Source organism: Podarcis bocagei (assembly GCF_964188305.1).
Source record: "Podarcis bocagei genome assembly, chromosome: 16".
Classification (NCBI taxonomy): Eukaryota; Metazoa; Chordata; class Lepidosauria; order Squamata; family Lacertidae; genus Podarcis; species Podarcis bocagei.
Genome location: NC_138142.1, coordinates 28,161,084 through 28,301,453, shown reverse-complemented (window position 1 = coordinate 28,301,453; position 140,370 = coordinate 28,161,084). Strand labels below are relative to the sequence as shown.

Below are 140,370 nucleotides of genomic sequence, written 5' to 3'. Positions count from 1 at the left end.
TTTTCGGCCTTGGTGGAGGCTGGGCTCTTCAGCCAGACAAGGCATTTCCTCCTCCTTCTCCTCTTGGGAGTTTCCACTCACCTGCCCTGGGCGAGAGAAGACTTGCTCTATCCAGCTGAAGAACAGGAGACTGAAGGGCCTTTGTGTGCCAGAGAGGCTTGCCCCGCTTTTTCCACAGTGCCTCCAGAGCAAAAGATAAGCCACCCATTGTTTGGTTCCTTGAGCGCTTCTGATGGAATTGCTCAGTCAGAAAAGCTGAAGGGTGTCAAATCCACAAATCCGCTGGTTCCAAAACTGCCTGAAGGGAAGAAAGGGCAGAGTGCAGCAAGAACATCTCAAATACATACATGCATCCCTCCCCCTCCCCCCTCTTTTTCTTCCAAAGGCCAGGCAGGTGCTCAACCACAGCACTTTAAAAGTGGGTGCTACTATCCCATGGGGGGTTACCTGGGGGCGCAAGGGGGTGGCAGGAGGGGTCTGGAAGTATAAATAACTATCAGACTTTGAAAAACTGTCCTGATTCTTCTGACATCCCACTTCATTGGATCCAGTAGCATACCCTCCAACATTTCTCAGATGAAAATGGCGATGTCCTATTCCATTATTATTATTATTATTATTATTATTATTATTATTATTATTATTACCCTATCAATCTGACTGGGTTGCCCCAGCCACTCTGGGTAGCTTTCAACACACACACACTAAAACATTAAAAGAACTATACAGTAGTACCTCAGTTTACAAACTTAATCCGTTCCGGAAGTCCATTCTTAAATCGAAACCGTTCTTAAACCGAGGTGCACTTTCCCTATTGAGGCCTCCCGCCGACAGTGCCTTTCTACGGTTTGGATTCCGTTCTTAGACTGAGGTAAAGTTCTCAAACCAAGACACTATTTCCAGTTTTGAGGAACAGGTAGATAGTATGGTTGGTCTGCCATACTTAAAACTGCCATAGTCAGTTTTGAGGAGTTTGTAAACCAAATTGTTCTTAAACCGGACTGTTCTTAAACCGAGGTACCACTGTACAGGGTTGCCTTCAGACGTCTTCTAAAGGTTGTATAGTTACTTATCTTCTTGGCTCGGGGGTCGCATAACTCCATACCCTCCAACGTTTCTCCAATTAAAATAGGACGTCCTAAGGAAATGCGGGACGTTTCAGGATCAAATAAGAAACCGGGATAGCTTCTGTAAATCCGGGACTGCCCCTGGAAAATAGGGACACTTGGAGGGTCTGTTGTAGGAGAGGCGATGATTAGAAATGTTTCTTTGTAAGATAATGGCCATAGCTGCTGGCCAGTTAAGTGCTTCTCACAGCATCTAAATGAGGTTGCCTTGTTGCCATAGAGACAAATGGGTGGGCCTTTTCCCACCTCATCTGGCTGGATGCGAACATCCTCCTAGGGTGGTGAACAATAGGCCAAGCTATGATTCTGTGTAGGGAAGGGTTGTACGCAGGTGTTGGGCTGATGCTGGAAGGTGGAGACACAGAGGCATCTCTGCTCAGTGCTAGACTTTGAGGCTCTCCTGGAACCCTAAGGAGGATGCAAAATCTGTTGGGATGTTGATTCTGTGAGCACCTCTATCCTAGCCTCAGGTGGCACATATATATGTGTGTGTGTTAATAAAACCATATCTTATGTATATTAGGGGTGTATATTGAGGGGAGAGTTCTGCACCAAATGTGTGGTTAAATTGCATGCCAAAATGGGAAATATGAGAAATGGAGACTAAAAATGCCAATGAATTTTCATCGGCATAATAATAATAATAATATGCCACTATTGTGACCCGTGTTTTGTTAGCCCAGAAATGGAAAATGAGTGAGGTCCCAACTAAAGAAGAATGGCAACTTAAGCTGACAGAATATGCAGTTTGCAGACTTGACATATAGAATAAGAAAATACTAATACTAATGTAATGGGAATTGGGGTTGCTCGTGCTGAAGCTCTAGGCAACGTTGCCTGGCTAAACCTTTCCCTGGCTGGACAGCCCTTTCTCCATGACTGTGTCAGTCACTGGCAGAATCCGTCAGTGGGCGTTTCCTGAATTTCTTCCAACATAAAAATTCCTTGACGCCCAGTCTCCGCCTAGCCTCCCTGCGCGGAAGTTTCCTGCGCAGAGTAGGCGTAGCCAGCGGAGGTCCTGGACTCTCCCCGCTGGTCTCTGTGGAAGAGTCTCAGAGCCCTCTCTCCAAAGTCTTTCCCTGATCCCCTTCCTCCCCGGTGTCACGCTGATTACCTTCCCCAAAGGGAGTGTTCTCTCTCCCTCTACTGGTCCCTTCTCCTGCATGGTCGGGGAGCCTTACCTCCACTCTTGGCTCCGATGGCAGTTCCCTGACAACAACTAATAATAATAATAATAATAATAATAATAATAATAATAATAATAATATCTTTATTGTTAATGTACAACCTGTGTACAGTGAAATTAACCGAGCCTCCCCCCCAAACACTCAATCTCATTGCACTCTCTGTGCTTGTCGCACAACACACCAACCCCGAAAGTCAGAATAAGATTGAAAAATGTTTATTGAAAATGTTGGCAGCATAAAGATAAATTCAACAGTGTAAATAAGTTTTGATGGATGTAATTATGGAATACTGAATGGCTTAGTTTTTGTAAAAAAATGCAGGGATTTATGAAACGCAAAATGAACCATGGAAAGAGAAGAAGGGAAGTCATTGGTAATTTAAGGATGTTTAAATGAGTATTCTAAACTGTAAAACAGAAAATTTATTTAATTAATAAATGTTGATGATGATGATGATGATGCACTGATGTGGAAATCTGTGGGGCTGAACTTAAGGCTTTGAAAAACGAGAAACGCAGTGAAACTGAAATGGCTAGATTCACCCATCCCTCTTTCCTGAGCAGATGTTTCTGTGCTGAGAATGCCAGCTGCTTAGCAGACCACCACCAGCTGCGACTCCAGCATTGCAGTGGGTTGAACTAAAAGACCATTGGGATCCCATCCAACTCTCCAGTTCTCTGATTCTGCCACGCCAGGGATAAATGCTGTCCAGTGAAGCCTCAATGAGCTTCTGGGTGCTCTTAATTCCCACCCAGACTCATCTCTCCCACTCTGCTGTGTGCACCCCTCCCCTCCCCCTTGGCAGAGCTGGCCTGGCAGAGCTTAAAATAGGAAATGGCCCATTAGCCTTTGGGTTGTACATCTGCCTTGTGCCCAGGGGCAGGGGCCAGGAGAAGTTACTGGAAGCAATAACGCAGGATAAAGCTCTTGCCATCAATATTTCATGGCGAGCTGGCGGGGGGGGCGTGTTGGATGCAGTCCTTGGGGAAGACGGGCTGCAAGCAATCTGTGGTGCTGCCAGGGCAGGACTTTGGGGCAGACGTCCAGGGAATGGGCAAAAGGGCTTCCCAGTACAGCAGCAGAGGATGTTTGCTTGGCATATATTCTCAGGTGGGATAAATCCTGTTTCCATCGAAAGAGGGACCCCCCCCCCTCCTGCAAGTTCAGCCTTAGTCAACCAGACGTTTTGGACTAAAATATTGTGGGGAGGGGCAGGGAGGACAGTGTCAGACCCTCCAAGTGTCCGTATTTTCCAGGGACGTCCCTGATTTAGAGAAGCCGTCCCAGTTTCTGATTTGATCCCAGAATGTCCCGTTTTCCTTAAGAAGTCCCTATTTTCATTGGAGAAACGTTGGAGGGTATGGAGTTATCCAGCCCCTGAGCTGTCTGAAGGCAATCCTATATAGGGAAGTTTTTTAAAAAAGTTTAATGTTTTATTATGCTTTTATATATGTTGGAAGCCGCCCAGAGTGGCAGGGGCAGTGCTTTTTTTCTGGGGGTACGCATACCCCTAAACATTTTGTGAATCTTTGTACTTTTGTCCATTTACTGTATTTATTTTTCCCAATTTTAACGATAAAATGGTGATTTTCTTCAGTCAAAATGAGAGTACCCCTAAACATTTTTTTAAGAAAAAAAGCACTGGGCTGGGGCAACCCAATAAGATGTGTGGGGTATAAATAATGAACTTATCATTATGGAATGTGACGTCCCTATTTTCATCGGAGAAATGTTGAAGGGAATGCAGTGTGCGTTTGTGGGGAACGAACAGGTTTTAAAAACCACCTCCTTCCACCCTAGTCCTGATCTGGATTGGAGGCCCAGCACAGCTGCTTTTTCCTCATAAGAAAGAAAGCTGGGTGGTCCTGAGCAGACTTTTAAGGAAATGCATTTCACATAATGTGTAGTTTGCAGTACCCTTTTTAAGAAAAGAAAAAAGGTGCTGATATTCACCATGAAGCTGTTACAGTAAGTGCCACATTTTTAACATGTTGAGGGAAAGGTGCCAGTACTGCCTACCATTCAGTACCCCCCCCCAGGGGGGGGAGCACTGGTAGTTTCACATAGGAAAAATCCCCCACCCCACAACTTGCTGCAATAATATAATTCTCTGAGTTTATTATTTGTTTCATAACATTTATATACCGCTTGGTGCTAAAAAAAACCCATCAAGACTCATTACAAAAAAGATGAAACAATACAATTCTTAATAAGAAAAATTAACAGTAACTTCGGATTTTAAAGAAGTTGATATACGGTAACAAGAGACTAAAAGCAGATCAAGGCTCGCACCAACTTTCCAAACAACTGAGTCGCCTTGCCTAAACAAAAATGTTTTTTCGCAGGAACGAAATAAGTACAGTGAAGGCGCCTGCCTGATGTCAATAGGCAGGGAGTAGGTCCTGCCACACGCAAAAATAGTGAGTTCTTACAAATGTAGAATGGGTATTATGTGGCACTTGTAACAGGGCCATTTCTGCCAATTGAAGTGGCCAGGTAGGAGTGAGGCGATCTCATAGTCTCAAGTTGTTTTGGGCCCCCAATGTCCCTAGGAATTGTGAGATATGCTCTGCGGAAAGCAGCTGCCCATCACTGTGCTCAGCTTGGGAATCCCCCCACAAATTCCTTTGCAGCCTGCCAAATAAAACAGAAGGAAAATTGGGATGTGAATGCCAAAACTCAAGAGAGCGTGCAGAGGGGTGGGAGGTGGGAATAGGGGGTCTAGACAGACCCCTGTGGATGACACTGTTTGAATGAAGTCTGAAGTGCCCTGGCACTCTCTGCTGACAGCAGAATCTTCCTGCCTGATCTTGCCCCGGCTAATAGCTTGCCTGTGTGCTTTTCAGAGAAATGATCTAACTTGGAAACAAAGATGAGGTACGATTCAAAAGAAAGAGAAGAAAGGAGGGCTTGTTCAGAGGTGGGGTGGCTCTCCTGTGTTTTCTTCTGCCCGTAGCCATAGAGACTGAGGAGGGGGGGAGACCACCAGGATAGTGAGATGGAAACATTCCCAAAGAAGAAAGCAGAGACTTTCTCCAGGGCTACCCTGTGAATTTCATGGATGAAATATATAGCCCTATATGGCTTAGGACCAGCCTATCTGAAGGACCGCATTCTCCCATATGGACCTGCCTGGGCTCTGAGATCTTCAGGAAAGGCCCATCTCTTAGTCCTGCTACCTCCACAGGTATGCTTGGAGGAGACACAGGAGAGGGCCTTCTCTGTGGCTGCTCCCAGACTCTGGAACTCCCTCCCTGGAGAAGTCAGGCAGGCTCCCTCCTTGTTGTCCTTCGGCTGGCAGGGGAAAACTCTTTTATTTTGACAGGCCTTTCTGAACTGACTGTTTTTTAAAGGAAAGGCTTTGCTGTTTTTAATTGTCTGTATTTTAATAGATTTGTTTTTTGCATTGTTTTAATTCTGTTAGAATTGAATTACCTTTGAACGATGAACATTCATGTTCTTAGGGTGTGTTTTTTTGTATTTTATCTGTGTGGTTTTAATTTGTGTAAGGCCTTGAGTAATAATGAAACATAATAATGGAGACTTCGGTCCAGGTTACGAGTTCAGCACCCTGTTTGGGGCTCTCGCCTGACAATTGGGCCTCATCACACATCAAGTCTGTGGCGCCCGTGGCCCTTGCATTGTTTGGGGCTGAGACTCAGGCTTTGTGCACATGACTCTATGCTCTGGCTCCAATGTGCTCCCTCCGTTAGCCACAGTCCAGAGGTATCCTGTAGTTTATAGACAAAATACTGCTGTTGGATGAGTTTTCCCTCAAACCAACTCTCATCCAATTTGAAAAGGCATGTGAGGGCCCATCCACACCACAGAATAAAGCGGAGTATCTACCCCTTGTGTGTGCTTTAATGTCCTCTCGTCTGTACAGTGTTGACCAGAAATAGCAGCTGTCCTGAACGTTATCCCTGCCAAATCCGGTGTTTCCCTATCCTTGGAAAATCCCCAAAGGGAATCTGCTCTTCTTTAGCTGTACTCCTGCCAGTTTTCTGTGTGCTCCCACCACTGGTTGCACTGTGGATTTATATATTACCATTTTAGTAGTTTTATTTTCGATCCCTTTTCTGGCAATCTCTAACATCTGTCTTGCAGGGGGTTGGACTAGATAACCCTTGGTGTCCCTTCCAACTCTGCAGTTCTGTGAATTCACCTTTTTTGCACAGCATCTTTGCTGAGCAGTCCATTTCAGCCCTAAGGCCTTGTTTCTGGCCAGTCACCTCCAGATCAACCCCCCATGAGCTTATGTGTGGAGTTAGGACGTTTCTGTCCTGCTATGTATCACTTTACACCGGATCACACTGAAATGTTTTGTTTTTTTGCCATTTTAACACCCAGCTTGGAGAGACCCAGGAAGGTTATTTGCAATTCAAGCCAGGGATGGGGGAACCTGTGGCAACGCTGACGTTGCTGGAACACAAACCCCAACATCCCTGACCACAGACCATCCTGGCTGGTGCTGATGGGAGCCTGGAGTCCAGCAACATCTGCAGGGCCGCTGGTTCCCCATCCCAGATTTAGACCATAGCAATTCTCCTGGAACCAAGTCAAAAGCAGACTTAAGATCAATAAAGGCGGGAGGGCATTGAAGGCTTGGTGCCAGGAACTGAAGTATACATCTCTCTGCCAGGTGAGCTAATACACAGCGATGGCTGAGCGACCGGCTTTATATCTAATCTCTGCCTTCCAAATAATACTATTATCCTCCTTCATACAAAGTTAAAGCTTATGTTTTAAAAACCTGGCATAAAGTTTTCCAATAACTGCCTTCCAAGAAGGCTAATGGGGCAATAATGATCTGGATTGGTCCCATCACCTTTTCTTAATGTGATGAGCTAGGAAAGTTTTACTCAGTGCTCCCCCCCCCCGAAAAATAGGTGCCAGTACTCCCCATGGCTGTTAGTTAAGTCCCACACTTTTTAACAACAAAAAAGAGGCGCCGGTACGCTTTCCCTTGAGTACCCCCTGAAAAAAGCACTGGCTTTACTTCATGTACTGGGAGTCTTTCCAGTTCTGTTAATAAAATACAAAGGAATGAGAGTAAAGATATCCCACTGTTCTGGGAAAGATTTTAAGATATAAGGAGGTATATAGTCTTGCTTTCCCAGAGCAATCAGATAAAGGATTTCACCTGACACTGCAGGTTGCCACTCTGCGGCATAAAGAAATGGTTCAAAACATCTGGAGGGTGCTGGCTTGGCTAGTCTTTTGCATTCCCAGTTTTATGTTTAGGATATTTGCAACAGAGCTCAGCTTACAACTCACATGCTTTTTTGCATTGGATCCAGGAATGCCTTGAAACCAAAAGATGCTCTGCTGGGTCACACCAGAGTGCCAGACCACAAGATGCTTCATTTTCAGTCTGGCTCTCTGGCACGAATCAGCAGGGTGGTGCCCGAGCACCGGAACAAAAGCAGCTCATCTTTTGCTCTCGTTTGTCTTTTGCTCAGGACCAAAAAAGGAGCACCCCAAATTTGGTCCCAAGAATGTTGGAGAGTATGAAGCTTGCAACAGCTTTGTCATCCCTACAATAGCAGAGAACACCCTATTGACCAACTCAAGGAGCGGGGTTTTCTCCAACACAGTTGTCTTCTCTTAGGGCTCATCCATTTCCTGTGCTTTATAAACACGGGTCCAAGAGGTTTTTCATTGGCCCTGCTGCTTTCCCCAGAAAAACCCATGATTTGGCTCTGAATTGTAATTGTAAAGGTAAAGGGGCCCCTGACCATTAGGTCCAGTTGTGGACGACTCTGGGGTTGCGGCGCTCATCTCGCTTTATTGGCCAAGGGAGCCAGCGTACAGCTTCCGGGTCATGTGGCCAGCATGACTAAGCCGCTTCTGGCGAACCAAAGCAGCGCACGAAAATGCTCCTTCCCGCTGGAGCTGTACCTATTTATCTACTTGCACTTCGTGCTTTTGAACTGCTAGGCTGGCAAGAGCAGAGACCGAGCAACAAGAGCTCGCAGGGATTCAAACCACCGACCTTCTGATCGGCAAGCCCTAGGCTCTGTGGTTTAACCCACAGAGCCACCCGCGTCCGCTGAATTGTAACAAGTGTCAATCAGGTTTTCTGCAGAAAAGCACAGGACGAACATAAGTGTGGATGAGCAAACCTCTACCCTAATCTCAGTGCAAAGGCTTGATTTTTCTTCCACTGAAAAGAAGCCTGGAGTCTGTTATGGCCAAGAGGGAGGACTCCAGTTTTTCTACCTGGAAGGCAAACTTGTTTTGCTGGCTTAAGTACATGGCAAAGCACCAACAAGATCATCGTGCAGAATTCACTGTTTATTTCTCATCCCGCCGCATCCTCCCGGGTTCCTCTGCTCCGTCTGGGGCACTGCCTATGTCTCGTCCTGGACTGCGTAGATCACAAAGTCGTCGGGAAGGTCGGCCTGGGTGCTGCTCCTCTGCCTGTTCGCGGTGAGCCAGCCCGTGGCCAGGGCCATCTTGAGCTTGCGCAGCCTGTACATCAAGCTCACCAGCTCCTGCTCCATGTACCCCAGCGACTTCAGGCCAGACCGGACAGAGCAGCCGCGCCGGGGCCCACAAGGCGTGTGCGGTGGGGGCATGCGGCAGTTCGTGACCTGGTCAGAAAAAGGCAGCCGTGAGCAGTTGTTAAGACAGGGGCTGGGGAAGGCCATATTCCCTTGGAGGGGTCTGGGGAGCCACAACCAGGTAGGCTGCCCTTTCCTTGCGTGTTTTCTCCCACCCACCTCTGGCATTTGCTGCCGGTTCATTTCCGGGCTTAACCAAAGGTGCTTGCAATAGTGTTTAAAACCCTAACACAGGCCCCAAAGACCTGAAACACTGAATTCCCTAATGACCCTTCTCAGCCTTGGTGGTTCTTCCTCTCCCTTCTGTTTCCCACCACTAAGCCCTGGAGATGGAGGTTAATTGGGAGAGGAGAAGTCAAAATGTCTGTGCAATAATTTGCAGCCGGCTCCTTCCTGGCTGAAGCTTGCAAGCTGCATGTACAGGAAGAAGAAGAAGAAGAAGAAGAAGAAGAAGAAGAAGAAGAAGAAGACGACACTCACACCCACCTGGAAATTCAAGCCCTCCTCCTGCTACTTGGAGGGGCCAGGAAAACCTGGAGAACCCTGGAGGTCTGGCCACCCTATGCAGGCTTCTGCCCTTCGCCCCACATGCCAGAGGGTGGGTTTGGCACCAGTTCTCTGCCGCCCCCAGGCACTCACCTCCGTGTCCCGCTGAGCCACTGGGCACTGCTCCATGGAGAAACCTCCCAGGAGCCAGACCAGGCTGTAGAAACATGCCAGGCTGAGGAGCCACAGCAGAATCTGACCGTGGACCTGGTAGTTCTCCTGGTCCTCCGAGAGGCTGTTGTCCTGGTTGCTTAGGGCCCCGACGGGGGCCAGCCACCCTAGCAAGCAGCAGATCCACCCACCCAGGACAACATCCATGGCCATTTCCTGCCTTCCTCTGAGCCTTACCATGGCACTGAGCCACCAGCAGCAGTGACATCACAAACCCCTGGGCAGGTGAGGTGGCCTCTTGCCCTCTCCTGGCAGGGAGAGCTGAGCCAAGAGGCCCAGCAGGGACAGATGTCCTCTTTGATGGGTGGCCTTGTCTCCTTGAGAGGCTGTCAGAGGACAGTCCTCTCTATCTGGAGGGGTTGTGGGGGGGGGGCATCCAAGGGGAGCAGAGCAAGGGCAGAAGCAGCAGACTGAGCAGGCACACCCACAATGGTGAGATGCATTTTATCTCTTATTTGAAACATAGCCAATGGTTTCTGAACTGGATAATTAGCATATGGAAATGATACGCAAATTGCTACCCCACCAGGCTCCTTCAAGAGGAAGGGAAGGATGTGAATGGAAGAAATAAATAAATGATATCTTGCCCTCTATTTTGGAGGCGGGGAGGGGAGCAATGTACTAAGTGGCCACTTCTGGGGCTTGGGGATAACAACCAGGTGGTGGTTTGCACCATCTCGGGGCCCCAATTATTTGAATATGCAGGATTGGTTTCATTCTTTTTAAAAAATGCAAATAGCATCAGCTGTGTAGTGGGGGAGGAAGCTGATAATTATCAGAATTGCAATAAGCTTCTGAAAGTGCTATTTGGCATGATGGGGACAGCCCTCGTTGGTGCTGAATGTGATCTTTCCTCCCCATGCAAATAGCAGCTTCAAAGGATTGAATTCAGGCAAGGAAATCAAAGAGTTATAGCAAACACACACACACACACAGTGATGAGAGGTAACATTGGATCTATCCTCTGACAACGAAGGAGCAAGTATGGTTGCCTTTGCCTTCTCTAAATCAGTTAAGTTAGCTTACAACGAGAAACCTATCCAAGTTATGTACATATAATAAACTACTTTATTATCCGCTTACTCTGCAAGCATCTCTCTGTGTAGAATTGCAAAAAGTAAGGTCTACTCTCCAACCAAAATTCACAAGCTGTCTCCTTCTCCAACAGGTAATTTGGCTTGGGTGGGACAGGCAAAGTCCACTTGGCAGCTAGCCACAGGGGGAGGGTACACACAAAGGTGCAATGGTCTGGGTACACACAATGTTTGTGTACATGCAGAACCCTTAGAACTGAACCACTGCTTAAAATGCAATCATACTGCTATCAATGCCCCACTCCTGTAGGGCTGGGCGATATCTGGTTTTCAAGATTGCGATGGCTCACCAACTAAACATTGAGATATAGTGATATATCACAATGTCTGAAATGAGGATGGAGCTATAGAGATGCGTTGCTTGGCTTCACGGTTTTTCCTGCATGGAGATTTTTGCTCTTCTGATTCGCTGCAGGAATCAGGGGCTACAGGAATCAAGAGAAGCATAGGCTGGCTTAATGTTTCCTCCCACATTGTGATTTTTGCCTAGCATGCCTAGCGTGTGTGTGTGTGTGTGTGTGTGTGTGTGTGTCCGCACCATGATTTGCAATATATTGCCAGGTCAAAAATTATGATATGGACTTCAATTCAGTTTGGGATAATATATTGATATATATCGCCCAGCCCTGCTCTCCAGCATTATTCCCCCACCCCGACTTCTCCCTCTTCCCTGTGCCTTCCCTGTGGCACTTCTGCCTGCATTTCCCAATTCCTTTGGCTGCAGAACCGGCGCAATTTCTGCCCCCATGAAGGTGCCCTGCGGCCTCCTCTGCCATAGATTTATTATTAGTATTTTGAGTATTGCTTTCCAAACCCTCCCCAGTCCCCAGGCTCAGTCCTCCTCTTCGATGTCAAACACCACCAAGTTGAAGGCCTTGGCGCTTTCCCTGGCCATCTGGCACTCGGGTGCCCGGCAGCCGCGGTGGCGCAGGGTGAGGGCGGCCTTGTGGTTCCGCACGAGCGTCACCAGCTTCACGAGCTCCATCTCCATCTGGAAGAAGGCGTGCAAGAGGTGCCGCTCCAGATCCTGTTCGTGGGCCAGCTGGGCTTCTTCCTGCAGAGGAGAGAGAAGGAGGAGGAGGAGGATGTTGGTCAGGCAGAGCGAGGGGCTGTGGACATTATAGGAAGATGCTTGAGATAAAGCAGGCCAAGGGTGCCCCCCCCTAGCAGCCAGAGCAATGGTTTGCCAAAGTGCTGATGAGGTCAAAAGGAAACCAGAGCAATACTTTTAGCACCAACTAGGCTGCAGGAGTCGTCGAAGGAGGATTCCAAGGCACCATCCAACTGTCTTAGGGACTCCACTCCAGATTTGTATAGGGTTTGATAATAATAATAATAACAATAATAACAATAATAATAATAATTTTGTTATTTATACCCCACCCATCTGGTTGGGTATCCTCAGCCACTCTGGGCAGCTTCCAACAAAAGATAAAAAATACATTACAACATTAAAAACTTCCCTAAACAGGGCTGCCTTCAGATGTCTTCGAAACGTCAGAAAGTTGTTTATTTCTTTGACATCTGATGGGAGGGCGTTCCACAGGGCAGGTGCCACTACCGAGAAGGCCCTCTGCCTGTTTCCCTGTAACTTCGCTTCTCGCAGTAAAGGCCCTCGGAGCTGGACCTCAGGCTGAATGATGGGAGTGGAGACGCTCCTTCAGGTATACTGGGCCGAGGCGTTAGCCTGTTCCTTCTCCTAGCAGAGGTTTAGGACCTGAGTTTTCCTTCTCCTAGATGAGATAGCTTCCCAAGTGGACAATCTCTTCCAGTGCGCCTCTGAATAACAGTTGCTCAGAATCCCAAGTGGGGAAGAGAGCATTGCTGTTGCACCCAGGTCCTGCTTGCTGGCGGCATCCCAGGACACTGGATTAGATGGGCCCCCCTATGACCTGACCCAGCTACAGGCCTCTCCTTGTGGAAATCTATTGTGATAACAGAACCTCCACGCTCAGGGACAGTCTACCTCTGAATACCAGCTGATGGGGAGCGATGACTGGAGAGTTGCTTTTGTGCTCAGATCCTGCTTGCGGATTTCCCTTTGGAGCACCTGGCTGGTCACTGTGAGGGCAGGATAGGCCCCCTTTGGCTCTTCTAATCTCCTTCGGTTTGTCTACTGGAACCCCCCTCCCCAACTCCCTTCCCTTTCTTACCCCTGCATCTTCTGCCTTGGGCTTCGTGTGCAGCCATTTTGCTCCCAGGGCCAGCACCAGAACCACGATGGAGCCGAATGCCAAGCTGTCCCAAGCGGGTTGGGAGGAGACGGCTTCCTTCTGCTCTTCCACCGCAGCACGGCGTACGGCAGAGCTTCCCTGGCAGAGCCACAACACCCACAGCAGGCTGTGCATGGTGAATACAAATGGTGGCGGAGTCCCTGGGGCCAAGCGGGCCCTGGTCTGTGATGTCACAGATGCGCCAGCCCCATTGGCCAGTCGCGTGGGTGACATCGGGAGAGGGTTCCGTCAGCTGGCCAATTGCTTATTTATTTGCTACCTTTTAATCCCCCCTGCTTTCCTCCCACATGTGGCACACATATAAAAAAGGTAAAGGGACCCCTGACCGTTAGGTCCAGTTGTGAACGACTCTGGGGTTGTGGCGCTCATCTTGCTTTACTGGCCGAGGGAGCCGGCGTACAACTTCTGGTTCATGTGGCTACCATGACTAAGCCTCTTCTGGTGAACCAGAGCAGCACACGGAAACGCCGTTTACCTTCCCGCCAGAGTGGTACCTATTTATCTACTTGCACTTTGACGTGCTTTCAAACTGCTAGGTTGGCAGGAGCAGGGACCGAGCAACAGGAGCTCACCCCATAGTGGGGATTCGAACCGCCGACCTTCTGATCGGCAAGTCCTAGGCCTTGTGGTTTAACCCACAGCGCCACCCATGTCACAAATAAACAAATAAATGCCGTGGGCCCAACTGTGAGGAACTCCCTTCCGCAAGAAGTTAGACAGGCACTGTCCCTTCAGAGTTTCTGGCACCTGGTCAAAGCTGTTCTGTTTCAGGAAGCCTTTGCACCCTGAATGTTCCTTGCTTTCTTTCCTTTCTCTTATTTTATATATAAATATTTATTTATTAAAAAAACCAATTATTATTTATATTAAATGCTCAAGGTTATAGATATTGGAGGCTCGATTTATGTTTTAATTTAATGTTTTAATATTGCATATTTTATTGCTGTAAGCTGCCCTGAGGCCTTCATTCAGGGTGAAAAGCGGGAGAAGGGTTTTTAAATAAATAAAGAATATATTTCAGCAATGTAAATGTTCTGCTATTATTTTTCCTTACTTGGAATTCCGATAAATACCAGTTGTAGGGGAGAGAAAGTTTCACAAAATGGGCATCTGGTTGGCTGCTGTGAGAACAGGATGCTGGCCTGGGCAGGCCATGGGCCTGATCCCACAGGCTCTTCTTAGGTTCTGAGGAGCAGGCATTGAGACATACGCCAAGCAACTGGACCCAGTTAGTACCCTGGAAGCTGTAGCCTGTCCTAGCTGTGATTTTGGGGCCACCTTCAAGGGGAGTCCTGCAAACAATGCACCACAGTAGTCTACCCCAGGGCCTGACTCCCGCTCACACCCCTCGCTTGCACAAAAGGGTCCTGTGTGGTGGTCTTTGCCTGAGCGGCCTTCAGAGCAAAAGCTAGCCATCAAATCAAAGGTGGCATTAAACGTCTGAATGCACTTAAGGAGTCTAGGTCACAACAACAGTGGGAGAAGCAGGGTGAGGAATGCCATATTCAGGGAGGAAAGGCACCTTATTAATCTCATTTCTAGCACCACCCTTTTTCCTCCAAGGAGCTCCGGGTGTGGTGCCCAGGGTTCTTCCCCCTCCTCATTTAATTTACCCCACAACAACCCTGTGAGGTAGGTTAAGCGGAGAAGCAGTGACCGGCCCCCCGAAGTCGCACCCAGGGCTGAGTGGGGATTTGAACCCGCGTCTGCCAGGTCCTAGTAGGTCAGCACTCTAACCACTATGCATCACTGCCTCGCCCCCGCTCAGCAGAGAGCAGCCTCGCCTTATCGTTTGCAGGACCTTGGTGCGACCTTCGTGCAAAGCCTGGGCGCGTTCCCACGAGCAAAGCCTGCCTTAGGGAGGAGCAGCCGCGCCCCCTCCCCAACGAATAGCTTCGGGAGCGGATCGCTCGTTCTGTGTCTGTGTGTGTCCCCCCCACCCACACCAGCCACGTGATGGAGCAGCAGCCCAACATGGCGCAGTCCTCCTAGGCCGCTGCATCCCAGCCCGGCGGGGAGGCCATCTGGCCTTGCAGAGCATCCCGGAGACCGGCAGGTAAGTGAGGCGGGGGTGGGGGTGGAGGTGGAGGGGGCGCACCAGAGTCCCTCCCCCCCAGTGCAAAAACCCACGCCATGCACGGTTCCCCAAACTGCCTTTCCCGCCCCTACCCCCCAGGTCCGCGGCTGGGATGGAGCCACGTGCCGGGTGGGGGTGGGTGGGGGTCGCCTTCTTGTGCCCTCCCCCGCCAGAGGAGGACCCGAGAGACTGCGACAACCTACCCCACCCCGTCGAGGAGAAGCAGGAGCCTTGCATCCAGGCGGCAAGGCGAGGATGGAGAACGTTGTGGTCCATCCAGATGCTGCTCCCATCACCAACATCTTTGCACCCCGGTTGGGGCTGGAGGGCATTGGAGGCCAGCAGCACATCTGGAGGGTGACATTTGGGGGCGGGGTCTTTCCCCATCATCCCTGCTCTGCTGTTCAGAAGGTGGGGAGGGGTCTGCCTGGGTTCCGCCGGCTCTGCAAACCTTGTGGGGTGCTGGGCGGGTGGGGGAGAGTGGGCTTCTCAGGGGCGAGGGGAGGAAATTGGGGCACCCTGGGGAGACGCTCACTGAACTCACCCCATGTATTTCTCCACCAGATTGTGGTCCTAGCAGTTTAGGGTAGATCTCTTGGAAAAACCAGATATAGAACATTGCAAAATATCTCATGTACCAAGATCAAAATAGTCAATCGCTGTTGAATATATCTGTTAAGCAAAGATAAGCAGAACAATGCAAATTTTTATTATTATTGCTACTATTGTACTGCATTTGCTCAAAGAAGCTAAAACTGGCATGCATGATTCTCCTCCTCCCCATCCTATCCTCACAACAACCCTGAGAGGTAGGTTGGGATGAGAGAGGCAGTGACTGGTCCCAAGGTCACCCAGTGAGTTTGATGGCTGAGCAGAGATCCTGGACTCCCAGGTCCTAGTGCCATGGGTAGGCAACCTAAGGCCTGGGGGCTGGATCCGGCCCAATCGCCTTCTAAATTTGGCCTGCGGACGGTCCGGAAATCAGCGTGTTTTTACATCAGTAGAATGTGTGCTTTTATTTAAAATGCATCTCTGGGTTATTTGTGGGGCATAGGAATTTGTTCATTCCCCCCCAATATAGTCCGGCCCCCCACAAGGTCTGAGGGACAGTGGACCGGCCCCCTGCTAAAAAAGTTTGCTGACCCCTGTACAATCTAACCTCTACAACTACCAACATTCAATATCCTTATCCAAGATCTGTTGAATAAATCTTTTGAACAACTAGAACAATTTATTTATTTCATAAAATGTATACACCACTTGATTGTTTTTTAAAAAAGGCACTTCAAAGCAATTTACAAAAAGGTAAAACAATAAAATTAGCAGTAAGAAAAAAAAGTAATGTAAGGAATTCAAAGAGTTAAAATAACAATAGACGAAAAACAAGATGTAACAACTCTCTAAACAATCCAAAATGTGGTAAGAAACAATGACCGATCTCAATAACCCAGCCAGTAAGTTGGAACGGGTCTGTAAGTCAGTGGGCAGTGCCCCTGCTTGGCATGTAGAAGGCATCAGGTTGAATCCCCACCAGCATCTCCAGGTAGGGTTAGAAATGTCTGAAGCCCTGATGAGCCGCTGGCTGCCAATGTTGACCAGCGTCTTCCAGCATGGTGCCATCTGGATGTGCTCAGTTGGGCTGAACATCTGGAGGGGAGTTGTAGTCTAAAACATCTGGCGGGGGCACCAGGTTGGGCAAGGCTTGGAGGAAAAACCAGATATCTGCAGATGTGGAGATGATGATGATAGTATTTATATGCCACCCATCTGACTGGGTTGCCCCAGCAACTCAGGGCAGTTTCCAACAAAATACAGTAAAACATCAGCCATTAAAATTTTCCCTGAACAGGGCTGCCTACAGGTGTCAAATAGTTGTTTATCTGTTGGACGTCTGTTGGGAGGGGTGGGAAATGGATGCCTCTGTATGAGAGAGGGACAAGGGAGCGCCTTTCCCTTCTGCTCTGATCCCTTTCCCTCCTTCTTGCCCTCAGCACAATTCACCCGTCATGGTGAAGATCTTTGTGGGGGGCCTGTCTCCCGTGGTGACGGCTGAGGAGCTGAGGAAGCTCTTTGAGCAGTACGGGCAGGTGAACGAGTGCGACATCCTCAAGAACTTTGCCTTCGTGCACATGGAGAAGGAGGACGAGGCCCACCAGGCCATTAGCGCCCTGCACAAGAGCGAGTTCTACGGGGCCCACCTGACGGTGGAATACGCCACCTCCAAGATCCGAAACGCCACAAAAATCTACGTGGGGAACGTCTCTGCCAAGGCCACCACCTCCCAGATCCGCCAGCTCTTTGAGAGGTTCGGCAAAGTGGTGGAGTGCGACATCGTCAAGAACTACGCCTTCGTCCACATGGCCAAGGAGAGGGAGGCCATGGACGCCATCTTGAACCTCAATGACACCCCTCTGGAGGACCAGAAAATCTTCGTCACCCTTTCCAAGAGCAACAGCTCCCTGCGGGCTGCCAAGGGGGTGGCGGCGGCAGCGGCGGTGCCCACCCCGCCTCCCCCGTCCCCAAGCTACTACTTCTCCAGGGGGCGGCTGCCACCCCCGCCCCCGGCCTACACCCCCTACTGCCCCCGGGCCTGGTATGACAGGGAGTACTGCGACCGCTACTCGTACGAGCTCTACGACCGGGCCCGGGCCGCCTACGACCGGGCCTTGCCCCCTCCCCCTGCCGCCTATAGGGAAAGGAGCCCCGTGGGCAGGCGGACAGCTGCCTCCACCGCTGTCGTGGCCCAGTACGCCGACCCCTACGCAGCTGCTGCTGCTGCGGCGGCCGCTGCTGCTGCCACTGCCGCCGCCAACCAGACCTACAACCCGGCCTACAGCCAGCCGGGGTACGCAGCCGCTGCTGCTGCCGCCGCCACATACTCCCAGTACAGCATAGGAACCGCCTACAACGTGGCGGAGTACTACGAGAGGTACGCCAGCGCATACGCCGCCCAGTATGCGCAGACCTTCTGAGCACAGTGTGCCTTTTCCGGCAGTAAGTTTCTGGAGGTCCTTGGTTGCTTGGGATGGGGGGTGGCGGCGGGGTGGGAGGGAGCAGGGGGTCGTGGGCAGGAGAAGGGATTGCCTCAGAAACACCCCACCTCCGGAGCTTCAGCTCTACAGTGCTGGGGAAACCCAGCCAGATGGGCGGGGTATAAATAATAAGTTTATATTATTATTACAGTGCGTTCCCCTGCATGTGGGCATTTGATTTCCGCACCCTGCCTTCTCCCGGCAATCGAGGGTATGCAGGGACACCTAGCCAGGGATGAAAGAATTTGCGGAGGGTTCAATGAGGGGCAGGGCCTGGGGAAGATATTGAGGGCCAGATCAAGCCCTGGGGGGCCACAGTTGACACGAGCCCAGTATTGTCTGTCCTGGCCGGCAGCTGCTGTTTAAGGCAGGCTTCAGCAAGGTGTTGCCCTCCAGATGTTAGAGGGAAGGGAAAGCTTGGGAGGTTGTGGGATCAGCCCAGCAAGGTGGGCTCTCGGCTAGCTGGCCGGCTGGTTGGCCGGCTGGTGTGTGTGTGTGTGTGTGTGTGTGTGTGTGTGTGTGTGTGCAAGGGGTCCGAGATTGTGCCCACCCCCCCCGCGTCTCTTTGTTTGCCTGTGCAAAATACAGTACGTAGGATGCAAACCTCTGTGTATATATGATTCACACTTATTACATCTGTGTATATACAGACACACACATGCATGCATGCACCTGAATTGTGTAGATCTCTTTGCAGGCATCGCCACCGCAGTGTCTGTGAGGCCCTTTGCTGATCACACGCTGACTTTTTACTCCAGCTTCCTTCCAAGGTTGGTGATGCTGCATTTTTTTTACCCCCTACCCTCCGTCCTTCCTGCCCTCTCGCCTTTTTCTTCCTTCACCCTCTTTCCTCTTTTTTTTTTTTTTGATCCGGTCGTTACCTTTTTGTTAAAAAAAAACCTGCTTCGAAGACCCGCCGCCTGCCTCGTCAACCCCCGCCTTTCGAACCCGCCGTGAGCCGAAGACAGTTTTGCTCGTAGAAACGTGCCCGCTTTTTTGAACTCTCCTCGTGCCCGGAGCAGCGGGCGTTTGCCAACCTCCGAACTCTATGCCGGCTAATTCTTTGCTTGCCCCGTGGTGTTGCTGCCTGCCGAACCTCTGACCCCCGTGTCGCCCAGATCTCTGCCGGGCTCCTGAGCCGGGGAGAGAGGCCTCCTTTTGCTTCTGCTGTATTCCTGGGTACCGTTCTGTTCTGTTCTGTTTGTTGCCTTTGTACAATCGGTTAATGGAGCTTGTTCCTGTCGTGGCAACTCGTTTGCTTTTTTCCCTTATTTTTTTAAATGTCGATCATTAAATGGCTTTTACAGAACCTTTCGCGTCTCGTCGTGAAATTACACCCACCCCAATCCCCGCCGCCGCCCGACTTCGCCTCTGCCTTCGATTTCCTCCTCCCCACTTTCTGCATGGGGTGGGAGGGAATTGCTCATTCTTGCTGATATCTACCGCATCGCCCCGTCCCCAAGTTTACTTCCTGCCTTCCTTCCCTCTGCTTTCCCTCAAGAGTGATCCTCTCTTTGGGCTCTGCCTCTCTCTTTGCTGCCACTAACTCCATCCGTCCGTCCGTCTCGCCCGGAGAGTTAGGGAACCATTGTCAAATCCGCAGCAAATTCTTGCTCCCGTCTGTGGGGCTGACTAACGCAGCCTGGGCTTGGGCATCTTGCGGTTTTTTAACCCTGTTTTTTCTCCCTCCATTGACTTTCTCTTTCTGTGGACAGCTGCTTCTGGAAGGCGACCTCGGGCAGGCAGAGCTGACCCGAAGCGACTCAGCGCCACCAGCCAGCCGAGAAGAAGGCGAAACTCCTGCAAGCGAACCTTCGGCCTCTTGCACTCGTAGCGTAGGCACTGGGAAGGAATGGGGTGTTTGGGCAGGGGTGAGCGAGGGGCCTGGAAAGGGGGGGGGTTGTCTGGGTTAGGGTTCTACCGTAAGATGCTTTCCCCTCGCCTTCCTCCCCCCAGACAGAAAGACCACTCAAGAGGAGGGTGCGGGCGTGATCGGCCCCTGGGCTGGGGTGCCCGGTCTGGTTCTTTCTGCGGAGAGACAGCTGGGGTTGTCTGGGTTAGGAGACAGAACCTTCCTGTCCTTGGGTTCCCATTTGCTCTGCCCAAAAGGGTTGGTTTTGTCTCTCTGAAAGGTAAGCAGAAGGACGGAGCCTCTGAGGTGTAAAGAAAATAGTCCCCTTGCTGCCTGGTCCCACTCGTTTGTTTTAGACCCCTCTTTGTCCTGCTGTCAGCTGACGGATCCCCCAACAGCAGAGCCAGATCTGAACTCGGGACCTCATGATGTGGGGAAGCCTGTGAGGTAAGCAAGCTCTTTCTCCACCCCACCCCCTGGCTGGGGCTAGGGAGGGGTGGTCCTTTGTGGAGCCAAGGGGGGGGGGAGAGAAGCTCTTGCAGGAGAAGCCTTCAGCTCCAAACACCCCACTCCACTAGCTTGAACGTGACCTTTCTTCGGTGTCCTCTGGGTGTGGCTTCTGGGGACCCTCAATCATCAGAAGCTGAGGCAAGAGGCAGATGTCTGTGGAGCCCTTGGGGGACACCTCCATCCCCATCTCCTCCTCACAAAGTGATACAGTCGTCCCTCAGAAGTTGAACAGAATCCATTCCGGGAGATCCGTTCAACTTCCAAAACATTCAGAAACCAAATCGCGACTTCTGATTGGCTGCAGGAAGCTCCTGCAGCCAATCGGAAGCCCCGCCGGACATTCGGGTTCCCAAAGAATGTATGCAAACCGGAACAACCACTTTCCGGCTTTGCGGCATTCGGGAGCCAAAACGTTCAAGTTCCAGGGCATTCAACAACCAAGATACGACTGTACTTGTGCCCCCGACCCCTGCTTTCCCTCCTCCCTGGGTTCTCCCTTATCCTCCAAGTGGGGCCATGAGCTTCACCCTTTGAGCTGTGGTACGGCAAGAGGTGAGTTTGCACCTCCCTGGCTTGGCTGTGGCTTGTAGGATGCAGAATCACAACCCCCCCATGATTGTGTGGGTTTTACTTCCTGGCATGAACTCCTTTCTGGGCGACAATGAAAGCAGGTTGGCACAAGGACCCCCAAAGAGACAGCTGTTCATCCATGTGGCCCTCGCTCCCCAGCTCTGGCCACTTGGCACAGGATCGTGCTGGAGTTGGGACTCCAGCCGGCAGCGCGGCCTAATGGTCAGAGATCCCTGGAGTTGGCCAGGTACGGAGAGCTCCCACAGGTGCTTTGAGGGAAGAGGAAGCAGGACAAAGGGGGTGACCTGAGAGGGAAAGAAGCAGGAGTTTTCCCTAGTGGTTGCTGTCTCTGCCGCCGCACGGACTTCCCACACGTAGCAGCAGCGTAGGGGAATAAAGCGGATAGAGAAAAGTTTTTATCCCTCCCTTGGAAGTCATGGGCATCCACAGAAGCTGGATGTTGGAAGATTGAGGGCAAGGTCCTTCACGCAGCACAGTTAAACTGTGGAACTCCCTTCCACAGGAGGCAGTGATGACCACCAGCTTGGATGGCTTTAAAAGGTAATTGGACAAATTCATAGCGGAGGAGGAGGCTGCTACAAGCCATGATGGCCATTACTCTGCCTCCACGGTGGGAGGCAGCAATGTTTCTGAATGCCAGTTGCTGGAAACCACAGGAGGGGAGAGTTGCTCTTGAACTCAAGTCCTGCTTGTGGGTTTCCTAATGGAGTCCCCTGTCTGGCCACTGTGAGAACAGGATCCTGGACCAGATGGGCCCTCTTCGGCCTGATCCAGCAGGCTCTTACTCCATTCCTTAGGAGAAAATGCTTTTAATGCGTAACTCCCAGTGATTGCTGAAAGGAAGCTGCTGCAGCGTACAAACCCAACCTGCCAGGGGGAGGGGCAGAGCGGAGGAGGCAGGTGAGCAGGGATTGGGTGGAGCAAGTGAGCTCCCTGCTGGCTATGTGAAAAGTGAGAAGCTTCCACAGCCAGTCTTCTCCATCCTTCAGACATCACCAGAGTTCAGGGATGCATCCCAGCCAAGAAATGAAACTTTGGAGCAGGGCTTAGGGATAACCTTGAGGGTTAGATTGGGGCCTGGAGGGCCACTTTTGACTCCTAAGCTATTTGTAGGCCCTGGGGAGTGGGGCTTGAGACCTCACGGAGCACCAAGGAACACCACGAGTGCCTGAGAAATTAAAACAGCTTTTAAAAATGGTGCCTGTGACTGTGTGTTTTGCTTCCCTGTCCCCCATCCCCTGCTTCCGTTGACTGCCGGCGGTGAGGGGGGACACCCCTGCCCTGCACCCGCCGTGCCCCATGCTTCTTTGGCCTGAAACAACTCTCCTGTTTTTGTAGCCCAGTGGCTGAGAATTATCTGCACCCTTCCCTAAATCGTGTTCTTTATTATTACAGTGGTACCTCGGGTTACATACGCTTCAGGTTACGGACTCCGCTAACCCAGAAATAGTGCTTCAGGTTAAGAACTTTGCTTCAGGATGAGAACAGAAATCGGGCTCTGGCGGCACAGTGGCAGCAGGAGGCCCCATTAGCTAACGTGGTGCTTCAGGTTAAGAACAGTTTCAGGTTAAGAACAGACCTCCGGAACAAATTAAGTCCTTAACCCAAGGTACCACTGTATTGTGTTTATACTCCACCTTTTCCTCCAAGCAGCTCATCAAGGTGGCGTACATGTTCTCCCCTTCCTCATTTAATCCCCACAACAACCCTGTGAGGGAGGTTCGGCTGAGAGGCAGTGAGCTTCGTGGCTGGGTGGGGGATTCAAACCCTAGTCTCCCAGGTCCTGGTCTGACACTCTTTAACCACAACACCACCGCCACCACTGGCTCTTGTGGGGGGGGGGGAAATAGCTGTGTGTATGTTTTCAGGGGCTGGCAGTACCTGTTGGCTGGGGTTGATGGGAGTTGTAGTCTGAGGACATCTGGGGGGAGGTAACAGGCTGCCCTAGAGCATGCCCCGCACCCCCCGGCATCATATGAGTGCCAGATTTAAGGTGTGCCAGAAAGGAAGCACCCCAAGTACAGTCTGGAACAAGTTAAATCGCTGGAGCATCACTCTGGTGACGCAGAAGGCCTATCAAGCCTTCTCCCTTGAAACTGAGAAGAAAGAAATGTCAGTTTGGCCTGTGTTTCTGTGCCCCCCCCCCCAGCTCCTGCAGGGTTGGACCCAAATATAAATGCAGACCTCAGGCCAAAAAGATCAGCCCCCCCCATCTAGCCTCCCTGCTGTCAAACGCAGGAACTACAACCCCAAATTCCAGGTCCCCTACCTTGGGACAAGAGCCCAGCATGGTGTGTTTGGGTGGGCAGGGGGAGTCCCAAAGCCTCGTAAGACTTCTCCCCCACCCCCGAAATAACCCTTCTTCGGTATGTCAAGAGGTGGGGGGAAACTGCCTCCTAATATTTTTCTAGAGCTATAATTTATAGAGCATTTTTCACTTGATATCTCTGAAATTTGGAAGAGTGAATATTATAATGTGATGCCAGGGAGAATTACTGGAAGAACCACCTCTTGGCTTGGATTAAGCAGATCCGTCCTTTCGATAGGCTGATTGCTGCTCTCTTCTTGAACATTTGTAAGAAATAGCTTACCGTAAAGACATTTTGAGGATGTGACCCTCTGCACATTTTAACTTTGGAGTCTACTGATGAACTCTGTGGACCTTGTTTCTAAGTAAACACGGATCCTATCGGTCTCCATTGCTCCTCTTACCTACAGGTTGTTACTGTTGTTAATTATTATGATTAACTTTAACATGTATGGCCCACTCTTCACTAGCAAGTCCCAGGGCAGGTTACAAGCGAAAATTCTGAATTAAAAACAGTTAAAACAGATGGCAATCGCAGGAACAGGCTGGGCCCTGGAACACAAGGGACCCTTCCCCCAATTTCAGCTAAATTGCAGAATAGTTAAAATGCACTTTCTCCTCTCTTGCATTAAAGTTCCCTAGGTGGGAAGAGAACCAAAAGCTGACCGAGTTCCTGGGCAGATTCAGGCTTCAGGACAGATTTAAAAAAAGAACTTGCTCATGCAGCACGTATAGGAGGCAGTGATGGCCACCAACTTGGATGGCTTTAAAAGAAGATGAGACAGATTCGTGGAGGAAAAGGCTCTTGATGGCCACTAGCCAGGATGGCTCTGTTCTGCCTCCGGGAGGAGGGCGGGCTCTGGTGCTCAAGTCCTGCTTGCAGGTTTCCTCAAAGAAAACCACCCGTGCAGGCAATAGCTTATAAATCACTGCAATAAGATTTGTTCCAATGACATTGGTTGCGATAAAAACCAATTGGGCGTCAGTGGGGAGGCTTGGTCAGTTGCCGACAGGAAAAGAATGCATAACTGAAAAAAATGAACGAAGTGAAACAGATAAATAAATCTCTATAATTTATTGGAGAAGGGAGTTTTGTACAGGGTGAGTCTTTTAAAAGAGGCCCCGTGGAACATGTGTACTCTGTATACACGGGGCCTCTTGTATAAGCCTGTGAAAATGACAAGGAAAAGTTTTATTCATTGCGAAGCAAGTTTTAAAATGTGGAAAGCTCCTGGGGGATCAAATTTTGTTGGAACAAATCTTATTGCTGTAATTTATAAGCTGCTGCCTGCATGGGCTGTTTTCTCTTTTCCCCCAAACTCACACATGCAGTTCCTGAGTTTGATGGAGGTTTCCTAGAAGAGGCACCAGGTTGGTAACTGTTTGAAAAGAATGATGGACAAGGGAGGCCCTCGGCCTGATCCAGCAGGTTCTACGTTTGACCAGGCGCAGTGGGAATAAACCAAGACACACGGGTGGAAAGGAGATTTACAAACATGTATTGTTTTTACAGTGCGGCCTGAGTTCCCAACAAAAGTGAGGCAGGGTTCGGGTGAAGTCAAGGGGCTGGATCTGTTCCGGGCAGCTTATGCCAGAGTGAGGCTGTGGGTCAGCGAGGAAGCAAACAGCCATTCTGCTCCCAAGCTGACGCACGGCCACTGCGGGTGGAGTGCGGGGTTTGGAAGCCCCACTCACAGCTGTAGATGCTTCAGGTGCAGCTGGAAGATTTCCTCGGCCCTCTGGAGGTACTCTGCAGTCTTCTTCTTCACGGCCTCCCTGCGAGCTGCGTCAGGGTCCCCTGAAAGAAGGGAGGAGCAGGTCTTGGCTGATGGCTACAACCCTCCCGGCAACAAAAGGGTCGGAGGGCAGTGGCTTAGCAGTTAGAGCAATCTGCCTTGCACGCAGAAGGCCCAAAGACGAATAACAGGACAGATGAAATTAAGTACGAAGTCAAACCTCTGGAACTCACGCCTTTAGCAGGCAGTGATGACTAGGGCTGGGCGACATCTGGTTTTCATCATTGCAATATATAAGCATGGCAATATACTGATATATCACGATGTCTGAAATAAGGTTGGAGCTATGTAGAGGCATTGGACGGGCTCCACGTGTTTTTACTGCATTGTGATATTTGCATCGCGCGCCCACACGTGATTCATGATAAATTGGCAGGTCAAAAATTATGAAACCATTTCCCCCCCCCCCCCAATTTTTGAGGTTTCTTCTTGCAATCAACCAGTATATAAATCTTTTGAAATAAATAAAGGAGATTAAAGTGAGGTGGGGGGGCAGGATCCCCTCAAAGACCTTGAAAAGGCAAAGTTTACAGCCACGTTTACTTGGAAGCAAGCCTCAGCGAGTTGAAATGGGCTGACTTCCTAGAAGCCACATGGACTTGTTTCTCTGACTCTTGGGGACCAATTCCCAGGCCCTCCACATGGGGAGGTGCCCAGGGGGAGGGGAGCTGGAATATAGTTTGGGGACCAGGCATTGCCCATTACCTTGCAGTCCCTGCAGCAAGAGGTCAACGCCGCTCCGGTAGCCACAGAAAGCCTCCTTGTAGTCTTTGGCAGCTTCACTCTCCAAGGCCTGCCTGATGCGCTCTGTGGCCAACGGCAGGTAACTGCCTGGGTCCGATGCAGCAGCTCCTTCCTGGGCTACCTGGCCCGCTCCTGCGCTGGGGGCAGAAGGCGCTGGTCCATGTCCTGAGGCAGCGAGAGCAGCCAGCTCTTCCTCATGGGAGAGGCTGGCTGCACCGGGGTCTGGACAGAACAAAGAAAAATGTTATTTATCTATTAACTTATAAAAACATTTGCACACCACTGCAGCTTTTGAAAAAAAGAAAAGAAAATCACAACGGCTTGTGGCAGTGGTGTCCAAACTTTTCAAAGAGTGTGTGATGAAGTGAAGGGCCATAAGGGCCGACCAAAGTTGAGCTTTTTTTAGGATTGAAGTTGTTGAGTTGTTTTTTAGGATTTTACCCCTGGGGCCGGATTAAACCAGCCAGCGGGCCTGATTAGGACCCCAAAACGGACTTTGGACATGCCTGGCTTACGGCAATAAAAACAAAACCGTACAATGAAACTATTAAAAAGTTAAAAACAGATCTCAATGAACCATTGCAGAACGATGCACTTTTAATTGCCTACACAGATACAGTGGAATAGAAAAGTCTCCAGCAGGCATTTAAAAGTTGGCACAAAAGGCGCCTGCTGAATCTGTAGTGGCAGGGAGTTCCACAGGACCGGGCCAACAACACTGAAGGCTCAGGTTCTTCTTGTTGTCAAATGAGCCTTGGCAGCTCTGGGAATGACCAGCGACATTCCTGTGGATGACCTCAGTGATCAAACTGGGATATAAGGGTCCAAGTGGTCCCTGAAGTACCGTGGATGAAAGTTGTTTTGTAAATTAATAAAAGGGCCTTGAACCAGGCTCAGCTGTTTTAACAAGGCTGTCACATGTTCTTGGTCAGATGCTCCCATCAGCAGTCCAGTTGCTGCATTCTGCACCAGCTGGAGTGTTTGAACCAGGCCCAAGGGCAGCCCCACACAAATCACATTGCAGTAGTCCAGCTTCACATACAGTGGTCAGGCTATCCTTGACCAGGAACGGCCGTAGCTGGCAAACCAAGGAGGATGATTTGGCCCCTAAGATGTAACCAGGAGTACCCTGCAAGCCATGTGCTTGCTCCATCCATAATATTTTCCACTGCCAAGCATCATAGCAGCAGTACAGAAAAACTAAAATCCCAACAATGCAATTCTGCTCGCTGTTCATCTTCCTGGAACCGGGTCAGTGCTCAGAAATGGGGAGGGACCCTGCAACTTGGCTACCTATATCCTACATGGTCCAGGGGCTCCCTCCCCCCCCTTGGCGTTTGAGCCCACCTACCTTCCTTTGAGAAGGGATCAAACAGAGCTAACTCCTGGAGCGACAAGGGGCCGCGGGAGGGCGACCCCAGACCCTTCTCGCCTTCCTCCTCCTCTTCGTCGCCGCCAAAGGCAAAGAGCGCATCCAAGGCCTCGTCATCACACTTCTCGGGCGAGGAGGGCCTCCCTGTGGAGGGGACACTGATCAGTGCAAGGCATTGATAACCCCCAACCCAGAAAACGCCTAGAGCAGGAGTCAGCAAACGTTTTCAGCAGGGGGCTGGTCCCCTGTCCCTCAGACCTTGTTGGGGGGGGGACTATATATATTTAAAAAGAACCAATTCCTGTGCCCCACAAATAACCCAGAGATGCATTTTAAATAAAAGGACACATTCTACTCATGTAAAAACACCAAGCAGGCCCCACAAATAACCCAGAGATGCATTTTAAATAAAAGGACGCATTCTACTCATGTAAAAACACCAAGCAGGCCCCACAAATAACCCAGAGATGCATTTTAAATAAAAGGACACATTCTACTCATGTAAAAACACACTGATTCCCGATTTAGAAGGTAATTGGGCCGGATCCAGGCCCCGGGCCTTAGTTTGCCTACCCACGGCCTAGAGTGCCAAGGCTTTGCAATGGCCCACTCAGCACTCTGAGTCAAATGGGCTACAGAGGAGGTCCTGGCCAGACTGGGGGAAGGAACGGCGCACTCTGGATGTGCGCAGGGCCTTTAGGATCTTCCACAGGTGCACAGAGAAAGTGCGCCAGTCAGAGGTCAGATTTCCCCCCTCCTATCCAGTTCCAAGAGGCACAAGCCCCCCCCCCCACGTCATTGTAACGACTCACCTTCATGAGTCCTTACAAGCTAAGCCTTAACGGAGGCCTCCTTTGGGAGGTAAACACCATAAAAGGTACAGCCTGCGGCGGCTCACATCCAGTCTGGAAACTGCTGAGATAAATCCCATATCGGCTGCATTACAGCAGTCCAGGCAGGAGGTCACTAGAGTGTGGACAACTGGGACCAGGATGTCCTGATCTAGGACTGGCCACAAATCTGGCTCAGTTGGGTATCGTCAGGGATTGTACTCAAGAGGGTGAGATGGATCATTCCCCCCCACCCCCTTTATGATGCTGCAGGAGAAGAGGGATGTAGCATCGATTTATAGAAGGGGTTTGTGGAAAGTCACAGGGACGCAGGTGGTGCCGTGGGTTAAACCACAGAGCCTAGGGCTTGCCGATCAGAAGGTCGGCAGTTCGAATCCCCGCGACTGGGTGAGCTCCCATTGCTCGGTCTCTGCTCCTGCCAACCTAGCAGTTCGAAAGCACGTCAACGTGCAAGTAGATAAATAGGTATCACACCGGCGGGAAGGTAAACGGCGTTTCCGTGCACTGCTCTGGTTTGCCCCTTTACCTTTACTGTGGAAAGTCACAGCTCAGATGAACAGAAGAGTTGGGAAGGGTTAGAAGAAGGGGGTGGGAATTGTGGCAGGGCAGCCAGGTGACACGTTGTCATCGGAGGGTATTTCTGATCCCCCTTCTCCCAGAACTCGGCGGGGTTCGTTAAGAGTGCAGGAACAAAGGAATCAAAGGCGTTTGACCACAAGTGGACACTGTAAAGGGAGATGCTGTTGCTAGGAAGGAGGGAGGAGGAGCCCAGTTTGGAGCAACACCATTGTTAAGGCTTGCTGCGTTCTTTTGTCTCTCACTACAGTGGTACCATGGGACGCGGGTGGCGCTGTGGGTTAAACCACAGAGTGGTTAAACCACTTGCCGATCAGAAGGTCGGCGGTTTGAATTCCTGCAACGGGGTGAGCTCCCGTTGCTCGGTCCCTGCTCCTGCCAACCTAGCAGTTCAAAAGCACATCAAAGTGCAAGTAGATAAATAGGTACCGCTCCGGTGGGAAGGTACATGGCGTTTCCGTGCACTGCTCTGGTTCGCCAGAAGCGGCTTAGTCATGCTGGCCACATGACCCGGAAGCTGTACGCTGGCTCCCTCGGCCAGTAAAGCGAGATGAGCGCCGCAACCCCAGAGTCGGTCACAACTGGACCTAATGGTCAGGGGTCCCTTTAACTTTTTACAGTGGTACCTCGGGTTAAGTACAGTGATACCTCGGGTTAAGTACTTAATTCGTTCCAGAGGTCCGTTCTTAACCTGAAGCACCACTTTAGCTAATGGGGCCTCCCGCTGCTGCCACGCCGCCAGAGCACGATTTCTGTTCTCATCCTGAAGCAAAGTTCTTAACCTGAGGTACTATTTCTGGGTTAGCGGAGTCTGTAACCTGAAGCGTATGTAACCTGAAGCGTATGTAACCTGAGGTACCACTGTATTATGATTGAATAAACTCATTAAAAAGGACTCTACCTTATTTTCTCTGCTCTTGCTGCAACAGGGGGAGGAATAGCTTTTCCGAAGCCTTGACAGGTATAGGCGCTCCTGGTTGCAAAAGCCACTTGGGAGTCCAGGGACAATTTGGAATCTAGGAGTATCCCCCGGGAGACCAACCTGGCCCTTCAGGGGGAGTGCAACCCCTCCCAGGAAATACACCTAATTTCTGGACACTGGAACTGCCCAGCCACCATGCTTCTATCCTTACAGGTTTCAGCCTCGGTTTATTGGTCCCCAAGCTGTCCATCACTGCCAGCAGACACCTGCCCAGCCTCTCCTCCTTCTGATGATATGGAGAGATACAGGTGTTTGCCACCAGCATATCTGCTCCCAATCCCCAGGTGACAGCCCTCAAGGGTTTCATACAGGTGTTAAAAAGTGTGGGAGACAGGCAAAAGCCCAGAAGCCATGGAGCTGGGTCACCCTCTCCTACTTTCTGGCAGTGGCCCTGTAGGTAGGGACAGAACCTCTCTGCAAGGCAGCACCCTCCATCTCCCACCTGCCCAGGTCACTCCAGAAGGACACCAGTGGTGTCAAAAGCCACTGAGAGGTCAAGGAGGACCACCAGGGCCACACGCCCCTGCCTTCCTTACCCAAATGGGCAGTGTTAAAAATCTTATCCAAATCTCCAGCCAGCCCCACTTTTGCCACCGTTGAAATGTGGCCCCTGGAAGGTTATCTACATAAGGTTGTGGCCCTCAGGCTGTTAATAGGTTCAGCTGTTTTAAATCCACCAGTACCCCACCATTGCAAGGGCCCCCACTGCTCCCTCTGGGGGTGAGGAGTAGGAGAAGGGACGGGAAAAGAAGAAGAAATGTCTCCTAGTTGCCCTACCCATCTCCTCTCCAAAAATACACACCCTTATCATGTTCTCTGCTCAAGTAAGGGAAAAAATTAAATACCGCGCCTGAGCATGTGCAGAGTGCCTTTCTCTCCATGAGGAAAACAAAACGCAAACCAGATCCACAACTTGTCTCGTTTTATGCCTGAAGCTCTAGAAGGCTGTACCTTCCTCCTCTGTTCGGGGCTGCAGGGCACCACACTCCTCGCTCGCTGCCTCCGGAGCAACATCAGGGTTCTGTTGCTCCAAATCCAGGCCCCCCTGTTTGGAGTCCATGAGCACCTGCTCATCCACAGATCCCAGAGCATCCTCCGCTGGCTCCACTCCTTCCGAGGATGGCGGCACTGGGATCAGAGGGGGAGGCAGAGAGGGCAGGTCACGGGTCTCCAGAGGTCTCCTCCCCTCCCCACTCTGCAAGACAGAAGCAGCAGAGAGTGGGTCCAAATGTCAGCTGGGCGGGGGTTCCTTTATTTGAGGACCAGGGCAAAACTTCAGACAAGGACCCAGTGCCACTTTTGCAACCAAGGAGGGACCCAGGAACACAACTCCAAAGATGGCTTTAGCATTTTTGGAATGGTAGTGGCAGTGGGCAGGGAGACCACTTGGAAATTGATGTGGGGTGTGGGGGGGATGTCTTGGTGGGCCCATAAACTATGTGTTTCCTTATTCACACAGCACAGAGTTAAACTACGGAACTCCCACAGGAGGCAGGGATGGCCACCAACCTGAAGCACCTTGGGGGGAAAAGGTGGGATATAAATAAATAGATGCAATAAATAAATAAAACCTGCCCGGCCAAAAATACCCGAAAGAACTCCTTCAGCTGAGGGCTGTTGTTCAAGGCTGGGATGTCCACAGTGAAGCGTAGCATGACCTCAGCCGCTTTCCGCCGCTCCTCAATCACCTCAGGCTCAAATCGGCCTGCAAAGAAGAGGAACAGATTCAAATCATGTGTGTGAGGGGATCAGAACACCCACACCCACACACGCCCTCCGCTCTTGTGTACCAGCGACAACGACCCTGAAGCAATGCACAAGAGGCCTCCGTTTTTCTGGCCTAGCAAAAATTCACCAGAACCAAAACTTTCAGCTGCAGACCCTCAAAAATGGAATCTGGTGGGGCTTAACGATGAGAGATTTGGGGCAGACAAAATGAGGCACACCTTTCCATAGTTTAGCTGTGGAATTTCCTACCACAAGATTTTGTGATTCTCCCCCCCCCCCGCCAATTTAAATGGTTTTTAAAACAGATTACTGGGAATCACAAGTTCAGGTCCTAGACTGGGGCAACCCAGAAGGGTAAGGTACAAGTAATTTATTATTATCCTCATCATTATTATATTAGCCTCTGGAGCAGCAGGAAGAAAGCTTCCATGTTACAGCTGTTTAGCCACCTTCAAATATCTGAAGGGCTGGCACATGGAAGATTGTTTTCTGCTTCTCCAGAGCGGAGGACCAGAACCAATAGATTAAAATGGCAAGAAAAAAGATACCCCGGCTAAATTAAACATTAGGAAGAACTTTCCGAGGGTAGGAGCTGTTTTGACAGTGGAAGGGACTCCCTCAGAAGGTGGTAAGTTCTCCTTCAATGGATGTTTTTAAAGTGAGGTCGGCCAGCCATTTGTCAGAGATTCTTTAGCTGGGATTCCTGCATTGCAGAGAGTTGGACAAGATGACACTGGGGGGGGGGGGTGCCTTCCAATTCCATGTTTCCAATTCCATATTTTGCTTGGCTCCTGCTCAGGGGGCTTCCTCAGGGGATGGGATGTCAGATCAGATGTTCCCACCCTTTTGGCTCAACCCAGCAGCTGCCCATCTCCCACCCAGCTGGAGACCCTCACCAAAGACGTGAGCCTTGGGGAAGGGGGGGAAATCCTCCAGTCGACGGAAGAGGTTGCGATGCGTGTATGCCAGGTCCCCGTGCAGCTTCTTGAAGTCACTGTACCGTTTCCAGACTACGATCTGTAGGAAGGAAGAGGCATGAGGACCGTGCTTGGAGTGCCCTCTCTCCTGTGGAAGATCTACAAAGCTGTCTCTGAGTCCGACCAGTGGCCCACCTACTGCAGCTAAATACTGCCTACACCAGTAGTTCCCAAATATTATGGGTCCCACAAATTCCTCCCTGGCGCTCGCTACCCTATCCTTCAGAAAGCACTGCTCAGAATAGCACTTTGCATGAACCACTGAGGACAAAATCCCAAATAGCAACCGTTAATTCACATTTGTTCGAAATCCAGTTAAACACCACTTTGTTTAATTAACTCAACAGAACTGAGGAACCTGACCCAAGTCTGGGAGATATGTGCACCACCAGCACTCTGGCGTCCTAGAATCAGCCTAGGTAATCCCATTGCCCCCGGGTACCACCTGCTTTGTGAAACTTTGTCTTGAGCTCCTTGGAGGCATGACAGGGCAGAAACAAAATGGTTGACATTTCTGAAGTGGCTCACAAAGCCCACCCTCCCACCCCGCCTGGGTCACCCAGCAAGGACCTACCTCCTTGACATCTTCTGGGTTCACCTTTGAGACAAACTGGAAAGGGGACAAAAAGTGAGATTTTGAGCATGAGCAAGGGATTTTCAGCCAGCAAGGGGTGTGTGTGTGTGTGTGTGTGTGTGTGTGTGTGTTGGAGGGGGCACATTCTTTTCCTCCTGCACCAAGGAAGGTGGGGTTTCCTTGGGGCATCTTCCTTGGGGTGGAGTGTGAACTGCGATCTCTAGGCACTCCAGAAAACTGGCAGGAAATATTTTTAAAAGATAAACCAACCAGGCATATAGGGAAGAAAAAGCCTCGCTGAAGCAGAGCCAGCATGGCTTTCGCCAGAGTAAGACCTGTTTCACGCACCTATTGGGAGTTCTTTGAGAGGGACAAGCAGCATCTCGATTCATCTGTATTTGACATAGTGTATTTGGGACTTTCGAAAAGCTTCTGATAAGGTATCTCACCAAAGGCTCCTGAGTAAGCTTAGCAGTCAAGGAATAAGAGGCTCGAATCCTGCTTGCAGGTTTCTCTCTGGGGCAACTGGTTGGCCACTGTGAGAACAGGATGCTGGCCAGATGAGCCCGCCATGACCTGATCCAGAAAGCTCTTCTCAGGTTCTCCCAACAGACTCCCCCTACCCCCTGTTTTAGGGGTCTCCAGTATCCAAAGATCTCTGCCATTCCTGAGACACAGCTGAACCCCCAAGGGTGGAGCAGAGAGCAGGGTGTGGGCACAAATGCCAGAGCTGAGGCCCACTCTGGGCCAGAAGGCGGTCCTTATTATTTCCAGGTTAAGGAGAGAGGATGGGAGCTGTTCTTCTACCGGGATGTATTCAAGAGTTCAATGAAACTTACAGGGATGCATGCAGGATTGCAGCCATGTAGCCTGCAATAGTGCTACCTTATACCAAGTCAGACCAACTCAGTACTGCCGACGCTGACTGGCAGCAGCAGCAGCAGCTCTTTGGGATTTCAGGCCAGCAGGCAGGGCTCTCTCCCAGACCTACCTGGAGATCGAACCTGGGATGCTCTGCTTGCAAGGCGGCCGCTTTTTCACCGCGCTACGGCCCTTCCTGTGTGTCTACTCAGACGTAAGCCCCACTGAGCTCAGTTGGGTTTACTTCCAGGTAAAAGCAAGAAGGGAGAACCAGAAGCCCTCTGCAAGGAGAGCAAGCCCACCCTAAGCTGGAAGCCACCGCCCCTTTGCCCGCGCTGAGCTTGCACTCTGCACATGCACAGAGGCTCGACGTCCAGCGAACAGGTGCAGCGGATTCATCTAGGCGGTGAGCATCTAGGCGGCTCCCCAGGTACGGCGTCTCCCACTCCCTGCAGCAGCCCCTTCCTCACCTTGGCAGTCACTTTGTACTCGGTGTAGCCCTTGGGGTGGCTGCGGTGCTCGGTCACCGTGTAGTGCCGCTGGTACTCCTCCTTCACCCGGCGGGACATCCTGCCGCCCCTCCGGGCGCTGCGGCCCCTTTAAATCCAGGACCGCCGGGCTGGGCGGCTCCTGCCCTCCTTTCCTTCTGGCGCCCGGACTCCCCCTGTAGTGCGCATGCGCGGTCCGTTGGCCGCTCCCATCTCCTAATACGCCAGGGACGAGGGAGCGTCTTCCAAGTGCAAGCCCGGACAGCACGCGTCAGGGCTCCTCTGCAAAGTGCCCGACGCCCATTGCGTCCTGCTGCAAGACTAAGGGAGCAGAATAGGGTGGGGCTCACTGGGCCTGCAGAGTTTATGCTGGACACGTTTTGCATAGTAAGCCTGGAGTGGGCAGTCAATCCTGCGAGAAGGAAGCTCCATCTGTCTTTCCAAGGGGACCACGTTTGCAGGAGGCTGAGGCGCCTGCGGTTTAAGGAGGACCAGCTTAAGTTGCTTCTTTAATGAGAAATAGAGGAGCGGGGTTTTTTTTCTTGCAAAAATTTGAATATTAAAATTACTTTTTTTCCTCTTAGACAAATAGTATCACCAATGAAATATGGGCTAGCAGAGGTGTGTGTGTGTGTCCCCATTCTTTCCTTTGCATTTTTTGTCATTCCCCTGGATTTCCAGACCATCCCTCTCTCTCTTCTCACATTCATCTCCCTTGTTCCTGCCCTGTCATTTACTCTCTTATTTTTATTTACTTGCTATTTAACAAAATGTCATATACCACTCATAGTAAGCCTCTCTAAACGGTATACAATAAATATTAAAATTATCAATAATAGTAGTCTAATACACTTAAAAATAATCAAAAGCATGTCAGCATCTAGATATCTGGATGGGCCCCCAAAATAGGCAGTAGGGAGTTGGGAGAACCTGAGATAGGCTTGCCTAAAGTTTTCAGCCTGCACCCAAAAAGAGGAGAGTGAAGAGGCTTGCTTGCCTGATGTCCATAGGCAGGAAAATGTAAGCTGTTGCACTAAGTCTGATAGTTTGCAATTGTTTTTGTTGTTGCTGTTGTTAGAAAATGTTCCAGGGTGCAGCAGTGGTTTCAGGTTGAGGGGGAAAAGCTCACAACAGTCTTTGGCAACCATAGGGTGAAAAGCCAGCTTACTGTTACGAGTACAGTAATACCTCTGGTTAAGTACTTAATTCGTTCCGGAGGTCTGTTCTTAAACTGAAACTGTTCCTAACCCAAGCACCACTTGGGGCCTCCTGCTGCCGCCACAGCGCCGGAGCACGATTTCTGTTCTCATCCTGAAGCAAAGTTCTTAACCTGAAGCACTATTTCTGGGTTAGCGGAGTCTGTAACCTGAAGCGTATGTAACCTGAAGCATATGTAACCTGAGGTACCACTGTACCAATCTACTCTTGCTCTGCCTGACATCTTTGCCATTTGTGGAGGTAAAATTATGCATTTTTTTTTAGTATTTGGGGGAAAATATTTAAGGTTCCTCACAGGGTTGTTGCACAGTTTAAATGAGTTTGGGGAGAACCGTGCATTTGCCACCTTGAACTTTTTGGATAATAAATTAATAATAATGAACGTCTGGAGGGCACCACACTGGCGACCCGTGAGAAGACAACCTTGGCAGTTAGATTTCCTCCAGCACAAGCCCAAGGAGATCTCCTTGCCCACACAAAGCAGAGGAATGCCCGGCCATCCATGCTGGGACGAAGACAACCAACCAGGCCTAGGAACCCATCCAGTGTGCCAGTCCTGAGAGCCACAACAACAGCTTTATTGGCATGTTCTTAATATGACACGATCCCGTACAGAGAACTGGGGTGTTGGGGAGACCCCGAACATACACCTTCATTGTCCTTCCGCAGGCGGGGCCTGGCTCATGGCCTAGGTCAGAAACAAGAGGGGCGCCCCACTCTTGCCCAACATAGCTGAGCAGCTTTCTCGATGAGGGCCGCGCCCAGGAAAGGCCCTTAAAACGCCCAGCAGGGGAAAACAGTTCCAAGTTATTAAGCCACGCAAAGCAGGTGAGCTGGAGGTGTTTGCGCCTGTTTCCCCCTTCTTCCTCTCAGTCCGCGGTGAATATCCGGCTGGATATATCGTCCAGCAGCCAATCGATACCCACAAGAAGGTTCTCCCCAGTGTAGGCGCTGCAGCCTTGAATGCACCAGTGGTGGCTGTGGATGCTGTCGAGGTCGAGAGCCTGGAAAGAGGCAGAAAGATTGGGGGCGGTGAGGGCCACGCATCTGGCGAGCTCAAAGGGAAAGCTTGCAAGTGGGCCTTGAAAGCAGGCTCTCCTGAAGAGGTGGTGGGTAGCACCCAGAAAGGCTACAGGCCGGACACCACGCAGAACAGCCTTCGTAAAGCAGGCTTCTTCCAGATGAATCATAGAATTGGAAGAGACCACAAGGGCCATCAAGTCCAACCCCCTGCCAAGCAGGAAACACCATCAGAGCACTCCTGACATAGATGTTTGGGACTACAACTCCCATCAGCCCTGCGCTGGCTAGGGCTGATGTGCTTCCCGACGCCTCTAACTCCAAAAAATGCAGTCGTCCGTAATTTTAAGCATTCTTGACTCATCATGGCGTCTTTTACTCTCTTATTTTAAAAGGCACAATTTGTGTGGATGAAAATTGTGTTGTGTCCGTGCTGTGGTCGTCTAGATCAGGCATCGCCAACTTGCGGCCCTCCAGATGTTTTGGCCTACAACTCCCATGATCCCTAGCTAACAGGACCAGTGGTCAGGGATGATGGGAATTGTAGTCCAAAACATCTGGAGGGCCGCAGGTTGGGGATGCCTGGTCTAATGCTAGGCCATATCTGATGTTTATGGTCTGCTGGCCAAATAAACTGAGCTGAAATTAACTTTCTCAAAGCCATGAGAGACACCCTCCCGCCCTTGGTTTGCCCGGTACCCAAAGCCGCCCCATCTGCTCTCACCAGGCCTGCTAGTGATCCTCACCTCCTGGATGGCGCTGGAGCTCAGGGCCCCAGGCAGGTCCTGCTTGTTGGCAAAGATGAGCAAGGTGGCCCCCGCCAGGCGCTGTTGAGACAGAAACAAAGATGTGACCTAGGAAGGAGGGAGGCTTATCCCAAGTCATCCGATTGGTCCACCAAGCTCAGTATGGTCCACACTGCCTGGCAGAGGCTCTCCAGGGTCCTTCTTGGAGATGCCAGTGAGAAACAAACCCGGGGCCTTCTGCGTACAAAGCAAGTGTTCTTCCACTGACCTATGATCCTAAAAACAAACTAAGATTCCAGTCCTCGTGGTACAGGGACTTTCTGCAAGCAGAGAGTGCACTGCCTACCATGAGCTATGGTCCTCGTGATTCTAAATAAAGGGCTGATTTAAAGAGGGACACAGGAAGGGGCCTTACTCCAAGTCAGGCTAGTGAGCCAGCCAGCCAGTATCATCTATGCCAGCCATTTTTGACTACAACTCCCAGTGATCACTGGGGCTGATGGGAGGGCTTGGGGAAGATTGGCCCACCATGACAGGAAGTGGGCAGTGCTTTTTTTCTGGAGGGATGCAGGGGTACGCATACTCCTAAACATTTTGTGAATCTAAGTTTGGCCTCATTGAGGGGCAGTATTTCAATATGAGTAGGAAAATGAGAGTACCCCTAAACATTTTTCAAGGGGAAAAAAGCACTGGAAGTGGGTCTCCAGAGTTTTATTATTTTATTAACCACCTTTCATTAGGGCTGGGTGAAATACAGTCCAAAACCGGTTTGAAGTCCATATTGTCATATCGGGTTTCATAATTTTTGACCTGGCAATATATCACAAATCATGATACGTGTGTGTGTTCTGCAAAAAACACAATGTGGGGAAAACCGTGAAGCCAGCCAATGCTTCTCCATAGCTCCATCCTTATTTCAGGAATTGTAATATAACGGTAGTATCGCGATGTTTAGCTGGTGATATATTGCGATGTTGAAAGCCAGGTATCACCCAACCCTACCCTTCACCTTAAGATTCCTGAGCAGGTCGCAATATTAAAACACAACCTTAAATACAATTTAAAGCAGATTGCAAACGTAAGAAAAAGGTGTATCCTAAAAATATACACCTCAGGTGTCAAAGGCCAGAGTAAAGAAATGTGTCTTCGGCATTCTCCAAAGCTGTATAATGAAGGTGGCAGTCGCACCTCTGTAGGGAGGGAGTTCCACAGCTTAGGGGCCGCCACAAAGAAGGCCCTCTCCCAGGCTGCCACCCCCAACTGAGTCTCTGGGGGTTGAGGAGCTACCAATGGGACCCCACTCTGCTGATACCAGCACCTGAGAGGGTCTGTGGGGAAGGAGGCAAGCTTTCAGATATTTGGGGCCTAATAAGAACTTGGGCACCTTGAATCGGACCTGGTAACAAACAGGCATTTTAAGCAGGGGTCTCCACCTGGAGACTGAAGAGGAGAGGTCTTGCATGCCAAGCAACTGTCCTACCACCCAGCGTCAAATCCCCCTCCCCGGCTAACCCTTGCAGCGCCAAGGCCAGGCAGAGCGCAAGGTCCACTCTGTCCTCTCCTGCAGAGCAGGTAGGCACTCCCAGCCCCCCTGGGCTCCTACCTCCTCCACCAGAAGGCTCTGGAGTTCCCTCTTGCAGTCATCTAGGCGCTGGCGGTCGGCGCTGTCCACCACCCAGATGAGGCCATCGGTGCTCTCAAAGTAGTTCCGCCAGTAGGAGCGCAGGGATTTCTGCCCCCCAACATCCCAGATGTTCAGCTTGAACCTGCAAAGAGGAGACCCACAGGCAGGTGACAAAGGGGTGGAGGAAGCGGGGTGGGGTGGGGTCTAGGCCGGCAATGGAGGAAGGGAGGGAGGAATGCAGAGAGAAGCCCCTTCCTTCTGTCACAGCAGCCCCCTGGCAGCTATGGGGAAAGGGGACGGGACGGAGCCCCTCACCCGCGGTGCTCCAAGGTCTTGATGTTGAAGCCCAGGGTGGGAGAGATGGTGTCGATCTCATCCCCATTGAACTTCTTCAGGATCGTAGTCTTTCCGGCATTGTCCAGGCCCCTGACATAGGGAGGTGAGTTAAAGGGACACAATTGCAAGAGAGGAGGAGGCGGCAGCCTGCTGCACACACTCCCACAATTCCCTTCAGGTTTCTTCAGGGAACCTCAAAGCAAGGGCAAAGCCTGCTGCTCAGTGGCAGAGAAAGTGTGCTTTGCATGCAAAACATCCCAGGTTCAGTCCTTGCTGGCACCTCCAGGTAGGGCCCTAGAGATCCGCTGCTGCCAGCCAGTGTAGGCAATACTGAGATAGATGTGCCAACGGTCTGACTGGGTATAAGGCAGCTTCCCGTCTTCCTATGCAGTCTGCTAGGAAACTGCTGGCTCTCGCCATATACCCTGCGGGATGCGTGGACGCGAGGGTTCGGCTTGCACGGGCTCTGAGAGGCAAAGGCACTCTGCACACGCACAGAGGCGCCCTTTGCCACTTAGGTTCAGAAGACCCTGAGGATGCAGCTTAGAAATACTGCCTGGTCCCCAGCCCTGGCCCTGCTCAACGCCTCGGAGCAAAAGGAGGTGGCGGAGGAATGCGAAGCCCTGCGTGGACCCTCGCCCGGCCCCGCCACCCCTTCCCCTCTCCCTTCGCCCCTCTGCCCCGCGCGGAAGGATACAGCATCAGCAGCCGCAGCTCCCGCTCCTTCTGCTTCATCTTCTTCAGGATGCTGAGCAGCCCCATCTCCCTCTCGCGCCGGCGGAAGAAGCCGCCCCGCCCACGCAGGAATGCCGGGGGCTTTTGGGACCAAAGAGGTACAAACAGAAAAGAGGCTTTTATGCAATTCGGGCTTCCGACCGCCGCTCTAGCAAGACCTCCATATGCGGGGCATCCTAGAGGGGTCTTCTCCCAACCATCTCCTTTCTTTTTTAATCTATTGGAATAAGGAATATTGCAATAAGGAAGCACAGCTGCTAGAGGTTTGAATGGTAAAGTCGGGAGGAACCCAAGGAGTCATCTAATCCAACCCCCAGCCCGCAATGCGCTTCGATACAGCGCTTTGAAATAATCCGAAGAAAATACTTTGCTCAATGAACTTGTCCGCTTCTCCATTTGACTTTTGGGCGGGGATTATGAAAGAGATTTCTTTGAACTTATGAATGTCTGCTCAGAAAAGCCCAATAGAGTTCAGTGGGGCGTCCTCCCAGGTAACTGCGTATATTAGCATCACTGCATTGCAGCCTTCGGACACTTTGCTGGTCTAGGAGTTACTTCTGAGCAGACCATGTGTTAAGATTCCGCGAAAAGTCCCTATTCGTTGATCTTCTCGTGCAAACGGGAACACGAAGTCGAGATAGTGGAAGATTCTCCGACTGCGCTGCGCCACTTCCCTCTCCATTGCTTATTATTCGCCAGGACATGCCCCTTCCTTATCCTGCCCAATGGAAAGGAAGACCAGCTGTCTGGTCGATGGCGAAAAAACAGACTCGTAACTTGAAGACTGACATACAGGGCCGGAAAAAAGATTCAATATAATTTCTCTCTCTCTCTCTCTCTCTCCCCCCCCCCCCACTTTGGAAAGCTGGCCATGGAAAGAAAAAAGTCATGGTTTCCCCCACCCCCTAAATTCAGGTCCTAAACTGAAGGGTCCTTCTGAAGGAAAGACGTGATAACAGAAAGAGGCATATAAGCACCATTTTATGAATGAATGAATGAATGGAATGAATGAACAATGTGATGTATTTTTTAAAAAAACCGCTTCTGGCTATTTTAGAAGAGCAACGTGGCAAATCAGCGGCTGAGCGCTGGATCTGGGCCGAGGGAGTCGAAATGGCAAAACGTTTATTAATTTTTACTGCAAAGAGGTATTTTCTGTTGAGAGGTTGGCTGGAAATCCACACCAGCCTCGACCCCACTTCTGACCTGGACTGCACTGCAGGGCTGTTGTAACTCTACCGGTCATCCATGAAGCACCGCAGAGGACTACATTGCATGGTTGTTGTAACCGAGTCCCTCACTTTCAGGCTGACCCCTAACCCCTCGCCTGGACCTACACTAAGGGGAGAAGATGAGACTGCATCCGTGTTGGAATTGGCAGAGTTTTTTTCTTTTCTTTTCAACAATGTTGAAAACTATGTTGGGGAGAACTCTCCGCCCTTGAGGCAAAAAAGTTGATCCGGAAGCTGGTCGCAGTGTATGAGTCTACTGGTATAAGTCTAAGGAAGGCATAGTTTTGAAGTGCCGTTCTTGATGTCATGTGGCCTTCTTGATCGATCTTTCCTCTAGCCAATAAACAGCCACAAGGCCAGAAGCACTTCCGGGGAAGCTCAATTCCACGGAAATAAGAACATATAGAGCTGCACCTCATTAGTTTGTATACTCAATATCCGGGTTTTCGAGAATACAAAGCCATTTAAAAAAATCTCCCCTTGGAGCTCAAATGAAATGCGGGATTTTAGACCAGTTATAATTGGGCGTCACCAACAAACAAAACGAAGCAGCAAAGAGAAATGAGCCTTTTTCTGTCTCTAACCCGTGTGTTACTTCGTGTGAAAGATGCCATTTTAAAAAAGTGTATTATGCTGCAATCCTAAACCTATTGAGGGGTAGCCTGTATGCTTGAGCCCTCTTCGAATTCCTGGATCCAGCAGGGAGCTAGCCTGCCTATTCCAGGAACTGAATCCGTGCTGGATCCAGGAATTTGAAGGGGGCTCATGTGTACAGCCTGTTGTCTTTGTCCATGGAGTTTTCTTGGCAGGGATACTGGACTGGCTTGCCGGTTCCTGCTCCGGGTGGATCACATTTGGCCAAAACTCTCCACTATGACCTGTCCATCTTGGGTGGCCCTGCATGGCATAGCTCATAGCTTCTCTAAGTTATTCAAGCCCCTTCGCCATGGCAAGCCCCTTCGCCATCCATGAAGGAGAAGACTCCCTGGAAAAGACCCTGATGTTGGGAAGGATGGAGGGCACAAGGAGACGGGGACGACAGAGGATGAGATGGTTGGACAGTGTTCTCAAAGCTAATAACATGAGTTTGACCAAGCTGCGGGAGGCAGTGGAAGACAGGAGTACCTGGCGTGCTCTGGTCCATGGGGTCACAAAGAATCGGACACGACTAAACAACGACATGTGTACAGCCTACCCCTCACTCCCAAACTCAGTATCATCCCCAATGCAAATAACACAGGAAAGAGGAGCCGAGTTCCGGAAGGGAGTTGCATCAGCAGCGGCAGCAAGATTCTTGCATTGCAGCGGATTGGACTAGATGTCCCTCGGAGTGCCTTTCAACTGTACAAGTCTATGAACCGAAGGTCTCCCGCCCCAGCTCTTCCTCTTTGTCCCGGGCCGGGTCCTTTGGCGCCTCCTCCCCGCCCAGGCCAGCCTCTCCTCCTCCAGCTGCTGCTTCTGCCGTCGATGCCGAGCTCGGAGGCCGCCCCTCTCCGGGGCACGTGCCCGGGGATGTGCCCGGCCGAGGAGTTCGCGCGGCGGCGCCGGGAAGGCCGCCTGCACCGGCTGGAGCTGGGCGCGGGGCGCGAGGCGGACCCGGCGCTGGCAGTCAAGGAGTACTCGCGCCCGGCCGCCGGCAAGGCGCCCCCGCGGCCCGAGGAGCTGCGCCCGCCCGACGTGCTGCTGGCCACCGTCCGGCACCTGCTGGAGCGGGAGGACCGGGGATCGGACGCCGGGGACTCCGCCGAGGCTGCGGAGCGCGGCGCCTTCATTACCGACCGGCTGCGCGCGGTGCGCCTGGACGCGGCACTGCAGCGGCTCCCCGGCGCGCCCTGCGCCGCCCTCCACGAGCGCGCCCTGATCTGGCTGCTCCGAGCCGGGACGCGCCTCTGCGCCCAGCCGCCCGCCCGCTTCGACGCCCACCTGCACCGCGCCCATCTGCAGGAGACCTTCGCCGCCCTCCGGCGCGCCTACCGGGAGCACGAGGACGGAGCCCGGCCCGCCGCCCAGCCACGCTTCCAAGCCCTCTTCCTTCTCTACAACCTGGGTGAGGGATCCAGGGACGGGCTGGAAGAGGGGTGGTGGTCAAAGCCTTACTCATCCCGGGAATTTGGTCGGATGCTGTAGCTCAGCCTTGCCTACCTTGGCAGGGTTGTGGCGATCAGATGAATACAGTACTAGGAACTGGGACAGACTAGGGCTTACAATCCTCACCCTGCTCAGCCTTATAGCTCACTGTGTGGCAAAGGGCTAGCCAGTGCCTCTCAGCCTAACCTACCTCTCAGGTTTGTTGTGGGCATAGCTATCAACTTTCAGATTTGGAAATAAGGGATCAGCAGCCTCACCTGTCCCAGGGACAGTCTACGGGATATCTAACAATCCATGATAGCAGCGGGAAACGGGCACTGGTATAAGGGAATTTCCCACAAAAAAAGGGAAGGTTGACAGCTATGGTTGTGGGGATTAAATAAGGAGGGGGAGGACCATACAAGCCACCTTGAGTATCTTGGGGAGGAAGCTGGGATATAAAAGCAGTAAGAAATAAATATGCTTCCATGAAAAGGTAAGATATCAATGCAGTAAGAAATAAATTCCATCCCTGAAAACAGGGGTGCCCACTGGGGGGGGGGTTCACATAATCAGTCACATGACATGCATGCACACCATTTGAATGGCAATGCCCATCAACTTTGGGGGGGCCCAGCCCACTCAAATATTTTATGGAGGGGCTGAAGCCCCCTCGTCCCCTAGGAGTTGGCTCCTATGCCTAAAAGGTTGGGATATAAATATAGCAATAAATGAATTTTCTTCCCTGGTCCTTCTATAAAGCCCGGTCATCCTGACCTTTTGCTCCTTTCTCCTCCCACCCCAAACAGGCTCTCCAGTAGCTCTCTGGGAGACCCTGCAGCTCCCTGATGCCATCCGAACCTCCCCAGATGTCTCCACGGCGCTGACCATCAATTGGGCCTTCCTGGAGCGGAATTTCGCCCGCTTCTTCCGCCTGGCCCGGGAGCTGCCTTACCTGCCCAGCTGTGCCCTTCACCCCCACCTGGCTGGGGCCCACCGCCTGGCCTTGATGACCTTCAGCCACGGCTTCAGCGCCAGGAACTCCCGCTACCCTCTGGCACGGCTGGCACGGCTGCTGGCCATGGACAGCGTGGAAGAGGCGGCGGACTTATGCCAGGCCCATGGCTTGACCGTGTTGGAGGGGGACGTGGTCTTTCAGAAGGGCTCCTTCAAGGACGGTGTGCCTTTGGTGCATAAGCCTTCCCTCCTGCTTGTGGATGGCAAATGGGGGGAGTCTACTCTGCTGGAGCTCTCGGAGAGGCTCTGCAGCTGACCCCCTTGCAATGACTCTGTGTGCGTGAGCTGAGACTGGAAAGGGGTTTGCAGCTCAGGGTTTTACCCCTAGAGAAGTTAGACAGGCTCCCTCATTGTCGTCTGCCTGGCAGTAGGCTTCAGGTGCAGACAGTGTACAGTGGTACCTTGGGTGAAGTTCTTAATTCGTTCCGGAGGTCCGTACTTAACCTGAAACTGTTCTTAACCTGAAGCACCACTTTAGCTAATGGGGCCTCTTGCTGCTGACGCGCCGCCAGAGCACAATTTCTGTTCTCATTCTGAAACAAAGTTCTTAACCTGAAGCACTGTTTCTGGGTTAGCGGAGTCTGTAACCTGAAGCATATGTAACCTGAAGTGTATGTAACCCGAGGTACCACTGTATTTTAATTGCTGGTTCTCAGTGGCGTAGCGTAGGTTGTCAGCACCCGGGGCAAGGCAAGTAATTTGCGCCCCCTAACCCGTGGATTTGCGCCCCCTAACCCCCAGATGTTGCGCCCGGTGCGGCCGCCCCCCCTGCACCCCCCACGCTACACCACTGCTGGTTCTAAGAGCGTTCTGCTGTATTTTTATTTCATTTACACCCCACTTTTCCTCCATGAAGCATTGTTGTTGTCGTCCACCCATCCGAATTTGTTGCCCCAGCCACTCTGGGCAGCTTCCTTAATATAAAAACACAGTGAGACATCCTATGTTTAAAAACCTCCCGATACATGTCTTCATTTCCCGTAACTACCTTGAGCTCCTTGGAGGAAAAAGGTTGGGATATGAATGCAATAAATAAGTCAATGTTGTTTTTAAATGTGCCTTGAGTCTCACCTTGGGAGGAAGGTGGGGTAGAAAATATTAAATAATAGCAATATTATTGCTCCTGAAGGCAGTTGAGGGAAGTGTGGGCTCTGACTCTCCTTGGGGGCAGCAGAAGGTGGGGAAATGAGACAGCACAGTTTCCATACAGGTCTGACCTTTAAATGCATCCTTCCAGGAAAAAGAAAAATGTTCCCTGTAGATCAAGGGCAGGGAAGCTGTGGCCCTGAATTGGACTTCAGCTTCTGTCAGCCCATTTCATTGACCATGCTGGCTCAAGGTGATGGGAGCTGAGAGTCCAGAACATCTGGAGAACATCTGTTTCAAGAAGGATAAGCCATGTTGCCAAAAAAAAAAAGTTTTACGGCAGCTTAAGGTTCCATTCCTCTGCCATTCGAAAGTTAGCACATCTGGGCTAGAGCTTCCAGCAAGGCCCTTTCCTCCACTGTGTTGGCTCCCTTAATGTACGAGAGCATTAAAAATTTAATTATTGCTCCCACCCCTAGTGGCCTTGACGTTGTAGAGTCCATTCTACCACCACATTTTGCTGCTTACACAGAGTCCACATATTGTCATGCGCTGCCCCCTGCAGGTTTGGAGGACTTTATGCAAGGCTAGAAGGAAGTTTTTACACCCTCCCTGAATTAAGAATGCAAGAGCCCTGCTGGATCAAACCAGTCCTTTCCACCATCCCTTTCCCCACAGTTCTCTGGACACCCCCGTGAATGCTAGTCTCATGTGTGGAGCATTTAGTTATTGTTTGGAAAACTGAACTGAATGTTACTGGAATGTTACTACAGTAACGTCAGCAGTCAGAAGAGATTGCGGTGATGGTAGTTGTTTTGTATACAGCTTGCATGCCGAAGTGATACTGCATCTGAGAAGCTGTGAGTGAACTATAACCTTGTTTTCTAAAAAAAAACCGGGCCTGCAAACATTAAACGCTTGGACAACTTTAAAATGTAGCCCCACCTGCCAGTGCTGGGGAATGGATGGTAAGAAAATGCTTTTCGTCGCAGAGAACCACTGTAAAAAGTCTGAGCCAAAATTGCCATCTCCTGGGAAGGTACTGATAAATATATGAACCTGAGGGGCCAGAACTTGGGGGGATGCTCAGGAGAAATTGAACTTGCTGCACTTGAGAAGCTCTTGTAAGAGAATTGTGCACAATTGAAGCAAGAAACCCAGAAGGCTGTAAAAGGAGCTTTGATTTTCTTTATGGCATTAAAATGTTTCATTTCCCCCCAAACGGTCAGCATTTGAGATATGGCATTTCCCGCCCCCCACTTTCACTCTAGAGTGCCACTCGTCTTGACCTCACATTGCCTTAAGTGAGGGAGCTTCCCTAAAAATTAAATCCTTACACCCCACCCCCACCCCGGACTTCCTAGGGAAAACATGGGTGCCTGTGGAAGTAATGCAGAACCTCTTCTCACATCATATGTGCTTGCAGAACAGCTCACTTGTTGTATGTGCGAATGATACAGCCCTCTTATGCAGGCCCTTTTCCTCTTGGGCCTGCAACACCTTGCACTCGAACACACAAACATGTGGCCCCTTTAGATGCTGTTGCTTTATAAAGAGAATCTTGTTGATCCAGGCATTCATCAGAAAAGACTTTGTAGGCCCCATGTATAACACCGGATTGTAGACCTGAAGAATGCTCAGTAGATCACCTATTCCTGCCCAAGCAAATGCAGGAAAACCCGACAATTATGTCTGTCCTAAGTCTGTGGTTGGTTTTCCTAATGTTTACGTAGTGTGTGAGATGTTTGCTGTTTTAGGAGGCTCCTGTATGAAAAAGTTTATCTGGAGATGTTAAGTGGGAGAGATATTGCTTTGTGTCTGCCTTAACCCCTCAGACCACCCTTTTACATTATGCGCTAACTGACTTGAGTGTAAGAGAAGCCCTGGTGAGATTGGCTCAGGAAATTGTGGCTGCAGTGCAGTATTTAAGTCTGCTGCAGTTCTATGCATGCCTACCTGGGAGCAAGCCCTACTGAGACATACAGTGGTACCTCAGGTTAAGTACTTAATTCGTTCCAGAGGTCCATTCTTAACCTGAAACTGTTCTTAACCTGAAGCACCACTTTAGCTAATGGGGCCTCCTGCTGCCGCCGGAGCACAATTTCTGTTCTCATCCTGAAGCAAAGTTCTTAACCTGAAGCACTATTTCTGGGTTAGCGGAGTGTGTAACCTGAAGCGTATGTAACCTGAAGCGTATGTAACCCGAGGTACCACTGTACATCTGAATAAACATGCACAGGATTGCAGTGCATGGTAGAAAGAGACCAGCGTCAGTTTTGGAAGGAGCCATAACTTGGCATTAGGTCATCTGCTTGGCATGTTCAATCTCCTCTTTGCCTGAGACCCTGGAGTACCACTGCTGGTCAGTCAGTAGACTATTGGGCAAAGGGGACAAGGCAGCTTTATATACTCGAAGGTATATAATGTGCATGAGGTTCTTTTATACTATGAGCATGGAGTGTTCCAATTTTGCTCCTCTCCTAAATCAACACACACTTCTCTCTGGTAATTTTCACTTTGCTGAGTTTTGGCTCTTCCTCCAGGTTCACCTGTTCCAGGTGTTCAGCCTCAAATTGTGAAGGCACAAGCTGCTGCACGTCCGACTTCTCCTGCTCAGAGTGGGAAGATCCTAAGGGGGCTTCTCACTGCATTAGGCTGAATGCTTTTCCAAGTCCCCTCACAATCAGCTATGCGGCTATGGCAAGGCTACTGAGGCCCAACTCTGGTTGCAGTAGATCAGACTGCATTGAAACCAGTGAATGCATAACATAAGCACATTCCATCTATCAGTGGTGGTGTTGCAAAACATAAGATGCAAAGACATAATAATAGACTGTGACATAGCATGGATTCTGGGATGGGCCTACATTGTGAGGCAGGTAAATGGCATTCTTTAATCACTGTGACCCATTCTGCATAATTATTTAATCCCCAGCCTTAAAAATATAAAACCCTAAAGGTTTGCTAGGGCTCAGTTGTATCTGAAATGTACAGCCTGCCTCCTATTGTCTCTTGCTGCGAATTACGACTGCTGGTATGGAGTGGACTTTACCCCTGGACTTTGACAGCTTCGATAAATATATTTAAGGATCTACCCTGTTCTCTTGATTGAGGTTTCTTTTCATTGGTTTTAATATAGTATTTTTTAATTGTTGCAACCCGCCCTGGCGCCTTAGGATGAAAGTCGGGCAAGTAATCTTCAAAGCCCCCTTCAGACCTCCCCACACAACGATGGAAGGTTGGGGTGGCTTTTAGTCTGGGTTCACACCTATGTGTTGCTTGGAAATGTGGCGAGCTGAAAGGGGTTATTAGCTTCTCCTGAAAAAGAAGAGTGCAGCAGCTGGGATACTGGGGAATAAAAGGTTCAGGAGGTCAAAAGGTTAATAAACACTTTATTTCCATTTTACAATATCAGTTATTCTCAATTAATTTGCTTTTAAAGTGCTGAAAAGATTTTCCTTTTACTGTTTTGTTTTAAAATTGAGATACATTTGTTAAACAAAAAGATGAAGTAGATAACAAATAGCATCTGTAAGGTTGGGAGGGAATATAGAAGGCCTTGAAAAATTTTGCTCCACATCTCAGAAAACTTTCATTTCATTATACAAAAATAACAAATATATAGAGATGACTAAGATGGTGTCAGAATGTACACAAAATCTTTGGTTAATTTATCTTATCATGACTTTTTTAACCAGACAAAAATGGAAAATTATACCATGGGTGTTTTATTACATCTGTCCTGTATCAAATGAATACAAAAAAACCTGACCTTTATGCAGCAATGTAAGACTGTTTGTGAGGCCCCAAATTTGACACATCTCAGTTGCATCTATATATTTTTACAGAGTTTTTTTTCTTTTTCTTTTAACACATCCAATTTTTAAACAACAGAAATTTTTTAGCTGCCCCCTTCCACAGCAGGAGGGGGAGGGGAGTCATTGAAATGGAAAACAATTGCCATAGATCAACACTGAAGATATTTAGCAAGTCGAAAAGTATATATATTTATATGTTTTTAAAAGCTTGCTTAAGTAAACGTAAAGCTCTCAGCGTACGAAGCGCAAACCCCCAACCCTAAAACACAAGAGAGAACTTCCAAAATACATCTGAGGAACTGTACACCCCACCTTCCTAATGGCACAGCTTTAAATATCACATAAATCCAGGTTCTACCTCTTTTCAAACTGGTAGCCGGAAGAAGTGCCCATCACACAATCGGCATTATTACCCATGGCACAAATGATACTGTTTAATTCAAACTGATACAGCTGATTCACCAAGCAGCATTCTGTGTTATGTGTGTGTTGCCGCTTTTTTAAAAAAATTGGCACTACTTAACCGTTATTACAGCCACAGTGCATTGTGGGAAGTACGGCAATGCATTCTGGGATGCAAGTTTACCTGCCATATCACTGCTTTAAGAACTTTGCAAAACAAAAATGCCGCTGTATCAGTTTCTGTGAGATATTTATACATATAATCTATGGAAGAGATAATCATGTTGGGACGACTCCCTGACCACAGTAAAAACATGGTTATTTTTCAGTTAAGGCCTACCATTTCACTGGGCACCCTGTTTTTATTGCTGAGCATTTCAAGCTAGGAAATTTGTATATACACACATATAAGGGAGATAGATAAGATATATACACACAGAGACAATATGTACACGAGAACACCCCCCCATTCCACTCATTTCATTTCGTCATCACTTCCCGATACCTCATAAGAACCTTTAGTTTTTGCCCCTATCCCCCCAAACGTACCAAATTTCAGCTTGGCCTGCTTGCCTTTGTCATGCTCCAGTGTGCCTGTTGGCGTCGAATGTGAGGAATGCTCGTCGCTGAAAGACGACGACCGGTGCCGGGACTTTTTGCCCTTAAAGAAGGAGAACTTCCCTTTCGGAGAAGCAGACCCTTCCACTTCCACATCCCCCTCCAAGGAACCCAGGCTGGCCTGTAACTCCCCTTCGCACCCTGAGGCAGACACCGAGATCTCTGGGGAGCCAACGCTGCCTTTGACCTTAGATTTTGAGAAAGGGAACTTTGGCATTTTGATTTTAGATTTCTTAAGCTTAATGTCAGGCTCTTCCAGTTCGACATTCACTGCCCCGGCATGGAAACTTGCCTCTGGCGCCTGAGGGAACTCAACATCAACTCCAACCTCCCTTCCTGTTAGCTCTTGCCCTGCAACCACAAATTTTGGCATTTTCATTTTGGGGAACGACACTTGTCCAGATGGGCTTTCTAAATGGCCGTGTGGAACATTCACCCCAACAGAAGGACCTTTGACCTCTAATTTGGGACCTTTGAGATCAACCCCTGCCTTTGGTCCAGAAAACTGAAGGCCTCCAGACCCCTGCATGCCCATGTTTAGCTCTGGCCCAGAAACTTTGGGAGCTGACACATTGAGCGAAGGTCCTCTCAAGCTGACATCAGGAGCGCCAGCGTCCAAGCCCATGCCAGAAATCTTCACACCTGGTGCCCCCACGCCGATCTGTTGACCTTTCATGCCACCAGATACGTTAACGTCACCTTTCAAACTTGGTCCTTTCACATTCAAGTCAAAGCCTGGGGCAGAAATGTCATGTCCTTTGAGATCTACTTCAGGCCCTTTGATCTGTGGTCCTGAAATACTTCCTCCTTCACTGGCGATGCCAAACTGGGGCAGCTTCATGCAGGGAATCTTAATTCCAACTCCAGAGCCTTCCACGTTAACGTCAGGTGCCTCAACAGCCACCTTGGGAGATGTAATGCCACCAGAAATGCCGAAGTCTCCTTTGATCTTTGGTCCTTTCAGATTCACATCAAAGTCAGGAGCTGAAATGCCTCCTCCAGAGGCCATTTTTACTGTTGGCGCTTTCACGTCCAGGTCTGGAGCACTCACATTGACATCTAGGCCTGGGGCCTTTGGCATTTTAAGCTTTCCTTCAAAACCACTGACGTCAACATCTGGTGTGCCAAATCCGATCTTTGGACCTTTAATGTCACCAGAAAGGCCCACGTCTCCTCCAAATTTTGGTCCTTTCAAGCTTACATCCACTGCAGGAGCGCTCACACTTCCTCCGATGCTTGGGGCTGAAACATCAACACTTGCTGAGGGCAGTTTTCCTTGAAGGTCCACCTCGGGCCCCTCCACTTTCACACCTGGCTTCCCAATCTTTGGCAAGCCAAATTTTGGCATTTTCAATTTCCCTTCTAGGCCTTGTCCTTCCATCTGGGGAAGGTCAATGTCACCTTTCAGCTTTGGTCCTTTCAAGTTAATGTCAGGGGCTGACATGGAAGGAGCAGAAACACCCATGGATGGCAGGTTCACTGATGGACCTTTCAGGCTGATGTCAGGCGCGCTGAGGTTGGCATCAACACTAGGGCCTCGAAGGTCTCCTTCTAGTTTGGGACCAGCCAGATCAACATTTCCACCTGAGAATTTGAACTTTGGCTTCTTGAGATGGATGTCAGGACCTCCAATATTGACATCGGGGAGGCTGGCACTTCCGCTGGGAACTGTGATGTCAAGATCTGGAGATTTCAGAGATGGTGATGAGACATCTATTCCTGGTGACTTGATTTCCCCTTCCACCTTTGGCAAAGAAGCATCAGCCTTGAACATAGGTGATTTGATATCAAACTCGACGTCAGGAAAAGAGAGTTTCCCAAACATAGACTTCTTTCCTTTGGGTGACTTGATATTCATGTCTCCTTTCAGGGATGCTTCAGGGACAGAAATGCTTCCTTCCAAATCTGGCGATTTCATACTTGCATCCATATCTCCACTCACAGCAAAGCCAGCCTTCTTGCCTTTGACTTTAGGCCCGCTCATGTGGATTTTAGGCATTTTGAATTTGCTTTTCTTCCCTTTTCCAGAAATGGAGATGTCAGGCGATTCAACATTCAGCTCACCTTCTGGGAGGGAGACGTCTGCCTTGGGGCTTTTTGCTCCAAATCCAAACTTTGGCATTTTAAATTTAGGGAGTTTAACGTTTCCTTCTGGCCCTTCAAGGTTTACATCTGGACACTCCAAGTCAATCTCAGGGCCCTTAGCTTCAATTCCTGGCCCTTGAATATCAATTCCTGGACCCTTTAAGCTGCCTTCAACCTTGGGAAGAGCGACATCAACATCACCCTTCACTTTAGGTCCCTTCAGATTTAAGTCAATCTCTGGCATGGATATTTGAGGTGTCTTGATTTTGGGACCCTTCAGTTTTCCTTCTGGTCCTTCTATGTTCAAGCTGGGGCCTGATAATTCCAATTCACCCTTGGGTACATTTACATCGATATGAGGTCCTTCCCCTTTGAACTCAGGCATGCCAAATTTGGGCAGCTTCATCTTGGGGAATTTCACCTTTCCGTCTGGACCATGAATATCAACATTGGGAGCATCAATGTCCAATTGAGGGCCTTTGATGTCAATTTCTGGACCCTTGAAATCACCTTCAACCTTTGGTAGGGAAACGTCCACATCTCCTTTCAGTTTGGGGCCTTTGAGGTTGAAATCCACATCAGGCATGGAGATTTTAGGTCCTTTGATGTTCATTTCAGGCATCTTGAATTTAGGGCTTTTCCATTTTCCTTCTGGGCCTTCAAGTTCAACATCAGGAACATCTACATCAAGTTTGGGTCCTTTGATATCAATTTCGGGGCCCTTCAGGTCACCTTCCAACTTTGGCACTGAAACATCCACATCCCCCTTCACTTTGGGACCTTTCAAGTTCAAGTCAAAATCTGGCATGGAGATTTTGGGGGTTTTAAAATGCATATCAGGCATCTTAAACTTGGGACCTTTAAGTTTTCCTTCAGGGCATTCAAGCTCAACATCAGGAACAGAAACATCCAGTTTAGGGCCATGTATATCCACATCTGGTGCTTTCAAATCACCTCCAATCTTGGGAAGAGATACATCCACGTCTCCCTTCAGTTTTGGGCCCTTCAAGTTGAGGTCAACATCTGGCATGGATAATTTTGGCGCTTTGATGTTCATTTCAGGCATCTTAAATTTAGGTCCTTTCAGTTTTCCATCAGGTCCCTCAATGTCAATGTCAGGAGCATCTATCTTAGGACCTTTGATATCTATTTCAGGCCCTCTTAGATCCCCTTCAAATTCTGGGACGGAAACATCCACATCACCTTTAAGTTTAGGCCCTTTCAAGTTTAGATTCATGTCTGGCATGGAGATTTTAGGTGCCTTGAAATGCATGTCTGGCATCTTGAATTTAGGGCTTTTCCATTTTCCTTCTGGGCCTTCAAGTTCGACATCAGGAACATCTACGTCTAATTTCGGCCCTTTGATATCCACGTCGGGCCCCTTCAGATCACCTTCAAACTTCGGTACAGACACATCCACGTCACCCTTCACTTTCGGCCCTTTGAGATTTAGATCGAAATCTGGCATGGAGATTTTGGGGGTCTTAAAATGCATGTCAGGCATCTTAAACTTGGGACCTCTGAGTTTTCCTTCAGGACCTTCAAGCTCAACATCAGGAAGGTCAACATCTAGTTTGGGACCCTTGATATCCACATCTGGGCCTTTCAGGTCACCTTCCAGGTTTGGAACTGAAACGTCAACATCTCCCTTCAGTTTAGGGCCTTTCAAATTGAAATCAACATCTGGCATGGAGATTTTGGGTGCTTTGAAGTGCATGTCAGGCATCTTAAACTTGGGACCTTTCAGTTTTCCTTCTGGGCCTTCGATGTCCAGGCTTGGTGCGTCAATGTCCACTTTTGGAAGAGAAACATCAAGGTCTGCTTTTGGGAGGCTCATGTCTACATCTGGGCCCTCAGCCTTGAAGCTAGGCATTCCAAATTTGGGCATTTTGAATTTTGGCATTTTCAGTTTTCCTTCTGGGCCATGGAGGTCGACATCTGGAGCATCAATATCCAGCTTGGGACCTTTGATGTCAATTTCTGGACCTTTGAAATCACCTTCAACCTTTGGTAGGGAAACGTCCACATCTCCTTTCAGTTTGGGGCCTTTGAGGTTGAAATCCACATCAGGCATGGAGATTTTGGGTGCTTTGATGTTCATTTCAGGCATCTTGAATTTAGGGCCTTTCCACTTTCCATCTGGGCCTTCAAGTTCAACATCAGGAACATCTACGTCAAGTTTGGGTCCTTTGATATCAATTTCAGGGCCCTTCAGATCACCTTCCAACTTTGGCACCGAAACATCCACATCCCCCTTCACTTTCGGACCTTTCAAGTTCAAGTCAAAATCTGGCATGGAGATTTTGGGGGTCTTAAAGTGCATGTCAGGCATCTTAAACTTGGGACCTCTGAGTTTTCCTTCAGGACCTTCAAGCTCAACATCAGGAAGGTCAACATCTAGTTTGGGGCCCTTGATATCCACATCTGGGCCTTTCAGGTCACCTTCCAGCTTTGGAACTGAAACGTCAACATCTCCCTTCAGTTTAGGGCCTTTCAAATTGAAATCAACATCTGGCATTGAGATTTTGGGTGCTTTGAAGTGCATGTCAGGCATCTTAAATCTGGGCCCTTTCACTTTTCCTTCTGGGCCTTCAATGTCCAGGCCTGGTGCGTCAATGTCCACTTTTGGAAGAGAAACATCAAGGTCTGCTTTTGGGAGGCTCACGTCTACATCTGGGCCCTCTGCCTTGAAGCCAGGCATTCCAAATTTGGGCATTTTGAATTTGGGCATTTTCAGTTTTCCTTCTGGGCCATGGATATCGACATCTGGAGCATCAATATCCAGCTTGGGACCTTTGATGTCTATTTCTGGACCCTTCAAATCACCTTCAACCTTTGGTAGGGAAACGTCCACATCTCCTTTCAGTTTGGGGCCTTTGAGGTTGAAATCCACATCAGGCATGGAGATTTTGGGTGCTTTGATGTTCATTTCAGGCATCTTGAATTTAGGGCTTTTCCATTTTCCTTCTGGGCCTTCAAGTTCAACATCAGGAACATCTACGTCTAATTTCGGCCCTTTGATATCCACGTCGGGCCCCTTCAGATCACCTTCAAACTTCGGTACAGACACATCCACGTCACCCTTCACTTTCGGCCCTTTGAGATTTAGATCGAAATCTGGCATGGAGATTTTGGGGGTCTTAAAGTGCATGTCAGGCATCTTAAACTTGGGACCTCTGAGTTTTCCTTCAGGACCTTCAAGCTCAACATCAGGAAGGTCAACATCTAGTTTGGGACCCTTGATATCCACATCTGGGCCTTTCAGGTCACCTTCTAGCTTTGGAACTGAAACGTCAACATCTCCCTTCAGTTTAGGGCCTTTCAAATTGAAATCAACATCTGGCATGGAGATTTTGGGTGCTTTGAAGTGCATGTCAGGCATCTTAAATCTGGGCCCTTTCACTTTTCCTTCTGGGCCTTCAATGTCCAGGCCTGGTGCGTCAATGTCCACTTTTGGAAGAGAAACATCAAGGTCTGCTTTTGGGAGGCTCACGTCTACATCTGGGCCCTCTGCCTTGAAGCCAGGCATTCCAAATTTGGGCATTTTGAATTTAGGCATTTTCAGTTTTCCTTCTGGGCCATGGATATCGACATCTGGAGCATCAATATCCAGCTTGGGACCTTTGATGTCTATTTCTGGACCTTTGAAATCACCTTCAACCTTTGGTAGGGAAACGTCCACATCTCCTTTCAGTTTGGGGCCTTTGAGGTTGAAATCCACATCAGGCATGGAGATTTTGGGTGCTTTGATGTTCATTTCAGGCATCGTGAATTTAGGGCCTTTCCACTTTCCATCTGGGCCTTCAAGTTCAACATCAGGAACATCTACGTCAAGTTTGGGTCCTTTGATATCAATTTCAGGGCCCTTCAGATCACCTTCCAACTTTGGCACCGAAACATCCACATCCCCCTTCACTTTCGGACCTTTCAAGTTCAAGTCAAAATCTGGCATGGAGATTTTGGGGGTCTTAAAATGCATATCAGGCATCTTAAACTTGGGACCTTTGAGTTTTCCTTCAGGACCTTCAAGCTCAACATCAGGAAGGTCAACATCTAGTTTGGGACCCTTGATATCCACATCTGGGCCTTTCAGGTCACCTTCCAGCTTTGGAACAGAAACATCCACATCTCCCTTCAGTTTAGGGCCTTTCAGATTTATGTCCGGCATTGAAATCTTGGGCACATTAAAATGCATTTCAGGCATCTTTAATTTGGGACCTTTGATCTTGCCCTCTGGGCCCTCTATATCCAAGTCGGGAGTTTCAATGTCCACTTTGGGTCCTGATACATCAATTTCTGCTTTGGGGAGGTTTATATCTACCTCAGGACCCTCTGCCTTGAAGCCTGGCACTCCAAATTTGGGCATTTTGAATTTGGGCATTTTGAGTTTGCCTTCTGGTCCATGGAGATCAACATCTGGAACATCAATGTCCAACTTGGGGCCTTTGATATCTATGTCAGGACCTTTCAAATCCCCTTCCAGGCTTGGTGCAGAAACATCAAGGTCACCTTTTAATTTAGGACCTTTCAAATTCAATTCCACATCAGGCTTTGAAACTTTAGGTGATGAAATATTCAGGGAAGGCATTTTAAATTTAGGGCCTTTCACTTTTCCATGAACATCAACATCTGGGCCTTGGGCATCAACTTTGGGCCCTGAGATATTAACATCTGGTTTCTTAAGCTTCACGTCAACCTCTGGAGTGTGAACCTTTGGACCAGAAAAACTGAACTTTGGAAGCTTAAATCTTGATTTCTTTGTTTTCGCTTCAATATCTATTTTTGGTGCTTCTAAGTCAACTTCAGGTCCTTTCAATTCAACATTAGGACCTTTGATGTCGCCTTCCAAGTCTCCCTTTAATTTAGGACCTTTCAAATTCAAGTCAATGTCTGGCATTGAGATCTTTGGAACATTAAAATTAATTTCAGGCTTCTTAAACTTGGGACCCCTTAATTTTCCTTCAGGGCCTTCGATTTCCAAATCGGGTGTTTCAATGTCTAGGCTGGGGCCAGATATATCCACTTCTCCCTTAGGTAAGCTCACATCCACGGAAGGGCCTTCTCCCTTGAAACCAGGCATTCCAAATTTGGGCATTTTAAACTTGGGCATTTTGAGTTTGCCCTCCGGACCGTGCAAGTCAACATCTGGTGCGTCAATGTCCAATTTGGGGCCTTTGATGTCAATGTCAGGCCCTTTCAATCCACCTTCGACCTTTGGCAGAGAAACATCCACATCTCCTTTCAGTTTTGAACCCTTCAAATTAAGATCCACATCTGGCATGGAAAGCTTTGGCGCTTTGATGTGCATTTCTGGCATCTTAAACTTGGGGCCTTTAATTTTACCATCTGGACCTTCAATATCTAACTCAGGGCCTTCAATGTCCACCTTGGGAGCAGATATATCAATGTCTCCCTCTGGGAGATTTACATCCAGTTCAAGACCTTCTCCCTTGAAGCCAGGCATTCCAAATTTGGGCATTTTGAATTTTGGCATTTTCAGTTTTCCTTCTGGGCCATGGAGGTCGACATCTGGAGCATCAATATCCAGCTTGGGACCTTTGATATCAATTTCTGGACCTTTGAAATCACCTTCAACCTTTGGTAGGGAAACGTCCACATCTCCTTTCAGTTTGGGGCCTTTGAGGTTGAAATCCACATCAGGCATGGAGATTTTGGGTGCTTTGATGTTCATTTCAGGCATCTTGAATTTAGGGCCTTTCCACTTTCCATCTGGGCCTTCAAGTTCAACATCAGGAACATCTACGTCAAGTTTGGGTCCTTTGATATCAATTTCAGGGCCCTTCAGATCACCTTCCAACTTTGGCACCGAAACATCCACATCCCCCTTCACTTTCGGACCTTTCAAGTTCAAGTCAAAATCTGGCATGGAGATTTTGGGGGTCTTAAAATGCATATCAGGCATCTTAAACTTGGGACCTCTGAGTTTTCCTTCAGGACCTTCAAGCTCAACATCAGGAAGGTCAACATCTAGTTTGGGACCCTTGATATCTACATCTGGGCCTTTCAGGTCACCTTCCAGCTTTGGAACAGAAACATCAACATCTCCTTTCAGTTTAGGGCCTTTCAAATTGAAATCAACATCTGGCATGGAGATTTTGGGTGCTTTGAAGTGCATGTCAGGCATCTTAAACTTGGGACCTTTCACTTTTCCCTCTGGACCATCTATACTGAAGTCAGGAGCATCAATATCTAATTTGGGACCTTTGATATCAACATCTGGTCCTTTCAGATCCCCCTCTACCTTTGGCAAAGAAACATCTACATCCCCCTTCAGTTTGGGACCCTTCAGGTTCAGGTCAAAATCTGGCATGGAGATTTTGGGTGCTTTGATGTTCATTTCAGGCATCTTAAATTTGGGCCCTTTGAGTTTTCCTTCAGGGCCTTCAAGCTCAACATCAGGGATGTCAACATCTAGTTTGGGACCCTTGATGTCAACATTTGGGCCCTTCAAGTCACCCTCCAATTTAGGAACAGAAACATCAGCATCTCCTTTTATTTTGGGACCCCTCCAGTTCAAATCAATGTCCGGCATGGAGATCTTAGGGACATTAAAATGCATTTCTGGCATCTTAAATTTGGGCCCTTTGAGTTTTCCTTCAGGTCCTTCAATCTCAACATCAGGAATATCTACACCAACTTTAGGACCTTTGATGTTGACATCAGGGCCTTTCAGATCACCTTCCAACTTCGGCACTGAAACATCCACATCCCCCTTCACTTTGGGTCCTTTCAAACCCAGGTCTAAATCTGGCATGGAGATTTTGGGAGCTTTGATATGCATTTCAGGCATTTTGAATTTGGGGCCCTTTAGCTTCCCTTCAGGTCCTTCCAGGTCAACATCAGGAACGTCAATGTCCAATTTGGGCCCTTTGAGATCCACCTCCGGGCCTTTCAAGTCACCTTCCAACTTTGGCACAGACACATCCAGATCGCCTTTTACTTTGGGACCCCTTAGGTTCAAATCAATGTCAGGCATAGAGATCTTAGGTGCCTTAATGTGCACTTCTGGCATCTTAAATTTGGGGCTCTTCCACTTTCCTTCTGGACCTTCAATGTTAACATCAGGAGCATCAATGTCCAATCCTGGCCCTTTAATGTCAATATTGGGGCCCTTCAGATCACCTTCCAACTTCGGCACTGAAACATCCACGTCACCCTTCACTTTCGGACCTTTCAAGTTCAAGTCAAAATCTGGCATGGAGATTTTGGGGGTCTTAAAATGCATGTCAGGCATCTTAAACTTGGGACCTCTGAGTTTTCCTTCAGGACCTTCAAGCTCAACATCAGGAAGGTCAACATCTAGTTTGGGACCCTTGATATCCACATCTGGGCCTTTCAGGTCACCTTCCAGCTTTGGAACCGAAACGTCAACATCTCCCTTCAGTTTGGGGCCTTTCAAATTGAAATCAACATCTGGCATGGATATCTTGGGTGCTTTGAAGTGCATGTCAGGCATCTTAAATCTGGGCCCTTTCACTTTTCCTTCTGGGCCTTCAATGTCTAGGCTTGGTGCATCAACATCAACTTTTGGAACAGAAACATCAATGTCTGCTTTGGGGAGGCTCACGTCAACATCTGGGCCTTCTCCTTTGAAGCCAGGCATTCCAAATTTGGGCATTTTGAATTTGGGCATCTTCAGTTTGCCTTCAGGTCCATGGAGATCAACATCAGGCATGTCAATGTCCAATTTGGGTCCTTTGATATCAAATTCTGGGCCTTTCAAGTCTCCTTCAAGTTTGGGGACTGAAACATCCACATCACCCTTGATTTTGGGACCTTTCAGATTCAAATCAACATCTGGCATGGAGATTTTTGGAGCCTTGATGTGCATTTCGGGCATCTTAAACTTCGGACTCTTCCATTTTCCTTCAGGGCCTTCAATGTCAACATCAGGAGCTTCTATGTCTAGCTTAGGACCCTTAATGTTGAAGTCTGGTCCTTTCAAGTCACCTTCCAGCTTTGGAACTGTAACATCATACTCTCCCTTCACTTTAGGGCCTTTCAAATTGAAATCAACATCTGGCATGGATATCTTTGGAGCTTTGAAGTGCATGTCAGGCATCTTAAATCTGGGCCCTTTCACTTTTCCTTCTGGGCCTTCGATGTCCAGGCTTGGTGCATCAACATCAACATTTGGAACAGAAACATCAATGTCTGCTTTGGGGAGGCTGACGTCAACATCTGGGCCTTCCCCTTTGAAGCCTGGCATTCCAAATTTGGGCATTTTGAATTTGGGCATCTTCAGTTTTCCCTCTGGCCCATGGAGATCAACATCTGGCATGTCAATATCCAATTTGGGTCCTTTGATATCAAATTCTGGGCCTTTCAAGTCTCCTTCAAGTTTGGGGACTGAAACATCCACATCACCCTTTATTTTGGGACCTTTCAGATTCAAATCAACATCTGGCATGGAGATTTTTGGAGCCTTGATGTGCATTTCGGGCATCTTAAACTTCGGACTCTTCCATTTTCCTTCGGGGCCTTCAATGTCAATATCTGGAGCTTCGATATCCACTTTGGGGCCCTTGATATCCATTTGGGGTCCTTTCAAATTGCCTTCAATATTTGGGACAGTTACATCCATCTCCCCTCTCGCTCTGGGACCTTTCAAGTTTAAGTCAATATCTGGCATGGAGATTTTGGGGGTCTTGAAATGCATTTCAGGCATTTTGAACTTGGGACCTTTCACTTTTCCCTCTGGACCTTCGATGTCTATGCTCGGCATATCAGCATTCAGTTTTGGTCCCGAAACATCAATGTCTGCTTTAGGAAGGCTCACGTCAACATCAGGGCCTTCCCCTTTGAAGCCAGGCACCCCAAACTTGGGCAGCTTCATCTTGGGCATCTTAATTTTAGCATCTGGGCCTTCAAGGTCAACATCTGGGAGATCCGCATCAAGTTTGGGGCCCTTTATGTCAATGCTGGGTCCTTTCATATCACCCTCAATCTTTGGGACAGACACATCCATTTCACCCTTCATTTTGGGGGCCTTGAGATTCAAGTCGACATCTGGCATGGAAATTTTAGGAGATTTAATATTGAGTTTTGGCATCTTGAATCTGGAACCTTTGATTTTTCCTTCAGGACCCTCCAGTTCCACATCTGGGACATCAACATCCAAGTTAGGACCCTCAATGTTGACCTTGGGTCCTTTCAGGTCACCTTCTATCTTTGGCCCAGAGATATTCACATCTCCCTTCAGTTTTGGCCCTTTCAGATTGAAATCCACATCTGGCATTGATATCTTGGGTGCATGGATATTCAGTTCAGGCATCTTAAACTTGGGCCCTTTCAGTTTTCCTTCTGGGCCTTCAATGTCCAAGGCTGGTGCTTCAATGTCTACTTTGGGAGCAGAAAGGTCAACGTCTGCTTTTGGAAGATTTACATCCACCTCTGGACCTTCTGCTTTGAAGCTTGGCATTCCAAATTTGGGCATTTTGAATTTGGGCATTTTCAGTTTTCCTTCTGGGCCATGGAGGTCAACGTCTGGAGCATCAATATCCAGCTTGGGACCTTTGATGTCAATTTCTGGACCCTTGAAATCACCTTCAACCTTTGGTAGGGAAACGTCCACATCTCCTTTCAGTTTGGGGCCTTTGAGGTTGAAATCCACATCAGGCATGGAGATTTTGGGTGCTTTGATGTTCATTTCTGGCATCTTAAATTTGGGGCCTTTAATTTTGCCTTCGGGTCCTTCAATGTCCAGTCCAGGAGCTTCAACGTCTACTTTGGGACCTGATATACTAATGTCACCCTTTGGAAGACTGACATCCACACCAGGGCTTTCCCCTTTGAAACCTGGCATTCCAAATTTGGGCATTTTCATTTTGGGCATCTTCAGTTTTCCTTCAGGACCATGAAGGTCAACATCGGGCACATCAATGTCTACTTGGGGCCCCTGGATATCAATTGCAGGACCTTTTAAGCCACCTTCTAATTTCGGCACAGAAACATCAAAGTCCCCTTTCACTTTAGGCCCTTTCAAGTTCAAATCAATGTCCGGCATGGAGATCTGATGAGTTTTAATATGCATTTCAGGCATCTTGAATTTAGGACCTTTTATTCTGCCTTCTGGTCCTTCAATATCTAATCCAGGAGCTTCAATGTCCACCTTTGGAGCTGAAACATCGATGCTTCCCTTTGGAAGACTGACATCTACATCAGGCATTTCACCTTTCACACCAAACTTGGGCAATTTCATCTTTGGCATTTTGAGTTCAGGTCCGTGAAGTTCGACATCTGGTGTTCCAATGTCCAATTTGGGGCCTTTGATGTCCACAGCTGGGCCCTTTAATTCTCCTTCTACTTTTGGGATGGAAACGTCGACACCTCCCTTGACTTTGGGGCCTTTCAAGTTCAGGTCAATGTCTGGCATGGATATTTGCGGGGTCTTAACATGCATTTCTGGCATCTTGACATGAGGACCTTTCAGTTGTCCTCCAGGACCTTTGATGTTGAAGGTGGGAGCTTCAATGTCTACACCTGGAGCTGAAACATCGATGCTTCCCTTTGGAAGACTGACATCTACATCAGGCATTTCACCTTTCACACCAAACTTGGGCAATTTCATCTTCGGCATTTTAAGTTCAGGTCCATGAAGTTCGATATCTGGTGTTCCAATGTCCAATTTGGGGCCCTTGATGTCCACAGCTGGGCCCTTTAATTCTCCTTCCACTTTTGGGATTGAAACGTCGACACCCCCCTTGACTTTGGGGCCTTTCACATTCAGGTCAATGTCTGGCACGGATATTTGGGGGGTCCCCTTGACTTTGGGGCCTTTCAGATTCAGGTCAATGTCTGGCATGGATATTTGCGGGGTCTTAACATGCATTTCTGGCATCTTGACATGGGGGCCCTTCAGTTGTCCTCCAGGACCTTTGATGTTGAAGGTGGGAGCTTCAATGTCTACATTTGGAGCTGAAACATCGATGCTTCCCTTTGGAAGACTGACGTCTACATCAGGCATTTCACCTTTCACGCCAAACTTGGGCAATTTCATCTTTGGCATTTTGAGTTCAGGTCCGTGAAGTTCGACATCTGGTGTTCCAATGTCCAATTGGGGGCCCTTAATGTCCACAGCTGGGCCCTTTAATTCTCCTTCCACTTTTGGGATTGAAACGTCGACACCCCCCTTGACTTTGGGGCCTTTCACATTCAGGTCAATGTCTGGCACGGATATTTGGGGGGTCCCCTTGACTTTGGGGCCTTTCAGATTCAGGTCAATGTCTGGCATGGATATTTGCGGGGTCTTAACATGCATTTCTGGCATCTTGACATGGGGGCCCTTCAGTTGTCCTCCAGGACCTTTGATGTTGAAGGTGGGAGCTTCAATGTCTACATTTGGAGCTGAAACATCGATGCTTCCCTTTGGAAGACTGACGTCTACATCAGGCATTTCACCTTTCACGCCAAACTTGGGCAATTTCATCTTTGGCATTTTGAGTTCAGGTCCGTGAAGTTCGACATCTGGTGTTCCAATGTCCAATTGGGGGCCCTTGATGTCCACAGCTGGGCCCTTTAATTCTCCTTCCACTTTTGGAATTGAAACGTCGACACCCCCCTTGACTTTGGGGCCTTTCACATTCAGGTCAATGTCTGGCACGGATATTTGGGGGGTCCCCTTGACTTTGGGGCCTTTCAGATTCAGGTCAATGTCTGGCATGGATATTTGCGGGGTCTTAACATGCATTTCTGGCATCTTGACATGGGGGCCCTTCAGTTGTCCTCCAGGACCTTTGATGTTGAAGGTGGGAGCTTCAATGTCTACATTTGGAGCTGAAACATCGATGCTTCCCTTTGGAAGACTGACGTCTACATCAGGCATTTCACCTTTCACGCCAAACTTGGGCAATTTCATCTTTGGCATTTTGAGTTCAGGTCCGTGAAGTTCGACATCTGGTGTTCCAATGTCCAATTGGGGGCCCTTGATGTCCACAGCTGGGCCCTTTAATTCTCCTTCTACTTTTGGGATGGAAACGTCGACACCCCCCTTGACTTTGGGGCCTTTCACATTCAGGTCAATGTCTGGCATGGATATTTGCGGGGTCTTAACATGCATTTCAGGCATCTTGACATGAGGACCCTTCAGTTGTCCTCCAGGGCCTTTGATACCAATGTCAGGTGCAGCTATGTCCACTTTGGGGCCTTTTAGATCCATCTGGGGCCCCTTGAGGCCGCCTTCTATCTTTGGCACAGAAACAGCCACATCGCCCTTTAGGTTTGGCCCTTGGACATTCAAGTCCACATCTGGCACAGTGACTTTTACTGGTGATGTTTGCATGGACGGCATTGAGACTTTTGGACCTTTCAGGTCAACATTGGCAGTTTCAATATCTAGATTGGGACCCTTAATATTCATTCCAGGCCCTTTTAAGTGGCCTTCCACCCTTGGCCCTGAAATGTCCATGGTGCCTTTCCCTTTAGGGCCCCTGAGATTCAAGTCAACATCTGACATAGAAATTTGGGGTGTCTGACCAGCTATTTCAGGCTTGCCATATCTGGGTCCTTTCAAGTGTGTTTCAAGGGTCACGTCAGGAGCTTGCAAATCCACTTTAGGTCCTGAGATGTTAAGTCCCCCTTTTGGAACAGTCACAGTCACTGCAGGGTCTGGTGCAGAAAATTTAGGAAGTTTCATGTGGGGTATTTTAAGTTTTCCTTCGCCCCCTTCAAGGCCAACATCTGGAGCCCCAAGATCCACCGCAGGCCCTTTGATATCCACCTTGGGGCCTTCCAATGTTGGAGAGGTGGTCTTCAGGCCACCCTTCAAGTCCACACCTTTCAGGCCCACGTCCATCTGTGGTTGTGGAATTCCAGGTTCTCCCATGGCCCATTTGGAGCCTTTCAAGGACACTTCTGGGCCTTTTATTGAAGCTGATGGAGCCACTGCATCAAGCTGAGGAACCTCAACATCAGAAACTGATATACCAAATTTGGGCATTTTCATTGCAGGAAACGCCACCTTTCCTGTGCTTCCAGTGTTGATATCTGGATATTTGATGTTGCCTTTGACGCTGGTACTGGAGATGTCCACTTTTGGACCTTTCAGATCACCTTGAATTTGGGGTCCCGAAATACCAACTGAAGGCCCCTTGAGGTGGGGCAATGATAAATCAGCTTGCAGCCCTCCCACATCACCTTGGATTTTACCCCGACCTCCTTTCCCATTCACTTCCGGTGTTGTAACATGGAAACCAGCTTCCTGGCCTCCTGGTATAAAGTCAGTCTGGGTTCTCAGATCTACACCTGTGACATGAGGCCCAAATATTCGAATATCAGTTTTCCCAACCTTAGGCTGTTCCATGTGGATGCCAGGAACACCAAACTCCAACCTCTGAGAGGGTGACTCAATAGTTGGTCCGGTATACGTAATGTCAGGTCTTCCTCTCACCCCAGCGTGGGAGTCTGTTATCTGGGTAGTTGTTCTCCCTGACAAGTCAACGTGTGGGATCTTGATGACAGTTTTCCCAGGTTCTGTTTCAATCTCAGCTTTGGAAATGTGGGTGAGTTCATGTTTCGGAATCTTGATTTTAAACTCCGGGCTGCTGATGTCAATCTCTTTGGCTCCCTCATGACCTGTGACATCGACAGTGTAAGCAGTAACTCTCTTGGTGACTGTGATGGTTCTGCTTTGGGTTCCTGTGTGCTCAACTTCCATGCCATCTTCCGATTTAAGGCGAGGCTTGATTTTTGTGGTATAAATCCGTTTGTACTCTTCGTCATCTCCGCTCTGGAACAGAGAGGAATGAGTTTACTGTCAACGGTAGTCTAAACATAAAATACTGAAATCTACACCTATCAGTCTATCACATCTAAATCCACAAGTGCAGTATGGATTGAAGCACATACAGAAAGTGGCTGTCGCTTGTGGACAGTTGAAGAGGCCTTACTTCTCTGCAGGGCTTTTTTTCCAAATAAAAAATTAAAATTCCTGCACATAGAAAGCAAGATATCAGCAAAATCAACAACATTGTAGCCTTGCCTTTCTCCTTGATAATTTGTTTTCCACATGCAGATAATTTTGTAGTGCCAACCAGTAACATAAGGCCTCACCCACAAAACTTGAAGTGATACAGCTCAGACATGGGATGATCAACTCTGAAATAATTTGTTCTGCTTCAAATAACTAATGCGAGGATATTCATTTCACTTTTAATTTTTATACCGCTTTTTTATATTACCATGCACAAGGCGGTTTATAAGCTGAAGAAACAACAAAATAGACAGCAAAGATCACACACCTAGTAACAATCTGATCCAATACCAAAAAAAGTCATAATAAAAAACATAACTTTAAAATAAACAACCAGTGGCCCTCCGGGTGCAGTTGAACTACAACTCCCATCATCCCTGATTATACTGGCTGGAACTGTTGAGGGTCCAACAAGTTACCTGTCCCTGAACTCACCTTTTGGTACCTGCCCTCAACTCCTTAACTGATTGCATTTGTAAATTTGATAAAAGTCTTCCTCTGGTGTCCTGGAATATCCAAGGCGCCACAGGTGAATGGAAAGAGCCAGGTCCCAAGTTACCCCAGCCCACCCTTAGATCCTTTCTCCATCATCTACAGAAGGCGGTCCTCTCCATGATGAAGCACACTTACCAAAACAACCTCTGGACTCCTTGAAGCAAAGACGTCATGGGACCAAGACTGTCCTGGCAATGGAGACCGGTCGCCTTTCCTCTGCAGCCGAAGGCCAACAGTGTGGTGGCCCACGTTCTTCAGGAGCTCTGTGACTTCCCCGGACTGCAGGTTGTCGAAGTAGATTGTGGCACTCACGATCTGATCCCCTGAGGGGGGTGGGGGTGGGATTAAGAACATTAAGGAAAAGCCCTGCATCCACACTGGCCAACCAGAGGCCTCTGAGAAACCCGCACCATAGGGCAGGAGCTCTTGTTTGCCCCCCAGCAGCTGGTATTCAGATACAGACTGCCACTAAACTTGGAGGCTCCAGTTAGCTGTCATGGCTAGCAGCAGTTGATAAACCTATTGTCCTCCATGAACCTATCGAAAAGCCAGCCCATTTTAAGAAGATAATTGAACTAGTCCATGATGTGCTGTGTGTAGAGCTGCTTCATTTTTTTTAATTATTATTTTTGTCTCTCCTAAACCTAACACATCTGGTATTAAGAGAGCCCAGCTGAGTGCAAAATGTCCTGAAGGGATAGCTTGCCAACGTGGGCTGAGCAAAGTTCTGCAATCCTTACCCTTCTGTTTTTAATTTATTTTTTTCCCATTTCTATCACACTCTCCAAAAATAGCACATTAGGCCAGTCCTTTGTCACAGGTCCCATCTGCACGACACTTTTAAAGCAGCATCATACCGCTTTAGAACAGTCAAGGAATCTTGGGAGCTTCAATATGTTAAGGGTGCCAAGAGTTGTTGGGAGACCCCATTCCCTTCACAGAGCTACAACTCCCAAAGGTTTCTGAGAAGAGGGATAGACTGCTAAACCACTCTGGGAAATGTAGCTCTGGGGTGGGGGAATAGGGGTCTCTAAACACCCTTCAGCACCATTAACAGACTGCAGCCCCCAGGATCCTCTGCAGGAAGCCGTGACTGTTTAATTGCAGTGCTTTAAAAGTATGGTGTGGATATTGAGCACGTGACTCTTCAAGATGTCATGGGGGGCTCTTTGTGACCATAAAGAGGATGCCCTCTGGTGGCTTTAAAAGTTGATGATGTCCAGCCACTCTGCCCCCGCCCAGACCACCCCCCACAAACCACCTCACTGACCTTCTTTTACAATGCCTGCTTTGGCAGCGGGTGAGTCCTGTTGAACCTGTTTCACGAAAACGCCTTCGTTCGTCTGGTCGATGGTAAGTCCGCGAGAGCCAATGCCTTCCCAGTCGGGGAGCAGAATCTCCCGGGTCTCTTCTTCCTCCTTCTCCATCTTAAGGAAGGAAGGAAGGAAGTGTGTAAATAGGAACTCAAGAGGCTGCGCGTAAAAAGGAGAACTCCTTCTCAAATTCTGCACCTCAAAAGTATGCTACAGGCTTAGTCTATTTCAGAAAATGCATTTTGCTCTATTATATTTTCATCCCAATCTTGCTCCAACAATCTCAGGGCAGTTATATAAGGACATAAGATGATCCTGCAGGATCAGGCCAAAGGTGGTCCATCAAGCCCACAATCCTGTTCTCCCAGTGACCAACCAGAGGCTTGTGGGAAACCTGTCAGCAGGATTTGAGCACAAGAGTCATCTCCCCTCCTATGGTTTCCAGCAACTGGTATTCAGAAGCACTGGTGCCACCAAGTGTTTAGTTGAGATGCCATTATCCACACAATAGCCTGGTGAGGTTGGTTACGTCAATGGCCGTTTGCTCCAAGGTGACCCACCAAGTTGCTGGGCTGAATTGCTGTCTTCCAAATCCAGTGCTCTACCCTGTGCTGCACATAACTTCTCTCCAGGACTAGGAGATCTGGATAAATACGGCACAGTAGTACCACTGCTTTACTAATAAAGAATAGACTGAATCACCTTTCTAGGACTTTGGTCCAGGCCGGAACCGCCCCAGGAATTCCCTTCTCGTCACTTGCCAATCCTTTGGTAATGTTTCTTCCAACTTCCCAACCTAGAAGAGAAAACAAAACAAAGCCTTGTTGGTGAAAGAGAACTTGCCACGTCCAGGCGTCATGTTTGCATCTGATGAATCCTCATCGAGCGCAGGGGATGGGGAATCTGAATTCTGTTGGGAGAAGAACTGGGGTCCCTGAAAATATGAGCTACCCCCCGACACACGTTTAAGGAAGTCCCCATTTCAGGGATGGGGAACCTGTGACCCTCCTAGACATTATGAGACCACACTTCCCAGTATCACTGCCATCCCTCCTGGCTGGTGCAAACTGGAGTCATGAGGCATCTGCAAAGCCGCAGGTCCCCTCACCCCTGCTCTGTTTGCAAAAGCAGGTTCCAAAGAATGTCAGCAATGCCTTTCGAAGTTTATAGGATGGTGAAAGTAGGTTTGTTGAGAGGAAGAATCAGAACTATTTTCAAAAGCTAACGAGGAATGCTGCTTTCGCGTTCCACTTGGCAAAATTGTTCTCTGTGGCGTACATATTTCTACACCAACTGCCGCCCATCACAAAAAGATGTCCCTTTAATTGCCAAATAAAACATACTAGGAAGGGTATACGGAGAGTATTTGGCGCAGCTGATGTTTATACCCACTTAAGAACTGCCTTGCTCAATCTGGCTGGTTCAGTAATTTGTCCAGAAAGTGGCCATCTGGGTGCCTGTGGGGAAGGTGTCTAGGAGTCCCCGCCACCTGGCATTCAGAATTACTGCCTCTAAAGATGGAGGATCCATTTATGTATCACTCCCTCTGTCTGTGATGTTCAGGCGTATGTAGGCAAAAGAGCATCACCCCAGCAGGCTCGGGGGAAACCTGCAGAATTCTTTAGGGATGGAAACCCCCAAGCAGGACGAAACCTCAAAACCAGCTCAATAAGAGCATGCATAAAATTATCAAGGCGGCTTACAACAGAATATGTGAGTACGCTAAAACATAAAGTGCCATAAAAGCAATGCAAAATAATTATTAAGAGGATTATATAATCGGCGGAGGGGGGATATTTTTATGTACTCCCTCTGCATCATTCGATGTTATCTCTATATTTTCCCACAAACACTCAAGTCATCCCCCCCCCCAAACTAAAAATCCAGCTCCTTGATCCATTTGCTGCCCTGTCCTTTCCAAAATTATAACCAGAACCAAGACATTTCACTGTCTCAAGTAGTTTACAAATGGCGTCACACACCCACACCCTCACCCCGTTTTAGAAGTCTTGCTGCAACCCTTAGACACTAATTCCTGCTTTTCATCTATTTCCCAGCCTCCCTTTGTGTTGCCGCCTGAGGCACCTTGATTCACCCTGGGGCATGGCAGGGCTGGTGCTGACTATAAGAACGTAAGAAGAGCCAATGGCACTCTTTCCTCCTGCAGTTTCCAGCAGGTGGCATTCAGAAGCATTGGTGGAGGCAGAGCACAGTCGCCATGCTCTGAGATGGGGCACAAGAACACTGACCTGTTTCAGAGCCAGAAATACCACATCGCTTAAGCACGCATAAAAGGCAACTGCTCCCGTCCCTTACCCGCTTCCCTTCCTCTTCTCCTCGGGCAGCTCTTCTTCCTCGTGAGCCTGTGCACACTTCTGCCCCGGCTGAGCATGCTACATGCCAGCCACAGCCCCTCCCACAGCCTGAGCATGCAAGGCATGGTACATATGCTGGCAGGAATGCGAAGCCTGTGTTCTCCCTACCCCTGGACTCTAAAAGGAGGAACCTTCCAGGGCACAAGCGGCATTGCAACGCAAGGAAGCAGTGGGAAACATCGAAACCTGTAGAAGCCAAGGAGTTAATAGGCAGGCAGGTGTAGCTCAGCAGCAGAGAACATGGCTTGCCTGCAGAAAGTCCCAGGTTCAATCCTTCCTCAAAAGGACCAGGTGGCAGATGGTGGAAACATTCTCCTCTGCCTGAGAGGGCAGTAAATCAAAGTGGGGCTTCCACATTCAGGAACAGTCTAGCTCTGAGTGCCAGAAGCTCCCAGATCAGATAAAGGGTTTGTTGAGGTTTTTTTGTAGCCCTGATTTCTGCACGCTGTCAAAATCCTAAAACGTATTTTGTTTTTGTCCTTCATTTGTTGCAATTTGCTTACTCTAGTACAATCTCTTTTCTTAATGGTTCATTAATAAAAGCTGCTGCCTTATAGAATGAGCCTGTAGGGCTTCAGGAAGGGAAAAGTCTTGCCCCTCACCAGCTACCTGAAATCCTTTTGGTGAGGGTGCTGACACTGAGCTCTCAAGCTGCAGACTCTCCCTTGAAGCATAGGAGGCTGCCTTATTCCAAGTCTGTTTCTTTGTCCATCTGGCCCAGCTCTGACTGGCAGCCACTCTGAAAGAGAGATCTCAGGCAGAGACGACGAGTCCGCTGCACCACCAGGGATTTGAACTTGGGACTTTGTCCATGAAAAGCATGAGCTACAGTCCCTCCTTGCGCAGGTAGACTTCCCCTTGGTGGAATTGGGCCTTCATTTAAAAGATGCAATACCATTTATCAGCGGAGTGAAAAGGACTTGTTATGAAGGAGAAGGAGAAGAAAGGACAGAGCACAACTGGACATGTTGCATAAGTGTTTTTAAAGGGTGCAGCCAGGGGGCGGCCATGCCTTCACGATAGATGCTTTTGCAATGCTCTGGCTCCCATACCCAATCCCAGCTCAAACGCCCCACCTTCCACGCGGAGACCGTGCCAACTTTCAGCGAAGCAACAAGAGGGGAAAGTTTTCCACTTCCAAACAGCTACAGACATGCATGCTCAGGTCATGCATGAAACCTGATCAGCCCAGACAGGAGGAGGGGAGGCTGCAGAAGAGACTCCCACTGACATCAGCTCCTGGCCCCAATTGGAGAGTCTTCACAAGCCAGCATTTGAACTGGGAACAAGACACCAGAACTCACCCACCCCTCACAAGACGGCAAACGACATATCCAGGCTTGTTTCCTTAATCTCTGTGGTCTTGTGGACTCCACCAGCCCCCAGTTACAGAGAGGAAAACAACTTCTCACAACAACCATCACTGGCCAAGTGTGCCCACACACAGGCTGAAGAAAGCTGCTGGAACAAGTGTGGTCTATTGGGAGACCAGGGTTCAAATCCCCACCCTCCATCCATTAAGATCACAGGGTTGTTATGGAGATAAATTGGAGAGGGACAGAAACATCTATGCCCCCATGAGCTCCTTGGAGGAAAAGATAGGATATGAATGCAATCAGCCAATAACTAAAAGAGGGAATCTGTTTGCAATGTCTGGAAATGGCTCTGAAGCCAGAAGGTTAGAAGAACTCAACAGACTCCCAGTAGACACTGTCTATGCTCTGCCATTAATGTCCCCCCCCCCCCGCCTATGTTTGGTCTTTATTGTACACCATCCCTTCCTCCCACAAAACATAGGGAATTCTGTAAAAGCACAGACACTGCAATCAAGTTGTGGAAATGGGCTGTCCGTGGTTGGTCAAACACCAAGCTTGCTTGGTTTCCTAACTACAGAGGGCTCTTTCCTCTTTGCCTTTTATGGGTTGGGTTCCTTCATAAGGCAAAGTAAAAAAAAAATTAAAATCCATATCCCATTACAAGATTATTTTTTTTAAGGCAATCAACCGGGGGGTGGGGTATCAAATTATGGACAATGGGTCACGGTAACCTGCATCACAATTTAGGCCATCCCAGAATCAATGCTATTTCATAGCCGTTTAGGTCTTCTTTGCCATGCTTTTGCAACACCACTGATAGATAAGATAGGATGTCTTTATGTATTTATCCATTCGATGCAGTGATGATCTCCAGCAGTCAATGTTGCCCTCCAGATTTTTGGGACTGCAGCTCCCCATAGTCCCAGCCAGCATGGCCAAAAAAATCTGAAGGGCATCAGGTTGTTGAAGGCTGAGCTTCAGCGAGTGCAACCTCCGAAGTCAGGCAAGATGGAGGAGGAAACGCCGCAGGATTCCAGACTACAGAAGCCAGCCAGAGGTGGGGCGGAGCTGCTACTTAAGATATTTCACCTCCATCTCTAAAGGCACTAGGGGATGGTCATGTCTTCAGGAATGCACTTCGCTGGTGCGCCTTTCAGATCCGGAAATTCCCAAATAATTACGATGACCCCAGAAGTGCTGTTTTTCTAGAAAACGTTCCAGCTGCAGACCAAGGAAAGCAGACTTGCCAAAAATCCCCACCCCACATGTCAGGGATGGAAATATCATCCCACAAGCACACTTCTGCCTTTGGTTTTTCAAGCCCTAAACAGTTTTGGGAGCAGGTTATCCAAAGGACAGCCTGCACACGTGATATGACCCTGCCCAAAGTCTAAGACCGTCTTTGGAGGCCCCAAAGATAAGAGAGGTCAGGCTGACTGGGCCCTGTCAGTGACTGCCTCATATTTCTGGAATACGCTTCCTCATGAGGTTCATAGCGCACCTTCACTGGAGAGTTTTAAAAGAGCTCTTGAGACAGATTTCCCTCTGCTTTTTTAATTAACTGCTGTGTTTTAACCCTGTTTTGCTGCTTGTTTTTAAAAGGACATGAGGCAGATTTTAAACTGTTGGCTGTATATGTTTCTAAGACTGCCTTCGCACTTTCCCTGAAAGGCAGGGCAGAGATTATTTAACAAATGCTTTCCCCCCAGTGTCAGGATCCGTAATCTTGCAATTTAACCCTGTCCACAGTGAAGTGAGCACACTTCTAGAGAGGCTCACCTGCTCAAATTAATGCATGTTTGCGTGCACTCTTGCTACAGTGTAAATCCTTTCAATTTCAGTGAGGTGAGTGGGCTGTCAGCCTCGGTTCCTCTGCTACATCTGGGCATCCGATTCTCTGTATCAATAGTGATTCCACAACATCTTGTTCCTTCTTTTATTTATATCTGCATTCGTTAACTTATGAAATGAGTTCTCAGGGTGCCATCTTAGACCTCGACAATTTTTAGGTGGGATTATTTAAAACAATCCCACCTAACAGATAGGTGAAGTGCCAATGCTTTTATCAAAGATTCCAGACTCTTTCGAGGTGCCTGGAGGAGTTTCAAGTGCTGTTTACTCTTAGCTTGGGGGACGGGGGGACTGTTGAAGCTTTGTTCAGGTGTTTTGGCTCCTCTGGTGCAGATATTACAATAATATAGAGGGGAAATACCATGCTTCCAGCATGCTTCCCTCACAGGGGAAACAGCTGCTGTAGCAGCTGTCCTTGGGGCTTCCTAGGGTGAGGAGCCAGAGGCACACTAAACGGTACCTTCTTTGCAAAAGCAAGAACCTAAAATCCCAGGGAGAGAACACACTGGTTGTTCGGTTTTCCCATCACCTGCAATGAGTTCTTGCCTTTCAGAACCAGCTATTTTACACTTACACACACACACACACACACACACACAGCCTTGCCCAGCAAACCACAAAAGGTAATGCTGGCAGTCGAGAAAGCGTTTGTATTCCCCTACTGCCAGTTCCTTGTGGTTCCCACTTGCAAACACAATTAATTTAAGAGGCTTGTTTAGACAAGAAAAGCTCACTGGTTTTAATAGAAAGCGTTTCCTTTTTGAAATGTATCTCTTGCTTGCTCGCCTCTCTCGCTTCTCGTGAAAAGCCTCCCTCCCCAGATTTAACCAGATTCATCATTTCCAGCTAATTCCCACCCTGGAAAATAGCAGCTGGCTAATCTATATCCCCAAGATGACCCCAGGGCAAAGGTTGCAGAAATATTTTGCAATCAACCATTCCTGCATTTCTGTGACTCAGCTAAGGCTATCTGTGCTCACCTTTTGTGGCAGTGACGCCACTGGGCTACTGAGATGGCACAGAATGTTCACTGACATTCCAACTGCTTAGAGAACATAGGTGTTGGAATGCCTGCAATTCTGCTTTTGTGGTGGGTAGGGGAACTGGCAATCTGGCTGGGAGCAAAGGATCACATTAGCCTTAGGGGCAGAGATAGCTTTGTGAGGTAGGCAGTCAGGAAGATGTTCCCTACAGAAGGGTTAGTGAACCCAGAGGCTGTGTTGAATCCAGGGGTGGTTGAGGTTTTTGAAATTGAGCCGGCTAGCAAATTATTTGCTTGAAAATTCCCAATTTATTTAAAATATATTGAAATTTGCATTCCATAAAAAGGAAACTGCTAGGTCTGGCCTCCTGCTGCCAGCAGTGGTTGGCTAGATACCTCTGCTGGATTGGGTATGAAGGCAACAGAGCTCTCTATTTATAGGTCTCCCAACATCTAGTATTCAGAAGCAGACTTCCTCTGAATAGTGAAGTGCCATTTAAATCTCATGGTTTGTAACTAGCATCTCTCTGCAGCAGACACTGCTTCTATCTGCATGCTTTCAAACATATCCCCACAATCATGAGGTCTAGAAACTTCCTTTGCAATGAAAGCAGATTCTCAGGGAATTTACTCCATGCATGCCAGGCAACGCAGGATGCACAACCAAAAGGACCACCTACAGGGAAGTTTGCAAAGTGACACGTGGCATCAGTAAGCATTTAGATATTTCTGGCAAAACTAGGGTGCTTTTAAACTATTATTTTTAATTATGTTGTTGTGAATTAGGAAGGGTAAATGGAAAAAAAGGAAGCCTTTCACCTTTGGGTGCAGGAAAAACTTTTTAAGCACATTTAACTGGAGGGGGGAGCAAACTTCCTTTTCTGGGAGGTGCAGAACTTGAAACAGTGCAACTTCCCTATTATGGAGTAAAATTTATCTCAACTTTTATTATGCATGTGCAACCCCGCTGGGACGCTGGAATCTGCTTAACACTCGTTTAGTACCAGCGAGCTTGGGATCCTGTTTCCCTGTGTGGGAATCTCAGCTCTCCCTACATTCCTGAAAAGCCTCTGTCCCAGACTCTTTCTGCTTCCTTCTTAAAAAAAAAAAAGTGTGTGTGTGCATCTAAGATTTATTGCGGCACAAACTTTCATGGGCAAGAAGCTACAATAAACCGAGCCCAGCTTTTTCCAATATGAAGTGCAAAGCTATCCATCTATGGCTCTGATGATCGTGGCTTTAATCTACAGAGGCTTCTGTCGCAATAAAATCTGCTGGACTTTAAAGGTGTGGCAGGACTCTTTGTTGCTTTTCAGTAAAGAGAGAGAAAGAGAATGAAGAAGACGCCAGAGGGAGGGGAAGAGGAAACAACAGTAACGAGAGATGGATGTGGAGCAGAGGAGCAGCAAGCTGTCTTTTTTCACTGAATCAGTCCATTGGACTATCTAGCCTCAGTACGCCAATTGGAAGCAGTGGCTCTCCAGAGTTTCAGGCACAAGTCTCTCCAAGCCCTATCTGGAGTTGTCGGGGACTGAACCCGGGACCTTCTTCATGCAAGGCAGATGTGAGCTCTATCCCTTTCCCAAACGGGGGTAGTTGCTGCAACCTTCTGCTCTGCTACTCAGCAGTGGGGCCTCCAAAAACACAAGTTATAATTCAGCTTTCTCTGCTATTTTGCACTGCCTTCTACGGCACAAGACACCAGAAATGCCCTGGCAAGGGCACCCTCTGGCACAGACCTTCTGACAACTTTCCCTGCCCCAGCCTCACATTACAGCTGCCAATATCTTTTCCCGTTAGTCCTTTACAGCATCAGACACAGCATCCTTCTCAGGGACAAGAAACAACTCAGAGGAGAGGATCTGCTTTGGATGCAGAAGGAGCACATTTCCAGACCCAGAAACCCTGGAGACCTGCAGCCACCAGAGAAGAAAATGCTGAGCTGGACAGCCCAACAGCTTTCTACGCTCCTAACAAATGCAGGCAAGCAGGTACGTCTGCTTTTCCACAGGCAAGGACTTTGCGGCACAGCTGAGAAAGTGGTTTCGCCCCGCCACTTTTCACCCAGTGGCACACATCGCCCTGCAACTGACCGACAACCCTGGGTTTTTTTGTGGGGGGTGTAGACGCAGAACCCCCTGAACCAAGATTGTTCAGTTACTGATCTCTTGGGGAGAGCAGAGACAAAAGGACCACACCCAGCTTTGTTCCTCTGGACATAAGCCTGCAGGCTGGGTGTGATTGCCTCACAGAGATGACTCACAGCACACTCATGCACACAAACAGGCTGGATCAGAGCAAAGGGAGAGGCTTCGGCAACCTTTGTGGAGTCTTGCAGCCAAGCCAGCCAGCCCAGACATTTTAGCGACGCGCAGGCCTGGAGTTAAGAGAACCAATGACTGAAAATGGAACTCGTTTTTTTTTAAAGCTTCTACATGCATATTCCAGGGACGCAGGTGGCGCTGTGGGTTAAACCACAGAGCCTAGGACTTGCCGATCAGAAGGTCGGCGGTTCGAATCCCCGTGACGGGGTGAGCTCCCACTGCTCGGTCCCAGCTCCTCCCAACCTAGCAGTTCGAAAGCACGTCAAAGTGCAAGTAGATAAATAGGTATCGCTCCGGCGGGAAGGTAAACGGCGTTTCTGTGTGCTGCTCTGGTTCGCCAGAAGCGGCTTAGTCATGCTGGCCACGACCCAGAAGCTGTACGCCGGCTCCCTCGGCCAATAAAGCAAGATGAGCGCCGCAACCCCTGAGTCGGGCAAGACTGGACCTAATGGTCAGGGGCCCCTTTACCTTACATGCATATTCCACTTTGTGAAGTGCAAGGAGTACCAAGCCCTCAGCGTTATCCTCACAAAAATCTGCACCAAGTTATCCTTCTGGCTGAATGAAGATTCAGACCAGGGTCTCTCCAAGTCCTGATCCAGCATTCTGAACCATTACAACTCGCTGCCTTTTGACCCATACGGTAAAAGAAGCCCTTTCTGGATTTCCGATAGCACAACTTGCACCCCCAAAAAGACCTGTTTTGGAAGGCTGCTCAAGGATTAGCCACACAGCGAGAGGAGCCCCTCGAACCTTGTTGCTGCATAAGTCACTCTTTCTGGGTGTGCTTCCTGACTGGACTCGTCCAGAGATGCAACAGGGCACCCTCCTTTAAGAGCAGGTAATTTATATTGGTGTAGGAGCCAAATTACCTGCCTCCTGGGTGGCAACAGATCTTTGGGCGAACAAAAGTTACTGCGTTTCCAGTTTTATATCTGTTAAAAATCTAAAGAGCAGAAACTCAAGTTTTGCCCCCCACCTGCCAATTGCACGGCCCATGGTCAACAAACCACACCTTGCGAAGCCAAGTGATACAACCCTCAGCCATGTCAGTCGGTAAGTGACTAATGAACAGGTGAAGGATGTCCGGAGTCTGTTGCAGTTTTAACTCTCCCACACAAGGCTGTGGGCGTCTTGCTGCCAATATCTTTTCTCTCACACATAGAATTCTTTTCTTTTATTTTTTTAAAAAAATCTGTATTTTCCTGCAAAGCACACATAGAAAATTTTAAAACAAGCAGCAATCATTGAATTACATTAAGGAAAACAAGGGCTGCCAACAAACTTTGGTATCACACGGAAAACGAGACAGTTCAGTATCAACCTACAGTCACAATAAATAAATAATAGTATATTTCACGCATCTGGTGTTGTTTTTGGTCTCATAGTTTATGTTCCTGAGACCAGGGACTCAGCTATACAGCTGCAAATAAAACATTTTAAGTGTGTTGTAAAGTTTGATGTGCAAATGCAACACTAGATGGCGACAGTGAGCTATGGCAATTCAATGTATTCTTTCAAAACGTTTTTTTAAAAAGCATTTTCACAGCGTTTTGTTATATGTGTTTAGATTACACCCAACAGTGCTTGGGGAAAGTATCCATCCAGATAGATTTCTGAGAAGAAGAATTCACACATAAAATTTCAACTGAAACAGGCATTCTGCAAGTCTGGCACACGGCCTCTACTAGGCAGGGATGAGGATAGTCAAAATTTGAAATGTTGCTGTTTTTCACAGGGTGGGGTGGGGGTGGGGGAATGAAATCTTGCTCCGAAATGAGTGGAGGATAAAATCTGGGCAGAAGGCACCATGTTTTTTGCGCCTACCACTTTTCAGAAAAAATGCTATGCGTGCGGCATTTTGAGGTCATGAAAACAATGGCCAGAAGTCATTACCACAGACAGCAGCAAAATAAAGTAAGAAGAAGATGAACCATCAGTCCTGGTCAAAGTAGATTGCCTTCCCCCAAACACGGTAGTGGTTTTCGCTGCCTGAAGAACGTCAGCAAAACGGCTTCACAAATTTACCCTGCAAAAGTTCAGGTGGCGTCTTTGGGTACAATGCCCACAACTGCCTGCTCTAAGAGCTATTCCTTTTCCCAACAGAATCCTGGGAACTGTAATTCTGTAAAGTGGGTAAGGGATTTCAGTAGAGGATTCACAGCATCCTTCAGCAAACCACCATGGCCAAGATTCCTAGTGATGAATTAACGTGTGATTTTCCAATTAAAAAAACTTTTTAATGATTCTGCTGTGTGGTTTCTTGTTTTTTAGTGCTGTAAACCACTCAATATATTTTATAATATGGCGGTATGCAAGTATTTTTTATCAATAAACAAACACACTTGTAATATAGCAATGCCTAGAGTGTTAGTTTCAGCTAACAGGCATAACAAACACCTTCTTTTTTAAAATAAACCATCTGCGTCCGACACTGGGAGATATTTCTTGCAGCTCAGAAGGTGCCTCGTGGAATGTTTCACATCCGATATTATCAGAAATAATTACAAGACTCTCAGAAGCTAAGCCACTATTCATTTCCTCCTATCAGTCTGGGTTTTCCAGATATCTAATGCAGTCCAAGCTGCATGGTATTTATTTATTTTTTTATAAAAAATTTTATTGGTTTTACAAAATTTTTAAAACAATACAAACATATAAAAAGACATACAAACACGTATAGTTTCATAACCTTTTTTTCATAAACCTTGTTTCTCAGACTCCCCCATACCCCCCCTTTCTGCATCCCAATGTCCAAAGTTTTTTAGCAACTTCTAGATATTTCTGTCAAGCCTCTGTCCTCTTAATCTTTCCTTCAGTCTAATCTTATATCGCTGTAACCCTTTCTTTCTCAAAACCTCGACATTCTAACATTCATCAAGTTTATAATAGTCCTTAAGATAGATTTTAAATTTCTTCCATTCTTCTTCCGCCGTCTCCTTTCCCCGATCACGGATTCTGCCAGTCATCTCAGCCAATGTCATGTAGTCCATCACTTTCATCTGCCATTCTTCCAGGGTGGGTAGATCTTGTGTCTTCCAATACTTTGCGATAAGTATTCTTGCTGCTGTTGTAGCATACATAAAGAAAGTTCTGTCTCTCTTTGATACCAATTGGCCGACAATGCCCAAGAGAAAGGCCTCTGGTTTCTTAGGGAAAGTACATTTAAGTACCTTTTTCATTTCATTATATATCATTTCCCAGAAAGCCTTAATCTTCGGGCATGTCCGAAGAAAGTACCTTCAGTTTCTTTACATTTCCAACACTTATTATCAGGCAAATGGTAAATTTTCGCTAGCTTGACTGGGGTCATGTACCACCTGTAAATCATTTTCATAATATTTTCTTTTAAGGCATTACATGCCGTGAATTTAATACCGGTGTTCCACAACCATTCCCAGTCAGCAAACATAATGTTATGACCAATGTCCTGTGCCCACTTAATCATAGCCGATTTAACTGTTTCATCTTGTGTATTCCATTTCAGCAGCAAGTTATACATTCTTGACAGATTCTTAGTATTGGGTTCTAACAGTTCAGTCTCTAATTTTGATTTTTCCACCTGGAAGCCAATTTTCCTATCTTGTTTGTAAACCTCCATTATTTGGTAATAATGGAGCCAATCTTGTACTTTTGGTTTCAATTTCTCATGACTCTGTAATTTCAATTTATCTCCATCTTGTTCCAAAATTTCCCAATACTTTGGCCATCCGGCCTCCATATTGAGTTTCTTCACTGCCTTAGCCTCCAAAGGTGACAGCCATCTAGGGGTTTTATTTTCCAACAAGTCTTTGTATCTTATCCATACATTAAACAACGCTTTTCTGACAATGTGATTCTTAAAGGCCCTATGCACTTTGATTTTATCATACCATAGATATGCATGCCAACCAAATGTATTATTAAAACCTTCTAAATCCGAGATATCTGTGTTCTCGAGGAGCATCCACTCTTTTAGCCAGCAAAACGCTGCTGCTTCATAGTACAGTTTTAAGTCCGGCAGGGCAAATCCCCCTCTTTCTTTTGCGTCTGTAAGTACTTTAAATTTTATTTTGGGCTTTTTGCCCTGCCAGACAAATTTCGCAATATCTTTTTGCCACCTCTTGAAACAATCCATCTTGTCAAGAATCTGCAAAGTTTGAAACAAAAACAACATTCTAGGCAATACATTCATCTTAATCACTGCAATTCGGCCTAACATTGACAATCAAGCTGCATGGTATTTATACACTGACTAGCTTCATGGTTTGTAATACGAAAACACACACCAATAAACTGCAATAATTTATAATCATTAGAACAAAGCAGCCAAACTAATGCAAGAACCAGAGACATTAGAACAAGATGCTAGCAAACGTACAGCATGCTCATGAAATACTGAGCAAATCTCAGGGTGTGGGTGACTTTATACTTGCGTGGGGTTTTTTGGCTCTGAGGACCCTAGCTTTGTGGGACAGCACGCGCTGTGTGCAAAAGTTCCATCGCTGCTGTTGATGTGTGCGGTCGAACGTTCAGGTATGCAGCAACGATAAAGAAGCCTTTTTTTCTGCTGAGAAGTCCCAGACAAAGTATTCCTCAGCATCTCAAAAACAAATCTGAATGCAGCTGCAAATCTGAATGCAGGTTTGAAGTTCTCCAGTGAAAAGGCTTGTCGGAAGTGGAAAGTCTTTGGTCGGCATCGGAAAGAAGCAGAGACAGCATATGTCTAATATTCCAGGGGAAGGGATTCCCGAGGGCAAGGGTGCCACCACACGAAAGGCCCAATTCCTACACAGTATGGAAGGGATCTCCTGATAAGACAGCAGGAGGCCATCAGCTGCAGAAAGCAGTGATCAACTGGATATATAAGGGGTAAGACGATCTTGTAGGTGTCGTAGTCCCAAAACCAAAACCAGCACCTTGAACTTATCCTAGATGCTAATTGAGAGCCAGTGCCATTCTTCCAACAGTGAGGTAACGTTTCGGTGATATCCTGCACCGATGAGCAGTTGAGTCGCCACATTTTGCAACAGCTTCCAGACCACCCTCATGAGCAAGCCCAGAGCAGAAAAAAATTGGGCTGGAAGCACAAAGAGTTTCATCTGGCATTGGGGGGCGGGGTTCCTGTGTCTACTGATCCAGGGCGCGCACACAGACACCTCGTCCACCAGACCCCAGTCTTGAAACTGCCACATCACTGTGAACCACTCCTAGCTTCACACACCTGCTGGCTGGCTGCATCCAGTCCCAGCTCCTTTGTACATGTATCTAGATAATGCACACTGTTAATAATCAGTATGGTGTAGGATGTGAAAAAAGATTCGGATGACAGAGATCTGGGCCATGAAGCTCATTGGGTGACGCTGGGCAAAATCACTCTCTCAGCCTAGCTTACCTCACAGGGTTGTTCTGCAGATAAAATCGGGCCGGGAGGCAGGGGGGAGATCACTTGAGTGACCGAATTGAGATGAAACACTTACTTTCATGTAATAAAATTTATATAACTGCTTGACTGTAAAAAAACAAAACAAAACAAACCCACACATCCCTAAGAGGGCTACATGTTGCACTTGAGCGGAGAACAAGATAAAAATGCAACAGACACGTTTTCAGATAGAAATATTAAGGCACACATTTTCAGATTTAAATAGTACTGCACACATTTTCAGACGAAAATGTACTGTGCACCTTTTCAGGAGTACAGGAAATGGCCCTTCTAGATGGGCTCGTACATTTTACGTCTGAAACTCTCACCAAACACAACTACTGGCTATGCAAGCCAAGGGGTCCTACCCCCATAACGCCCCAAGGAATGCCCCCGCCCTCCCCTCTTCTATTGCCCCCCCTCAGAGTTCAGTGCCAGCTGCTCCGTGGCTGCTCCCTTGGCAGCAGGGAGGACCATTGAGTGAGGCAGGATCCTGGCTCATCATGCCTGCCTGTCCCCAGCTTTGAAAGAAGAAACCAACCATCGCGAGGGAGCTATGCCAACCACGAGGGCCCCGCCAGTTGCTTCTATTCGGAGGGGGGCCACGTGCTTGAATTCTCCGTATTTTTAGAACCAACTGCTTGGCCTCAAGAGCTATGAGCCGGTCAGGCTTTCTTGGGATCACCGGGGTTATTACTGGAAAAGGGGAGGTTGCAAAACACAGCACGACATTCCCACAATGTCACGGGAGAGGGTATTCTGCGGCAGAATATCTCACTGGGCTCGAGATAGGAAGTCGTCAAAACAGGGGCCGCATTTCTGTGGGGAAAGCCCAGAGGCAGCCCTTCCAGGAGGCAAGGGAGACACTTTGGTAATCCGAGAGTGGTGGTCTTCAAGAAGTCAGCCGTGCCCTCGTACCCAGGGGCTCCGTTTCAGTACAAAGGAAGTACCCCAGAGCCCCTAGCACCTCTGAGGTATGGGCAGTGGTTAGAATGTCGGGCCAGGACTGGGTTCAAATCCTACAAAGCTCACCATATGACACTCAGCCTGACCTACCTCACAGGGTTGTTGTGTGAGGATAAGGCAAGGCGAGAAATATCGCATGCTGCCGCCCCCTGAGCAACTTCAAAGAAAGGTGGGGCTGAAGATGTACGAAATAAATGCATCTGCTCGCCCCAAATACTCAATGCCTTAGATTTTAAGGGTGGCAAGGGAGGAGATGAATGGATCTGACCGGTACGAGAAACCTCATTGAAATTGTTTATTTATTAAAATGTATACACTCCCCCTTGGGGACGCGGGTGGCGCTGTGGGTAAAAGCCTCAGCGCCTAGGGCTTGCCGATCGAAAGGTCGGCGGTTCGAATCCCCGCGGCGGGGTGCGCTCCCGCTGCTCGGTCCCAGCGCCTGCCAACCTAGCAGTTTGAAAGCACCCCTGGGTGCAAGTAGATAAATAGGTACCGCTTACCAGCGGGAAGGTAAACGGCGTTCCGTGTGCTGCGCTGGCTCACCAGATGCAGCTTTGCCACGCTGGCCACGTGACCCGGAAGTGTCTCCGGACAGCGCTGGCCCACGGCCTATAGAGTGAGATGGGCGCACAAACCCCAGAGTCTGTCAAGACTGGCCCGTTCGGGCAGGGGTACCTTTACCTTTACCTATACACTCCCCCTACCCTCCCGTTTTATAATGTATATAAAACAGAGAGAGCAATTAAAACAGATGAAAATTAAAAGATGAAAAACAAAATTATAAAACAGTCACACAGAAGAAGTGCAACTGCACACATGGCTTAAAATAACAACATCCAAGTAAAGTCTATCAACGTGATCAGATTATCAAGTATAGTTCCAGATTTGCCAGGCTTATTTAAATATTGCTTGACTGGGGGGTGGGGGTACTATCAAAAGGGGGTTTAAAAAAAAGATAAAAGAGTAAAATTATCAATAAGAAGAATCAGCAATAATTTAAGACTTTTGAGAAACAAAAAAGAACAATAGACTAAGAACAGATTAGGCAGGGAGTTCTGAAGTGCAGGTGCTGCCACACTAAAAGACCAAGCTTTTACAAAAAGCACTCTGCACATGCTCGGCAGCCCTTGATTCTTTATCCTCACTTCACGCGCAGCAGAAGCTGAGCCTTGGCCATGAAAATGATTCCCAAGGCCACAGCTTGGCAGGATCTGGGTGTTTGCAATATCGCATAGTTCAACAATTCTTTACAAAGGCATGTCTTCGGACCCCAGGGAGGCGGCTTTTCCACTCAGGCTAGCAGCTCACTGTTCATCAGTCTATGGAGATAACCCTAACCCTTTAATAAGGTGATAGCTGCAGAGCAGTTGGTGGGGGACACTCACACATCCCTCAGTGGCATTTCAGGTCCCTGAATTTTCAGCTTTCATTCTTTTCTGAGGCGTATGAAAGGAGAGGGGAAGGGTGTGCCTCTCAACACGGGGGAAGCAGCAGAGCCAAGAAAGCAGCTATCTGCCCAGCAGAAGCACGTGGAGCACTCTCAGATTTCAGATTCCGCCCCAAGATTCTGCACTCAGGCGAACGCATTACCCTAGTGTGCAAAACGATAACCTGCTCCTGCTACCTTAAAAGACCACCTTATTTACAATGGCACAAGCTGTCATGGACTCTAGGTCCAAGAAATCAACATGCAACAGCATACCTGGCAGCTGCTACAAGACTGTCCGTCGTGGTTAAGTCTAGGGCCCCCAACACAGCAGAATGAGCTGTGGTAATTAAGTGAAATAATAATACATATAACTGCAATCTGAAAAGCTCCCCCTCCCCTAACAAGACCATTAACTCCAGATTCCAAATGTGCTTCTGTCTCTATGCTGCTTTTGTTGCAACTGGTCAACACAGATGCCCTTTCAAGAGTTTCCCGATTCTCTTTCGGGTGGCACAGGAGGATCCCAAATGGGGTCTCCACTTTCTTTGCCTGCCCCACTCCACCACATCTGCATGCTGCTTCCGGGCCCCCAATCAATCTTTTGTTGCCTTTTGGTCATAAGTGTCCCTCAATATCACACAACAGGATTATTCAAAAAAGAGAGAGGCCGGACTGATAAACACACCCAGACTCTGGAATGCTACGTGGGTGGAGACTGAGATGTTATGGAGTGGGGGTGGGGAGATGCAATGGAACAAAAGTCAATGTAATATAAGATGAAGTCTTGTGCAGGTCAGTGCAATAGAAAAAAAAACCCCTAAATATAAATCTATTAAGCTTAAAAGGCGATTTAGTGCATGATCCTACAAAACTCCCTGGGAGGAGTAAAAAAGCCTCCCATTTGGGATGTCAAAGTGTGTATTTGTGTGTGTGTACATTGTCCATGCTGCACTCTGTGGGTACCATTCTAGGCAGAAGCACTAATCCCTTTATCCTGGCTGGGCATTTTTTTAATTGTTGCTGTTGTGTTTGCCGGGATGGCAGACTGATGCAATGGCTGACTTGACGCTCCAGAACATGAAAAGGGGAGATGAGATGAGCAAAATGAAGGCTGCTGTGTCCCGCCCCCCCCTCAGCTAATCCCCACACTACTGCCGCCTGGTGGCGAGGCAACACACTCAAAAGCACCAGCAGCAAAGATCATACTATGGGTCAACAAGGGAACCACATGGAGGGTGGGGAGCTACCACTAGCACTGCAGGTTGTACATACGCTTTTTGCTTCTCCTGGATGGGGGGAAAATACCCTTCATAGTGTCTGTTCATTTGGAGGGGATTTCTCCTTCCCAGTTAGGCAAGAGTCCCTTTACAAGACCATTTGGGTTCCCCCTGCTTCTTCCGTGGTTGCCATGTGCTCAAAGAGTCCCATGGAGAGACGCAGGGTTGTTTCTGAGAGTGAAGGCAGCAAAAATAATTAACGGTGGTGAAAAAGCAGTGGGAAAATCTCCTGCTTTCAGGGGCCACACAAGAGCAGAGGGAGGGCAACTGGCGGACGCAGTCCCCAGATCGTGCCCTGGGGATAGGCCTCTCTGTCCTTGTGACTCCCTAGGCTTCAAATACAGTGGTGCCCCGCAAGACAAACGCCTCGCGAGACGAAAAACTCGCAAAACGAAAGGTTTTTTCGTTTTCGAGTTGCCTCGCAAGACGAATTTCCCTATGGGCTTGCTTCGCAAAATGAAGCTTGCCCCGCAAGCTCCGGGGACAGCGGGTCTTCCCCGCTGTCCCTGGACCTCTTTTGAAGCAAGGGGCGGCGGGGAGAAGCTATCTTCTCCCCACAGCCCCTTGCTTCAAAAGAGGGGACAGAGCGGCGCTTCCCCTCTGTCCCCGGACGGTCTCCATAGGAACGCATTGATTGATTTTCAATGCATTCCTATGGGAAACCGTGCTTCGCAAGACGAAAAACTCACAAGAAGAAAAAACTTGCGGAACGAATTAATTTCGTCTTGCGAGGCACCACTGTATGCTTCTCTGCCCCTGCAGGTTAGCCTGAGAGGATTGGGTTGGGAGTCACCAAGATGGCGCTCCTCAAGAATGCGCCCATCTCGTCCCAAACTGGGGGTGGAGAACCTGACACCTTCCAGATGCTGCTGGCTCTTAACTGTCCTTAACCACTGGCCAGGCTGGCTAATGGGGCTGATGGGAACATCTGGAGGGCCCCCAGGGGTTCCCCATCCCTGGGACAGAGTGTTCCCAATGAGGCTGAGAGGGTAACAGTGGGGAGACAGCTTCTCTCTCCATGTCCTAGCTAAGGGCTTCCCCCAGAGACATCTCACAAGCCACTCTGGAAAATAAGGGCCTTTTCACCTGGTCTAACAAGGCCTTTCTGATGACACCCCCCCCAGCTCTTAACTCCCCTCCTTTCAAAACAAAAGAGAACCTCATCTGCTAAAATGCAACTGGCTATGCATTTCAATAACAGCTAGGGTGTTATGTTATATTTCTATTCAATTTCTGCCTGGAGAAGGATGCAAGCAAGGTATCAACAGGGCTGCGTTTATTTTAATTGCAGCACCAGGAGCTTAAGGAAACGTCCACATCTTCGGCAAGGGCGGGTGAGGGAGGAAGGGTACGTAACTTGTCATGGGACACGCAGCTCTGCCTGGTGCCAGCATCACAGGGCACCTGCCTAGAGTCACATCCCAGCCTCTGGCCTCTGCTAGTCCTCCTTGCCATTCCTGCCTCTAAACTAGTGAGGAGATGAAAGAGAGAAAGGAGAGGAAGAGGGACAGCTTCTGCTCACCATGGCCTCTCCCTCCACAGTGCAGCCTGGAACAGGAGCTCAGCAAGGCGGACCTGCAAATTATTTGCTAATTATGCAAATGAAGTGGGTGGGGAAGTTAAACAGAGGGTGCCCAGATGGAAAACAATGGCTGCTCTGGGCGGAAGAGGGCATTTCTGCAAGCGTGGCTTCTACACCCCAATTAACTTTTTCTCCAAAGCGATTAGGTTTTAGAATGCGGTTAAAATCTAGGAAGGCCAAATGGCTAGGAGGAGGAATACCTGCACATCTGCTTTTGCATCTCTGGCTCTATAAGGACTAGTGGCCAGCTTGGTGCTTTTGAAAAGAAACAAAACATGGAAAACCAAGAATCCAAGCCAAGTAATGACCGAAATTTATGGGAGGTGGCCTGCCCAGAATCAGGGCAGACCTCAGAAAATGGGACCCTACGACAAGTCTGGGTCTTATCGTAGGGCCTCCTTTGCCTTGGTGAGTCCACCCGATTCACAGCCCAGACTTGGGAGGAAAAGGTGCCTCATCGCTGCTCTAGCAAACCCAGGCAAAACTTTCCAGCTGTTGCTCTAATGCAAATATACCCACAACGTACCTGGCTGTGTTTAACTATATAAATTCTTTATACATCATATAAACAGGTAACTCTTTTCACATTATCTAATTGAGTAGAAGCAATTAAAGACCAACATTTAGAACCGGGAATACAAATAGATCAGTTCTTATATACGTAATGTCCAAATAGAAGCTTTTGTGTTCCACATATGTACAGATGAATCAGGTTTTTTACACGTAATGTCCAAATAAAAGCTTTTTGTGTTCCACGTATGTCTTAGCAAATATAAGTGCCAAACGTAACAACTTTAAGGAGCAGTACTTGCAAAAAGATGAACTTTTCTTTGTAATGTTCCACATCTGCCTTTGCAAAGTATGGTTGTTGTATGCAGCTGCTGTGTGCAGGTATCAGATGAAGGATACGAAAGATCTTAACGTGTGTCTTTGCAAAATATAGTTGTTGCATGCTGGTGTCAGGCGAAGTAACTTAAATGTGACAAGGATTCCTGGAATACCTTGTTTCACCCTGCCAGGCTTCGTCAGCCAAGCATACTCCTATTTTGTGTATCAGAGACATGGAACGAGTGATGGTTGATCCCTGACCCCCTGTTAAATGCTCAAGAACTCTGGCTCCCTAAAAAGAGCTCAACAACTCTGGGTAGATCACTGCCAGTTGTTTTATACTGTGAGTAGATCGCAATCTCTTGGGAGTTGGAGGTGCCTGCTCTAATGCACACCTTCCCTTTTGAAGGAGAATGGGGACCCTCCGGTTATCTGCTTAATTCCAGGCACAAAAGCTTCGCTATCTCACAGCCTCCTCCTAATTGCATCAAATTCTTCAAAGCTTCGCTATCTCACGGCCTCCTCCTGATTGCCCCAAATTCTTCCCTTTGACCCAATTCATGTCGCAAAAAGCCTCGGGCTGAGATACGCTTGCATTCAACCCTCAGTCCTGCCACCCCACAGCTCGCCTTGGCATTGTACAAGGAGTCCTTTATGCTGCGTCTCAACACTCTGGATCCACTCCACAGAGACTTCTGGGCATGGGCGAAGTTCTGCCTGCCCCTTTCTGCCTTCCAAATTGAGGCTGCAAAACTTGCAGAGGCAGATTCCTTCTCCTCAGTCCCAGCCCTTGCAACTCCTCTGGACCGGGAGATGGAAGAGATAAGAGGGTGCTGAGAGTGAGGTTTCACAGGCCTGGTTCATGTGAAGTTAACTTATTCGGGCCTATCAGAGTATTGTTAAGTCTGGCTGGAGGCAGGTCTCTGGCAGAAAGCGAGGTGCTTTTCCCACCCACTGCTGCCTGATATCCTTTAGCTGGAGATGCCAGGGACTGAATCTGGAAGCTACCACTGCGCTGCAGACCCTACCTTTCATCAGGAGAGGCAGCAATGGCTTTAGAGGACTGGACAAATTCAGGGAACAGGAGAAGACTATTGGTGGCTACTAGCCAGGATAGCTGTTCTCTATCTCCAAAGTTGGAGACAGATATGTTTCTGAGGATCAGTTTGCTGGAAACTGCTCTTGTGTTTGGGATTTCCCATAATGGGCATCTGTTTGGCCACTGTGAGAACAGGATGCTGGACAAGATGGGCCACTGGTCTCATCCAGCAGACCCTTCTTACATTCACATGTCTTCTACTCCAGGGTCACTCTCATGCTAGAAATGTAACAACAATCCCAGCTCCTGTCACTGCAGGAAATCTCCCAGCCTTATATTAACATATTTATAAAGCCAAGTGTTCAAAGAGGTTCGCACATATTTCTCCTTGTTGCAACCTTTGCACCAATCCTGCGAAGGAGATCAGTATCAATATTGATATTGCATAACGGAGGCTGAGAGCAACACCTTAAAATTCCTACAACAACGTCTAGGACAAACCACCGAGACAGATTTGCAGCAGGAACTGAATTCTGAACTCGGAACTGCCGCCGCACTTATCTGTACAGATTTGCAAAATCAGGAGGTTGAAGAGAATGCGCAGAGAATCCTTAGCTGAAACACAAACAAGCATCTACTCCCTTATGTCTGTGGATGAAAGGCAGGCATGGTATCTTCACAGTCAATAAGTTCTGCCCGTTTCCCTCCCACCTGCCCCCAAATCAGACAATGCTTGGGTGTGGTTTCTCAATAGTTAGGGTGACTATCCTCCTTTCATCTGCATGTAAACAAGATTTTGCATCCCCAACACACACAGTGTTCCTTTCAAAGCATTTTCTCCAGGGCACAATCTGACCTGACCTTCTGGGTGCAGTGGGTGCCGGTCTGTATGGTATGTCAACCCCTGCTGTTTTGTGTTGAACTAATTGTAAGTGGCAGCAACACAGACCAAATGTTACTATTGCTGGAGGGGAGAGAGAGGTACCCTTCTCTGGGTTGCAGACATAAAGCAGAGTCTGCAGGAAGCCACCACACACACACCCCGCCTCCATCCTGTCTGGCTGTTAAATGCTCCCCCCAAAAGTAATCAACATCCCTTTTCAGAAGCACTTGGGGTTAGGAATAGGACTAAGCGAGTGCAGCTTAAAATCCATATGCAACTTAACTTGAGGTGTATTATTCAGAAATTCCTGCCTTGGCCCTTAGTGTCCCCCAAAGGAAACCATCAAATGGGCTACATCCTTTGGTGGTGGTCATGCTGGCCCCTCGCTAAACTGACCTCCTGATCTGAAACCTACTAGGAGCAAAGAGAAACCGTTGGCTTCTAGCTGCCTATCTGGGGCAGAAGGGTTGGTGGCTGGGACCGATATGCCTGCAGACCAATGATCCCTGTGTATCAGGGACAGCTCTTTATTTTCTGATACATCACAGTTGTCTCCAGTTCACCTCTGGAGGATACCTCTGAGAAACATCAGCCCCCATCCCCCTGGCTCCACACAAATTCCACCCCTGAGGGAGGGAAGGATGGGTGCGTTCACCTTGCCTCCAGTGCAGTGGTGAGAAGCCTGAGACCCTCCATATGTTGTTGGACTCCAAATCCCATTGGTTCCAGAAGCCAGCATGGCCAGTGGTCAGGGATGATGGGAGTTGTAGTCCAACAACTTCTGGAAGGCTGAAGTCTTCTCCCCACCCCTCTTCTTTTGAACTGCTTGGCTTTCACTGAGGATTTACGTCCTGTCTTTCCCTCCAACCAGTCTTCCCAGCTGCTAATTCCAGATACACACCCACACAAACCCTTAGCAGGAGGGATGTGGCCATCTCCAAGCTCTGATCGGTGTCATATTCCAAAGCACAGGGAGATTCCTAGCTGTCAAGAGACCATTTCCTAACCCTTAGCTCTCACTGGTGAAAGCATGGATGATTCACTAGCAAACTGCCTAATAAAACCAGCTGCCACTAACAATATTATAGGGCAATCACGTATTTTCAGTGTATACTGGAACATGACAATAAAGCCCCTTTTGCTTTTAAGCTACTGCAAGAAGAACAGAAGAGGCAGAGAAGGCACATCAGCCCTGAGTAACAAGCGGAGGACGAGAAAGTGTCAGGTGCTGGTCACGGGACTGAGAACAGGAGGCTTACATAGGCATGTCCCAATTTTCACATGTCAAACATTAAGAGGGTGTGACTATGCCCTGGTATGTTTTCTCTGCAATCTTCTTGTCTCACTATTATTCGCTGCTGAGATTTAATAAGTTGCATAACGCCTGTTTTACGAGTTTTATGTATATGTTGTGATGGCTATTTGACATATAAAACAGATGAGTGGGAGGGGGGGAAGGATCAGTCAGCAAGGACAGACTCTTCTGACCTAGGACCAAAAGGTCAAACACTGTAATCAGAGGCTGATTGGCATCTGTCTGTCTCGGGAGACAATGGAGGAGTGTGCCTTCGGGGGTGAAGTCAACCACTGGAGAGTTACAGCACCTGCTGTCACTGTAGAGACATGTTTTGCAGCTGGGGCAGATGAAGGCATCCAGTTCTGCTCATGCAGGTGGACTATGTGGTCCTCCCAGCAGTCATTCCTCCTCTGGTCACTGCTGTGGATGTATGACCCAAATGACTGCCTCCAGGCACTGTGGTTTATCTGCAAGGGATTCCCACACAAGCTGAGTTATCCTCGCCAGCCTTCATGTTGCAATTGCAGACATCTTTGTAACACAGAGCTGCTTTTTCATCTTTGCGTTGGTCATTAGCATCACATTCTTCCATACCCTTTCAGAAAGGAAAGCCATTGCTGTAGCTGTCTTGCCAATATGCTTGTCCAGCTCAGCATCAATGGAGAGATTGCTGGTTACAATGGAGCCCAGGTAGGCAAAACCATCTACCACCCAAAACATGTGGTCATCAGTGCTTGATGTGTGGAGGGCTGGTGACAACCTGACCCAGGACATTGGTCTTTGCTGGGCTGATGTAAAGTCTGAACTCCACAGGTAGAGTTTTGTACACAGTGGTGAGAGGGAGAGAACCTGCACACCTGGCCAGTTCTGCCAGCGAAATTAGGCACAATTCAGTTAATGAATGTATATTGAGTTGCTTAGGTACATCATCTGCTTCTACCTGAGCAGGGATGGAGAACCTCTGGCTCTCAAGTTGTTGCTAATCTAGAACTCCCGTTGTCCCTGACCACAGGCCTTGTTGGTAAACTGAGAATCCCAACACCATGTGAAGGACCATGGACTCCCCATCCCTCATCTATTTTCAGATTTCACTCACCTATGAAGCTCAGTGGATAGTTTTGCTGGGGGTCAGTCATTCTGGAAAGAAGGAAGGAAGGAAGGAAGGAAGGAAGGAAGGAAGGAAGGGAGGGAGGGAGGGAGGGAGGGACACACACCATCAAGACTAGATGGATCTTTGGTCTCATGCAAGGGCTGTTCTGATTAGATTCTCTAGATTCCAGAAAACTGTGCAAGATCAGAGTTTCTCTGTTCTCCAGCACTGCAAACAAAGGTCACATAGACTTAAGCTTTCCATGCATCTGCACAGGTGTATTAGGAGTGCTCCAAGAATGCCAGGCGGGAGGGGGGGGGCTGCTTCTGAAGCAAGAACAATCTCTTGTACTGGGGTGGGGGCACCTTCCCTGGAACAAGCAGGATCCTGTTCTCTTCCCCTTTCAATTTCATGCCCCTTCTGCTCCAATCAGCGCAGGGATTGAAAGGGTTGGATTGTGCAGAAGAGGAAGAAAATCCTGTCTTTGTTCCACTGGTGATCCAGAGCAACACCAAACCATAAAGTCATATGAGCGGCATTGAAAATTCAATTAGGAAGGCAAAGAACTTGCCAGATACATTGGCTTGGGGGCACGAGCACCCAGAAAGGAGACAAAAGGGAATGGGTGTGCATGCATGGGAGAGAGAAAGCATTTGCAGCACAAAGGAAAGGCTCACTGACCGTCCTAGTTGCACAAAGCTGGGACACGGGCATGGACCGGAAAGGAAAGCAGAAATATTGTTCAAAGCGGGGAGGTGGAGGCACAGTGTGTTCAGAAGCCCATGTTTCCTGCCATACTCTTGGGGCTGTTGCTTGTGCTGCCATTTTTGCACTTGGGTGTAGCAGCTTCCCAAACATAAAATGCATGTCACTAGCAAACAACTAGTGATCGCCGAAGAATTGATGCTTTTGAATTATGATGCTGGAGGAGACTCTTGAGAGTCCCATGGGCTGCAAGAAGATCAAACCTCTCCATTCTGAAGGAAATCAGCCCTGAGTGCTCACTGGAAGGACAGATCCTGAAGCTGAGGCTCCAATACTCTGGCCACCTCATGAGAAGAGAAGACTCCCTGGAAAAGACCCTGATGTTGGGAAAGATGGAGGGCACAAGAAGGGGACAACAGAGGACGAGATGGTTGGATAGTGTCCTCGAAGCTATAAGCATGTGTTTGACCAAACTGCGGGAGGCAGTGGAAGACAGGAGTGCCTGGCGTGCTCTGGTCCAAGGGGTCATGAAGAGTCAGACACGACTAAACGACTAAACAAGTCCTGAAAACCTAAACTACCTTACAACTGTAAGACCTATGTGGGCAGGGGATTAGTTTTCAGGGAAACTGAAAGGGGTCTGAGAAAGGCTTTCACTTCTTCTGGTGCAGGCACACCTCCTTCAGTCACTGCAGTCAAACAGGTTCAGTAGGTTTTGGACGCAATGCAGAAAAAACCAGCCCTGCAAGACCTATTTAGCCAGGCTTTAAGAAATGAGAAACAAAACCCTGCCTACATGTGGACTGTGTGGGAAGCAGCAAAGTGAGATTACCTGGGGGGGGGGGGCACAAGAACAGCAAGCTATGAAGACCCTGGCCAACAACTTGTTTGAGATTTGAGTGTGCGCCTTAAAGAGGTGTCCCCCGGAATCCTCTGCTGCACTCATGGGTTCCACCTTGGCAGGCCTAGAGTACACAGACACACGCCCCGCAATCAATTCACACACCCACACATCCCATTGGTATCGTGGAGACCAAGAACACATACCCAGCCCTTCCGTGCGCACATGCTCCTCTGTGATAGCTGACTGTACAATAACCTGGCCAGACACATCCCAGGCTCCTTGGTTCCACCGACTTGCCCTGGCTTGTCCCCTATTGAAGCTGCTGAGCGATCTCCAGGGCATGAACAGGCCCTTTTGCTGGTTCCCCTTTGTCTTGTTTTCAGGTACTGGGGGAACAAGCCCAACCACTGGCACCTTCCTCGCCACCCAGCTCTTCACACCTACTGTGTTGGGGCAAGCCCCAAAGAAGCAAGGGAGATCAGGCTGATAATGATATTTAAAAAACAAGAGAGAGGGGGAGGCCAGAGCAAGAGAAGTGAGCAGCTTTTGCCACTCCTGTTGCCCCCGGGGGCTGCAGCAGGCTGGGATCTGGCATTCTGCCTGTGCCCCAACCCTGTGACACTCCAATCCTAGAATTCCTGTGGTTGTGTCTCCTCCTTGCATCACCTTCACATGAAGCAAACATGGCGCTGTGTGCTCCAGTCTTTGTGAAATTGGGTCAGACTGGCCTCCAGATTCCAGACCCTCCCTAAGCTCATTTGGGCAAAGGAAGCTTCCCAAAGAACAGCAAATGACTCCTGTGTCCTGTGTTGAAATTTAATTGTAAGGCAGGGACATCTCTTTATGAACCTAAGAAGAGCTCCGCAGGATCAGGCCCATGGCCCATCCAGTCCAGCATCCTGTTTTCACAGTGGCCAACCAGATGCCGGGGGGGGGACCCCAAGCAGGACCTAAGCACAACAGCCCTCTCCCCTCCTGCACTATCACCTCTGGCTGTATGGCATAGCCATCATGGCTAGTAGCCATCAATAACTCTTTCCTCCTCCGTGAATTTGTCTAATCCTCTTTTAAAGCCATCTAGACCGGTGGTTATCGCTGCCTCCTGTGGAAGCGAGTTCCATAGTTTTCTTCTTTTTGTACAGTGCAGAGAAAGTATTGTGTGTGGGGTGTGTGTGTTTCCCACGTGCAAAACTAAATTCCAGGTCATCCAACAAAACTGACGGGCTTAAGATTCAGGACAGATAAGAGGAAGAACTACTTTGCAGTGCTTAACTGTTCCTGCCTAAACCAACCTAGTTGCTACGATCAGGAGAGATGGGTAAAGAGAGATGGGGGCTTTTAGGTTGTGGCACTCCATCTTGGAGGGAGAAGTCCCTTCCCCGAAAGGTCCACACGAAAACGTTTTCGTTCCTCCAATTTATCTTATTATAGATCACTTCGGTGCCTTGTTTTATTGTGATTTTGCTTTCAAAAACAATTTGTTGTTTCGACTTTGCATTATTTTATTGTAAGCTCCAGCAAAGCTGCTGAATGCCAGTTGCTGGGAGTCAATAATTGCTCAAAGCGGAGTAGGTGGGTGGGTGCCTCTGGACCCCCCCCCCCCTTTGAAAGCTTCCCACTGTCTGAAACAGATCGCTGGGATATATGGCCCTTTGGCCACATTTAGCAAGGCTCTTCTTACATATTGCCAGTATCCTTCTGAGCAGGACCATGTAGGCTGATAACAATGCCATTATCTTCTGCCCAAGTCAGAGTCTTCAGTCCGGCTCTCAACAATACGCACTTGCAGCAGGAATCAAGCAGCTAGCTGCCTTTATCCTCCCAAGTTCAATCAAACTCCAGCAGGTTCCACCGACCCAGCCTGCCACATGTCAAAGAGAAAGATGCCTTTGCAGGACTGAGCAACACACCCACAAGGCTCCCACACTGCATGGGCTGGTCCTGCCTCTCATTCCAGAGTCACCAGTTAGGGCAAACAGGCGCAGATCTTTTATCTCAAGAGGCGGAGGAGGAGGGTGGTGGTGTTTGCTTTCCCCTGCCAAAGTCTAACTGCCCCTCAATCACCTACGTTCAGGGAAGAGGATCTTTACTGTCTGCCTTCCTGTTTAAATGCTATCTCCTGCCCATGGATTTTTATTTATTTATGTTAGATTTAAACCTCACCCTTCCTTCCAAAGGAACCCAGGAGAAATGGGGTGCAGAGGAGGGAAAGAAGAACAGGATGACGATAGAGACGCCAGTGAAACAGCCTCAAAGTCTGCCCATCCTCAGGCAGATGAGAAGACATTCTCCCACTCCAGAAGGCAGAAGGGGTGAAGTTGCACAGAGCAGCAGAATCACAGAATGGTAGAGTTGGAAGGGACTCCCAGGGGTCATCTTGTCTAACCCCCTGCAATGCAGGAATCACGGCTAAAGAAGCCCTGACAGAATCAGTAACCCCCACACCGTATGCCAGGAGAGGTCTGTGAGCATGCTCACATAAAAAATGACACCCACCCAGCCACAAAGGAGGTTGCCCACTGCTTCTCTCCCTGATCAGGGCCTTTGCCTCCATCCAATAGGCTTCTGCCAGCGGCAGACGAATTTCCACATCAGGCGCAACCAGATAATTAAATCTCACACAATCACTTTCAACCCAGAGATTTAGCCAAATTACCCAACCCCAGCCAAGGCTTCCCGTTGCATCTCTGCATGACTCACAGCTGTGGGAAACAACGGCACACTTTTGGTTTCTCTCTTTTTTTGTCCCAATAGCGCCCTGGTCCAATCCAGAATGCATAAAGAGCATGATCCCCTTCTGAACACGAGGCTGCTTAGGCGGATACTGAACAAATCCAAAATTACAATCTGCTGGAATTTAAAACCACATATATTTGACAGAATTTGTGTTCTCACAGAAAGCCATGGAATTGGGTCCAGCACTTGACCCTCTGAAAACTCTCCTTGCACTTTTCCTCTTTGTAACCATAAGGGCTTCAAAGTTGGTTGCTACTGTTTTAATGAAACCGAAGGATGCTGAATGCGCGAGTCCAGTGTGTCAATTTCTTCTGTATATGATGCTCACACACAACACACCAGAGACTCATCCACAAGGTTCGCATTTTAAAAGAGCCTATTCAAGGCCTAAACGGATGAAGCTTGGAAGACCAGCATGCACATGTATCATATTTACCTAAAAGTAGCTGGCTGAGGCAGGGACTCCAAAAGTTACTGGAGCAGAGCAGCAATGGGGAGAGGCGGTTTTATTCTTTCACGTACACCAGTTCCCAGTTCTAATTTCCATTTTGCCCCCTGCCCCGCAAGCTATTAGAGCAGTAGCAGAAAAGATATGGGTACCAATAACCAGGAAAGGGGAAGTTTTAATTGATAGCATAGAAAAGCACAAGAGCCAGGGGCGGCGGGGGGAGATCTTTCTATGGGAAGCTGGCACGCTTGGAGCTAGAACAAAGGAGAGTTGGCAGCTGTCAGTCAGGAAGCTTGGAACCTCACAAGTCTTCAAAGAACATGGTGGAGGCTCTTGCTCTGCCAGCCAGTTATGCCCAGGGCCGTCTGCGCTCTGTACTGAGAGAAGCAGGATTTTGCAACATGCATAATTTTGCATGCTCTTTCCTTTTCCATGAATACATATGGATGCATGTAATGTGGATGTCCTAACCGCACAAAATCTTTGCCCAAAAACCCCTCTGATATTTCAGTGGGCATAGCCCAGATATCTTCAAGCATAGATATGCACAACCATTAGAGCTAGGAATAGGTGAGTTTCTTTTTCTTTTCTTTTTTTAAAAGGAAAGCTAAGATTCTTTGGGAACTTAATTCCGCACCCAATACTTTTGGGGATTTCCTCCTCTAATATTTCATGGAATTGTGGCCGAACACACTCTGGCTTAATTTTGCTGCTCTCAAAAGTGTGGAGCAAAGCCACAACAGCCCTCATGGATAGGTCAAAATTTAATTCCCATTAAGGTGGATGACATGTGTCTGGGCAGTTATCGCTCCAGACTTGGGGTGGGGGGAGAGAGATCACCTTGAACCATAGGACTCAACCCCCTGTCCCCATACAGCTGCAACTTGCAATTGGAAGAAGCCACTCCAGACACAAGCGGACCGCCTCAGGAAGAACTAGGCTTAAGTTTGTCCGTCCCTTTGTCAATTATCACACTGTCAACGAAAAGCCAAATTGGTCTTGCAGCTGTTGGTTTTCTAACTAGGCAAGGGAAGCTTCCTCCCCTCCCCTTTTCACCTTCGTTCTCATGTACCAAAAGAGGAGCAAGGACATGAGGGTCACAGGTCTCTTACACACCCTCAACAAACATGTGAAGTGTCCCAGAACTGCAAAAAACAGGTTACTGCCTTTGATTAAGAGGACGAAGGGATGGGTGTATGGGAGGCTAAATTGTACAGAGCTGTTTTCAAAGGCAGGACTTTGTGTGAATGCTGAGATTTTGGAGAACGACAGGGGCACGACGGATGGGGGACAGAATGGGGACAGGATTCAACTACCTGACAGTCCTGGCTTTTTCTTTTTTAAAAAATCGAGTTTCTAGTCCTTATAGTTGTGAAATGTATGCTTGAAAGCGTGTGAGCTGATGAAATCTCAAGAAGCCGGAGGGGCTGCTAACTGAAACTTTTTCTGAAATGCCAGTGCCCTTGCCCGCTCACCTAGTACCAGCAAAACCAGAATGATGCAAGAGTTGAAGTTATGCAAAGCAATTATGAAAATGGATTGAATTCAGATGATTTTTAATGGGTTACTCACCGCCTCGGCTGAAGGCTCCACCATGCTTCTGAAATTACTAACAGGGACCAGCCTGTGCTTTCTGGATTTCCCAAGAGCGACATACAACCTCCCACTTTCCTCTCTCTCTCTTTCTCTCTTCCACGCCCCATATCTTAGCCCCACCAAGGCAATGTTCTCCTCCATTTCTGGAGCTGAAATCCCAGGCGCCTTTTGCTTTCCATGTGTCCTTCTCGTACAGGATTATTCCACCCTTTTCAAAGACAATACCAAACTGGCAAGGAAACAGTTTTTCTCCAAAGCAGCATCCGCAAAAAATCTTGGACAGGAATCCTGGAAGGACCAGGCCTTTGCAGCACATTCTGAGCTACGTTTCCTTTAGGAACATATGAATTAACTCCACGTCTCACGTGCACCAACCTCGTGAACACAAACGCTGCCGCCGCCCTTGCAGAGCAGGGATGTCCAAAGGAACTCAATTCTCCCCCCCCCAAAAAAAAGGTTTTTGGTTGCATTTCTTTGCTTTTTAAAGTCACCCACAACTCTCTCCCAAGAACTGAGAAGGCACCCCACTCCAAAATCCACAGCTGGGCAACACATCTCTATTAAAATCAGCCAAACTGTTACAAAACAGTGTGCACACTTTTGATTTGTCCAGATGAGGGTTAAACTTTGAGATCTGCATTTGAACTCAGTCTGAAGATGGAGATTGCAGACTGATTTAGCCTTCTGTTAGGTGCTTGCAGGGATCAGGTTACACACCTAGGATTCTCTTTGTTTCAAAAACGCAAAGCCAGGCTATTACCCTGATCTGCCTCACACCGTATACGAAATGCCCAAGTTCCTGGTTAGGCAGAAGTAGAAAAAGAGAGCAACATAATAGCCTTTACATTAGGAAAGCCAGAGATTAATTTTGGGTGGTGCACTAGCTAAAAGAGTCGACCAAAGACAAGTTATGTAGTACAATGGTACCACTGGTTACAAACTTAATTCTTTCTGGAGGTCCTTTCTTAACCCGAAACCATTCTTAACCTGAGGTACCACTTCAGCTAATGGGGCCTCCCGCTGATGCCGCTGCGCGATTTCTGTTCTCATCCTGAGGTAAAGTTCTTAACACGAGGTACTACTTCCGGGTTAGCGGAGTCTGTAACCCAAAGTGTTTGTAACCCGAGGTATCACTGTATTACCTAGCAGCTGGCAGGCATGCAATCCTCAAAATGCAAAGCTTCTCTTCAGGTGGTCGAAAACCATCCTCCCTCTGGTTGTCGATTTGTCCCTGAACAGCGAAATTTGGTATTGGGAAGACCATGTCCCAAAACGTACACTAGCAACCTGAAATAATTGCAATCACCCCCCCTTTTTTTTAGAAAGACTCCAGTGGAAAAGACCTTCTTTCGGACCCTAAAGTAATGTTAACCTTCAAAGCGGTTTCTCTCTCTCTCTCTCTTCTCTCATTGCTTAATTGTGCCCTCAACAAACCCTTGCAGCAAAGGGACACATGGTGAAAGGCAAATTAACACACTGTGCCTTGAAGACCAGGCCAGGAACCACCTCATGAACAAACTGGAAGAAGGAATGCAACACAGGCCTTACCAGCCAGGAAGGTGCAAGGTGGACAAGGCAGGGAAGCTGGAAAACACAGAGTCCCTTTCAAGAGCTGAGGGGAAGAAAATGCCAGTGAGGGGGAAAGGAAACATTTGCGGGGGACTCAGCCAGGGCTGTCTTCAGGTTGCTTTTTAAGCCTTCTTGTCCTGTCCTAGCCATCTCTTAAATCTGCTGTCTTTCAATGGGCGCTTCAAAGTCCTGCTTCTCACTGAGGTGGTAAACTGAGCCCTGAGGTCAGGGCTATACAGCTACAGGTTACAATTTATGTGACTGAATATGCGCCCATGCCAACAAATAAAACCCAGTGATCAGGGAGCATTCAGTCAGCTGACCCCTCACCTGCAGTCTAGTAATAAAGGCACAGGGTTGGCTACTTGAGGACTACTAGGCCTCAGAATAGGGCAAGAGTGGGGAACATGGGGCACTCCTGATGCAGCTGGACTCCCAATGAGGATGACCCATGTTCAGATGGGAGTTAGATGCCAGCAATATCTGGAGGGCTCCCACTGGCTGCCCATGCCAACAAAGCGTCATGTCAGGAGTTGGGAGTTTTTGAACTTGAAGTTCTCTCCCTCCCTTACCAACCAAGCGAGCCACCCCCTCCACAGCCCCCAAAGTCCTCAGGCCAAAGCCCTAGCTGACTGACTGTGCCTCTGGTGCCAACCATGAATCTTACCACTTTAAAAGAGACAACACACACAAAACTTTGTCCGGCCTGCTAGCCTGGCCAAGACACCCCTTGGCCTTGCTTTGTGTATGGGTCACTCCCCCCCCCAACTTGGTTCACTTGGGACGTTTGGCCTCTCCTCGAAGACACTTTGAAAAGTGGGGTTGGGGGAGAAAGTGTCTCCACTCCCGACCCATCAAAGCCCCTTTTCAGAGCTGTCCATTCCAGTGGAGACTTATAGGGGAAACCCAGCAACTTTTGTGCTAGGAAAGCTTTTGGGACGCCTGCCACGCAGGACAAAAAAAGGGGGTGAGAGTTAATGTTCAGTGTCAACTAAATTCAAATAAACTTTTGTGGTTGTCGTGGGAGCTCCAAGCGAGCTGCCATGGGGCTAGGAGCTGCTCCAGAAAGTGTCTGGGGGGTTAGTGCTGCACCAGGCCAGAGTTTGCTTGCTGCAGAGGTGCCACGCCCAAAGGAAACCCATGATCCAGCAACCTACCTGCCAGGGCAGAGGCCAACACCCTTTCCACCTAACCAAATCTCGGCCTTGCCCAGAGATACAGAGCAGAACTGAGAGCAAAGCTGGGTGTCATTGTGGACCCATCTGTGGCTCTGGAGAGCCAGCCAGGAGGAAAACAACAATCCTGGATGAGAAGAGGTGGAGGAACTCCCCAACAAGAGTGGACAGACGGAGCTCTAAACTGGCCCCTACAATCTGCTAGGGGAACCATGTCTGCTACAGGACAAGGATGTGGGGTACACAGAACAAAGGTGGGGGACTTATTGCCACTGTGGATTCCTATAGGGTGGGGCACAGAGCTGCTCAACCGCATAGCCCAGGGGGCACAGCCTCAGAAATGCACATTTCTATAAATCTCCCCAGTGGGCCCCTAAAAATTAAACTCACCAGTGTTATGGAACAAGCACTCCCCTCAGCTATATAAACTCCCACAGAATTATTTGCAGCCCCCTAGATCAGACACCCCACATGGTCCCATTAAAATATCTGTGTTCCTAAAGAGGAGAGTTTGGCTGCAGAGGGAAGAGAAACTTTCGTAACTCTACCCTACAGAAGAAACACATGTCTTCAAGCCTGTCCCATGGATTTGTAGACACTTCTTCAAAGCCCCATGGAATAGCTTACCAATAGCTGTGCAAAGGCCCCTGGCTCCACCAGAATGCCCCATACACTGACAGAAAATAGTCTTCTTTATTGAAAACCTCCCCAAATCTCGCCCTGCTCCACACCTACACAGCTCCTGCTGACAAGCCACGTGCAAAGTGCTTTCCCTCAGACTCATAGAGCTCCCAGATTCCCCCAGCCTCACCCCACAGAAAAGCATGCACACAGCCAGTATCTGTGGAACTTCACTACCCCTCCTTCAAGGTGCCTCCTCAGACGAGACCCCCCCTACTTTGCATGCAACGTGTTGGCTCTTTTGCCCCTCTCTCCTGCTTGAGAGAGATCCCTTCCTGGACTCACCCGCCCCCCCCAATCCCAAGTTTTGGAGTGGGGCTCAGCCCCTCCCTCCCTCTGCCAGCTAAAAAGCCTGCTTCGCATTAGTCAGTCTTTCCAACCACCGCATTCCAGAGGCAGCTGGAGGGGGGCCAAGTGGGGGGGGGAGCGGCAGGGAGGAGCTTCCCCACCTACTAGAGGGCCAGCCCCGGACTGAGCCAGGCGAGGCGGCCGCGGGGACGGACGGACGGCCGCTCCCTCTCCGGCGAAAAGACGCGCAAAAGTTTGAGCCCAGGAGGAGTCGCCGCGCCTGTTGCAGGCTGGATCCGAAGTGACATCCAGCGCAAGACGCAAAGCCTCCCCCCCGCCCCATTTTTTTTTTGCACGCGGATTCGTAAGTGCAGCACATTCCCCATTCTACAGAACACCAGACTTTTCTCGACAAGTTATGCGAAAGGGAGCCACTCCGAATTAAGCCAAGAGAAAAAATACTCTCGGGAGGGAAGTGGAATTTCGAAGCCCATCCAGCCCCTAGAAACAAACACACCCTTGGGACGGGGGGGGGGCAGAGATGAGTTTTGCAAAAGACTGTGCAGACCTTACTCCCCCGTAATCCGAAAGAACGCAAAAAAGGCGTCAGTCCCCCAAAATTCAAAAAGTCCGAGGAGGTTGGGAGGGGATCTCTAACACACCCACCCACACACACACCCGTTGTTTGCAACCGCCCGATCTCCTGAGGATTGCACGCCTTCCGATCTGCAAACTGGATGCCACAAAAAGAAGTCACTCCGGAGTAAGCCAACGCCTTGACGGGCATGCGCACCAGCGTCTCGTGCAGCAACCCTGGGGGGACATCCGAGCTCCCCTCCATCAGACTCGCCTCCGGACAAAACCCTACTTCCAAAGGCACCACCCCCTCGCATCGCCCCTCAAGCCCCCCCCCCCAGCCAACTAGCCCAACTAACGTCGTGTAAACAAGCCGATGGTTTTCACACACACACACACACACACACACACACACACACACAACGCCTATCCACACGCGGATAGCCTCCCAGTTGTGGATCCAGCCCCGCTCCTACACCAGGTCTTGCTACCCCCACTTCTCAATGGGCACCCCTCCCCTCAAAGTACGATAGGGCGGGGTCACACCCAGCGGAAAGCCCTGGACTTTCTCGAAGTGAGAGGGAGTGAGTGGGTGGCTCTAATTCAGAGTCATTTCCATAACTTCGGTTTCCAATAAATACGAATCGGCACAGATCCCGGAATCTCCCCCTCGCTTGGTCACCTCTCCGCACCCGAAACCGATCCGGTTTCCACGCGCACCAAAACTTCCAAACTTTTCCATCAACTTCTCTGCAAAAAAAGGGCTGCGGAAGCTCCGCCACCCTCCCGCCTCGTGTGCCAAGGGCGTTGCCCAGAGGTGCCAAGGCTGGACGGGGGGGGGGGCTAAGCAAACAGAGAGGGGAACCCTTTTCGACAAGGCACAGTTTTAAAACATTCATACTTTTTGAGGGGGGGCGCTTGAAGGAGACTAACTAGTGCTCTGCAAAAATGTGCCCAAGTTTATTTTCAAGTATGCAGGAGGATTTTTTTTTGGGGGGGGGGATTAAATAGAGTCCCGTCAGCCCTGGTGAGGCTGTGACCGTGCGATGGGACTACCAGACCTCCCCCCCTTTCCCGGCCCAAGCTGACCACCTCCCCCCACTGCCTGCCAGCCCGCCCGGATGGTACCTGCGGGTCCGTGGCCTTCAGCTGCCCGGCACGGCCATGCCCGGCGTCGTCCCGGTCGCTGCTTCTGCCCAGACCCCGATCCTGTCCTGGATTCCTGGAGGCGGTAGCTGAGCCCCGGCGAGCAGGCTCTCTCGCGTGGTATTCCTGCCGCAGGAGTGCACCGAGTGGGCAGCACCCAGTCTAGGGCTGGGCTCTTGTAACTCTCAGCCCGGGATGGGTGTGACTCTCTCTCTACGCTCGCTCGCTCCCCTTCCCGGAGCTGGGGAGGGAGGGACCAAGCCAGGCTCAGAGGAGAGAGAGAGAGAGAGAGAGAGAGAGAGAGAGAGAGAGAGAGAGGCAGCGGAGCAAACTCTGCCCCCCACCCCACTCACTCTCAGAAGAGGAGCCTGCTGGATCAGACCAGTGGCCCACCTAGTCCAGCATCCTGTTCTCACAGTGGCCAACCAGCTCTGCCTGGGGGAAACCAAGCAGGATCCGAGCGCAAGAGCCCCAGTTGTTCCCAGCTAGCAGCCATGGATAGCCCTCACCTCCATGAATTTGCCCAGTCTTCTTTTAAAGCAATCCCAGTTGGTGACCCTCCTGTGGCAGTGAGTTCCATAGTTTAACTATGTGCTGCATGAATTACTTCCCCTGCCCCCTCCGTCCTGATTCTTCCAGCATTCATCTTTCATGGGATATCCACAAATTTTGGTGTTAGAGAGAGGGAGAATTTTTTTCTCCTCTATCCGCTTTCGTCCTGCCATGCAAGATTTTGAAAACTTCTATCATGTCGCCTCTTTACTAAAAAGTCCCCAGCGCTGCAACCTTTCTTCATGGGGGGACACTCCACCCCTAGATCATTTTGGTTGCCCTTTTCTCAAACTTTTGCAATGATGCAGTATCCAATTCCAGTGGCGTAGCGTGGGTTGTCAGCACCCGGGGCAAGGCAAGTAATTTGCGCCCCCTAACCCGTGGATTTTAGCACTGATTTTAGCACTGCGAGTGCGAGCGCCCCCCCCCGATGTTGCAGCCGTTGCGGCCGGCCCCCCTGCACCCCCCACGCTACGCCACTGTCCAATTCTTCTCCAAAAGGACAGTGCCAGGACAGGAGGTGGGGCAACCTGTGGGGGCAGCCTCCAGGTCTTGATGGACTTCCAGCAACCAGCATGCCAAATGGTCAGGGATGAAGGGAGTGGCAAAGGCAACAACCCCCAAGCCCTCTGTAAAAGGGAGCCCTACTGGATCAGGAGGACAAAAAGGCACCTAGACCAGCATCCCACATCCTCCCAGAGAGGTTAGTCAGATACCTCCCAAAGCAGTAGATCCCCCCTTCATGTCCCTCAGCAACTGGTGTTCAAAGGTAGACTGCTTCTGAATCTGGAAGCTCCATTTAGCTATATGACAACTAGCAGCCAGCGTTGGTGGCTCTTCTCCTCCACCTATTCCATAAATTTGTCTCTGACCACCTTGCCATATTCAGGTTGCCTCTTCCTAAATTCTGTAAAGTGTGTGTGTGTGTGTATGTATTACTATTATATATAATATTTATTATTATAATATATAGGTAAAGGACCCCTGACCGTTAAGTCCAGTCATGGCCAACTCTGGGTTGCGGTGCTCATCTCGCTTTATTGGCTGAGAGAGCCGGTGTACAGCTTCCAGGTCATGTGGCCAGCATGACTAAGCCGCTTCAGGCGAAACCAGAGCAGCACACTGAAACACTGTTTACCTTCCCGCCAGAGCGGTACCTATTTATCTACTTGCACTTCGTGCTTTCAAACTGCTAGGTTGGCAGGAGCTGGGACCGAGCAGCGGGAGCTCACCCTGTCGCGGGGATTCGAACTGTCGACCTTCCAATCAGCAAGCCCTAGGCTCAGTGGTTTAGACCACAGAGCTACCTGCATCCCTATAATATAATATAATATAATATAATATAATATAATATAATATATATATAAAATACTGTAAGGAGCCAACTCCCCACCTTTCCCTCCATCCAGATGAGCTTTTCAAAAGAATGGGGTCATACAGCAATGCTTTTCACACTGTGGTAGGGGGCAAATTCCAGACCAGGCTGGCACCAGACATGGTGAGCAGCTTTGCGCTCCAAGCCCCAAACCCAGCGGGGGGGGGGGCATTGCAAACCCTCAGCACCCCATAAGAACACAAGAGCCTGCTAGATCAGGCCATAGACCCATCTAGTCCAGCATCCTGTTCCCTAGGACAGCAGTTCCCAGACACCCCTCCATAGACCTCTGGAATATTACTATGGGTGCTTATTATTAATTAACACACTGCCTTTTCCCCTGACAGCGACTCAATGCAGCTTGCAGATAATAACAGCTTAAAACGGGTGAAATCATTAAAAAATTAAACATTGATAGAGTTAAAACTGTATCTATCATTCAATTAAAAACACAAAGATAATTACAATAAAAACATCAGAGCGCCAGCCCTTTCACTGAAAGTAGTCAGTTCCGAAAAGCCTGTTGGAACCAGAAAATTTTCACCTGCCAGTGGAAGGACAACAAGCAGGGAGCCAGTCCAACTTCTCTAGGGAAGTCTGGGAGCAGCCCCCGAGAAGGCCCTTCCCACACACAGCCCTACCAAGTTTGTCTGCAAGGGTTGCGAGATCAAGAGCGGGGGGGGGGCACCCCAATATCTCAAAAGCAGGGCATGTTTGTACTAGGGAATACGGTCTTTCAGATAACTTGGACCCAATCTGTACCACTTGATTATTTGGTCTGCCTTTTGTAGCAACTACAATGTGCTGTTCTAGATGCTGTGTGTTTTTACTGCTTCTTCTATTTCTTACATATTTTATACCAAGGAATTCAAATGGTAATGCAATAAAATACAATGTAATAAGTAAGAGAGAAGTGATTGAAAATCGTAATATTTCATGTGAAGGATGCACCAACTTCCATCTTCCACCACAAATCTGCAGACATGCCACAGACCACCTGAATTAAGCTCACAGACCGCTGGTGGTCCAGGGACCACAGTCTGGGAGCCCCCTGCTCCTAAGTGACTAACCAGATGCTTCTTGGGAGGAGAGCACAAGCACCAGCAATCTCCCTACCTCCGATGTTTCCCAGCATCTGGTATGCAGAGAGCATAGCCATTGTGGCAAGCAAGTATAACTGGAAGCTCACAGGTCCCATAAGCAACAACTTTGGAATTCTACCATTAGGCAAGCAAGCAAAACTACTATAACAACATTTTATATTTCCGATTTAGGCAAATACCTAGGTAAAATACAAATGAGACATTCAGACAGACTGAAACATATTAAACAACAGTGGAAAGAAGGTCAAAACGGGGCTGACTAATAAACCACAACGTTTGCAGGAACACACACAAAAGCAACACTTAAAAAAATGCCCCAGACCAGCCCAATGAGAAGACAGTCTCTGTATGTGTGATATGGAATGGAGGGTGCTGAAAGAGAGGGCCATTCTGACTGACTGACTGGCTGACTGGCTGGAACCAGGAAAAAGGAGCACACAGCACTTCAACATTTTGGGGCAGTTTTCCTGCTTGAAAAGCTGTAAACCATGGGTAGGCAAACTAAGGCCTGGGGGCCGGATCCGGTCCAGTCGCCTTCTAAATCCGGCCCACAGACGGTTCGGGAATCAGCGTGTTTTTACATGAGTAGAATGTGTGTTTTTATTTAAAATGCATCTCTGGGTTATTTGTGGGGCATAGGAATTAGTTCATTTTTTCCCTTTCAAAATATAGTCCAGCCCCCCACAAGGTCTGAGGAACAGTGGACCGGCCCCCTGCTGAAAAAGTTTGCTGACCCCTGCTGTAAACATTCCTCATACAGTGGTACCTCGGGTTAAGAACTTAATTCGTTCTGGAGGTCTGTTCTTAACCTGAAACTGTTCTTAACCTGAGGTACCACTTTAGCTAATGGGGCCTACCGCTGCTGCTGCATGCCGGAGCACGATTTCTTTTCTCAACCTGAAGCAAATTTCTTAACCTGAGGTACTATTTCTGGGTTAGTGGAGTCTGTAATCTGAAGCATCTGTAACCTGAAGCATCTGTAACCCAAGGTACCACTGTACATTGCCCAAATTAACTGGTGGAACTCACTGCCCGAAGATGTGTGATGACTACTAGTTTAAACATTTGGGGGGGGGGCAGAATGAAGCCAGGAAGTTAGTATGAAAAGAAACTTATTGAAGAGTTGAAGTGACCCTCCACATCTGCCCCAACTCCTATGGAAAGGGTCCACTACTCACCTGGATGAGAGAAGGCACTGCCCCTGCTGTAGAGAGGAGATTAGGGGCAAAACGAAATAGTCAGAAGTGTAGATCTTGAGGGAGATGGGGGTGGTGGCTGGGCCACAAACTTCCTGTTGGTTGCCCGTGTATGACGGAAACTCACCACCTCCTGTGGCCCAGAGCAACAAGCCCTCCTTCCCCCCGACACCTGCTCTGTTTACAGGCTATAAATACACCATATAGAGTGCAGCTTGTTTATATGTTATAGATACCATGAAAACCTCTCCAATTGAACACTGGACTCCTCACAGCTGTCAATCAGGGACACATCATCCATCCACCCACCCTTGTTCAGAAGAGCTGCTTCTTGTGCACAGTAACCTTCCACCCAGTTCAACTTTCATGACTGATGGAGACTAATTGAAAAGTCTATCTGCAAATCCGTCCGACACTTTAAACACAAACACACATGATTGCACCTTGTGGCAATGAGTCCCACAAGCTTATTTTGCACAGCAAGTTAAAACATATTTTGACCAATGCTTCCAACAAAGGACTTTACTGGACAACACAAAGACACTCACACCCCTAGGACAGGGTGGGCAAAATGCTGCCCTCAGCCTAATTTCATTTGGGTAGCCTGGGGAAAACGGGGAGAGGGAATAATAGAAGTACCATATAGATCAGAGCTGGAAAGGACCCTGAGGATCATCTAGTCCGAACCCCTTGAAATGCAGGAATACGCAGCTTATGGGGATCAAACCTGCGACTTTGTTTTTATCAGCACTGTGCTCTAACCAACTGAGCTGTTTGAAGAGAGGGAAGGAAGAGGTAGCAGAGAGAGAGAAAAGGGTGTAGCAGGAATAGACAAGAGAGAGAAGGGGTGCAGAGACAGAGAGAGGAAGAGGAAAAAGGAGTGGAGGGGAGAGGGAAAGAGAAAACTGTTGCCTCTAGCCTAAGGTTACCAGACGTCCCCGTTTCCTGGGGACAGTCCCCAGATTTCAAACCAGACCCCTGACAAAATCCATTGAAGTTGAAAAGTGTCCCCGGATTCATTGAAAGAAATCTACTAACCTTACTCTAGCCCCATCTACTTCTGGCTTGGCTCTCATCCACAGCTGTTTCCAACCCTGCCCACCACCGGTGTGCTGCCCACCTGACATATTTTATCAATGGGGGGGGGGGAGGTCCTAGAATTATGGGAGGAGAAGAAACATCTCTCTGTCTCTTGCCCTCCATGCACCCAGTAATCACTTTTCTCTTCCCAAGCTGCCTGGGAAGCATCACTGACAGAGTCTCTAATTACAGCCGGGACCTTGCTCTGTAGTCATAACAGAAAGGCGGATTAAAGTCCAGGCTTATGCTGAGTGGGAATGCCGGGCAGACATCACCTCACACATAGCTAAGGCAAGCAGACTGTGGCCTGAGGAGGAAGAAAATAGCTGTCGAGGAGATAATGTTAATCATTATGTTTGTGGAAGGGATTCCTTCTCCTAAGTTACAAAGAGGCAAACTGAAGCCACATGCAGGGCTGAGAATTCAGAGAAACTGATTGGCAAGGAGCAGTGGAGGTAGCTGGAGGCCGAAAGGACCGCCCCAAGTGTTTAATTAACTTGTGGAACTCCCTGCCACAAGATGTGCTGCTTATGGCCTCCGACTAAAAAAGAACCGAACTCCATCTGCACTATGCATTTAACACAGCATTGTACACTTTAAACAACCATGGCTTACCCCCGAGACTGCTAGGAACCGTAGATTGTTAAAGGTGCTGAGAATTGTGATATGTATACTGCGGGTGGGGCCTCAGACAAATTCGCGGAGGAGGGGAGAGGCCTATTATTAGTCACCACGATAACTAAAAGCAGCTTCTGTGTAGGGTGTGGCCTTGCGTACCTCAGCAACAGGTGAGATATACATCACACACATACACAAAGTCAAAAAATAATCCAGACATGCGTAATGTCTGCATGTGCTAATATATGCAAATTTAGAAATATTTACTAGGATTGGACAGCCCTGTGTGCAAAGGGAGTATATTTACCTCTGAATAGGAGATGCTGGAGGGACAAATATCGAAGGAGTGCTAGGGCCTTTGTGCCTCATTTGTGAGCTTCCTAGAAACATCTGGTTAGCTACTGATGCATTGCAGCCAACATAAAATATTTGAGGGGAATGGCCTGCCCAAAGTTTATGGGCATTGCCATTCAAATGGTGTATGAGCACCATGTTTTGTGATTGATTATGCAGGGCAGGGCTTACCTGCTCCCCCCCCCCCGCCTCGCCCCACAGTATTTTATTCAAGTTGGCACCCTTGTACTGGTGGAAACAGCATCCATCCTCAGGATTGATGGACCCACAAGCCACGAGAGTTGGGAGTGGAAGCAGCAGCCCTCCTGGCTATGATCCCCCCAGCAAGTGCCATGACTATACTATGGAGCTGAAGATAATTCAGAACAAATGATGGCCCTTGCTTTCCCCCTTCTATCGAATCTTGCAGCTGCAGAGGAGTTGCAGTATAACCAACGTTCCCAATTTGGGGGGTGGGTTTTGCTCTCTACAGCTGCACTCCTTTTTTTCAACGTCATGGGGATACAAGCAGCCAGCTCCCCTGACCCCACATGCCCCCCCCGGTTTTACCAGTATGGTACAGTGGTTAGAGCAGGCTTCCTCCACCTCAGCCCTCCAGATGTTTTGAGACTACAATTCCCATCATCCCTGACCACTGGTCCTGCTAGCTAGGGATCATGGGAGTTGTAGTCCAAAAACATCTGGAGGGCCAAGGTTGAGGAAGCCTGGGTTAGAGTGTCAGACTACTAGGACCTGGGAGAGAGACCAAGGTTCAAATCCCCATACGGCCATCGTGAAGCTCACTAGGTGACCTTAGAAGCCAGCTGCTGCTTCTCAGCCCAACTTACTTCACAGGGTTGTTGCGGGGGTTAAATTAAGAGGGGGGAGAACCATGTATGTCCCACAATGAGCTCCTTGGAGAAAAAGGGCAAGATATGCTAAATGCAATCAATAAGATAAATGCCTCTTTGCCCAGGCTTCCTTGCAAATAGTCCTGCCAGCACGTGACTGTGAAGCACAATTAATTACTGTTTGCAAAACACTTCAGGATCCCAGAAGAGAGGCGCCAGAAAGTGGAACTTGTTCTTCTAATTATTACCTGGCTCGCAGGTAGGCTTAATTAGCAAGCATCACCGGCACAGCCCCTTGAAGTCTGTGAGGTGGCTGAGAAGGCTCGATGTGTGAAGAAATAATTTAAGATCAGAGTAAAAGAAAGGAGAGGAATCTTTAAAACCAGAGTTCCATGGAGGCATGAAGGAAGGAAGAGCATCAGCCATCAAGTTGCTTTTTTGAAATGGGTGTCCCCCACCCATAATCTTGGAACTAAGCCAAATGGCCCAGCTGCGGCCTGTATTACACACACAACCGAGGGGAACTCCGTGCAAGGGCAGAGGAACCATGATCAGGAAACTGATTTTAAAGGCTAGGCCTTTAGTCCCTCTTGCCCAAAACTCCTGCTCTGGCTAGCAGTGGCTTCGCGGGATCTTGGACACAGAAATGTTTTTCCATCACCTCCCTACTGCCCGATCGTTCTAACTAAATTTTGTTAAAGACATGAAATATTAGCAACTTGTTTTATTCATTTTTAGCTGCTGCTGTTGATTTCAATTGCCGCTTGAGTATTTTAATATACTCGTGTTTAACTATTTTTTAAACTGAGAATATTAATGCTTTATTAGTGGTTTTCTTACAATCAAGCAGTATATAAATCTGGTTAAACAAAATAACAGTAAATTCTGGGACTTTCTGTATGAAAGGCAGGTGCTCGTACCTACCAGCTGAGCTATAATTTTTTTCCATGGAACATAGGAAACGGTCCCATACCAAGTCAGACTATTTTGTTCCTCCAGTCCTGCATTGTCAGCTCTGACTGGCAGAAGCTCTCCAGGGTCTAAGACAAGGAGGGACAGGGTGGGTAGGCTGCTGCTGCTTCTGCCCCTGACATCTGCCACTTGAAGCAGCTGCCTCATGGTAGGGCTGGCTGTACCTTATACCAGGTCAGGCACTTTGGCTAACCAGCTCTGTAATGCCTACTCGGACTGGCAGCAGTTCTCCAAGGTCTTTCCCACTATCCCACATTCTTCTGCATTATTACCTGCACTATTATCACCTGCACTGAGCTCCAGTTTCTCCTCCTTCCCTGCACTAAATACCAGTGCATGTAAAAATAGCATGCACTTGAGGGCTGGCTGAAACCTGCATGACTGTAAAGCAGGCAATCCCAAACCCAGATGTTTTGGAACTACAATTCCCATCATCCCTGACCACTGGTCCTGTTAGCTAGGGATGATGGGAGTTGTAGTCCCAAAACATCTGGAGGGCCGAGTTTGGGGATGCCTGTTGTAAAGTGTAAGGCTCTTTGGGTTTATTTGGTAAGTAAAAGTGGGATATAAGTTATTAAAATAAGTAAACAAACCTGGTGATGACTTCTACCCACAGGCCATTGCAGATCATGCACCACAGATAAACCTCTGAAAACCAGTTGCTGGGAACTGCAGAATGGGAGAGTGCTCTTGCACTGGAGTCCTGCTTGTGGGTTTGCCCACAGGCATTCATTAGCTGGAGCACAATGTAAACAATGATTCTTATGCCCGTTTCTTTGTTCCACCTTCACAGCTGGTGGAACGATCTCACCAAAAAAATCACAGATGTTTGGGCACTGCAAAATTTGCTTTGTAAATACCTTGGGAAGCAAATTACAGTTGCAATTTGCTATTTTTTCCCCAACATGAATGAGCCAAATTGACATCCCTAGCTTCTGTTACTGGAGGCCCTGGTGGCTGTAGGGGTCAGGAGTAACTTTTGCCAGCTTCAGATGGTACCCCAGTGATGACCATTCCTGGGATAGCCTCAATAGTCTGACTCATTCATTGATAAGCTTAAGGTTGAACAATTTCAGTGTCCTCTGTGTACGGCTGGCTTGGGAACTGAAAAACCCAGCGATTAAGATGCTGAGTGGGGCATCCTACCATGCTCAGGTTTTGTGTCCGGATTTGTGCTTTTTGAAATATGGCAACCCTACAGGGTGACACCACTTTTAAAAAGAACTGTGCTGGCTGCCAATATGTTGCTGGGGCAACCCACCAACCCGAAGCGCTGCTTTCCCCCTATATCAACCTAACCAGTCATTAAGACTGCTGGATGCGGCCTCCAAGCCATGTTGTTAATCAGCAAGCAGAGGAAGGACCTTTTCAGTAGTAGTATCCTTTCTGTGGAATCAATCGCCCCTCTGAATTAAGACTACATTAATGCAATTTGCTTCCTAAAAACATGTTTGCTCTAGAAGGCATTGGAAGCTGTCTTACACCATTGGTCAACCCAGTTCATTATTGCCTACACTGACTAGCAGATGCTCTCCAGGGTCTCAGCCAGGCATCTTTGCCCAATCCTAACTGGCAATGCCACTGGGGAGTAAAAGAATAAAATTTATTGAAGTAAATCAAACAAATCAATACAGTAAAAATAATAGAAGTACAAAAAAGCAGTGCAGTATATCTGGGAGAGACTTAACATTAGGTTTGGTAAGACCAAAAGGAAAACAAAATTTCACACAGTGAAATTTGTATGTATTTATTGTATAATAGACAAAAATCCCAAAAAATTATGTGCTGCTTGACAGGGATCGAACCTGGAACCTTCTGCATGCAAAGCAGATGCTCTACCATTGAGTCACGGCCAGACTCAAGAGACCTTTGCTGCCTGTTAAAACCAGCAGGTTTCTTTTAACCAACTGCCAAGCGACCTTCACTTAGTGGCTGATGTTTTATTCTTAATTTTACTTGGGTTAACAGCTGTCAGGATGGCCGAGCGGTCTAAGGCGCTGTGTTCAGGTCGCAGTCTCCTCTGGAGGCGTGGGTTCGAATCCCACTTCTGACAACAGAATTTTACTCGGGTTGTGCCCTGCCTTATTATTATGAAGGAACAGTACTGAGGTAACAGCCTCTGAAGTAACAGTACTGCCGAAGGACATTTCAACCATCTGCGGCTGCCCAGGGCCGAGTCATGCTGAAACTGTCTCAATAATGGCTTCTGGCTGCCACGTGATAGCCAGTCTCCGTGGCCAACGTGCCCACAGTCATTGCCACAAGGCAATGATGGAGACGGGGATTCCCTTGCTGCCCGCTGTGGGCCTTGTGATGTCATTTGCCCGAGTCCCTTGGCAACCCAGCCCAGTCATTGTAATATTTGCCTTTATTGTGCACCAGTCACCGCAGCAACCGTGTGCTGCTGGCAGGAGGAGGAAGAGGAGGAGGGGATCCCCTTTTGCCTTGGAGCAATAAAACCAAAAAGATGCAGTTTCTATCCCTCAGGGAGAGTCCCCTGACCCAGGCCTCCTTTCTTGCAGGCCAACATTTCTCAGGGGCTCTCCCCCCTACAGCGAGTCTCCTCCACCGCCTTGGTGAATCTGAGACTGAAAGAGGGCGCGCCACATTCCCACTCGCAATTTCGTGGCAGGCGAGAGGAGGAGTTTGATAAGAAGCAGACTGAGTCACTCAGGGAGGGGACTCATTTCAGGCACCACTAAGCCGCAGCTGAGCCTCCTCTTCTCTTGCTTCGCTTTGCCCACCCACCACTCCTAGGATGTGTTTATATCAGGAGGGTGGGCTTAAGTTGGCCTGAGGCATTTTCTGCCCCCCACACCCCAGTCTTCATTCTCGGCTATACCAAGTCACCAACTTCCCCTTTTGACTCAACCAACCCAGCTCCCCGGCAAGGAACCACAAACCACAACTCAGCCCCATTTCCACAGCCCTGTTCTCTTTTCTATGCACAGAACAGCTGGATGCTACAACATAACATAAATTAAGAGTACCGTAGTTGCATTTTATTTTATTTTTGTAAAGATCTGCTAGTCACAGGGGAAGAGCAAGGAGTAACGCACGAGACATCTCACACTTTTTGAAGGCTATCTTTGCAGCATGAAGGACTAGGAACTCGTTCTCTTTCTTTTAAATAAGATGAGAGGCTGAGTTCTGCATCTGATACCAACGTTTGTACTTGGTGGGAAGAGGTTGATTTGTTTATTTTTGGCATTTATTTTTTTAAAAAAATATTTTTATTGATTTTTTAACAATTAACACATATAAAACACAATACAATGACAAACAAACACATAAACATGTAAAATTTCAAAACCTTCTTTTCATAACCCTGTTCTCTCCGACTTCCCCATACCCTCCCTTTCTGCATCCCTATTTTCAAATTTCTTCCAGCACATCCTCTCTTCAAAGTTTAATTAATTGACCTTTAAACCCTCTTGTCATTACCAAATCAATACAGCAGTAACCTCATAGTTTCCTAACCTTGGCGTTTTAGCATTCATTTACTTTATAATAGTTCTTAAGATAAACTTTAAATTTCTTCCAATCTTCCTCCACTGTCTCTTTTCCTTGATCTCGGATTCTGCCGGTCATCTCAGCTAGTCCCATGTAGTCAATCACCTTCGTCTGCCATTCTTCCAGTGTGGGTAGTTCTTGTGTCTTCCAGTACTTTGCTATAAGAACTCTTGCTGCTGTTGTGGCGTACATAAAAAAAGTTATGTCTTTCTTTAACACCAATTGGCCAACTATGCCCAGGAGAAAAGCCTCTGGTTTCTTAAGAAAGGTATACAGTGGTACCTCGCAAGACGAATGCCTCGCAAGACAAAAAACTCGCTAGACGAAAGGTTTTTCCGTTTTCGATTTGCCTCGCAAGACGAATTTCCCTATGGGCTTGCTTCGCAAGACGAAAACGTCTCGCGGCTTTGTTTCCTTTGTCTAAAAACAAAGACATGTTTTGTTTATAAAGTTAATTTATTTTCCCTTCAATTTTTGAACTGCTCTTTACAGTATGTGTGACTTTAAAGAGCAGTTAATAAACTGTTGTTGTACCAAATTTGGCTTTGTTTGGACTTTTTTTGACCATAGGAACGCATTAATTGGTTTTCAATGCATTCCTATGGGATTTCGTGATTCGCAAGACGAAAAATTCGCTAGGCGACAAAACTTGCGGAACAAATTAATTTCGTCTTGCGGGGCACCACTGTACCTTTTTCAATTCATTATAAATCATCTCCCAGAAGTCTTTTATCCTTGGGCAAGTCCACCAAAGATGAAAGAATGTACCTTCAGTTTCTTTACATTTCCAGCATTTATTATCGGGCAAATGATAGATTTTTGCAAGCTTGACTGGTGTCATGTACCACCTGTAAATCATTTTCATAATATTTTCTCTTAAGGCATTACATGCCGTAAACTTTATACCTGTGGTCCATAACTGTTCCCAGTCAGCAAACATAATGTTATAACCAAAGTCCTGTGCCCATTTAATCATAGCTGATTTAACCGTCTCGTCCTGTGTGTTCCACTTCAGCAACAAGTTATACATTCTTGACAAAATTTTAGTATCTAACAATTCCGTTTCTAATTTGGATCTTTCCACCTGGAAGCCAGTTTTTCTGTCTTATTTTTGGCATTTATATACTATCCGACCCCGTCATGTTCTCTGGGCAGCCCATAACTTAAGCTCAATCATCAGGAAATGCAATTAATTGACAACTAAAATACAGCTAAAATGAAAAGTTGCAAGGAATCTTGCCTATTTAAACTTTACCGCTCATGAAATACTCAGCATGGTTCACACAAAATGGTAAGCTATGGTTTATTGCACTACAGCTTATTTCAGGTGTCACCCACATGACATCCACGGGTGGCAGTGTGCCAGTCAGTACCTCCTAAAGCACAGGTGAAAGGTCTCAGTAAATACCCCCTCGAAAATTCACAAAACAGGAGAGACTGCTTCTGTTTTTACCTCCCCTGTATTGAATAGGTGCCTTTAAACATGCCCACATTTTCTTGGGAGCCGAGACTAGATGCCCTCCTGTTCTGAACAGGGCAGGACTGTTGCATTCATGAGGAAAGGTGAGGGAGCCACCTTTGTGGTTCACCTCAGGTGCTGAAATGTTGTGGGCTGGCCCTGGAACAGGGAGAGGGGCAAAGAGTTTCTCTCATTGAGTATGTCAGTGGCTGCTGTAGGGCTCTTTCCCCCTTACAGATGAGATGGCTAATGGGATTTTCTTTATTTATAAAAGTGGTACTTTTTAGTGATGGCAATCGCTGGTGTGAAGTATTGTTTTTATTTGTTTGTTTGTTTCTTGTTTGCTGCCCATGGCAGCCATTTTGTTCTTGCACCTACAGCACTTTCATCATGGTTTGAGTACTGGCACCTCATTTTTTAAAAGGGAAAAAACCACAGTATAAACGTGTTTATATACCACTCTCTCATAAAATATAAGGGCAGTGAACAGCAATATAAAAACATTAAAAGCAGTACAGAACAAACATTAAAAGGACCGATTGCTCAAGAAAATCTTAAACAACTGCATAGGCCTGTCTAATTATGCAGCTGTGGCCCTTCCTCTTTGCACTTTTAGATGTGACAGCCATTTTGTGCCATGCCATGTCCCCCAACAGCAGCCATTTTGTGATTGTTACCCACAGTGTTTCCTAAAAATTCCAGATGCTTCCCACTGGACAAAAGAGTTAGCAACCCCTGACTTAGTGTTATGTGTGAACGCAGCCCAGTAGCTTAGCTACTGCTAAGAAACCACAAGTTGTAGCCACTGTCCTCTTCTTGCCTTGTGGACTGTGGTTTGTTTTTAACTAAGGCTTGGAATTTCATGGCCTCTTTGACCACCCCACCCCGGATGCTTACCAAGCTACAAAGGAAAGGACAGCTAGAAAACAAACTAAACTTTTGGAGAAACAAACCATGGTTTCCTCGACTGTGGGACAACCTGTAGTTAACTCATGGTTTGCTACAAACCATAGCTTAAACAAACTATGGCTAGGGTTATGTACACATTTCTGTTTTCTCTGGCCCCAGTGTGCTCCCATCACTGGTGCTTGAAGCTGAGTATACATGACATTCTATGTTCCATATCTATGCTGTTGGTATGTGATAAATATTACAGTCATACCTCAGGTTACAGATGCTTCAGGTTGCTTTTGGGGGGGGGTTACGGACTGCTGAAACCCGGAAGTACCGGAACGGGTTACTTCCTGGTTTCAGTGGTCGTGCATAGATCACGTTCGCAACCCAAGCATCCACTGTATATTCTGCCCTCCAGCACACCTTGCCCAGGACCCCCTTGAAAGAGGTACCATTCTGTGTAGTGAAGAGCAGCCCTGCATTAAGCAAAGTTTGTCCCATTGGCATTTTTTAAAAAAAGTTTACAGTGGTGAATATTAACTCAGTCTGGTATAACTCAGTTGGTTAGAGCGTGGTGCTGATAACAACAAGGTTGCGGGTTCAATCCCCATATGGAACAGCTGCATATTTCTGCATTGCAAGGGGTTGGACTAGATGACCCCCCAGAATCCCTCCTGACAATTATAGACAATTCTACGGTTCCATGCTGGATATTATTGAGCCTAAAGGTCAACCTCTGTTCAACACCTGTGTCTTCAGATGGAGCTGCAGACTCACTCGGAGAACCTCAGCAGGTTCAAGGATGCAGTGACATTTAAAGGGCAAGGAGAGGAGAACAGAAGAATGATGCATCCTTTTAAAAGACCGGAATCAAGGGCTCTTTGTCAGAGACATGTGAATCAAGTGATCTGAAGAGCATGAATGCAAGCTCATCAAAAGGGCCCCACCCCTTCCAAAGCTGCAGTCTTGCCACAACTTGTGAGCAGAAGGTAATGCCGTCTAGAGAATCCCCACTGTACCCAAGAATGTCCTTAAGGGTCTGCTTCCACTGTACCTCTTTAAACAGCAGAGTTTGATAGTCAGAAGGTCAGACACAGTGTTTATATTTTCTCATGAAGTGGAATGGAAAAGGTTGGGCAGCCTTTCTAGGGATATCTGACATACCAGGAAAAAAAACTTCAGGTATTTCTATAATTATCTCATTATGTACAAGGTAGAGTGTGGTGGTGGTAGAGAACAAGACTACGTTGCAGGAGGTTGGAGCTGATGATCCTCTGGGTCTCTTCCAACAACTCCACAATTCTATCAATTTTAAAAATCTCTGCAACGTAAGTCTTCCTCAGAAATCCAGCCCCCCCCCCCTTCTCTCAGGTTCAGACTTGAAGTAGGCAATCCCCTGGATCACCAAATGCCTTATTGTTTGTGTTAAAATCAGCCATGCAGGGTGGGGTCATTTGGTTCAGGGCTGGTTCACAGCGCTCTTCCAACTTAACCTGTTGAATAATAGGGCATTGTAAATTCACATGGTACTCCTCTCTCCTGCTGTATTGATGCTGCAGATTTTTATCTGGCACAGGAAATCAGTTTCAGGTGCCCTTGTTTCCTTAATACAGGTTGCTTTGCAGACTTCAGAGTTAATGGTATGTTTGATGTGTGTATCTCCCCGCCGCCGCCAGATTTCCCTGGCCTAGGCATGCAATGGTCATCTGGTGCAGTGGTTAGAGCACTCGACTAGAACTGGGGAGATCCCGGTTCAAATCCCACTCAGCCACAAAGTTCCCTGGGCAACCAGAGCAACTTTCTCTCTTATTCTCTCTCTCTCCCATCTTACATATGCGAAAAAGATAAAGAACTACAGTATAGGGAAAAGAACTACTGTGGTACCTCAGGTTAAGAACTTAATTCATTCTGGAGGTCCGTTCTTAACCTGAAACTGTTCTTCACCTGAGGTACCACTTTAGCTAATGGGGCCTCCCACTGTCGCCGCGTCGCTGGAGCACGATTTCTGTTCTCATCCTGAAGCAAAGTTCTTAACCTGAAGCACTATTTCTGGGTTAGTGGAGTCTGTAACCTGAAGCATCTGTAACCTGAGGTACCACTATATGTATTTCATCCTGAGCTCCTTGGAAGAAAGACAGGGTATAAATAGGGTATAAATGTAATAATGAGAGGATTCCTGATTAGTTTTGGGGGCAGAGAGCAACAATCAGGGCAGAGCAGATAGCCAAAAGACCCCAAATGCTCCAAGAAGACCCAAAGTGCCTGATAAGGCAGGGAACCATTAGACAGAGGGAATCAGCTGCCTAAGGTGGCAACAGCAGCCCCCCCATTACTCTTGAGCCCCCTAAACTAGCCTGGTGCCCTCAGGTACTGTGGAGGCTGCTGTCCCATCATCAGTGTCAATTGTGGTCCAGTAGATTCTGTATCTTGAATGGGTGTGTCTGCAAAGCCATCATCTCATCCATCAAAATATATCAGACCAGCCCTGGTGTAAGGCAGATTCACCTATGTTCCTAAGGAGACAGAGAATAACCATTTATTAATTTAAACACCTTTTTTCTACCAGTCCTTGGCTGATTTTTAATTTCTGTGTACAGGCATTCCATCTGATCTGGGGTGTGCATGGATTGGCTCGGAGCTGAGATGCTGGTTGCTGTGATGACAGGTTTGTGTCCCAAGGTTTTAGAACATAGCACAAGAACATACAAAATGCCCTGCTGGATTAAGCAATGGTCAGCATCCTCACAGTGGACAACCAGATGCTCAGATGGTTAAACTTGCAAGCAGGACCCCAGCACCAAAGTAAAAGGAAAAGGGACCCCTGACCATTAGGTCCAGTTGTGACCGACTCTGGGGTTGCAGCGCTCATCTCGCTTTATTGGCCGAGGGAGCCGGCGTACAGCTTCTGGGTCATGTGGCCAGCATGACTAAACCACTTCTGGCAAACCAGAGCAGCGCACGGAAACGCCGTTTGCCTTCCCGCTAGAGCGGTACCTATTTATCTACTTGCACTTTGATGTGCTTTTGAACTGCTAGTTTGGCAGGAGCAGGGACTGAGCGACGGGCGCTCACCCCAGTGGCGGGGATTTGAACCTCTGATCTTCTGATCGACAAGTCCTAGGCTCTGAGGCTTAACCCACAGCGCCACCCTCTCCCCCCTTTCCAGCAGCTGGTATTCACAATCATTACTGCCTCCAACCACGGAGGCAGAGCAAACCCACCATGGCTCATAGCCATCAATAGCCCCCTCTCTTCCATTTGTCTAATACAGTGTTTCCCAACCACTGTTCCGCGGCACACTAGTGTGCCGCGAGATGTTGCCTGGTGTGCCGTGAGATGTTGCCTGGAGGGAGGCGGGCGAGTCGGGCGGCGAGAGGCGGGGCGGCGGCGGCGAGGAGGAGAGGCCGCCCAGCGCGGGGCTCTCGCCGTCTGCCTGCCTGGCTGCCTGCGAGCTTGGCGGGCAGCGCCTCCGTCCGCAGCGCCCGCCTCACGGCTCTCATTCCCTGCCCCTGCCAAAGCTCACCCAGCCAAGCCGCGCTCTCCTTCCTGCCTCGCTTTGCTGCCTCCTCCCCCCCCCACCCCCAAAGCTTGGAGGTTCCCCGGCAAGGGGGAGGGGAAAAAATTGAAACTTACACTTTCGTGCGTCCCTCCCGGCGTGACGCTGCGCGCTGACGTCACGGGGCTGTAATGGTGGTGTGCCTCGAGATTTTTTTCATCAAACAAGTGTGCCTTTGCCCAAAAAAGGCTGGGAAACACTGGTCTAATCCTCTTTTAAAGCCATCCCTGTTGTGCCCGTCACTGCCTCCTGTGGAAGTGAGTTCCATAGATTAACTATGTGCTGCATGAAAAAGTCCTTTCTTTTATCTGGTTGGCTTTGTTTAGGAAAGAGGGCAAAATGTACCAAAACGCATGGGCTTACTCTGTGATCATTGCATAGTATTTATTTGTATATATTTAAAAGTGAGGTCAAGAGTGGGTGGCTATCATCCTCAATCTCACCCACAACCTCTTCCAGTCCAGTTGCTGGCATTCGGAGGCCCCATAATTCAGAGGAGGGGCTGTGCATATATTGCCCCTGGTTGCCCTATAATTATAACCATCAGCCTCCTTCTCCTCCCCATTCTCTCATCCACACCCAACAAATCCAGGTAGATCTTCAGGGGAGAGGAGGGAGAAGGCAAGACGAAGCCTGCACAGGGGAGGGGGAAAAGATTGTAGAACAGGTTTTTGTCTGATCAAGAGGTGGAGAGCAGGAGGAGAGGCCAGGCCCTTCCCCTCTGCCCTGCCACTGTTAATATCTCACAGGAAAGAAATAAAAAGAGAGAAAACATTGCACACAAAGGCCAGCCATTATTTGAGCGGATCACACACACCCTGTGTGCACAGAGTTGTTTTTTAAAAGCAACCCAGAGCTTCCAGATTCCACAGCTTGAATTAATGTTGCATCAACGTGTTCTGTACTTCTAAGCAGTGCTATTTTTTCTAGAAAAATAGGTGCTACAAACTCACCATGAATACCTCCCTTGTTCTCTGATAATGGCACCCACCTGAGAGGTGCCGGAATTGAGTTCCAGTGAGTTCCTGCTGGGGGGAAAATGCCTTGCTTTTAAGAAATCCTGGTTGGGAAGCCTCTGAACATGTGCAGAGGGATTTCTTCCCCCCTCTTGTTAAGGGAATCAGCTTCTGCATCGCTCCAGCAGCTCCTATTTTACTAGGGACAGTCACTGCTGTATGTCTTCCCCAGATTTGCATATTTGGAGAAGGACAGCCGCCATCCTTGGTGGGGCTTACTCCAGAGTAAGCATACAACTTATTCCTAAGTGAAGGGATAAAACGCTTCTCCTCGACCTCAGGTTGCTATCATGCACACATTTTCATCCTGCACAGACATGTCTGAACAGACTGCAAGCATCGTGTATATGAAGAGGATTTTTTTCTGAATGCCCATCTGACTGTAGCCAAAACAGTACCATCCACACAGACAGACATTTTTTAAAAAATTGTTTTTGATGTTTTAAATGAAATTGTTCCGTTTCTTAATGGCCACTTGTTTCATATGCCAGCTCAGAGCAGGCTTTACTATGACTGAGGCCAAGAAATGCCAGAGCAAGCAGAGAAGAGAGAGAGAGAGAGAGAGAGAGAGAGAGAGAGAGAGAGAGAGAGAGACTGCTGGGCAGCCTTTCCCAACCTCATGTTTTGGACTACAATTCCCATCAGCCCCAGCCAGCATGAGGGATTTGGGGGTGCGGGTTCCAAGCTGTAAGAAAAAATGAAGCACAGCCTGCTGTGCCACCTTTAGAACAGGGGTGTAACTGTTTTGGTTGGAGATAAATCTAAAAACTGCTCCACTGTTCTGTCTTTTCCAAGCCGCAAATGAATGACTAAAAGAAGGACAGTGTGGGTGTCTAAAACAATGAGGACTAGTTGGTGTGATGGAATTATGCACAATTTTTTTGAAATTAGCATATGCTGGTGTGAGTCATGGTACTCTGAACTATGCCTTATGAAAGCTTTAGCAATTCTGTGCCAACATCAAGAGCGCATGCGCACCTACCCACACCAAATCTCACCCCCCGCCACTTCCTCAGCTTAGCACCCTCCTGCTCTAGTAGTTGGCCGAGAGGGTGCTATTCTGGCTTTCTGACTGCCTGTGTTGCCTCTGAATCTGTGCAGAATTTGGAGAGCAGAGCGACCTCAGTTAAGTGTGCATGGGGTCTTAGCAGTGTCTGGTATGCACAGGGAGATCGGCCATCTCCAAGCCCTGAGTTGGAATGCGCTCAAGAAATAAACCGTGGCTTTGTTACAAGGCTCCTGACTGCGTCTCTGCAGGAGTCATAGCTCTGCTCTAGCCTGGGGCATGTCTCCTTCCAATCTGCCTCCTTTTTTTAGGGTTGCTGGGCCAGGAGCATCCCAGACTCTAGATTTCAGGGCCCAAACCTGAGATCTAAGAGTAGCCCTTGGTGATGTCATAGGGGGTGGGCCTGGAGAGTTTTACAATAATTTGCTGAGAGAGGGGTTAATTGGGAGAGGGGAAGAGGGAGAGAAGGAGGGCTGGCATCCCCCACACACCAAGAGCCTATGCAATAATTTGCAGAGATGGAGGCTAATTGGGATAGGGAGGGGAGGCAGGCAGATATCCCCCACCCCCAGACAGTTTATGCAATGATTTGCAGAGGGGGCTTATTGGGAGAGATGGAGAGGGCTGGACCCCCAGCCCCACCAAAGAATCAATTAAATCATTTGCACCCATAACCTGCTGGGCTGAAGCTTTTAAGCTGCATGCACAGCCTTCTTAATATTTAGTTTTAAAGGTACTCAAGCCCTCCCCCTGACACCGGGAGATGGCCAGGTAAACCTGGAGGCGGTCCATCAGCTTCCTCCTCCTTCAGAATGAGTTGGCTCCACCTGTCATTGGCTCTGCCTCTGCCCATTGTGGGTTTTTCTGCTTCCTGTCCTACCAACTCCCAATGGGCATCAGCCACCACTGGTTCTACCACTGAGTCACAGCCTGTCCCTTGTTTAAATATCATGATGCATGCCCTGAGCTATAGATGCTCCAAAGTCCTTGCTGGATTTTGGGAGTTCTGAATCTTGTATTCCCAAATGGGACTGATGCACTGGGATTACACACTGTTCCTGTTTAATAATAAATTAAAAAAAACAAAGAAATCCCAGCTTCATGCAGAGTGCTGTACAAAGTGAGCAGTTTGCCATCACCGTCAGTTCCTTTGTGTCATCTCTCCAACCACTGCGTGACTGTTGGATCAGTATACATTTATAGCTCCCCCCCACCCCAACCAAAGGCAACCACAGGGAGATATTGCCTAAGATTGCATCAAAGCTCTCTTGCTTGCGGTGTGTTTCTCCAGGGCTCACTTTCACAACAACAGTAAAACACAACAGATTGTTGCGTACAATCATATCAGGACTGCTTCTTCTTCCTAGCAGTGTTTGCCAAACTTCACATCAGTAACACTGAGAAGCCCATGTAGTGTAGTGGTTAGGTTGCTGGACTAGCACCTGGGAGAGAAGGGTTCAAATCCCCACTTGACCATGAAGCTCCCTGGGTCTAACCTTGAGCTCAGTCATTGCCTCTAAGCCAGGGGTCTGCAACCTTTAAGACAAAAAGAGCCACTTGGACCCGTTTCCGAAGAAAAGAAACCTGGGAGCTGCAAAACCATTGCAACCTTTAAAACAAATATATCACCGGAGCCGCGATCTGACAGCGGGTGGGAAGGTGACGTCGGGACGTTGCGTGACTAACGCACACACCGCCCCCATGTGACGTCACAGCCAGTACATTGCCCGCCACAGTGGGGAGTGTTGGGGCGCACAATGCGCCTCCTCCCCTCGCTAGTATCCGCCCCGGAGCCGCGGCAAAGGTGTAAAAGAGCCACATGCGGCTCCGGAGCCGCAGGTTGCAGACCCCTGCTCTAAGCCTAACCTACCTCACAGGGATACTGTGGGAATTAAGTGAGGAGGGACGGAGAACCATAAATTAAAAAATCAAGTTCTTGCAAATGTTTTTACAAATACATTATTCCCAAACCACATATTTCTTGTTGTTTGTTTTTAATTGAAGACAACGGCCTGATGCATTTTCCCTCAAATCAGCTTTGATTCAAATGGAGGGAAAATGAGCCAGCTGCATTTGCAGCCAGTAATGTATACACAGCCAAAGGGCAGTACATTTGAAGCCCATCCAATGCTCATTTAAAGCACATGATTTTCATCAAAGAAATCTGGCAATTGTAGTTTGCGACTGGTGCTGGGAATTGTAGGTCTGTTAGGGGGAAACTACATTCTTTTTAAATGTATGTTGAATGCACTTCTATACGTGGTGTGGTTTTTTGCCCTAGGAGTGGAGAAAAACCTCCCAATTTATTCTTTTTAAATAGTGCCATTTGCCAGACGTTTGGGAAACAATGTGGGGTTTTCTAGGAGACTATGATTAGAAGGTGGGGCAGGGCCCTGTCAAATCCCCGACACTCTCTGCACAGTGTAGGTAGCAGCAGAATAAGAGACCGTACCAGGAGGCGGGAGGGATGGGGGCACCTCGTGAAGAGGGCGAGGAAGCGGAAATGCATGATACCAGGCCAAGATGAGAGAGCGAGCGAGAGAGGGGGGGGGAACACTTATCTTGCGGCCTGAGCACATGATCTTTCTTTTATGGGTGGAGACGATCACTCAAGGATGACTGTTTTATTTGGTTGGCTGTCTCTGGAGCCCTCTCCAACATAAGACGAGCCTGCTGGATGAGGCGAAGGGCTCAACTAGTCCAGAATCCTGTTCTCACAGTGGGTAACCAGACACCCCCTTTGGGAAACTCACCAGCAGGATTTGAGCTCAAGAGCCCTCTCCCCTCATGTGGCTTCTGGCAACTGGTATTCAGAAGCTCTGCTGCCTTCAACTGTGCAGGCAGAGCACAGCCACCGTGGCTAGTAGCCTCTTCTCAATGAATTTATCTAATGTCTCTTTTAAAGCCAGTTAGGTTTGTGGTCATCTCTACCTCCCGTGGGAGGGAGTTCCACAGTTTAACGAGGTGCTGTAGCAGGAATGAGTCCCTCCCATCCTGAATCTTCCAGTATTCAGCTTAGCTATACACTGCATGAAGAAGGACTTTCTTTCGTCCTGAATCTTCTAATATTCAGCTTCCTAGCATGTCCACAAGTTCTCGTGTTAGGAGAGAGGGAGAGCAACATCTCTCTATCCACTGTCTTCAGGCTGCATGCATGTCTATCATGTTGCCTCTCTTACTTGCCTTTCCTCTAGATTAAAACGTCCCTTATGCTGGAGTCATTTTGGTTGCTCTTTTCCTGAACCTTTGCAATATGCTTTTTGAAGGGAGGCCAGCAGAGGCGTACCTAGGCTCCCTTGGCAGTGAGACGTTTTGGCTTCCCCCTGTCCCTTGCCCCCTTGCCAGAGGAGCTGAGCCAGAGCGGAGAGGTGCGTTTTTTGCACCCATCTTTGGAACTGCTCTCTCGGCAGGGACCAGCCTAGCCAACCCCTGGAAAGCCAGATGCATTATATACCAGGGGTGGGAAAGCTGGGAGCCTCTGGTGGTTGTTAAACTCCAATTCCCATCAGCCCCAGCTGGCACGGTCAATGGTCAGGGATGGTGAGAGTTTACAGGCTTTGTAGCTCTGCAGCAAAACTTACTTCTAGGGTAAACATGCATTGGGTTGTGCTGTCAATCACTGGAGGACTGGCTGTTGCAAAGTGAATGGATGCAGCTGAAAATAGACCAAATAAAGTGCAATTGGTGGCTTGCGTTGTATGAGAGGTGTTACAAGCATGTAGCTATTTTCTTATGGGAAATAGTGAGTGTGCAACTTTGTGTGAAACGAAAGGATAACATCAGCAGTGCTTTAAAGTCTGCTCCTCCCCCCCCCCCTTAAGTCTTTAAAAAATGCTATTTAGCTGGTGCCAAAGGGTGGAGCATTAGATCAGGGTGGGGAACAAGAGCCCTGGGACTTTTACTTTTTTCAGGCTGCACTGATGACATAATTAGTGCCAGTACAGTGGTACCTCGGGTTAAGAACTTAATTCGTTCTGGAGGTCTGTTCTTAACCTGAAACTGTTCTTAACCTGAAGCTGCTGTGCCGCCGCTGCATGATTTCTGTTCTCATCCTGAAGCAAAGTTCTTAACCCGAGGTACTATTTCTGGGTTATCGGAGTCTGTAACCTGAAGCATATGTAACCTGAAGCGTATGTAACCCAAGGTACCACTGTACTGTATATTTAACTGATCTTCCTTGTTCAGGCAAGGAAGTGAGGTGATAATGAGGCTTTCAAAGTCTGACTGTTGCTTGTTACAGATCAGTGCAAAGGAAGTCAGAATGAGGCCGTTTCAGTGCTCACACTTCATTGCATGCTGGTTTGCATCTGTAATGGAATGCCAAAGAATGCATTTCAGCCAGCTGAGGACCAGTGGACTTTTATTAGGTACCTGCTATCTGCACTTTCTGGAAACAGTTGTACATATTTTTTTCTTCTGACAGCCTTGTTCCTTGCTGGTCCTCTCCATAGGGGCAGAGCAGGTGAGCTTACAGCAACAGCGAAAGCAGGTGGAAGAGGAGCAGGTCCAGGGGGGTCTCTGGGGGTCAGCGGTGGGCCCCTTGATGAGGCCTGGACCTTGGCAGTGGTCCAGTGATGCCAGTCCCTGGAGCTGGCCCTAACCAGGTTCATGGTTACAAATACAAGTTGGATCTTGCACTACAATAAGAATTTATTGAGCCACATGGCCACAGCTCACCCCATCCTCACTTGGTGTGTGCTAGCAGACACACACACACACACACACACACACACACACACACACACACAGGTAAAGAAGTAGCAAGTGTAAAATGCAAGCCTAAGAGACCGTACAATGCAAGTTTGCCATTAGCAGGAGAAAATGAAGATAGCATGCAACAAGTAGTTAAGAACCATGGCCTGTTCCCTCGGATAATGTTTGTGGAAGGATTTGAGGAAATGCCCGAACGAGAGATACATAGGCAGGGCCCTCCTCTTAGCAAACCGCAGTGAAATGGGCAGAGCTGGCAAGTCAACAGCTGCTGGTGGAAGGAAGTCAAACTTCCTGGCAGGAGAAACAGAGGCGACTGGCTGGTTGTGATGGAATCAGAGGCACAGGCGGGCAGAAGGAAAACAGAAGCTGAGCCAAGTTTCCCAGCACTTGCCGAGTTTCACACACAGACACACACTCGAGCACTTGCAAAGATAATAAGCAATGAAAACAGGCAGTCCAAAAACATGAACATGATTTTCAGTTACCGTTCCGGATTCTACCTTTCCAGGAGAGAGAAGAGTCTTCCATTCCTTCTATTGAGTTTTCAAGGGAGGGGGAGCAAGATGAGCTTTGCAAGAGCTGAGCTGCTGAACAAAAAGTGGAGCACTTTGCAAGAGCTCAGCTGCTCTGCTAGGCACTAATGCAAGAAATCTGAGGATGCCCTCTCATTCTCCTCTTCCCCAGGGTAAACATCCCCAGCTCCTTCAACTGTTCCTCATCCGGTTTGGTTTCCAGGCCCTTTTTCATCCTGGTCGCCCACTTCTGCCCATCTCCCAGTTTGGTCAATATACTTTATATACTGTGGTGACCTGCCCAAAACTGGATACAGTCCTCCAGCTGGGATCTGATCATGTACATCTATCTTTTCTTTTTTTAAATGCTTTATTGAATTCCAAAGGAAAGTAAACAGTCAAGAAAATAATAATAATACGCATTTCCACAAAATTAGCTTCTCTTCATCATAAATAGTTTCTATAACGACTTCCCGTCACCCCATCTTGAGTCCTAAATACTTTTAACATGTCACACTTTTCTTTATCAGTCCAAATCAACCTCCATTATCTTATTTTCCTAGGATTTTCTACATTTCTGCAGAAGTCACTCCAGACATGCCAATGAATTAATATTTTTGCAATGCTCACTGAGATAGTTTCTATACATGTCCCATTCTCTCCTAAATGTTTGTTCTGTGTGGTCTCTAAGTTTTTCCTTCATTTGTGCCAACTCTGCATATTCAGCAGTTTTGCTTGCCACTCCAGTTTGGTTGGGATTGAGTCTCCCTTCCAGTTTCTGGCTATTAACATTCTTGCTGCAACTGTGGCATATAAAAATATTTTCCTCACATTTTTTGGGATGTCTCTGCCCATTATCCCCAATAGGAAGGCTTCCAGGTGTTTTTTTTATGCAAAGGAGATCTTAAATATCTTTTAAAATTTATTATGTATTATCTCCCAAAATTCCTTTACTTTTCTACACTTCCACCACATATGTAACATTGTGCCTTCCGCCTCTCCACATCTCTCTTCTCATAGGTAAGGCCATATTATGTTCTCTCCCAGAGCTTAAGGAATGCAGCTGATATCTTTATAGCAGGTTGAGTTTCCTTCATATACATCACAGACATATACCAAGTTGCTAGAAAGTCCACCAGCTCATTTCCCCTTGGCTCAACTTCTATTAAAAGTCAATTTCTCTGTTGCGGCTACATGCCACAATCGTTGAAGCTAGGCATCCAAGTTTAACACCTCAGCCATTTTCCAGTTCTGCTTCTATAAAAATGGGATTGTGTTCAGGAGAGGCTGGAATCTACTTGCCTCCAACAAAGTACAGAAGGAGCCCGGAAATATGAGGAAGACTGATGTACCAGTCGCAGAGAAGATGCTTTGCATGTAGAAGGTCCCAACATCTTTAGTGAAAGGCTCAGCTAGCAGGACATATGCCCAAAATCCTGGGGAGCAGCTGCCAGTCAAAGTACAAGGTCTAACCGTTCTGGCCCAATGAATGGAACTTTCCTGTGAAAGTTCCTAAAAAGCGTTTCCAGGGTTGGCATTTGCCTGTAAGTGTTGTCTTCCACAAGTCCTTCTCACCTGATTACTTGGAAGAAGAGGAAAATGTATTCTACAGCCACCAAGAAAGCCAGGGTTGTATCCAATGTTAGTCATATTTAGAGCAGACCCATTTAAATTAATGCCTATGATTAACTTCAGTCCATTTATTTCAGGGGATCTACTCTAAGTAGAACTTAGGTAGAGACCACCCACTCTTCTTACTTCATACATTCCATGGCTGAGTCCAGACTTATAAAAAGCTGAGCTCAAATGCAGTTCTGTCTCCAAGGTTTCCTTTCATTAACGCTCGATTCCTTGGACATAAATTCCACTGCATCTCACAGGTTTTTATCCCCTGTTGTGCAGGGTTTTGTCTGGAGCATCTTATTTCTGATCTGTGTCTCTTTTTCAGCTTAATTGTTGCAATGAGGACTGCAAGCTTGACATTTAAAGCCGACTGAAATCCACAGTGACTTTGGAAGAGCATGTGAGCTACATGCCATCTTACGATTCACCCCTGACTTAGGAAAACCCACTGAAGCAGGCTTAAACCAAACTATATCTTATGTATATTTAAACAAGATAACAGCTTCCAGACCTAGTCTCCAGCACTGCTTCCCTGATCCATGTTAATCCAGAAAAAATGCAACGTGCATGGATTAGAAGCTCAAGATAGGTTCAGGTCTCTGGCCTACCTGCCATGTGGAGTCCTGTCATCAGCTTCATTTTGCTCAGCAAATCCATAATGGTTCTTCCAAATCTTGGGTACAGTATCCCTGATCATGCACAGTGTCCTCTTCAACACTCTCCTCCTTTTTTCTTTTTTAACTCTGCATTTAACAACCTAATACTGAATCTTCCTTAGCTTTATCAGTGTTGCAGCTTCAGTTACTTCTAGACCACCTACTGCCTCTGGTTTCTGAGGCTACTGTGCTATAAATGCTGATCATTTTGCAAAATGGAGAGAAAACAGCAGCAGATATTCCATCTCCCACTGAGTTTACCTTGCTGTGTTCTGCAGCTGTCCAGGAGGGCAATGTTTTGACCTGGTTATGTTATAAGAATTTAAAGTCTCAAATATATAAATTAAATGTTCATAAATTTACAAGGCAAACACATACATAAGTATATAAACCACATGTCTGAAGCAGTACAGGAAAGCAGTCCTGAAGCCATTTTGACTTTCCCAATGATCTCAAGTCTGCAGTAAGGGAGGCAAATGGGAACCCCCCCCCCCCATTGTCTCTTTGAACAGATTGAGCCTGTGACTTGGATTCAGGAACTAAAGTATCAACCATCACAAAAGAGTAGTCAGACTGCTCAGGTAATGCAATCAAAGATCATTATCAAGCAATCAATGACCATTATCAGATATCCCGGCCTTAGGATTCTGCTGTAGACTGCCCCTTCTGTGATGTATGTATGATGTGTTGGGGGGTGGCCTTAAGCTTACAGGGTGGCAATTTCAAAAAGTCTATATAAGGGCTTGCATACCCTTGTTCTGGGTTCTTCCTCCCTCCTGCATGTGGTGAGTGAGGACCCTGTTGCAACAGTTTAATAAAGATCAGGCTTACCAGCTGCTTTGCTTCTCAATATTCTCTGGTTGGCCTCTGTTATTTTCTTCTACTGATAGGGAACCCCCTTTAGGACTCTATACGGGCTCTTGGATACCCCATAAGGGGGAAAAAGAGCAGATTTTGTTTATAACAATTACATCCAGCTATCAGTCTGATTAGCAAACCAGGTGAAGTGAAGATCAGAGGCACCAGATAAAATTGCCGAGTCTGACTACCAGGAGGGAGTAAAACAGGAGGAAACAGCTCTAGAATTACAGTATATGCTGCTAATTAACAAATTAAAACTAGTAGGAATGCTCTCACCTTCCCAAGGGACATGCAGCCAGTTTGAGCCTCTAAAACGCTTCCTTCTCTGGGGAAAAGAGATTAGTGTTATTTGTTTTCTGCCTTGCTGCACCAACTAGGAAATGGTCTTCAACTATGATAGCCTTCTTCTAGCATCTGAAGGGCCGCCACGTTAACAATGGAGCGAGCTTTTTTCCTGCTGCTTCAGAGGGGCAGACTTGAAGCAATGGATTCAAATGGCAAGAAAGGAGATTGCCTGATTTCCACTGCTACATACGCCATGTGTGTAAAACCGAATGTGCACAAGTTAAATGGGCACAAGTTGTGGGCTTACTTGTACTTGAAAAATCTTAATAATCTTAATAATAATAATAATAATAATAATAATAATAATAATAATAATAATAATAATAAATATTCCTCCAGACTGGCACAGGCCTTTTGAAGGAGGAGCCTTTGGCTGTGTGCAGTGTGTGTGTGTGTGTGTGTGTGTGTGTGTGTGTGACCTTCTGGAAGGCCCCAGCGCAGCTCTGGAGAGAGAGAGAGTTTGCTGCTGAGCTTGGCAGGCTGCACAAAATGAGCATGAGTAATTGCATGTCTGAGGCACTGGCTCATCGAAAGGGATGTGATATGGCCAGCCCTCCCTACACACACAGAGGTTTTTCCCGCCGGGAGAAAACACAGCAACCCTGACGGTTGTTGCTGCAGTGGGCTTTGGGTTGCTGGAGAGATGGGCCACAATAGGGCGGCAGAGATGGAGAGTCTCTCTCCCTTCATCCTCCCCTTAACAGCTCTAATGGATGCACATCGAGGAAGAAGGAGAGCGTGCCTCTGAGAGCGTGCAGAATGGCCTTTGCAAGGGCTGGCGGTGAGTCGGTATGGTCAGGTACAGAGAGCTTCGGCACGGAGCTTTGGCAGCAGCTTGGGACTCCCTGCCAAAGGCTATAAATCTTCCACAAAGACTGTCGTTTGTTCTCGGAATGTGATCCAGGGCAGTGCTTAATTTAAGAGGAAAGTCAGAATGGCTTATTTAGTCTAACAGGCTGCAATCACTCTGCGGTAAACAGGAGGCACTTTCAATATGCTCGGAGGCACCTTTATGCACACGTGCATTTTAAAGAAGAGGTATGGCCAAAGGTGGGGAGGGATGGAGCTAAGAGGGCATGGTTGAAGGAGCAAGGGTGGGGTTATCAGAATACAGAGGTCACATCGATACTATATGTTTAAAACACATGGGTTTCCACCAAAGAATGCTTGCAATTGTAGCTTACCCCTCACAGTGCTACAGTTCCCAGCACCCTTAACAAACAACAGTTTCCAGGAATCTTGGAGAGGGGTGCTTTAAAAGTACAGAGAGGAAATGAGCAAGACTCTGCTTTATGCCGTCTTCAATCAGCATGCCTAAGTGTTTATGTGCAGTGTGGTGTAGTGGTTAGAGTGTGAGGCTAGGACCTGGGAGAACAGGCTTCAAATCCCAACATGTTTTGCCATGAAGCTCACAGGTTGCCTTAGGCCAGTCCCTGCCTCTCATCCTGACCTACCTCACAGGGATGTTGTTGTGGGGAATAAATGAGGAGGGGAAGCCTCAAAGTCAAGTGGAGATTTGAACCCTAGTCTCCTAGGTCCTAGTCTGACACTCTGAGCACTACGAAGCACTGCCTCTCTCTCAAATAAAAGACTTTCTCTTTCAATTTTTCCCGAAACAAAAGGGAATGGGCTGCTAGACATTTTGTTGCCTGAGGCGGAAGAGCTAATTTTTATGGTTATGGATTGTTTTTAATGTTGTTTTGATCACAGAATCGTAGAGTTGGAAGGGACCCTGAGGATCATCTAGTCCAACGCAGAAATATGCAGCTGTCCCAGACGGGGATCAAACCTGCAACCTTGGCATTATCAGCACCACAACATTGCAATCCACCCTGGGACCTTATGGTGAAATAATAACATAATAAAATAATGATAATGAAGATAATGATAATGATAGTAAGTGGCTCTCTCTCATCTGCCCCCTCAAACTGAGATCCTTGGCCCCAAGGCCTATCAAGTCATTATTTCGGCTGAAATTCCCACAGGCACTTTCCCCTCTCCCCAGCAATAAAAATTCAAGAGCAATAATAATCTCAACTGAGAGCCAGCGTGGTGTTGTGGTTAAGAGCAGTGGACTTGTAACCTGGTGAACCGGGTTCGCTTCCCCGCTCCTCCACATGCAGCTGCTGGGTGACCTTGGGCTAGTGTCACACTTTCCTGAAGTCTCTCAGCCTCACTCACCTCACAGAGTGTTTGTTGTGGGGGAGGAAGGGAAAGGAGATTGTTAGCCGCTTTGAGACTCCTTAAGGGGAGTGAAAGGTGGGATATAAAGTCCAAACCCTTCTTCTTCCTTCTGCCTTTCCACGAGCTACAAATTCGGCTGCTTGAAGTGGCAGGGCCTGACTTGGCCTCTAGATAGGGCCAGCCCTGGGACCAGGTCAGAGGCAGCTGCCCACATTCCTGGACTGAGGGACCCCCACTCCCCACGCCTTGGCAATGTGGAGCCATTTTGGGCTCTGGACTGCCTTGGGCCAAGGGTTATGATGAGGACATCTCGGAAACGGGACCTTGGGGAAGAGTGGCTTGGACCGCCATCAGCTACCTCCATCGCAAGCCCTCCTGGCCGGCTGCTGCTTCTCCTGCTCCCAGAGAGAGAGAGAGAGAGAGAGAGAGAGAGAGAGAAGTTTGGCTATGTGGAGTACCTTGGCTTAAGTCGAGGCCTCCGCCTGGCCACCTAGGAATCCCTTTTAAGAGCCCTGTCCATCTGGGGAAACTGCCTCTGTATGCGAGAAACGTCTTGCGTATGGATCCTTTTTACAACTGTCTGTATGCAAAAAAAAAAAAAAAAAAAAAAAAAAAAAAAGGGAGGGGAGACTGCAGTTTAGGATGCGGGAAGGCCTTTGGGGTCCAATTCTTCTGCAGCGGGTGGCCACAGAGTCTAGGACTTGCCGATCAGAAGGTCGGCGGTTCGAATCTCCGCGACAGGGTGAGCTCCCGTTGCTCAGTCCCTACTCCTGCCAACCTAGCAGTTCAAAAGCACGTCAAAATGCAAGTAGATAAATAGGTACCGCTCTGGCGGGAAGGTAAACAGCGTTTCCGTGTGCTGCTCTGGTTCGCCAGAAGCGGCTTAGTCCTGCTGTACGCCGGCTCCCTCAGCCAATAAAGTGAGATGAGCGCTGCAACCCCAGAGCCGGTCACGACTGGACCTAATGGTCAGGGGTCCCTTTACCTTTACTCCTCTGCAGCGAGTCACAAATGGCCAGCTGTGAAAGTGACAAGTGAATAGGGTATTTTCTTGGAGGGGGAGTCCCCCCATTTTGAGTCAGGCAGCAGAAATGTGGAGAATGATGTCCCCCTCTCTCTTTGGGGGAGCTCCCTGGCAGGCCCGTCAAACAGGAATGTTTCGTGTGGGGTGTGCCCGGGGCAGAGGGTGGCCAGCTCACACTCTGCCCCTGTCAGTTTTCCACTACACAAACACACACACAAACAGAGAGAAGGCCTTGGCCTGGCAAGCAGTGCCCTGCGAAAGGGCTGAGCTAGCAGGGAAAGCGATGCTCTCTCGCATGACAGCTGCACACCACGCCAGGCACATTCCAACAAAGGAGGACATTCACACGCGGGCAGGCCCCAGAAATAGCCCCCTCCACACTTCATAAATAAGCCCAGTGGGTTATAAAACCGGGGGGGGCGGGAGGGGGCCTTTTCATGTTCTCCTAGGATTAGAATTGCAAAATAATAATAATGATGATGATAACAACAACAACAACACCAACCACCACCCACTTCCTGGGCCATAGAATTGTAGAGTTGGAAGGGACCCCCAAAGGTCATCTACTCCAACCCCATGTGACGTAGGAATCCCAGCTAAAGAATCCTTGACAGATGGCCATCCAGCCTCTGCTTAAAAACTTCCAATGAAGGAGAGCCCACCACCTTCCCAGGTTGTGGAATGGCTCTTACGTACTCTCTCTTTTATATATATATATTTTTAATTAAGTTTTTGAAAAGTTTTTATACATATAAAACATAGTGATTTCCAGCATTAAAATACAGAGTTCTTTCAAGCTCTTAGACCTCTTTCTCTCCCTCCATGGGTTCCATCCATCAAATTTACTGCATCTTTTACCCTTATCTAGTTATTATATACCCATAATTACCATTTAAACAATTCCACATTACCAGTCTTTACATCCCTGCCAAAGATTTTAACTGTTTACAGTGGTCTTTTAAATAAGTTACAGATTTACTTCAGTCTTTAGAAAATACTTGATCTGCCTGGTTTCGAATCTTCCCCATCAAGTTTGGCCATTACCACATATTCCATCAATTTCATCTGCCATTCTTCTTTAGTTGGTATTTCGCCTTCCTTCCATCTCTGGGCTAGTAGCATTCTCGCTGCCGTTGTTGCATACATAAGAAGTCTTTTATCTTCTCTCGGAAACTCTTTACCTATAATACCTAGTAGAAAGGCTTCTGGTTTTTTTAACAAATGTATTTTTAAACATTTTCTTTAGCTCATTATATATCATTTCCCAGAAAGCCTTTACCAATGTACATGTCCACCACATATGATAAAAAGTTCCCTCTTTCTCTTTATTTTTCCAACACAGTTTAGAACTTGTTTTATACATTTTAGCAATTTTACTCGGTGTTAGATACCAACGATACATCATTTTCAGGAATGGCTCTTTCTTTCAGTAAGTTCTTATTAATGTTTAGTTGGGCCCTGACTCCTGGCCATTATGGATCTTATCCAGGAGACCAAACTTCCCTACATTTGAAAACTGTCCTTCCTTCCAGATTTCACAAATACACCTGAGCCCCATGGGCTTGTTTGCACCTTTGTGGGCCAGGAATCCCTGTGGCTAGCTTGCAAGGGATATTAACAGAGAGTGTCTTGCACAGCAGCAGTTGTTGAGCCTTACCTCCTTCCTCCTCAGAGGCTGCCCTCTGAAGCAGCCCCCTGTTTATGCCCATTTTTCAGACAGATGAACTGAGGCAGAAAGAGAGAGAGAGGGTCGGATTGGTGAGTGCTACCCACCAGAGAGTTTGCATGGCTGACACTGGGAATCAATGGCTCTTGGGTGCCTTTTGGATATAACTACCGGTAAATGCGGCAGCTGCCTTCCAGAAGGCACAGAATCATAGACTCATAGAATTGGAAGGGATCCAAAGGGTCATCTAGTCCAACCCCCTGCAAATTCACACAGCTGCTAAGGAAGGGGGGGGCTATGTCAAAACTAATACTGTACTAAGCCAGTCAGTAGAGCAGGAGACTCTTAATCTCAGTATTGTTCGTTCGAGCCCCGTGTTGGGCAAAAATATTCCTGCATTGCAGGGGGTTGGACTAGATGACCCTCGTGGTCCCTTCCAGCTCTAGAATTCTATGATCTCGGTCCCCTCCATGTGCTTCCCCACATGGGTGGTACTGCCCCCTAGCAGGGGTGATTATCCAAGGCTGTGCTAAAAGGCAGGGGGACACTGGAGGTGTCAGCAACATCAGACTTTGGAAAGCTGCTATCACTGGATCAAGCCCACCAATTTTGTTGAATTAATTCAACTAAATAGTTTTCATTGGATTTTGAATAAAGGTGCACTTAATTGTTAAGGTTCCGAATTCTATTGTGTTTTATTCCTTAATGGCTTGTGGAAAACACTATTCTGAATGCTGCCTTTTTACGTTGTTGGGTTTATGGAACCAAGGGCCTGAAAAAATTTGGAGCCACTAATCTAGACTACAACTCTCCTTAGCCACAGCTGGCCACAGCAACCCAAAACATCTGGAGGGCAGCTGGTTGGGGAAGGCGCCCCCCAGAGCAAGCCCAGGGTGTGGCCGATTGCGTTGGGTGATGACTCTTTGGGAAAGCATTTGAGAAATGCTGCTCCAGTAACACCCTTGCCACCACCAAGCTGTGGCTGATTGGCTGGGAAAGACCTGTACCACTAGGCATTGCTGCCCACGCAGGCCTGCCCTTGACCACATGGGATTGGCAGAGAAGTAGGTTAGCCTAAGGGGCACATCCGAGGGGGTTGTTGGGATTCCAGGGGGTGGAGGAAAAAGGCTGAAGTAACCTCTGCCAACCTGAAAAGGGGGTGCAGAGCTTCATGTGCTTGGAACTACAACTCCCATCATCCCATTGGCCATGCTGGGAACTGGATCCACAGAACACATGAAACTGCCTCTTTCCTAGCCTAAGCTACTTCTCTGCATTCTGCTGCTGATCTGGGTTGGCTTTTTTTTTTAACAATATAAAGCAAGAACAGCAACTCTAAATACATCACCGGACTAACAACAACAACACGTCAGGCTGGTACAATAAAAATAGAAGTCTGAGTATGCTTTTAAACCTAGAATAAAACCCATTGCTGTCATGGGTGGGATGAATCTCAAAGAGGAATAATGTCATATATTATTGAATCAACCAAATTCATTGATAAGCAGAGGGTGGTGACAGGCCACGTTCTTCCTTATTGACATAGGCAATAAAATCAAAAGCAAACCTCTGCAAATCTAGCCTTTTTACAGTCTCCCTTGTAAACACGTAGGTGACTTGGAAACTACAACTAATCCACAATGAGGCAGCTAGACTGGTGACTGGGAGCAGCCACTGGGACCATATAGCACCAGTCACGAAATACTTACATGGGCTCCCAGTACATTTCTGAGCACAATTCAAAGTTCCCTCAATTTGAGAATTGAAGTTACAGGGAACTGGGCAGAGGGCCTTCTTGGCAGAGGCACCCACCCACACCCTCCCATCACATGTCAAGGAGATAAATAACTCTACAACTTTTAGAAGACATCTGAAGGCAGCCCTATATCAGGAAGTTTTTAATGTTCAATGTTTTGTTATGTTTTTATGTGTGTTGAGAGCTGCCCAGAGCGGCTGGGGAAACCCAGCCAGATGGGCGGGGTAGAAATATTATTCTTTATTTTAAGAAAACTGCATCCCATGTCTCCATCATTCTGCAGAGATGCAAAAAGGCAGAAAGAGGAAGCAAACAGTGTTTAAAAAGGGGACATCACTGTCTGTGGTGCAGTTAGGAGAAGTTTGGACTCTGGCCTTTTTAACGATTTGGCTTGTTTCAAAATGTGGTGAGCCAGCCCCTGTTGCACTGTGGGGAGGGGGGGGCACCTCCTTGCCATTCTTCAGAGTTGGGCCGCCCACCCTGCAACATTCCTCAGAAAACAGGGACATTTTACTGATGTGGAATAGAATGTCCCAATTTTCTGAGGAATGCCAGACATCTGCCCCAAAGTCCCCAGCTGAACAGCGCCATCAGCAGTCTGTGCTAAGTAGTGGCAGCTGGAGAATCAGATGCAGTGGAGTGGGGGTGGAGAAATGTTGTTGTTGTTGTTGTTTAGTTGTTTTGTCATGTCCGACTCTTCGTGACCCCATGGACCAGAGCACGCCATGCACTCCTGTCTTCCACTGCCTCCTGCAGTTTGGTCAAACTCATGCTGGTAGCTTCAAGAACACTGTCCAACCATCTCGTCCTCTGTCGTCCCCTTCTCCTTGTGCCCTCCATCTTTCCCAACATCAGGGTCTTTTCCAGGGAGTCTTCTCTTCTCATGAGGTGGCCAAAGTATTGGAGGAGAAATGTTACGGTTCCCCTTTGTACAGCCAGAGCAAGAGCTAAGCTCCACATTGCTGCTAGATTGGAGCAGGCAGGCAGGGGCAGGAATCTGCTAAGAGGCTTCTGAATGCGAGAGGGATCACATTGCTGTAGCAACACAGCCCC

At 48.2% G+C, this 140,370-nt stretch overlaps 8 protein-coding genes across 17 annotated transcripts in view; 2 read left to right on the top strand and 6 right to left on the bottom strand.

Annotated features, from left to right (window-relative positions):
- GPHA2 (glycoprotein hormone subunit alpha 2) overlaps window positions 1-585 on the bottom strand; it is a gene marked incomplete at its 5' end in the record, with an annotated part of 10,466 nt that extends 9,881 nt beyond the window's left edge. The window contains one exon of the mRNA XM_081174278.1: window positions 82-585. Coding sequence (XP_081030404.1) covers window positions 82-208 — 127 coding nt within the window. The remainder of the gene's footprint in view (window positions 1-81) is intronic.
- Window positions 586-8,593: 8,008 nt separating this feature from the next.
- On the bottom strand, window positions 8,594-9,792 carry LOC308575520 (uncharacterized protein). Its single transcript, XM_081174291.1, has 2 exons — window positions 9,520-9,792; window positions 8,594-8,910 (listed from the first exon to the last, which is right to left on the bottom strand). Exons 1-2 carry the CDS (start codon window positions 9,775-9,777, stop codon window positions 8,668-8,670), a joined length of 501 nt encoding a protein of 166 aa, XP_081030417.1. The 5' UTR covers window positions 9,778-9,792; the 3' UTR covers window positions 8,594-8,667.
- A 191-nt stretch (window positions 9,793-9,983) lies between these two features.
- On the top strand, window positions 9,984-20,379 carry LOC308575490 (uncharacterized protein). Of its 6 annotated transcripts, XR_014002853.1 has the most exons (4): window positions 9,984-10,029; window positions 16,994-17,996; window positions 18,720-18,804; window positions 19,750-20,379. XR_014002853.1 is itself a non-coding variant. In XM_081174239.1 (3 exons), the coding sequence occupies exons 1-3, from the start codon at window positions 10,027-10,029 to the stop codon at window positions 18,766-18,768; spliced, it is 978 nt and encodes a 325-aa protein (XP_081030365.1). In that variant the 5' UTR covers window positions 9,984-10,026; the 3' UTR covers window positions 18,769-19,343. The 6 variants fall into 6 exon arrangements, 5 of the variants coding, with proteins under 5 accessions (XP_081030365.1, XP_081030362.1, XP_081030364.1 ...); XM_081174239.1 differs by lacking the exon at window positions 19,750-20,379 and having other exon boundaries at window positions 16,994-17,931; window positions 18,732-19,343; XM_081174236.1 differs by lacking the exon at window positions 19,750-20,379 and having other exon boundaries at window positions 16,994-17,931; window positions 18,720-19,343.
- Window positions 11,445-15,417, bottom strand: LOC308575519 (uncharacterized protein). Of its 2 annotated transcripts, none has more exons than XM_081174290.1 (2): window positions 15,206-15,417; window positions 11,445-11,745 (listed from the first exon to the last, which is right to left on the bottom strand). In XM_081174290.1, exons 1-2 carry the CDS (start codon window positions 15,350-15,352, stop codon window positions 11,524-11,526), a joined length of 369 nt encoding a protein of 122 aa, XP_081030416.1. In that variant the 5' UTR covers window positions 15,353-15,417; the 3' UTR covers window positions 11,445-11,523. The 2 variants fall into 2 exon arrangements, with proteins under 2 accessions (XP_081030416.1, XP_081030415.1); XM_081174289.1 differs by lacking the exon at window positions 15,206-15,417 and adding an exon at window positions 12,845-13,331.
- A 4,392-nt stretch (window positions 20,380-24,771) lies between the features above and the next one.
- SNX15 (sorting nexin 15) lies at window positions 24,772-34,435 on the bottom strand. The gene is made up of 8 exons (XM_081174220.1): window positions 34,227-34,435; window positions 32,896-32,931; window positions 32,241-32,361; window positions 31,206-31,321; window positions 30,568-30,811; window positions 27,187-27,351; window positions 25,797-26,057; window positions 24,772-25,093 (listed from the first exon to the last, which is right to left on the bottom strand). The coding sequence occupies exons 1-8, from the start codon at window positions 34,323-34,325 to the stop codon at window positions 24,987-24,989; spliced, it is 1,149 nt and encodes a 382-aa protein (XP_081030346.1). The 5' UTR covers window positions 34,326-34,435; the 3' UTR covers window positions 24,772-24,986.
- Window positions 34,436-36,019: 1,584 nt separating this feature from the next.
- Window positions 36,020-40,045, bottom strand: ARL2 (ARF like GTPase 2). The gene is made up of 5 exons (XM_081174539.1): window positions 39,886-40,045; window positions 39,168-39,278; window positions 38,832-38,994; window positions 37,229-37,309; window positions 36,020-36,466 (listed from the first exon to the last, which is right to left on the bottom strand). Exons 1-5 carry the CDS (start codon window positions 39,948-39,950, stop codon window positions 36,332-36,334), a joined length of 555 nt encoding a protein of 184 aa, XP_081030665.1. The 5' UTR covers window positions 39,951-40,045; the 3' UTR covers window positions 36,020-36,331.
- A 799-nt stretch (window positions 40,046-40,844) lies between these two features.
- SAC3D1 (SAC3 domain containing 1) lies at window positions 40,845-44,889 on the top strand. Its single transcript, XM_081174214.1, has 2 exons — window positions 40,845-43,202; window positions 44,032-44,889. Exons 1-2 carry the CDS (start codon window positions 42,509-42,511, stop codon window positions 44,493-44,495), a joined length of 1,158 nt encoding a protein of 385 aa, XP_081030340.1. The 5' UTR covers window positions 40,845-42,508; the 3' UTR covers window positions 44,496-44,889.
- Window positions 44,890-48,697: 3,808 nt separating this feature from the next.
- AHNAK (AHNAK nucleoprotein) lies at window positions 48,698-104,592 on the bottom strand. 4 transcript variants are annotated; one of them, XM_081173982.1, is made up of 6 exons: window positions 104,436-104,592; window positions 68,749-68,842; window positions 68,004-68,160; window positions 66,869-67,056; window positions 54,595-65,995; window positions 48,698-53,988 (listed from the first exon to the last, which is right to left on the bottom strand). In XM_081173982.1, exons 3-6 carry the CDS (start codon window positions 68,158-68,160, stop codon window positions 50,021-50,023), a joined length of 15,714 nt encoding a protein of 5,237 aa, XP_081030108.1. In that variant the 5' UTR covers window positions 68,749-68,842; window positions 104,436-104,592; the 3' UTR covers window positions 48,698-50,020. The 4 variants fall into 4 exon arrangements, with proteins under 4 accessions (XP_081030108.1, XP_081030107.1, XP_081030109.1 ...); XM_081173981.1 differs by having other exon boundaries at window positions 48,698-56,028; window positions 56,467-65,995; XM_081173983.1 differs by having other exon boundaries at window positions 56,467-65,995.
- Window positions 104,593-140,370: the final 35,778 nt, after the last annotated feature.

Coding starts and splice junctions, on each gene's coding strand:
- LOC308575520 (XM_081174291.1), bottom strand. CDS start 9,777: ATGGTAAGGCTCAGAGGAAGGCAGGAAATGGCCATGGATGTTGTCCTG. Junction 8,911..9,519: donor TGGCTCAGCGGGACACGGAG/GTGAGTGCCTGG, acceptor TTTTCTGACCAG/GTCACGAACTGCCGCATGCC.
- LOC308575490 (XM_081174236.1), top strand. Junction 17,932..18,719: donor GTGGCGGAGTACTACGAGAG/GTACGCCAGCGC, acceptor TGAATTGTGTAG/ATCTCTTTGCAGGCATCGCC.
- LOC308575519 (XM_081174289.1), bottom strand. CDS start 13,138: ATGTCACCCACGCGACTGGCCAATGGGGCTGGCGCATCTGTGACATCA. Junction 11,746..12,844: donor CCAAGGCAGAAGATGCAGGG/GTAAGAAAGGGA, acceptor TCTCCTCTGCAG/GAAGAAGCCCAGCTGGCCCA.
- SNX15 (XM_081174220.1), bottom strand. CDS start 34,325: ATGTCCCGCCGGGTGAAGGAGGAGTACCAGCGGCACTACACGGTGACC. Junction 30,812..31,205: donor AGCTGAAGGAGTTCTTTCGG/GTATTTTTGGCC, acceptor TCTGTCTTGCAG/AGTGGGGAGGGGAGGAGACC. Junction 25,094..25,796: donor CTTGCTGCAGGGACTGCAAG/GTAATGGGCAAT, acceptor CCCTTCTTTCAG/GGGACCCTGACGCAGCTCGC.
- ARL2 (XM_081174539.1), bottom strand. CDS start 39,950: ATGGGGCTGCTCAGCATCCTGAAGAAGATGAAGCAGAAGGAGCGGGAG. Junction 37,310..38,831: donor AGAGCCTTCTGGTGGAGGAG/GTAGGAGCCCAG, acceptor CTGTCTCAACAG/CGCCTGGCGGGGGCCACCTT. Junction 36,467..37,228: donor GCTCCAGCGCCATCCAGGAG/GTGAGGATCACT, acceptor GCCTCTTTCCAG/GCTCTCGACCTCGACAGCAT.
- SAC3D1 (XM_081174214.1), top strand. CDS start 42,509: ATGAACCGAAGGTCTCCCGCCCCAGCTCTTCCTCTTTGTCCCGGGCCG. Junction 43,203..44,031: donor CTTCCTTCTCTACAACCTGG/GTGAGGGATCCA, acceptor CACCCCAAACAG/GCTCTCCAGTAGCTCTCTGG.
- AHNAK (XM_081173980.1), bottom strand. CDS start 68,160: ATGGAGAAGGAGGAAGAAGAGACCCGGGAGATTCTGCTCCCCGACTGG. Junction 67,057..68,003: donor AGCAGGCATTGTAAAAGAAG/GTCAGTGAGGTG, acceptor CACCCCCCTCAG/GGGATCAGATCGTGAGTGCC. Junction 65,996..66,868: donor GGAGTCCAGAGGTTGTTTTG/GTAAGTGTGCTT, acceptor TCTCTGTTCCAG/AGCGGAGATGACGAAGAGTA.